Raw genomic sequence first — 116,590 nt, 5'->3', positions numbered from 1 at the left:
GCGGTAATGTCGGGATGTGTGCGGGAATGTCGGGATGTGTGCGGGAATGTCGGGATGTGTGCGGGAATGTCGGGATGTGTGCGGGGAGATGTCGGCGGTAATGTCGGGATGTGTGCGGTGAAGATGATAATCGGGACGCCACACACAGACAGAGCTGCGGTATGACAATGAAGTCGGGTGCAGTTCACCCGAGTTCATTCTCATCGCGCGACTCTGTCTGTGTCTGCTTTCAGCAGGCATGTAGCAGAGCTGATTTGCTGGGGGAACGCACTTTCAAAAATGCATCCAAAATGCATGTAAAACGCATGGAAAAAGCATCCAAAATGCATGCGTTGTGGATGCATTTTATTTTATAAACGCAGCGTCCAGTCTGCCAGAGAGTGCGTTCTTTTCCGCACTGCAGAGAACGCAACGTGGGCACATAGGCTAAGACCACAGAACTGAACAAGATCTCCGTGCTCTAAACAGCAAAACCAGGCTGCTCATGCAGATCTCTCCACAGTACAGAAGTGAGCTATGTTTTCAGAAAGTTGGCAATTTGAATACCATACAAAAACCCTCATATGGTGTGCAAATACCTTTACCTAGTGATTTACTCCATGCACTGAAATCGGAGGTGTATACATGATAGACTCACTGTGAGTTCCCCAATAACTGGCCTAGTAGTGGAAACAGCGGCAGCCTCGTCTATCATTCAATCAATTGCGTAATTGTCCTGAACATTGGAAGTAGCACAGTGTTTTTCAAGACAAGTTGGTGGCAGCGGTGGGATATCTGCATGATCGCCCGAACTGCTCCTTGACACTACAGTCATGGCCAAAAGTTTTGAGAATGCTACAAATATTAATTTTTACAAAGTCTACTGCTTAAGTTTTTCTAATGGCAATTTGCATATACTCCAGAATATCATAAAGAGTGATCAGCTTAACAGCAATTACTTGCAAAGTCAATATTGGCTAAGAAAATGAACTTTAACCCCCAAAACACATTTCAACATCATTGCATTCCTGCCTTAAAAGGAGCAGCTAACATTGTTTTAGTGATTGTTCCATTAACACAGGTGTGGGTGTTGATGAGGACAGGGCTGGCGATCAATCAGTCATGATTAAGTAAGAATGACACCACTGGACACTTTAAAAAGAGGCTGGTGCTTGGTATCATTGTTTCTCTTCAGTTAACCATGGTTATCTCTAAAGAAACACGTGCAACCATCATTGCTCTGCACAAAAATGGCCTAACAGGGAAGAGTATCGCAGCTACAAAGATTGCACCTCAGTCAACAATCTATCGCATCATCAAGAGCTTCCATTGTTGCCAAAAAGGCTCCAGGGCGCCCAAGAAGGACCAGCAAACGCCAGGACCGTATCTTAAAACTGTTTCAGCTGCGGGATCGGACTACCAGCAGTGCCGAGCTAGCTCAGCAATGGCAGCAGGCTGGTGTGAGTGCTTCTGCACGCACTGTGAGGTGGAGACTGCTTGAGCAAGGCCTGGTTTTAAGGAGGGCAGCAAAGACGCCACTTCTCTCCAGAAAAAACATCAGGGACCGACTGATATTCTGCAAAAGGTACAGGGAGTGGACTGCTGAGGACTGGGGTAAAGTCATTTTCTCAGATAAATCCCCTTTTCGATTGTTTGGGACATCTGGAAAACAGCTTATTAGGAGAAGAAGAGGTGAGCGCTACCACCAGTCTTGTCTCATGCCAACTGTTAAGCATCCTGAAACGATTCATGTGTGGGGTTGTGTCTCAGCCAAGGGAATCGGCTCACTCACAGTCTTGCCTAAAAACACAGCCATGAATAAAGAATGTTACGAGAATGTCCTCCAACAGCAACTTCTCCCAACTGTCCAAGAGCAGTTTGGCGCCCAACAATGCCTTTTCCAGCCTGATGGAGCACCTTGCCATAAAGCAAAGGTGATCACTAAATGCCTCATGGAATAAAACAGAGATTTTGGGTCCATGGCCAGGAAACTCCCCAGATCTTAATCCCATTGAGAACTTGTGGCCAATCATCAAGAGACGGTGGACAAACAAAAACCAACAATTTCTGGCAAAATGCAAGCATTGCTTATGCAAGAATGGACAGCTATCAGTCAGGATTTGCTCCAGAAGTTGATTGAGAGCATGCCAGGGAGAATTGCAGAGGTCCTGAAGAAGAAGGGTCAACACTGCAAATATTGACTTTCTGCATTAACTCATTCTAACTATCAATATAACCTTTTGGTACTCATAATATGATTGCAATTATATTTCTGTATGTGATGTAAACATCAGACAAACACCATTAAAAAACAGAGGGCAACAGATCATGTGAAAATATAATTTTGGTGTCATTCTCAAAACTTTTGGCCATGACTGTATATATAAAAATAATTTATAGGGAAAGATTGTAATTTACATGTTTTCAGTGATTCTTTGTGGTCACAGAAAAAAAAGTGAGAAGTAGACACGCATTTCCTATTTTTCTTTACATTTCCTCCAATATTAGCAAAAAAAAAAATACACAAATTAAGCTGAATATATCACAAAAATAGAGGCAAAAATTATTTGAAAATGCCAAAAACTATTTTTTTTCACAGCCTTTAAAAGCACAAGTACAATAAAACCTGAAAATATGCCAGTACAGGAAGGGGGGAAAAGAAGGGAATTTTGTTACTTACCGTAAATTCCTTTTCTTCTAGCTCTTATTGGGAGACCCAGACGATTGGGGTATAGCTACTGCCCTCTGGAGGCCACACAAAGCACTACATTAAAAGTGCAAGGCCCCTCCCCCTCTGGCTATACCCCCCCGTGGTATCACGGGATCTCCAGTTTTAGTGCCAAAGCAAGAAGGAGGAAGCCAATAACTGGTTTAAACAAATTAACTCCGAATAACGTCGGAGAACTGAAAAACCGTTCAACATGAACAACATGTGTACCCGCAAACAACCAAGAAATCCCGAAGGACAACAGGGCGGGTGCTGGGTCTCCCAATAAGAGCTAGAAGAAAAGGAATTTACGGTAAGTAACAAAATTCCCTTCTTCTTCAGCGCTCTATTGGGAGACCCAGACGATTGGGACGTCCAAAAGCTGTCCCTGGGTGGGTAAATAAATACCTCATGTTAGAGCTGCAAAACAGCCCTCCCCTACGGGGGTGTCACTGCCGCCTGCAGGACTCTTCTACCTAAGCTGGCATCCGCCGAAGCATAGGTATGCACCTGATAATGCTTGGTGAAAGTGTGCAGACTGGACCAGGTAGCTGCCTGGCACACCTGTTGAGCCGAAGCCTGGTGACGTAATGCCCAGGACGCACCCACGGCTCTGGTTGAGTGGGCTTTTAGCCCTGAAGGAACCGGAAGCCCCGCAGAACGGTAGGCCTCTAGAATTGGTTCTTTGATCCATCGAGCCAGGGTGGCTTTAGAAGCCTGCAACCCCTTGCGCGGACCAGCGACAAGGACGAAAAGTGCATCGGCACGGCGTATGGGCGCCGTGCGGGAAATGTAGATTCTGAGTGCTCTCACCAGATCTAGCAAACGTAAGGCCTTTTCATACCGGTGAACCGGATGAGGGCAAAAAGAAGGCAAGGAAATATCCTGATTAAGATGAAAAGAGGATACGACCTTAGGGAGAAACTCCGGAATGGGGCGCAGCACAACCTTGTCCTGGTGGAACACCAGGAAGGGAGCCTTGGATGACAGAGCTGCCAGCTCAGACACTCGCCGAAGCGATGTGATTGCAACAAGAAACGCCACTTTCTGCGACAGCCGAGAAAAGGAAACTTCCTTCAGAGGCTCGAAGGGCGGCTTCTGGAGAGCAACTAGTACCCTGTTCAGATCCCATGGATCTAACGGTCGCTTGTACGGGGGCACAATATGACAGACCCCCTGCAGGAACGTGCGCACCTTAGGAAGACGTGCTAGACGCTTCTGAAAAAACACGGATAGTGCCGAAACTTGCCCTTTAAGGGAGCTGAGCGACAAGCCCTTTCCTAACCCCGATTGCAGGAAGGAAAGAAACTTGGGCAATGCAAATGGCCAGGGAGACACTCCCTGAGCAGAGCACCAGGACAAGAAAATCTTCCACGTTCTGTGGTAGATCTTAGCCGAATTCGACTTTCTAGCTTGTCTCATTGTGGCAATGACTCCCTGAGATAATCCAGCAGACGCTAGGATCCAGGACTCAATGGCCACACAGTCAGGTTCAGGGCCGCAGAATTCTGATGGAAAAACGGCCCTTGGGACAGTAAGTCTGGTCGGTCTGGCAGTGACCACGGTCGACCGATCGTGAGATGCCACAGATCCGGATACCACGACCTCCTCGGCCAGTCTGGAGCGACGAGTATGACGCGGCTGCACTCGGATCTGATCTTGCGTAGCACTCTGGGCAAGAGCGCCAGAGGTGGAAACACGTATGGGAGCTGAAACTGCGACCAATCTTGAACCAAGGCGTCTGCCGCCAGAGCTCTTTGATCGCGCGACCTCGCCATGAATGCCGGGACCTTGTTGTTGTGCCGGGACGCCATTAGGTCGACGTCCGGCACTCCCCAGCGGCGACAGATTTCCTGAAACACGTCCGGGTGAAGGGACCATTCCCCTGCGTCCATGCCCTGGCGACTGAGGAAGTCTGCTTCCCAGTTTTCTACGCCTGGGATGTGAACCGCGGATATGGTGGATGCTCTGTCCTCCACCCACATTAGAATGCGCCGGACTTCTTGGAAGGCTTGCCGACTGCGCGTCCCTCCTTGGTGGTTGATGTATGCCACCGCTGTGGAGTTGTCCGATTGGATTCGGATCTGCTTTCCTTCCAGCCACTGTTGGAAGGCCAGTAGAGCAAGATACACTGCTCTGATCTCCAGAACATTGATCTGAAGGGTGGACTCCTGCGGAGTCCACGTCCCCTGAGCCCTGTGGTGGAGAAATACTGCTCCCCACCCTGACAGACTCGCATCTGTCGTGACTACTGCCCAGGATGGGGGCAGGAAGGATCTTCCCTGAGACAATGATGTGGGAAGGAGCCACCATTGTAGAGAGTCTTTGGCCGTCTGGGAAAGCCAGACTTTCCTGTCCAGGGACGTTGACTTCCCGTCCCATTGGCGGAGAATGTCCCATTGAAGTGGGCGCAGATGAAACTGCGCAAAGGGAACTGCTTCCATGGCTGCCACCATCTTCCCTAGGAAATGCATGAGGCGCCGCAAGGGATGCAACTGGCCCTGCAGGAGAGATTGCACCCCTGTCTGTAGTGACCGCTGCTTGTCCAGCGGAAGCTTCACTATCGCTGCTAGAGTATGAAACTCCATGCCAAGATACGTTAGTGACTGAGTCGGTGATAGGATCGACTTTGGAAAGTTGATGATCCATCCGAAAGACTGTAGAGTCTCCAGCGTAGCATTCAGGCTGAGTTGGCATGCCTCCTGAGAGGGAGCTTTGACCAATAAATCGTCTAGGTAAGGGATCACCGAGTGTCCCTGAGAGTGCAAGACTGCTACCACCGCCGCCATGACCTTGGTGAAGACCCGTGGGGCTGTCGCCAGACCAAATGGAAGAGCTACGAACTGAAAATGGTCGTCTCCTATCACAAAACGTAGAAAACGTTGATGTTCTGTAGCAATTGGCACGTGGAGATAAGCATCTCTGATGTCTATTGAGGCAAGGAAGTCTCCTCTGGACATTGAGGCAATGACAGAGCGGAGGGTTTCCATCCGGAACCTCCTGGCGTGCACATGCTTGTTGAGCCGTTTTAGGTCCAGAACAGGACGGAACGAGCCGTCCTTTTTTGGAACCACAAAGAGATTGGAGTAAAACCCTTGCCCTTGTTCCTGAGGAGGGACTGGGATAACCACTCCTTCCGCTTTTAGGGAATCCACCGCCTGCAGCAGAGCATCTGCTCGGTCTGGCCGTGGGGAGGTTCTGAAGAACCGAGCTGGAGGACGAGAATTGAACTCGATTCTGTACCCGCGAGACAAAATGTCCGTCACCCACCGGTCTTTGACCTGTGACATCCAAATGCCGGAAAAGCGGGAGAGCCTGCCCCCGACCGGCGATGCGGAGGGGGGGGGGCTGGGTTAAATGGTGTCTTGCCCGAACCTCGAAAGGACTGAAACCTCTGCTGCCACTTTTTCTGCTGAGGTTTGGGTGTTCTGGGTTGTGGTAAAGAGGAGTCTTTACCCTTGGACTGCTTAATGATGTCAGCCAATGGCTCGCCAAACAGTCTCTCTCTAGACAAAGGCAAACTGGTTAAACATTTTTTGGAACCAGCATCCGCTTTCCAGTCCTTTAACCACAAGGCTCTGCGCAAAACTACCGAATTGGCGGACGCCATTGAGGTGCGACTGGTAGATTCTAGGACCGCATTGATAGCGTAAGACGCAAACGCCGACATCTGCGTGGTAAGGTGCGCCACTTGCGGCACTGCTGGATGCATGATAGCATCCACCTTTGCTAAGCCAGCTGAAATAGCCTGGAGAGCCCAGACGGCTGCGAATGCCGGAGCAAACGACGCGCCTATAGCTTCATAGACAGATTTTAACCAAAGGTCCATCTGTCTGTCATTGGCATCTTTAAGTGAAGCGCCATCCTCCACTGCAACTATGGATCTAGCTGCAAGTTTGGAAATCGGGGGGTCCACCTTTGGACACTGTGTCCAGCGCTTGACCACCTCAGGGGGGAAAGGGAAACGCGTATCTTTAGATCGTTTAGAGAAACGCCTTTCCGGGTGAGCGTCGTGCTTCTGAATTGATTCTCTGAAGTCAGAGTGATCTAACAATGCACTCAATTTACGCTTGGGATAAAGGAAACGAAACTTTTCCTGCTCCGCAGCCGCCTCTTCTGCTGAAGGGGCTGGGGGAGAAATATCCAACAGCCTATTGATGGCTGAGATAAGGTCGTCTACCATGGCATCCCCATCCGGGGTATCCAGGTTGAGAGGGGTTCCAGGAGTGGATTCCTGATCACTCTCATCAGACACATCACAGGGAGACTGATTGCGCTGAGACCCTGAGCAGTGTGAAGACGTCGAGGGTCTTTCCCAGCGAGCTCGCTTAGGGTGGCTGGGGCCATCATCTGAGTCATAATCCTCGGCCTGTGAAGCCGGGGACCCCCCTGTGGGCTGGATACATTCCAAGTAAGGGGGACCTGAGGACAGAGGCCTCGCCGTGCCCAGAGACTGAGCCCCATGCATAGATTGCAAGGTCTCAAGGATTTTTGCCATAGATACAGACATATTATCTGCAAAAACTGCAAAGTCCGTCCCTGTCACCGGGGCAGAACTTACAAGCGTCTCAGCCTGGGTCGCTACCTCTCCTGACTCCGGCTGGCGAAGCAGCACCGGGTCGGAGCATTGCACACAATGGGGGTCATCAGAGCCTGCTGGTAGAATAGCCCCACATGCAGCACACGCAGTATACACAGCCCTTTTTGCCTTGGCCGCCTTGCGTTTTGAGGATGACATGTTGCTGCTTCCACAGAGCGATCTGGGATATGCAGCCAGAAGCGCACCTCACAGTGCAAGAAATACAATATCTATATATATGTACCCAGTACACTGACACACAGTGAGGCACTAGAGGGACCAGCACAGAAAAATCGCTTACCGCCCGCTTAAAAAGCGGGTGTGTGGTCGCCAGATAGCCCCTAGTCCAGGTCTCCCAGAGCCTTGCGTCCTTCCTCCAGCCAGGCATGCATGTAATGGCTGCCGGCGTCTCTAGAGAGGAAGGGGGGCGGGCCCTGGGCGTTCCTGGCCAAGAGCGGGAAGCCTGCTTCCCTCTGTGCCTAGTGTGAGGGCTGGAGCATGTAAATCAGGCTCCAGCCCTCGTCGCTGCTAGCGAACAGCGTCTCTCCCCTACCCTGAGTGACAGGGTGGGGGCGGGAACGAAACGGAGCTGCCGGCGTCCTAGGCCCAAAAAGCCGGGGACTAAAGTTATAACCGCCGCCGCCGTAAAAGCGCGGACGGCGGATCCCCGGCGCACCACAAGTCACAGCAGCGCCGCCCGGTCCAGAGGGGGTCGGCGCTGCGTTCCCATACACAAAACATCCCCCAGTAATCTGTAGGGACACTAACTCCAACATTGCGGTCCCCGGCGCACTACAACACCCAGCCAGCCCGGAGTGTGTCTGTGCCTGCCGGGGACACAGAGTACCTGTAAGATGCAGGGCCCTGTCCCTGATCGTACTCCTGCTCCGAATCCATCAGGTTCTAATGGGTCTGTGGATGGAGCCCGGCATCAGAGCTGAGAGGCCGGCAGGATCCCACTTCCACAGAGCCCTACCAGGGGATGTGGAAGGAAAAACAGCATGTCAGGCTCCAGCCCTGTACCAGCAATAGGTACCTCAACCTTACAACACCATCCAGGGGTGAGAAGGGAGCATGCTGGGGACACTATATGTGTCCTCTTTTCTTCCATCCGAAACCGTCAGCAGCTACTGCTGACTAAAATCTGTGGAGCTATGCATGGAATGTCTGACCTCCTTCGCACACAAAGCTAAAACTGGAGATCCCGTGATACCACGGGGGGGTATAGCCAGAGGGGGAGGGGCCTTGCACTTTTAATGTAGTGCTTTGTGTGGCCTCCAGAGGGCAGTAGCTATACCCCAATCGTCTGGGTCTCCCAATAGAGCGCTGAAGAAATGGCCCGGTTATATACTGGTTAATAATGGGTTGGAGGTTTCTTGTTGCTAAACATCTGTACTGCCTTTGTCCTTTAGGCTGTGTTTACAAGCAGCTGTCACAGTCTGAAAGCCGCGTTGCTTAACTGCAGAATCAATTAGAGTACGTATGACAAAAAAAAATAAAAAATTGCCCATCCTTCTTTATTTCACTATATTACAAATGAAAAAAATAACATACATTTCTGATGAAAAAAAAATTATATATTTTTATATATAATATATGTTGCCGGCAATGTGTAAAAACAGGCATTGTATACAATACCTAGGCAATGTATACAATGCCGGAAATGGGTCGTCAAAGTATGAAATAAATCAGATGTTCAAACATTTCCTAATCATTCTATATTCTATAGAATACCTAAATGACAAACAGGCGGAGTGTAGAATACTACAGGGGTGTGGTCCGTCCAAAAGTAGGTGGACAGGCAGGCGGCAGCAGATCTGTGAAACTGGCTCAGTTGTCCTTAGCATTAAAATGCCATTCTAAAATGTAAGAGTAGTGGAACTGATCTCCTTCACGGGTTGTGGTCCTGCCCCCATTTGAGTCCATTATGGTCACAGATCAAAAGTTGTATACAAAAGGTGTGGGGTCTTGAAGTTCGGCTCTCACCTGTTTTCGCTATTTTTCACCATTGAGAGGAGGGGAACGATACTAAAGGGAAGATGACTAACCCACCCAGACTTATACATGTGATACTTCTGGCAGCCAAGAGAGCGATACTAAAAAATTGGTTGGAGTCTAGGGTCCCCACGATTGAAGAGATCTTGGGTCAGCTCATGCATCTTCTTGAAATAGAAGGATTGGATGCAGAAAGGAGGGCGGATAGAATACGACAGCACTTTAACAAATGGAAGAAATTCATACTGGCCTATTGTACTCGGGAGGAGATAGTCAGGATTATGTCACCTTTCAAAGACACAGTCTGGTATCATACTGAAAAATTGAAGGATACATTGGATGGCTTGGAGGTGGGGGAGGAAAGGCCGAAAGGTGACTAAAAGGAGAGGGGGAAATAACCAATTTGAGTGGGACTTCTTTATTGTATGTCATTACCATGTTCACAAGGGTTCAATGTGGGGAATGATAAGAATGTTGGGTTAAGGGGTCGCTGCTTTCCTTTGCTTTATCTTGACATGTTATGGTTATTGATTTTAAAAACTGGTATGGCATTTGGGATGATCAAACATGACAATGTAATGTTTTTGAATTGAATTTACAATGCTGAATTCGCTTATGCCAGTGTTATGTTATTGAAAAATTTGAATAAAAATATAGTTAAAAAAAAAAAAAAGCCATTCTAGCCTCCCGTGCTGCAACAAATAGTCAGGAATGACACTTCTGATTCCTTTTTTTTTCCCAGCAAAGATATCCTGTTGTTCATTTTGCATTTCTTCTTTCATGTTTTTGACTGTTTGTTACTAAAGGCTAATGGTCAGAAATTACACTTCTTTTTCTTTGTGTTTTTCCCAGTAAAGATATCCTGTTGTTCATTTAGGATTTCTTCTTTCATTAGTTTTTTGACTGTTTGTTACTAAAGACTTTTCCAATCTGGGCATTATATCAGACTTTGCCTGAGCAGTTCTTTTCATTCTTTATAATACCTAGACATTTTATGTAATGGATAACTTTTCCAATCTGGGCGCCTAGACATTTTATGTAATGGCTAACTTTCCAATCTGGGCCCCTAGACATTTTATGTAATGGCTAGCGTTTCCAATCTGGGCATTATATCAGACTTTGCCTGAGCAGTTCTTGTCATTCTCTATAATATCTAGACATTTTATGTAATGTCTAGGAAAAGTATAGACCGCAGATATTTCACACCTTGCCTGAAAACGACAGGGATTTTATACATTGCATAGGTATTCTATAGAATGCTAGTTTTTCATACATTGCATGTAACATGTATATATATCTGTACGGTCACTGACAACCCCACAATAACGAAAGGAACTACTAGCTGTCACCACAAATCGTTTGTGTAGGCTGCTAGGACACCTGTTACAGGTAGCATATTACTTCAGGGATGCGGTTTACAAAGCGAGAGGAAAGAAGCTATTACATTTTATATATTTAATTCAAAAAGTAAGGAGTGTTTATAAAAATATACAAATGATATTACAAAAAGGACAAAACAATACAGTATACACAGTTACATAAAATGGTAAAAGAAAAGAAATTGACCTGTGGGTGCACAATTCTCTTTTTGGAGGAAAGCTTTCCTATTAGGAATTATGGAAAAATCCTACACCAGAGTGCATCTTCCAGCATCAAACAAAGGTGTCAACTCATACATCTATATTTATTAAAGAGCAGTCACTCCCACAGACCTCCCTTGAGGGCCTCAGATGGGGCTGGTCATGGGAGGTGGCTCCAGGCCCTAGAAAATTATAAGATCCCCAAATTTCAGGATATCTTCGCCCCTGGAGGTCCCAGGTGGAAGATATCGTTATATTTCCTATCAAAATTTTACCTTTCTATAGAGATGAAACATGGCATGGATAGCATCATGGATCTGCTGGATACTAATTTGGAACTCATGATCTGGCCACACATTTATGTAATAACACGTATGCTGTTCCCCTCGGGATCACAAAGCTGAAAAGGTGTTTACCATAATTACAGTGGAACCTCGCTTAACGAGTAACCCAGTTAGCGAGTATTTCGCTTAACAAGCAAAGCTTGCTGTAAATTTGTAACTCCATTTACGAGCAAGCTTTGCTGTAAGACCAAAATACTCACCGCACACACACTTCTGGTTCCATACATCCACCGCGCTCTAACCCGCTCGTGCATACCGCACAAACACGCGCACACACACATATTATGCTCACCTGACCTTCCGTTCCAGCGCCGGCTTCCTGATTCTCGCAGTTCGCTACTGCAGGATGTGTATCAGGTAACCATCGCGACGAGGGAGGAACTTCCGCTGCCAGCCGCTACTCAAAGGCAGCGCTCTGGCCAATCAGAGGGAAGCGGCTCCTGCCTTTGCCGTCAGCACTTTGGCAGCGGAAGTTCCTCCCTCGTCACAATGGTTACCCAATACACATCCTGTACCGGCGAACTACAAGATCCAGAAGGCCGGCAATGGAACGGAAGGTTAGGTGAGCATAATGTGTGTGCGCGTGTTTGTACGTGTGTGGAATGGCACAATAGGGGACCAGGATGGGACATTTAACAAGTTGTGGAACGAATTGTCTGCATTGTAATGATTTCCTATGGGAAATCTTGCTTTGCTGAACGAGTAACTTGGTTAATAAGCACACTCCCAGAACGGATTGTTCTCATTAACCAAGGTTCCACTGTATGTTGGCTACAGAACCCAAATATTCATAACTGAATGCCTGCTCCGAAGAGGCTGGTTGCCGTACTTTGAAATTCAGTAGCGCAGACTCCAGAGGTGACAGAAGTGTCACTTCTCAAGTTCTGTATATACAGAACACAGGCTTTTTATGTGCTTTACATCATATTGTATCAGCTCAATTACCTGTTCACACCAGGGGGATTGTACTTCATTCAATGATGGCTGAACAGGTGACAGATATAGTGTTAGATTACAAACTCATGGTTTAGTTCCAAATTATGATGAAGCCATGTTTTAAAGGCAACCTGATAGCAGGATTTATTATAATAACTAATAACTAATTGCATTAAATGCTTGTATAAACGGAATATTTTAATCATATGCTAATCAGTTTGACTTTAGCAGTAGTGTACTTCTGCTGAGCAATCCAGCCTAGCCAGGCGATGTTACGCCCATAGAGGTTCGGTTATAGTCCCCGTTTCCTCCCAACATCCTATGTTGCACAAGTCGCTGGTGTCCTCTGTGGTGTGCACAATGATCTGCCTATTTGCCATTACTCTGGCGCCACATTACACACCTTAAGTCTGACTGGCCACTCCTTGTCAGGTCCGCAAGATACTCAGCAGTGCAGCAAATCTGCAGAGAGACCTTTTTGCTCTGTGCTGTGGTCTTCTCCCTGTTTGCCACTGCATGCCATCTTAGTACTATACGCTAGGGCAGTGGCAAAGAGGGAGATCACAATGTAGATCAAACCTAGCTCTTCTCACAGTGGATGTGCTGTGCATTAAGCTGAGCGGGCACGTAGTGGCATATAAGACGACGTTCACTGTATGAGCCACTACCTCCCGGCTCAGCATGGTAACAGATTGCAGAGCGAAGCACTCAGCCAGTCAGGCTTTTCTGGTATAAGGCCCTGTGCGCACTGGAAAACGGAATTGTCTTAAGAAAATTCCGCAGGGTCTGAAAGATTACCGCACATGCGGTAAAAAACCGCACCCAAAAACCGCATGTGGTTTGCCGCGGTTTTACCGCAGAATTGTTCGCGGTATTGCCGCGTGCGGGTTGGTACATGTGTTTTAATGCATTCAATGCAATAAAGCACATTGAAAAAAGAAAAAAAAGTAATTTCCTTCTGAGATAGATAGCAGACAGATAAATAGACAGATAGAAGAATAGATAGAGGGATAGAGTCCCTGTGAGCACACGCTGCATTTCTCCCGAGCGGTAGTGAGTTCACATTACCGGCCATGGGAAATGCCCTGTGGTTACCTCTCTGCTGTCTCGTTGCGAGGCTGCATTCAGCGCTGTGTGTCAGTCGCGGCTGGATGCAAGCATCGGAGGACGTGGATTACGCCGGAGCTGTGTGTTTCGGGGGGGTTAATAAAGGGGTGAAAGAGGAGGCTTTTTTGTGTTTTATTTAAAATAAAGGATTTTTCGGTGTGTGTGTTTTTTCATGGGTTTGATCATGTCAGCTGTCACATAGATGCTGCCATGATCAAGCCTGGACTTAGTGGCCGGCGATCTGCCGACATTGACTCCTTATATTGCCCTGAATGCCACCGCATCACGGCAACAGGAAGAGCCGGGGACACTCCGGAACTGCCGCATAATGGATGCGACAGTCCCAAGGCAGCTGCGGGCTAATATTCTCGGCTTGGGGGGGGGCATTAACCCTGGCCCTCGCCCTCCCCAGCCTGAGAATACTGGGCCGCCGCTGTGTGTTTACCTCGGCTGGAAGGTAAATAAATATACGGCGGAGCCCACGTGTTTTTTTTTTCTATATGTCCGTTTGATTTGTATGTGTATTCTATATGTCTGTGTGTGTGTGTGTGTGTGTTTACTCTCTGCACGGCTTCTTCTTCCTGTCATGACATCACTTCCCTGCAAACCGCAGGGCAGCGATGAACATTATGTCCCGAAACCCCGAAATACCGGAGGGAATAAAGCAGGAAAATGCAATGAACCACACAGATTTTGTTGCCTGCGTTATTCCCTGCGGGATTTCATGATTACATGGCAGTCAATGGAGTGAAATACCGCAGCGACGTGCGGAAAAGAAGTGACATGCAATTGTTTTTGCTGCGGGAATCCCGCAGCAAAACATGCAGCTGTCAAAATCCGCATAGAGCGCACAGCATTTTTTTTTCCCATAGGTTTTGCTGGTGAATCACTGCAGAGATGTTATGAACATAACACTCAGCGAAACATGCAGCAAAACCGCAGGAAATCTGCGGCAAAAACCGGCAAGTGCGCACAGGGCCTTAGACATCAAGTTATCATTTTATTCAGCTTTCTATAATCTGCATACCCTTTTAGACAACTAAGGTGAGCTAACTGACATATTTCCTTTAACTGCAGGTTAAGTGGTTAGACACTCTACTAGCCTCCACAACCCCAGAACACATTCATGAAGTGCTGGATGAGTTCTCATGCCTGAAAGAATGTCTGCAATGTAGGACTACGCCCATTAATCAAGTGCTATTATAAAACTATGCTAAAAGCTGTAAAACCTTACTAAGGCTATGTGCCCACGCTGCGGATTTACCGCGGATTTTGCCGCGGATTTACCGCGGATTTTCCGAAAATCTGCAGCAGCGGCACTTCCAAGCCATTTCAATGGCATTTTGGAAATGCTGTGTCCATGCTGCGGATTTTTCCGCGGCGGATTTGCCGCGGATTTTGATCCGGAAAAATCTGCAGCATGTCAATTATTGTTGCGGATTTTGGTGCGGATTTTGGGTATAGAATGGGGAAAGAAAAAAATAAATCCGCATCAAAATCCGCGGTAAATCCGCGGCAAAAATAAGGTGCGGATTTGCCGCGAAAGTCGCGGATTTTCATGCAGAAAAATCCGCAGGTACATTCTACCGTGGACACATAGCCTAAGTGAGAAAATTTAAAATGCTGGGAGACATTGGAAACCATGGTTTGGCTATCTAAATACTCAGCAATACTATGCGTATGTACTACTATACACCTTCTACAAGCAACAGTACTAATAATACTCTTTTAGAAGGGTCGTCACTTGCCATATTGCTTTTCATTTGAACAATTCCCCCTTCCTGGCTACTCGTAGCCAATATAGAAACTGAATATTTCAAATTTGATTTTTCTATACACATTGTCACACAGTTTTGCTTAAAACTTGCCAAGTGTCATGGTGGCATCAGACACCGTTCACACTACAGATTCTGACACTCCACCCTATGGTTTCTCTGGTGTTTATAAATTACACAGGCAGTCCTGGGCGTCGAACAACTGTGTGCTCAATTATGGTCAGGCTTGCAAGAGTAAAGGCCGCTTTACACACAGCGATATCGCTAGCGATCGCACCCGCCCCCATCGTGCGTGCGTCACGGGTAAATCGCTGCTCGTGGCAAACAATATCGGTAATACGCGTCACGCACATACCTTCCTAACGACGTTGCTGTGGCTGCCGAACAAACTCTTTTTTAAGGGGGAGGTTTGTGCGGCGTCACAGAGAAGTCATACAGCGGGCTACCAATAGAAGCGGAGGGGCGGAGAGCAGCCGCATTATCGTCACTCCCACCTCATTGCCGGAGGACGCAGGAACGCTGTTGTTCATCGTTCCCGGGGTGTCACATGTAGCGATGTGTGCTGCCTCAGGAGCGAAGAACAACCTGCGTCCTAAAAGATCAACGATATTTTGAAAATGAACAAGAAGTCCGCAATCAACGATTTATCCCTTATTTCGGATCATTAGCGGTCGCTCATAGGTGTCACACGCAACAATGTCGCTATCAACGCCGGATGTGAGTCACGAATCCATGACCCCAGCGATATCTCGTTAGCGATGTTGTTGCGTGTAACAGGGCCTTTAGTCTCTGCTAGCCTGCTGGTTACCTCTGGGATCACATATTGTTGGAAACCTATCACATTTACTCCCTGCCTTTTTAAGATGGTGGAATCTGTCTTCCCATGCAGATTATAGTTTATTGCAGCATTGGTCTGTGTGCTGATGTGTCCCAGTCCTGCTGGTCATTATATTGCATGGTGCTTGAAGTTGTTGGGGTGTTCTCTTGTCGTTTCCTCCCTGCTCCTATTTTCCTACTTGCCTCTTTTTTTTTTCTTTGTGTGAGCGTGCAGTGAGAGAGAGAGAGAGTTTTGGTTTCCCATATTTGTCTATTTCTGGTGGTATTATCACACTCCTGTCCCGGCCATCCCCTGCTGTAGGGAGGAAGTGGGTAGAAGATCAGGGCATGGTCAGGCTGGTGGCTCAGACATCCTCACCTTCAGAGGTAACTCTGAAATAAGTGATAGCTAGTGCCCCTCCAGTCTGAGGGCCAGTCTAAGAGACCCAGTCCCCTGCTCTCCCATATCATCATGAGGCACATTTACAACAAAATGTACAAAATCATTAAAAATGCATTAAAAACTAACATACTCCACAGTATTTTATATACTTCACTGTAAACAGTCTTGTTACAGGATAATAACAGGAATCTGTGGACAGCATAATAGAGAAGAAAGTGAGCAGAATTAGATATAAGTTTGTTGGAAAAGATTAAATACAACTTTCATTCTATTCACTGAAATCCCTGTTTGTACGTATATAGGGCGGCACGGTGGCTCAGTGGTTAGCACTGCAGTCATGCAGCGCTGGGGTCCTGGGTTCAAATCCCACCAAGGGCACCATCTGCAAGGAGTTTGTATGTTCTCCCCGTGTTTGCATGAGTTTCCTCCGGGTACTCCGGTTTCCTCCCACACTCCAAAGACATACAGATAGGGACTCTAGATTGGCAATACTGTCCCCATTGGGGCTCACAATGTATGTAAAGCGCTGTGGAATTAATAGCGCTATATAAATTGATAAAATTATTATTATTATTAATTATATGTATTAGTGGGCGGTTCTAATCAGTGATTGACAGCTCTCCCTCCAGTTCTAATCAGTGATTGACAGCTCTCTCTCCATGCAGTCATACTTAGACTCTCAAATACTGAATAGGACCCCCCACTGGACTTGTGCATTCAGTTTCTGTGTATAAAATGCTAATTCTATTGAAACCTTTCCCATAAAAATGTATTTCAATCTGATCAGCTCTATAGCACCCTGTCTGCAGATCAGACACCATTTAAAATTGACAGGCTCCCTTTAAAGTAATTAAGAAGTAATTTTGAAGTTTTGAATTTCATACACTCTCCTTTCTGATGGAAGGAATATTCTTCCACTATCAGTCAATGATCATGTATTTAACCAGAGCAGTTTCATCTAAACATTCTTTCCCACACACAGAACATGGCAATGTCTGTTCAACAGAAAAACTGTCTTACTGTCTCTCAATCTGTGTTTTACAATCAAAGAGCTCTTCACGTTCGGGAAAAGACTTGACCAACTTCTTGACATGAACTTGTTTATGTTTAGCAAGGGTGGAACTTAAACCAAAAGATTTATCACATTCTAAACAGGAAAATGGTTTTTCTCCAGAGTGAACTCTCTGATGTGAGACCAGAGTCCATTTTTTAGTAAAATGTTTCCCACACTCCCGACATGTAAATGGGTTCTGTCCTGTGTGAGTGGGCTGGTGAACTAAGAAATCTTTGTAATGCTTGAAAAATTGGTTGCACTCAGAACATGAATAAGTATTATCTGATTTGTGAAACCTTTCATGTCTAAGAAATTGGGCCTTTTGCGAAAAAGACTTTCCACATTCAACACATGAAAACTTTTTTCCCGACGTATGGTTGGCTTGGTGTCTGATAAGTTGAGTGTAGTGAACAAAAAGCTCTCCACACTCAGAACACGAGTATGGTTTCTCACCAGTGTGGACTCTTTGATGTTTAATAAGATTTGAGCTTGTGCTAAAGTACTTTCCACACTGAGAACAGTGGAATGGCTTCTCACCAGTATGGACTCTCTGGTGGATTGTAAGAGTTGTTTTCCTATTAAAACTTTTTCCACATTCAGAACAAACATATGGTTTCTCCCCTGTGTGACTCATCAGGTGGATAGCAAGGTGGACATATTGGTTGAAGCACTTGCCACATTCAGAACATGTAAAAGGTTTTTCGCCTGTGTGAGTCCGTTCATGTATAAGAAGCTGAGACTGGTAAGAAAAGCATTTGCCACAATGAGAACATACGTGGTTCTTTTTCCCTCTATGAAGTGTCAAATGTTCTTCAAAGTTTAACTTGCTAGCAAAACATGCCTCACATTCAAGGCACTTAAAGGTGAAGTCTGTTGACTGAGCGGTCTGTTGGTTGGTGCAAAGATTAAAGTGAACATTTTTTTCTTGTAAGCCATCCCCTTTATTCACAAGTTGATAAGGAACATTTACTGCAGTTTGTTCTTTGGCGTTATTATAGTCTGTGAAATCTGCTTCATCAAATAAATCAGTTTTCTCATCATCAAAACTAGAAGGGTTTTTCTGTATGTGATCTGTTGGTGTATTATTTTTCATGTCCTTGAGGTGTCTTCCATCTTGGGAGACAGATTCCTCCCTAAGATGAGGAGATGGGTAGTGTATATCATCTGAGGGAGTACAAATTTCAGGATGTTTAATGGTTATGTCACAGGAAACTGGTTCCCCCTTAACATCAACAGACAGATGGTGTACAGTTTGATCCGTCTTTGTACAAATGATCAGGTCTATCAGGTCTTCTTGATTAAATGAGTTTGGTTCCTCTTTAATACTAGGAGATGGATGAGGTGTAGGATTTGTCTGTGTATAGGTATTGGGCACTGATAATTGTTCCTCTTCATGAGAATGTGGTTCCTCCTTAATATTAGCAGATAGATATGGTGTACAATGTACAAGTGAATATATGTTGGTTTTGGTACTGTTTCCACCGTCAGATGGTTCTGGTTCCTCTTTGATATGAGTAACTGGATACTGTTGCACATGATCTGCGAATATATTAGTATAAGGACATGTAAATTGTCCAGTCTCGAAGGAGTCCGAGTCCTTTTTAACACGAGTAGATGAAGGTAGTGGGGTATGCCCTGAAAGCATATAAGTATTAGCACCCGTGATGTTTTCTCTATCACAAGAGACTCGTTCCTCATTTATAGAAGTAGACATGCATTGTATGTGATCTTTGGGTTGATAATTGACTTGGTTTATGACATCTTCATCACAAAAGGCTGGCTCTTTCTTTACATAAGTAGATGTATAATGTTGTATAGGACCTGTGGATGTACACTTAGATGAATAAATAAGATTTCCATCCTCATAGGAGTATGGTTGTTCTTCTTTCATATGAGTTAATGGATACTGTTCTGTATGATATTGGGGAACAAAAATGTTAGTTTCACCAAGATGACCTCCACCACAAGACACAGGTTCCTCTTTAATATAAGTAACTTGATATTCAAGAACAGAATCTTTAAGTTTACCTGTTGAGAAAAAAAACATAAAAATGTGGAGACATTGGACAATATACCATCTCGGCTATCACTTTTCTTTATAATCTACAATACAGACAGACCTGCATAGATAACTACATGTTGTAAAGATATAGACATACAGTAACTATGGTAGACACAAGGAAATTCTGTATGGTGATGGACAGCAAAATATCTTACATAGCGATTTGAGGGATTGGTCACTTTCCACCATGATGACTTCCTTCATGTGTCTCTTTTCAGTGCATTCAACCCTTTAAAAAAAAAAAATAAATAAATTAATTAATAACATATATACAGGGCCTTGCGAAAGTATTCGGCCCCCCTTGAATTTTTCAACCTTTTCCCACATTTCAGGCTTCAAACAAAGATAAAAATTTTAATGTTACGGTGAAGAATCAACAACAAGTGGATACAATTGTGTAGTTGAACGAAATGTATTGCTTATTTTAAACTTTTTTAAAAAATAAATAACTGAAAATTGGGGCGTGCAATATTATTCGTCCCTTTTACTTTCAGTGCAGCAAACTCACTCCAGAAGTTCATTGAGGATCTCTGAATGATCCAATGTTGTCCTAAATGACTGATGATGATAAATATAAGCCACCTGTGTGTAATGTAGTCTCCATATACATGCACCTGCTCTGTGATAGTCTCAGTGTTCTATTTAAAGCACATAGAGCATCATGAAGACCAAGGAACACAACAGGCAGGTCCGTGATACTGTTGTGGAGAAGTTTAAAGCCAGATTTGGTTACAAAAAGATTTCCACAACTTTAAACATCCCAAGAAGCACTGTGCAAGCGATAATATTGAAATGGAAGGAGTATCTTACCACTGCAAACCTACCATGACCCGGCCGTCCCTCAAAACTTTCATCTCAAACAAGGAGAAGACTGATCAGAGATGCAGCCAAGAGGCCCATGATCACTCTGGATGAACTGCAGAGATCTACAGCTGAGGTGGGAGAGTCTGTCCATAGGACAACAATCAGTCGTACACTGCACAAATCTGGCCTTTATGGAAGAGTGGCAAGGAGAAAGCCATTTCTCAAAGAGATCAATAAAAAGTGTCGTTTAAAGTTTGCCACGAGCCACCTGGGAGACACACCAAACATGTGGAAGAAGGTGCTCTTTTCAGATGAAACCAAAATCAAACTTTTTGGGCACAATGCAAAACGATATGTTTGGCGTAAAAGCAACACAGCTCATCACCCTGAACACACCATCCCCACTGTCAAACATGGTGGTGGCAGCACCATGGTTTGGGCCTGCTTTTCTTCAGCAAGGACAGGGAAGATGGTTAAAATTGATGGGAAGATGAATGAAGCCAAATACAGGACCATTCTTGAAGAAAACCTGTTGGAGTCTGCAAAAGACCTCAGACTGGGATGGAGATTTGTCTTCCAACAAGACAATGATCCAAAACAAAGCAAAATCTGCAATGGAATGGTTCACAAATAAACGTATCCAGGTTTTAGAATGGCCAAGTCAAAGTCCAGACCTGAATCCAATCGAGAATCTGTGGAAAGAGCTGAAAACTGCTGTTCACAAACACTCTCCATCCAACCTCACTCAGCTCTAGCTGTTTGCAAAGGAAGAATGGGCAAGAATTTCAGTCTTTTGATGTGCAAAACTGAGAGAGACATACCCCAAGCGACTTGCAGCTGTAATCGCAGCAAAAGGTGGCACTACAAAGTATTAACTTAAAGGGGACGAGTAATATTGTACGCCCCAATTTTCAGTCATTTATTTTTTAGAAAAGTTTAAAATAAGCAATAAATTTCGTTCAGCTTCACAATTGTGTCCACTTGTTGATTCTTCACCATAAAATTAAATTTATTTTATCTTTATGTTTGAAGCCTGAAATGTGGGAAAAGGTTGAAAAATTCAAAAGGGGTGGAATACTTTCACAAGGCACTGTAATATATATATATATATATATATATATATATATATATATATATATATATATACACATACACACATATACACCTAAGATCCTAATGCACACAATGATGTATTAACCTATACAGACTCATTCAACTATGGCATTATAACCAATAGTACTCACCTCTACAGTCAGCAACTCAAGCTGTTCTTAGCCAGTTCTAGGCTCTTCGTTTCGTGGTTTCACTCATTTTTTCTTAGTTTGGTGGAGACTCTATGATGCTCCTACATACAAAGAAATATTACAAATTATAACTGCCTGCAGTACAATGATAAAATCTCTGATTCCATAAATATGGACACGTGGTTAAGAATGCAATGAACTGTCAGTGGAGGCGGTAAATATTTCATAGGCGGGGAAGAGAGATAAGGCACTGATTGTCAGGAGTCCTTACACAATATACATTTAGCCAGTCTTACTGGAATCACGTTTGGTTGCGTTTTGTTTAATGAGGTGCATTATAAGGGCGCATTCAGACGACTGTATAAAACAGAATGAAATTTGACTGCAATTCCCGGACTGGCCGCACGTCTCCGGACCCGAGAGTGACAGTTGCATAGAAATATATGAAGCTGTCACGCTCAGGTCGGAAGAGCTATGGCCAGTGTGAGTAATTCATACAGTTGTATGAATGTATCCTAACCATCAGTCCCAATAATCACCATCACCAGGGCTAGAGATCTACATACAATGAGAGTCTGATGCCCTAACTACTAAATATATAAGGATTAAAGGGCTTGTCTGACAGTCATTTTCCTTTCTCGCCTTTTCATTGGGGGACACAGACAGTGGGTATTATGATGTTTCCAGGGAGGCGAGACACTAGATTTGAAAAAGTGTTAGCTCCTCCCCCCACAGCATATACCCTAGCTAGGCAGAAAACTAGCTCAGTTTTTTTCTAGTGTCAGCAGGGAGGCTGACATGTCTGGCCTGAGCTCTACCAAGTGCTTTAGGCCAGCTTATTTTGTTTTTATTTTTACTTTTTATTTTGTTTTTTCTTATTCATTCTATTTTTGATAGGGGCAATACCAGGGTGCCTGCCACCCTCGTTCCCCCCGCTTACGGGCAGAGGAAACCTGGCGTGCACAAGCAGTCAGTCAGTCTTCCCTCGCGCCCAAGTGGTCGGGTCTGCGTACCCCTCCAGGCTCCCTGGAAGCACCTCACACCAAGGTAGCTCCAGAGGGCTAAGCAGAGCCGAGGACCTGCTTAAGCCGAAGATGCGTCCCCGAGATCCCCGCATCCCCGGACTGACGCGTCTTCAGACGGAGCCAGGAGCTGGTAGGGAGACGACGAGTCATCTGTCCCCTGCATCCAAACCGCCGCCTGAAAAGGCGCCGGTGGGGCCATGCAGGCCGTGATCCCGGGGAGTCTCATTAATTTAGCCCCCGGCGTCGGCCTGCATTCTAGCAACGCCCCCTCTCACTGCTCTGGAGGCCGCTCCCTCAGTCGCAGTGGCTCTCCTTCTGATTGGCCATCATGTTAGTCCCAGCCCTGGGACCAATCAGCCTCCGGGGGCCGTCTCTCTCCTCCATGTTGCCAGAAACGCTGGATGCCATTTTCCACGTGGGGAGCAGACACTGGTGAGATTGCCTCCTTGGCTCTGCACTTCCGCAGCGCTATATACCACTCTGCTCAGCGTTATATCGCTGTCTCTCTAGCGGTGTGCGCCTGCTGGCTAGCGGTGTATATCAGCTGTTAGCGGTATATACTGACTCTGCCTGCAGGTATATGCCGATTGTTTGACAGTATATGCCATTTTGCTATCGGTATATACCGGCTCTGCATAGCAGTCACGTTATAATACTGCTAGTGGCTCCTCACTTATATAACAGCGGCATAACCCTATCCCTATAGGGCTGTAGGACTCTGTTACTGACATGCGTAACCGCATGGGTGATAAACCTTCCCAGGCGTCCTCTACGGACCTGCACTATGCCTGTACCACCTGTGGACGCTCGTTTTCTAATGGCCGAAGCTATCCACTATGCCGGGGCTGCGATGCCCCTACTACCGTGTCACAACATAATGCGTTGCCGGACCAGGATGCCGTGCAGTCTTTGGATTCTGCTCCGGCCATCGGCCAGGCAGCACCCCCGTCTGATGACGTAATGCCTGCATGGGCTCTTCTAATGTCTAAAAGGATAGAGGACCTTGTTGCTCAGATATCCCAGCCTTCCACAGGCTCCCACAGCCTTCCCCCGGCTCAGGTCCCTCAGAGGAGCCCGCCTGCTTCGTCTGGTCCCTCTTCCCCAGAACGTAAAAAGGCTGTTTCCAAAAGGCGCCACTGCGACCTTTACGCCTCATCCGACTCGGACGATGGTCAGTCTGACCCAGGCTCCGTGACTTTTAGTAGTCACGATTCCCAAAACTCTGGTTCTGATTCAGATGTCCCTTCTGAGTCTAGGCATATATAAGACACACTAATTTCGGCTGTCAATCACTCTGTCGATTTCTGATCAGCCTCCGGACCCGACTTCTCAGTCGGCAATCAAGCGGGCCAAGAAGCCTCCTAAGTCCTTTGCCCAGGATCCGGTTTTTCGTTAAATTATATCTAAACGGTGGGATCACCCTGATAGAAGGTTTAATAAAAAAAAAACCTTCACTTCATTTGCTTATCCTTTTCCATCTGAAATGGTTGAGCCCTGGTCAGTACCCCCCCCCCCGTTGTGGATCCGCCAGTATCCAAACTGGCTACACACACTCATATCTGTTTCAGACAACGCGTCTCTCAAGGACTCGTCCGACCGCGCAGTTGATGCTGCGGTCAAATCTATTTTCCAGGCTTCGGGCTCCTCTCTTCGCCACCTGTTTGCCTTGACATGGGTCACGAGAGCTATGGGTGTGTGGAGTAAGAACCTGCGCAGGATGCTTCGCTCTTGTAATATTCCTCCGGAGGCTTTTGAGATCCTTGACTTGTTCTCTCTAGCCTCTAATTATTTTCTTCACGGCTCCCTAGATGCAGTTGGTTTGTCAGCCCTAACGGCAGCCAATGCTGTCTTTGCCCGCAGAGTCCTTTGGCTAAAGATATGGAATGCAGACAGTGCCTCCAAGAAATCCCTGTCCATACTCCCCCTTCCATGGCCTTTGTCTGTTTGGAGAATCCTTAGACAAACTCATATCCGAGACGACGGGTGGTAAAAGTATCATTCTACCACAAAAGCGGCCTATATCCAGGAATTTAAAAAAAATCTTCTTGGTGCAGGCAGTCCTTTCGGCCTGCCTCCCAAAAACCATCAGCCCAAGGATCGTCCCAACACTCAGATCGAGGATCCGGTCCCTCAAGGGGCTCTTCCTGGCGTTCCCACTCCAAGCAACCTAATCCCAAAGGACCTCGCCCTATAAAAGGACGCCCTCAGCATGACGCCAGGTATCCCTCAGATCCGACTCCTGTTGGAGGGCGGCTTCTGCTTTTTCGGGATATCTGGCTAGACCACACTCACGATGCTTGGGTTCGAGAAATCGTCACCTCAGGTTACAAGATCGATTTCCATTCCCTGCCGGCCAACAGGTTTCTGCGTTCGTCTTCCAAAGTCCAAAACGCAAAGCCAGGCCTTATTTCAGGCCATAGCCTCTTTACAGAAGGCAAACGTTATCATTCCAGTGCCCCTGGAACAGCGCGGCAAAGGTTTCTATTCAAACCTTTTTGTCATTCCCAAAAAAGATGGCTCTGTCCGCCCTATCTTGGACCTCAAAAGGCTGAACAGGTTCGTACGGATTCGGACCTTCTGAATGGAATCATTAAGAGCAGTGCTAGCCGCCATGGAACCGGGAGAATTCCTAGCTTCCATAGACGTTCAAGATGCCTATTTACACAGTCCCATATGTGTATCTCATCAATGGTTCCTTCGTTTTGCTGTAGGACACCGTCATTTCCAATTCAGGGCCCTCCCCTTTGGGCTGGCCACCACGCTTCGGGTCTTCACAAAGGTCATGGCGGCCGTCATGTCCATTTTACACCCCAGAGGCGTCCTGGTCGTTTCCTATTTGGACGACCTTCTTGTCAAAGGGAGCTCTCTTCCAGTTTGCTCAGAAAGCGTGCAGATTTGCCTAGACACGTTGTCAAGGCTAGGGTAGCTTATCAACTTCAACAAGTCATCCCTCATTCCTTATCAGCGCATCACCTTTTTAGGTATGCTGATAGACACGGCTCAGTCCCGGATTTTTTTCCAGAAGAAAAGAGGTCTTCTCTGATCCGGGCCGCCCAATCCCTCCGCTCTCGCCGTTACACATCCCTTCGGAATGGCATGAGAGTGTTAGGCAAGATGCTGGCAGTCATGGAAGCCATGTCTTTTGCCCAATTCCATCTGCGCCCTCTACAACTGGATCTTCTATCCTCCTGGGACAAGAATCCAGCTTCTCTAGACCAGTCACTCCGCCGTTCTCGCACTGCGCGCAGCTCCCTTGTCTGGTGGACTCAAGTCTCATCCCTATCTCAAGGGAAGTCCTTGAGGCTGGGGGGTGGTGTTTCTCCACCACACTGTTCACGGATGCTGGTCTCCTTCCGAGCGCTCCCTGCACATCAACGTTCTAGAGATCAGAGCCATATTTTTGGCCCTTCAGAACTTTCAGCCCTTACTATTGGGCCTCCCTGTTCGGATCCAGTCAGACAATGCCACGGCTGTGGCTTACATCAACCGTCAGGGAGGAACTCGCAGCAAGGCAGCGATGAAAGAAGTATCCAGGATTCTTCTTTGGGCAGAGATGCACATCCCCGTTAATTCAGCTGTCCATATTCCGGGGGTAGACAACTGGGCCGCGGACTTTCTCAGCAGGCAAGGTCTAGCGGCAGGGGAATGGTCCCTCCATGACGAAGTGTTCCATCAGATCACTCTTCGTTGGGGACTCCTAGATGTGGACCTCATGGCGCCTCGGATGAACGCCAAAATACATCCCTTCATATCCCGGTTGAGAGACCCGCTAGTGATCGGCTCAGACGCTCTAATCTTTCAGTGGGCGCAGTTTCGCCTACCCTACATCTTCCCTCCGTTAACTCTCATTCTGAGAGTAATCAAGAAAATCAAAGCGGAGGGAATCCCGGTGATCCTCGTGGCCCCGGATTGGCCCAGAAGAGCCTGGTACCCAGAGCTTCTCCAACTTCTCAGCGACACTCCCTGGCGTCTCCCCGACCGCCCGGATCTTCTGTCGCAAGGTCCAATATTCCACCAGAATACAGCACAGCTGCATTTGACAACGTGGCACTTGAATACTTGATTCTAGCCAAGTCAGGTCTTTCTTCTAAGGTGGTTCATACCATGCTTAATGCTCGAAAGCCCTCCTCCGCCAGTATCTATCACAGGACCTGGAAGACCTATCTTTCCTGGTCTGACCGTCATAATCGGTCGCCCCTTGCCTTTTCAATTTTTAACGTTCTTGCCTTTCTGCAAGACGGTCTGGACTCGGGACTGGCTATCAGTACCCTTAAGGAACAAGTTTCTGCCTTGCCTTGCATTCTTCCAGAAGCAGCTGGCTTCTCGTCCTCAGGTCCGTACCTTTCTTCAAGGGGTAGCGCATTTGGTCCCTCCTTATCGCCACCCCTTAGATCCCTGGGATCTGAATTTGGTTCTCGGAGCTCTTCAGCTTCCTCCTTTCGAACCTTTGAGAGAAATCTCTCTTCAACAACTGTCTTGGAAGGTTGCCTTTTTAGTCGCCATTACCTCTATCAGGCGAGTGTCCGAACTTGCGGCCCTTTCCTGTCATTCACCTTACCTGATATTTCATCATCATAAGGTGGTCCTTCGGCTTTCCCCAGCCTTTCTTCCGAAGGTCGTATCTTTTTTCCACTTAAACGAGGACATTGTGTTGCCGTCATTCTGCCCGGCCCCGGTCCACTCCTTTGAAAAAGCCCTTCACACTCTAGATCTCGTCAGGGCTCTGCGGATCTACATCTCCAGAACAGCGCCGTTGCGCAAGTCCGATGCCCTCTTCGTCCTCTCAGAAGGGCACAAAAAGGGCAACCAGGCTTCTAAATCCACGATTTCTCGATGGATCAGGACTGCCATCTGTGAGGCTTACAAAGCACGAGGTTCTGTTCCCCCTCAATCTGTGCGGGCCCACTATACGCGAGCAGTGGGTGCTTCCTGTGCTAGCCGCCATCAGGCTTCGGTGGCCCAACTCTGCAAGGCCGCTACCTGGTCCAGTGTGCACACGTTTACAAAATTCTACAGAGTGCATACGCATGTTTCCACAGATGCTGCTCTTGGAAGACAAGTCCTTCAGGCGGCAGTGGCCCATTTATAAGTGGCCACTGCTTGGTTTTTGACAGTGTTTTGATATGTGTTCACTGCAGTTGCAGTTGTTAGTCAGCTCTTAGTCTGATGTTACACACTGTTAATAGTTCAGTTCCCACCCAGGGACTGCTTTGGGACGTCCCACGGTCTGTGTCCCCCAATGAAAAGGCGAGAAAAGAAATGACATTTTTGTGTACTCACCGTAATATGTCTTCCTTGGAGCCTTTCATTGGGGGACACAGCTCCCACCCTTGTGGTTTTGGTTATCCTTTTCCTACTGCTTTTACACCAAACTGAGCTAGTTTCCTGCCTAGCTAGGGTATATGCTGTGGGGGGAGGAGCTAACACGTTTTCAATCTAGTGTCAAGCCTCCCTGGAGACACCATAATACCCACTGTCTGTGTCCCCCAATGAAAGGCTCCAAGGAAGACATTATACGGTGAGTACACAAAAATGTCATTTTTTTGAGGCATCTATTGATTAAAAATAATAAGTAGGGCTCATGCAAACAAGTATTATAGGCTGTCCATGTAAAAATCAGAGCTTACATTGCCATAATTATTTACCTAGGAAATGGTGTTTGATCCTGTACTTTTTAAAAGGTTGATGATCTATTTCTATGGATGTCACACAAATGTAAAATACAGATACATGGATGAAAAATATGAGTTTTCAGAAAAGAATATCTGATTGTTCATATACTCGTTTGTGTGCAGCCTTATAGGCTATGTGTGCACTATGACGTTTTTGCACTTCTCAAAGACGCTGCATTTTTGGCTGCAAAAAACACACAAAAACGCACCTGCGGCAAAAACGCAGCGGTAGAAACGCATGCGGTTTTACCGCGTATCGGTGCGTTCTTGTTCACTGTGTTTTGCTGTGTTTTTCCAATGCATTGCATGGTTGAAAAACGCAGTAAAGCGCAGGAAAGAATTGACATGATATTTTTTTTATTTTTAGCTCAAAAACGCAGCTAAAAAAAAAAAAAAAAATGTGTGCGGACAGCAAAAATGAAAAGTCATAGACTTTGCTGGGGAAGCAAAGTCATGCAGTTTTGAGCCCAAAAACACCGCTAAAAACACTCAGTGCGCACATAGCCTTACTCTCCTTCCAGCACCCCCCAAGATTCCGCACAGGTTGCCCCAGAGGTCTAGAAGTGGATGCTTCTAGGATGATGTGCTCTTCTAGTCACCTGTCTACTGCAGCCTGACTACTGATATCTGCACAATGCAGACATGGCTTTCAGAGCGGCAAGCCCTGGACCCATGGGTGGTGGCACTGGAAGGTGTGTCTTCGGTATGGGATCTGGCTTGATTTGAGCATTATATGGCTGTCCAAGTACATATTGGATTCATTTTACAGATACATTGCCACTATTAACCTCTAGGCACTATTTGTGTTATACACATTTGAAGATGTTTTATAGACAGAAAATTCTGACACAAGAATCAAAAATTGCACCACTTTCATACGGTTGTCTGACCCCAAACTTATATTCACAGTGCAGTGCCCCCATTAATCCAGTGATGGCCACTCCTTTGTTGTTGGGTACAGAAGCGATGTCTGAAGTGGTCAGAAGTCACACCACTGCGTCAGTCATCAGATGGCTGGATGAGCCCCCATCGTAGAAACATCCGCTTCCTTAGCTGGGGCAGATCTCAGGAGCGGCGTCTGTGGGGGTGCTGGAAAGGGGGGGGGGGGGAGTATAAGGCTGGGCTTAGATCACCATGTGAAAATTAGCTGAATTTTCAACCAGAAAACGCATACAATCTTCATCTGTACTGTCATACGGGAGTTGTTCAGGTCAGATCTGTATTTACACATCCACATGATTAAATCGTTTCCTAGGTTAATGGCTGTATAGCACTCATCTGAACGAGCCATTACTCTGTTTATTATTTTCAGTCAATCCACAGCTGAAATAATATATATTTTAGTATTGGAAAACCCCATTTAACCGCTGGGCTAATGTATTTTTTCTGCACACAGAGGGTAAACAGTAACCCAGTTAGCTCTTACATTTCCTGTTGCTAGGGTTGGGGCTACTAAATGACAAATTAGACCATGTTGTTATGCACAGCGGGTTTAGGCTAGGTGCACACGTTGCATCTTTGTGGGCGGCACGGTGGCTCAGTGGTTAGCACTGCAGTCATGCAGCGCTGGGGTCCTGGGTTCAAATCCCACCAAGGACACCATCTTCAAAGAGTTTGTATGTTCTCCCTGTGTTTGCGTGGGTTTCCTCCGGGGTCTCCGGTTTCCTCCCACACTCCAAAGACATACAGATAGGTGTGATTATGAGCCCCAATGGGGACAGCGTTCCTGATGTATGTAAAGCTCTGCGGAATATGTTAGCACTATATAACAATAAAGATTTGATTTTGATTTGACCACAAAGATGCACGTTTTTGGCCCAAAAAACGCACACGCAGCAAAAACACTACATATGAAGCTCACAGCGAGCACCATAGAACATGACTGCCCACTGTGAGCTCCACGCAGCGACTGAAGTGAGCGGCGCAATCAGTGGAGACAACACTCAGGTGCTTTGAGGTCACAGGTGGAGGACTCCAGCTGTGGCCGTGGCTAACCTGACTGAGTGAAGTCACCATTGATCACACAACTCACTTCAGTCGCTGCGTGGAGGTCACAGTGGGCAGTCATGTTCTATGGCACGCTCTGTGAGCTTCAGATATAGCAGTGGTGGAAGCGATCTTGGACCTCGTATGGATGTCGGACCTGCAGGGGTGTTTGGAGCGTTAATACAGTAGTGAAAGAGGGGGATTTTTTGTCTTTTCTTTCAACTAAAGGAGTTTTCCGGTATTTGTGTTTATTTACTTTCACTTACAGATTAGTGATGGGGGGGGGGGGGGGTGTCTCAGACACCTGCCATCACTAATGTAGGACTTAGTGGCTGCTGCGGGCTGGCATTAACTTCCTCATTACCCTGATTGTCATCGAACTAGGGCAATTGGGAAGAGCCGGGTAAAGTGTCGGGACTGTCGCATCTAATGGATGCAGCAATTCCAGGCGGCTGCTGGCTGATAATTTTAGGGTGGGGGAGCCCAATAACCATGGGTAACCGCAGCCTGAGAATACCAGCTCCCAGCTGTCGGGCTTTATCTGTGCCGGTAGCATAACATGGGGTATCCCACGCCAATTTTTTTTTATTTTACTGTACTATGTAGACCCGCTCACCGGCGTCTGTGATTGGAAGCATCAGACACACTGTCACTCAGCGTGGGAGCTTGTCTGACTGCAACTAATCACAGCCATCAGTGGGCGGGGGAAGCAGTAAATATGTATGAGCCTAATGAGCAGCCCGGGGAAGAAGAATGTGAGACCGCAGGAGTAGTGTGATAGCCAGCCCGGTGACTCAGGCAAGCATGAATCACTTGCTCCTACCCCTTTCGCCGGATTCTGGTCCCCATAGACTTTATATGGGGACCAGCATCTAGCCAGATACCAGGGATCAATCCCCGCTGATCTCGTCAGCGGGGATTGATCTGTCAGTCCTCCGAAACGCAAAGACAAAATGCAAAAAAATTGACATGCTGCATCTTTGAGGTCACCACAAAGACGCAGCCAAAAAACCCTGCAATGTGCGCACAGCAAAAATTAAATCTCATAGACTTTGCTGGGGAAGGAAATGCATGCAGTTTTAGAACCAAAACTGCACCGGAAAAACAAAGGGGAAAAAACGCAGTGTGCGCACAAGGGCTTAGCGGTCTAAACATTACTGAAGAGAAGCCACTTGCTGTGGGCACATATGCCCTTCCAGGGAAGCACAGTCCTCTGGACAATATAAACGTGTCCATTACCGCTGGACTCTTCTACCAGGAAATATATCAGTCATCTTACTGCCTAATGTCACATTGTCCAGATGTGTCAGCTTGAAGTCAGTTCTTAAAGGGGTTTTCCACTTTTACAGAAGTAGACCCCACATTGTGCCAGTCTGTAGGTGGGTCTGCTCATGTTCATTGGTAGGAGGCAGAGGTGCTGCTCACACAGGCATATGGCGGAGTTCTAAGGATTACCCGGTACACGAAAGCTCCAGATGGTGGCTTCTCACAGCTCTCCCCTCCAGCAGCGCCACCTGAGCACCGTATCTCCTCCACATCCGGTTTTGCTGCCGTTCAGTGGTAGCCTCTGGCCACTTCCGGATGATGCGTTCCATACACAGGAAGTAAAATGTCACCGTCCTAAACAACCGATAAGGATAAAAAGTACTGGTTCTGTATATCGGAAAGCTAAAGAGAGTGCGAGCCCAAAGTCTAGTGTGTGCGAGGCTGTACCCAGATGTCACCCGAGAGTACCGGCACTCCTCCGCCACTATGCTGTCACCCCGCCTGTGTGAGCGAGGTCATAGGCAACACGGCCGCGACTGCTTCCGGTGTAACCTTCCGCTCCTAGTCTGCGGATAACAGGAGAGCAGGTTAGTCATAGGAGAGACACAGTGTACATGCGATCTGTATCTCTAATGTATGTGTACAGGTCTCATATATACCCTATATTTATGTATAGTCCTCATATCTGCCCTTATGTATATCGTGTACATCTACACCATCTGTGTATGTATACCCCTCATATCTGCCCTTATATATCTCCTATACATCTACATTCACAGTGTGTGTATATTCCTCATATCTGCCCTTATGTATAGCTTGTACATCTACACCATCTGTGTATGTATACCCCTCATATCTGCCCTTATATATCTCCTATACATCTACACCATCTGTGTATGTATACCCCTCATATCTGCCCTTATATATCTCCTATACATCTACGTTCCCAGTGTGTGTATACCCCTCATATCTGCCCTTATATATCTCCTATACATCTACACCATCTGTATATGTATACCCCTCATATCTGCCCTTATATATCTCCTATACATCTACGTTCCCAGTGTGTGTATACCCCTCATATCTGCCCTTATATATCTCCTATACATCTACACCATCTGTGTATGTATACCCCTCATATCTGCCCTTATATATCTCCTATACATCTACGTTCCCAGTGTGTGTATACCCCTCATATCTGCCCTTATATATCTCCTATACATCTACACCATCTGTGTATGTATACCCCTCATATCTGCCCTTATATATCTCCTATACATCTACATTCACAGTGTGTGTATATTCCTCATATCTGCCCTTATGTATAGCTTGTACATCTACACCATCTGTGTATGTATACCCCTCATATCTGCCCTTATATATCTCCTATACATCTACACCATCTGTGTATGTATACCCCTCATATCTGCCCTTATATATCTCCTATACATCTACGTTCCCAGTGTGTGTATACCCCTCATATCTGCCCTTATATATCTCCTATACATCTACACCATCTGTATATGTATACCCCTCATATCTGCCCTTATATATCTCCTATACATCTACGTTCCCAGTGTGTGTATACCCCTCATATCTGCCCTTATATATCTCCTATACATCTACACCATCTGTGTATGTATACCCCTCATATCTGCCCTTATATATCTCCTATACATCTACGTTCCCAGTGTGTGTATACCCCTCATATCTGCCCTTATATATCTCCTATACATCTACACCATCTGTGTATGTATACCCCTCATATCTGCCCTTATATATCTCCTATACATCTACACCATCTGTGTATGTATACCCCTCATATCTGCCCTTATATATCTCCTATACATCTACACCATCTGTGTATGTATACCCCTCATATCTGCCCTTATATATCTCCTATACATCTACACCATCTGTGTATGTATACCCCTCATATCTGCCCTTATATATCTCCTATACATCTACGTTCCCAGTGTGTGTATACCCCTCATATCTGCCCTTATATATCTCCTATACATCTACACCATCTGTGTATGTATACCCCTCATATCTGCCCTTATATATCTCCTATACATCTACACCATCTGTGTATGTATACCCCTCATATCTGCCCTTATATATCTCCTATACATCTACACCATCTGTGTATGTATACCCCTCATATCTGCCCTTATATATCTCCTGTACATCTACACCATCTGTGTATGTATACCCCTCATATCTGCCCTTATATATCTCCTATACATCTACACCATCTGTGTATGTATACCCCTCATATCTGCCCTTATATATCTCCTATACATCTACACCATCTGTGTATGTATACCCCTCATATCTGCCCTTATATATCTCCTATACATCTACACCATCTGTGTATGTATACCCCTCATATCTGCCCTTATATATCTCCTATACATCTACGTTCCCAGTGTGTGTATATTCCTCATATCTGCCCATATATATCGTGTACATCTACACCATCTGTGTATGTGTGTGTGTATACCCCTCATATCTGCCTATATATATATATATATATATATATATATATATCTGGTATAGCTACACAATCTGTGCATGTATGCCCTTCATATCTGCCCTTTATATCTCTCCTGTACATCTACATTCACAGTGTGTGTATATTCCTCATATCTGCCCTTATATATCTCCTGTACATCTACACCATCTGTGTGTGTATACCCCTCATATCTGCCCTTATATATCTCCTGTACATCTACACCATCTGTGTATGTATACCCCTCATATCTGCCCTTATATATCTCCTGTACATCTACACCATCTGTGTATGTATACCCCTCATATCTGCCCTTATATATCTCCTGTACATCTACACCATCTGTGTATGTATACCCCTCATATCTGCCCTTATATATCTCCTGTACATCTACACCATCTGTGTATGTATACCCCTCATATCTGCCCTTATATATCTCCTGTACATCTACACCATCTGTGTATGTATACCCCTCATATCTGCCCTTATATATCTCCTGTACATCTACACCATCTGTGTATGTATACCCCTCATATCTGCCCTTATATATCTCCTGTACATCTACACCATCTGTGTATGTATACCCCTCATATCTGCCCTTATATATCTCCTGTACATCTACACCATCTGTGTATGTATACCCCTCATATCTGCCCTTATATATCTCCTGTACATCTACACCATCTGTGTATGTATACCCCTCATATCTGCCCTTATATATCTCCTGTACATCTACACCATCTGTGTATGTATACCCCTCATATCTGCCCTTATATATCTCCTGTACATCTACACCATCTGTGTATGTATACCCCTCATATCTGCCCTTATATATCTCCTGTACATCTACACCATCTGTGTATGTATACCCCTCATATCTGCCCTTATATATCTCCTGTACATCTACACCATCTGTGTATGTATACCCCTCATATCTGCCCTTATATATCTCCTGTACATCTACACCATCTGTGTATGTATACCCCTCATATCTGCCCTTATATATCTCCTGTACATCTACACCATCTGTGTATGTATACCCCTCATATCTGCCCTTATATATCTCCTGTACATCTACACCATCTGTGTATGTATACCCCTCATATCTGCCCTTATATATCTCCTGTACATCTACACCATCTGTGTATGTATACCCCTCATATCTGCCCTTATATATCTCCTGTACATCTACACCATCTGTGTATGTATACCCCTCATATCTGCCCTTATATATCTCCTGTACATCTACACCATCTGTGTATGTATACCCCTCATATCTGCCCTTATATATCTCCTGTACATCTACACCATCTGTGTATGTATACCCCTCATATCTGCCCTTATATATCTCCTGTACATCTACACCATCTGTGTATGTATACCCCTCATATCTGCCCTTATATATCTCCTGTACATCTACACCATCTGTGTATGTATACCCCTCATATCTGCCCTTATATATCTCCTGTACATCTACACCATCTGTGTATGTATACCCCTCATATCTGCCCTTATATATCTCCTGTACATCTACACCATCTGTGTATGTATACCCCTCATATCTGCCCTTATATATCTCCTGTACATCTACACCATCTGTGTATGTATACCCCTCATATCTGCCCTTATATATCTCCTGTACATCTACACCATCTGTGTATGTATACCCCTCATATCTGCCCTTATATATCTCCTGTACATCTACACCATCTGTGTATGTATACCCCTCATATCTGCCCTTATACATCTCCTGTACATCTACGTTCCCAGTGTGTGTATATTCCTCATATCTGCCCTTATGTATAGCTTGTACATCTACACCATCTGTGTATGTATACCCCTCATATCTGCCCTTATATATCTCCTATACATCTACGTTCCCAGTGTGTGTATATTCCTCATATCTGCCCATATATATCGTGTACATCTACACCATCTGTGTATGTGTGTGTGTATACCCCTCATATCTGCCTATATATATATATATATATATATATCTGGTATAGCTACACAATCTGTGCATGTATGCCCTTCATATCTGCCCTTTATATCTCTCCTGTACATCTACATTCACAGTGTGTGTATATTCCTCATATCTACCCTTATATATATATTCTGTACATCTACATTCACAGTGTGTGTATATTCCTCATATCTGCCCTTATATCTCCTGTACATCTACACCATCTGTGTATGTATACCCCTCATATCTGCCCTTATATATCTCCTGTACATCTACACCATCTGTGTATGTATACCCCTCATATCTGCCCTTATATATCTCCTGTACATCTACATTCACAGTGTGTATACCCCTCATATCTGCCCTTATATATCTCCTGTACATCTACATTCACAGTGTGTGTTTTCCTCATATCTGCCCTTATATACAGTATTTCTTGTACATCTAGATTCACTGTGTGTGTATACTCCTCATCTGCCCTTATATATCTCCTGTACATCTACATTCCCTGTGTATACCCCTCCTATCTGCCCTTATATATATAATTTCTGCCCGTTCATATATCAGTACACCATTTAGAGTTATAAGAGCAGCAATAAGGAGAAGAGAGGGAGCTCTATGCGTCCCCTTTTGTGGGTGGTGGATATAGTCTTATCGATCATTGTAATCCTGCCTGTGGTGATGGTTATTAAAGCAGTTGTTCGATACTTATAGTGTCCTTTATAAACCTCAATCTGTAAGTCCTAACCCTTTTATTATGGGGTTTTATTATGATATCCCCTATTATTCTCTCTCTCTTCTTTTTTACGTACTGTGACGTTTGATTTTCTGTGACGGCTCAATCGGGACATCACGAGAGGATGGCCCTGCGGTCACTTCTCCCTTCATTCACCTCGACTTGGACAGGACATCACCAGGGGAGGCGCTGTCACAGCTTCTGTCACCACCGTCCCATGATGTCCTGTTTTAGGGGAGTGATAGAGAAGTGACTGCAGCTTTAATGGCCGTTGCTGCACTTCATCTGTGCCCATCGCCCATATCTTCAGAGGCCACCCTCACAATCACTGCTTCTCTTTCCCTGACATGACAAGCACGTCATCAGGGGGCGGCCGGTGACAGATGCAAGGTTAGTGGCAGCAGCGCCGCCCCACAGCTTCTATCACTGCCCTCAAATGTATGATCAGCAGGTGGCGCCATTGGTGTCACTCTCATAGCTTCTATCACCACCCCTGATGATGATTTTTCTTTTTTGAGGGCAGTAATAGAAGCTATGGGGCAGTGCTGTTGTCACACAGCTTCTATCACCACCCCTGATGATGATTTTTCTTTTTTTAGGGCAGTAATAGAAGCTATGGGGCAGTGCTGTTGTCACACAGCTTCTATCACCACACCTGATGATGATTTTTCTTTTTTAGGGCAGTAATAGAAGCTATGGGGCAGTGCTGTTGTCACACAGCTTCTATCACCACACCTGATGATGATTTTTCTTTTTTAGGGCAGTAATAGAAGCTATGGGGCAGTGCTGTTGTCACTGACATTGCTTCTATCACTGCCCTCTGATGTCTCCTTTCAGGGAAAGAGATGGCAGTGATGTAAGCAGGCAGTGTGGTGGCAGCTATGCAAGATGTGGCCATTAAATATGTGGGTGGTGGGGACAGAAGTGCGGCAGCGACCACTAGAGATGTGGGCACAGATGAAGTGTATGGCTTCTTAAAATTATATACTTATTAAATGACATTAATATTCAGTTTGCATATAACACCTAAAATAAAGCAGCAAAATCTGTAGTGCACAGGTAGTGGGAGGAAGAAAGATGGTGACAACACCCTACAATATATCCTCCCTCCTGTGCACTACCTCACAGCGGAGGTCGGCACCCCGGAGTTACAATATGGCGCCCCCACTCACCGACAACTGTCCCTGAACTCCCCTGACTCGCCCTACAAGATATAGGGAGAAAAAGGTGCTCATGCCTAAAGAAAGTGCACCCCAGTGCTTCACAACTAGGGCAGAACATCCAGTTGGCTATCCCTGCTATCATGGCATCGGAATGACATATTGGTATGAGCCACTTGATGCACTGAAGGGGAAACACGTTGAGGCATGGGTTACTTTATCAAGCATCAGAACAAGTCACTTTTTTAGACTTCCCGACACCCTCTCCAATTTCCTGTTCTCCGTGTCAGGGGCGTTCAGATGTGCTCAGTTGGGGAATATCACTGTATAGTGACAGGAACCAGGTACTGCAGATTCACTCCAATTCATTCGATATAGTTGATGGAGGTGTCCAGTGTTGTAAGGCTAGGTTCATATTTCCGTCAATTTGTATCAGTCACAATCCGCGGCTCTGGTAAACAATGGAATCCGTTTGGCGGATTCCGTTGTTTCCCATAGACTTCTATGAGCGGCGGATTGTAACTGATGACGCTGCGTTGTATCCTTCGCCCGACTGATCAGTTGTGGAACGACTGACCGCCGGGCGGCAGGAACGCAGCATGTAGCGTTTTTTGAGCAGCAGAATCCTTTTGATTTCTCTGCGCATGCTCTCTCTCGAAGGCCACACGATCAAATGATCGCCCGGCAGCCACCTTCTGTGAGCGATCAGCTGATCACCTGGCGGCCGGCTAATGAGAGCGATCAGCTGATCACCTGGCGGCCGGCTAATGAAAGCGACCAGCTGATCACTTGGCGGCCGGCTAATGAAAGCGACCAGCTGATCACTTGGCGGCCGGCTAATGAAAGCGACCAGCTGATCACCTGGCGGCCGGCTAATGAGATTGATCAGCTGATTGCTCTCATTAGCCGGCCGCCGGGAGATCATCTGTTCGCTCTCAAAAGCCAGCAGCCGGCTATTGTGAACGATCAGCTGATCGTTCTCTCTGTCTCTTGTTTTATAATGGAATCCGATTTCTCTTCCAATTTTTGTCATCCGTTTGTACAACGCATCAGTCACAAGCGTTAAGCAATGCATGTGACTGATGCAAAACAACGGAAATGTGCACCTAGCCTAACTGAGTACTTCTGGCCAGTACTGAAAACATCTGATTGGTGGAGGTGTCAGGTGTCGCACCCCCACCGATATGATATAGAGCACCTAGCCTATGGATAGGCCATCCATAGAAACTACTGGACTAACCCTGTCAATGCAACAGGATAAGGTATCTGGTGTGATGGGTATGACAAGTAATGACCTTTTTTCATTTCTTATATTTCTACAGGTGGGAAGTGTCATCAATTCATAGAAGATGGACAGAGGTCAGATCCCTGAGAGGATCTTAAACCTCACCCTGGAGATCATCTACCTATTGACTGGAGAGGTGATTATTCTGATGATTATGAGACATTGCCTGACTCCTGCTTTACTGACAGTTCATTTGCCTGAAGTTACACAGCATAGAAGCTGTCAGTTAAGCAGGGGGAGGTGCCTCTAAGCAGGGAATAGAGCTGGAGCGACAGAGGCTTCAGATCTACAGATAAATTATCATCCTCTTGCATATAAATTCAATTGCTGATGTCTCCATAATGGACTGGCCATAGACAGATGTTGCTGGACTTGTCTTTCAAAGCTACATGCACAGATAAGTAGTTTTCAGGATGAAATCCTGATCAAACATTCTCTTTAAAGAGATTCTCTTAGACATTAACTGAACGGCTTGATCAGTGGTGATTTGCTCTTTGAGAACCCCTTGTTCAGTGCAGTAAGGCGCTACAAGCTTCACTATGAGGCACAGCTAGTACAGACTGAGCTCCGTGTCTATGTAAACCATAAAGGAGACCCATAGGTCCTGGAGATCAGACGCCAGTGGAGAAAATGCTAGTAGTCCTTGATTTGGCTGCTAATAATAATGCCTTTTAAAGTGCAAAGAGGTCCGAAGGTATGTAATGTATGCAGATAAAGGTACAACGATTGCCATGTATGAGGTTTGATACTTTCAAATGTGGTGTGACCATTATGGATGTATGGGCCACGCCATTCTTTAGGTAGTCACTGTTAGTTATTATTATAGCGCCATTTATTCCATGGCACTTTAGATGTGTTAAGGGGTATACATAATAAAAACAAGTGCAATAATCATGAACAATACAAGGCACAGACTGGTACAGGAGGAGACAGGACCCTGCCCACGAGAGCTCACAGTCTACAGGGGATGGGTGAGGATACAGTAGGTGAGGGTTATTGTAGGTTGTAGGTATGTCGGAAGAGGTAGGTCTTCAGGTTCCTTTTGAAGGTTTCCAAGGTAGGCGAGAGTCTGATATGTTGTGGTAGAGAGTTCCAGAGTATGGGGGAAGCACGGGAGAAATCTTGTATGCGATTGTGGGAAGAGAAGATAAGATGGGAGTAGAGAAGAAGATCTTGTGAGGATCAGAGGTTGCGTGCACGTAGATATAGAGTCTAGATCACATATATATGGAGAAGACAAGGTTGTGGATGACTTTGTATGTCATGGTCAGGGTTTTGAACTGGAGTTTTTGGGTAATGGGAAGCCAGTGAAGGGATTAGCAGAGTGGAAAGGCCAGAGAATAGTGGGGGGTAGAGGTGGATTAGTCAGGCAGCAGAGATTTTCTAGTGGGGTGGGTGAACTTGGTATAGCTATGCATAGTGCTTCTATGCGTGGTGCTGCCAGTTCATTCAACTGAAATAAAGAGGTGACTGTGGCACCCACCTGAATCGGACACGATTGCCAAGGGGTCTACAGGCTGCAACAAGCAGCCTGAGGGGACCGCATGTAGGATGCTTGCTTATGACCCCTGACTTAGCTGATACACAAGCAGACTAAAGTATAAGCAGACTAGATGGACCCAATATATATGCTAAGAAGTGCATTCAGGTGTGATGCAGAGGGGAGGGGCCTGGACCCATCTTGATCACTTAAAGTGAGTCTGTCACCAGGTTTTTGCCACCTAATCTGAGAGCAGCATAACGTAGGGGCAGAGATCAGGTGTTGGGTAGTTGAAGCATACCTGTGGAAAGAGTAGACGTGATGATTAGATCAGGGGCGGACATACCATTTGTGCACAGGGGCCAAGAGGTCAGGAGGCCCATCTCTATCTCCAAAGCAGGTGGAATTGTGCATTTTGATAAGCTCTTGGGCTGCGAAGTGCCCATATATTGTTCCCTCTTCAGTCTGTGTCCACCAGTGGATTAGATGATGCATAGACAGCAGTGATGTAATGACCAAGTGCATCATATTCAATTCTGGTCTTACAGATGCACTGAGATGATGCACAAGCAGAACATCCATGTGAGGGTCCAAACGTGGAAAGACTTTTGTACCATGAACATTAGTATTAGATGCGGAGTATATAAGTAACCTCTGAAATAAAGTCAGACCAGGTCTAGAGAAAACGGGGAGTGGACTGGTTTCACTAAAGAACCTTAATCATCTATGAAAGGTGATATGTACAATAGATATGTTCTTTTATTGTATATTTTACAAACTTGGCATCCTGTGGTTCTTGTCTTTAGTGGGAACCATATGTTTGTCGCTTTTTATTTTTTTGTTCTTAGGATTATATGGTTGTGAAGAAGGAATGTGACCAGATGGGAGACAGCACGGTTTTTAATGAATTCAGCGGCAGGACTCCAAGCTCTATAGCAGTCCATCCTCACTCACTGATCTACGAGAAGAACAATGAGCAGAAGATCCTAGAACTCACCAACAGGATCATTGAGCTGCTGACTGGCGAGGTGAGCCCTGCTGGAATCCTGGGACATTATATACAGTTGCAGTCGATATTATTCAGTCGCCTTTACAATTGAAGTTAACAAGTAATAATAAACCAATGAATCATACAATTTTAAATAACTCAACATAACTAAATTGACAATTTATTTTTTTTCCTACTATGGGGGCCTGAATCCTAGCCTGGGTGGCTGCACGATTGTAGCCAGTTATGTTGTTCTCTTAAATACTATAATGGTTCAGAGAGAATATACTTTGAGGATGTGGCTGGGGACTATAGTCTAAACAAGACCCTGGCCAGGTCTTCCCTGCGAAGCTGCAGGTGATTGACAGGTCTCTTTCTCTCGTGTACATAGTGAGAGACCTGTTAATCACCTGGAGAAGCGCTGGGAAAAGCCAGCCGGGATTCTCAAAAGTATGTTTCCTCTAAAAACAGGAATTCATAGCGTAATATACCTGTGTGGAATCATGCTGTCTGCAGTTTGGGCAGCATGAATCTCCTGACAAGTTCCCTTTAATGACTACTGAAGTATTAGGGCACTTTGCACGTTGCGACATCGCTACTGCGATTGTCGTCGGGGTCAAATCGAAAGTGACGCACATCCGGCGCCAGAAACGACGTCACAACGTGTAAAGCCTAGATGCACCGATAAACGATTGCAAAAGCGTCGTAAATCGGTGATCTGTGTAGTGTTGGTCATTTTCATGATTTCGCTGCAGCGACAGGTACGATTATTTTCCTGTGGCAGCATACATCGCTGTGTGTGAAGCCGCAGGAGCGAGTAACTTCTCCTTACCTGCCTCCACCGGCTATGCGGAAGGAAGGAGGTGGGCGGGATGTTTACGTCCCGCTCATCTCCGCCCCTCTGCTTCTATTGGACGCCTGCCGTGTGACGCCGCACGACCCGCCCCCTTAGGAAGGAGGCGGGTCGCCGGCCAGAGCGACATCGCAGGGCAGGTAAGTGCATGTGAAGCTGCCATAGCGATAATGTTCGCTATGGCAGCTATCACAAGATATCGCATGTGCGACGGGGGCGGGGACTATCGCGCTCGGCATCGCTACCATCGGCTAGCGATGTCACAGCGTGCAAAGTACCCCTTAGAATTATTCAATCCTTTCATGAGAATCGTCTTTAGTATAGCCCCTTTGGCTGTTTATGACCTGCTGTAAATGTGATGTATAATGAGACACCATCGTCTGGTAGCGTTCATGAGGAATCGTAGCCCAATCCCTATGTGCAAGGACCTACAGGTCACTAATATTCTTGGGTTTGAATGCCACAATTGCTTTCTTCAAATCCTACCAAAGATCTTGTAAGAAGCTCTAATCAGGCATCTGAGACAGCCACTCCATAGTCTTCCAGGACTTCTCAAACCAAGCTGTGGTGGACTTTGATGTTTGGAGTTCCTGTCCTGTTTCCAGGTCCAAACATTGGAGCTTCAGCTTTTTCACAGAAGGCATGATGTATTTACTGATTCTTAATTAAAGCCATCTGTCCCTCTACATGCAGCAGGTTTTTTGTGCTTGAGGAAGCGAAGCAGTAACAGCGCATCACCAAACCACTGCCAGACTTCATTGTAGGCCTCTTTCACACGTTCGTGAAAAACCACGCACGTGTTTCACGGACGTGTCAGAGGTGCGTTTTGCCCTCCGTGAGCCGTGTTTATGGCCTGCATGTGTTCTTCGTGTGTTATCCGTGATAACACATGGAGAACGGAAACTTTCTACTCACCTGTCCCTGGCGTACCTGTCCGTGGTGCTGATCTTCGGTCTCCGGTCCTGCCGACTCCCCACTGCTGCTGCTTCCGGCCGCAGTGAAGTGAATATTCAATGAGCATAATGAGCTGCGGTCAGAAGCAAGTGACAGCAGCGGCAGAGACAGCAGGGCTGGAGAAGGTGAGTAATGTTTTGTATATTTTTTTTTTTTTTTTTCTCACAGACACATGGATGTGTTCCGTGTAACACACACCGGAGAAATCACGTGTGGTCTGTTTGCGTTACGTGTGACCTCCTTTTGCGTTCCGTGTGACACCCGTGATGCCGGAGAGAAAACTGACATGTTGCCGTGAGGAATACATGGACACACCTTTGTACGGCACGGACACACGTTCCGTGCGTAAATACATACGTGTATCCAAGTACATTAAAAAACCAAGGTCTACGTGTGTATGTGGCACCCCAGGGTTCAGTTGCCACAAATATACCTGTACCTGGGCAGGGAAGGATCTCCACATCAGGCAATCCCACATACAACATTTCCACTCCAAGCCTGGAGGGGGAGCTCTATAAGTCGAGTTCAGGTGAGGTCCCCTTTAAAGCCAGGTTTGGAGGCGGAGTCAGGGAGACAGTTGACAGTTGGAGAAAAGGAGACTGTGCGAGCAGAGAGTGAGGGAAGACATCAAAATGGAGAGGGCAGTGCTGAGCCCGCACAAGTAACTGTGTGACCGCCTGAGGGATCAAGAGTGAGGCAAAAGAGGAGTGACCGGGGAGGTGGAGCCAGACCGGTTCATCCCCAAGGAACAGTGCTGATTATCGGACACCGGCTTCCGAGATTGTGAGGGATCTAATCTGCCCAGCAATAAAGACCGGGGGCCAGGGAGACTGCAGATCTCCTGGCCGCAGCAGCACCTGAAGGCAAAGCCGCTACACAGAGCGTAGGGATCGCAGTGAGTACAGCAGTGCCCCTTAGAGAAGCTCCCGCCGCCTGCCATACAGGTGAAGACAGTGAGAGAGGGACAAGGTATAGCTACAGGCAGCCTAGTACCAAGGAGAAACATAGCGCAGCAGGGAGGCCACACAACTGACCTGGTGCAGAGATCCTGAACTGTTCCCAGATCACCCAAAAACTGTAACATCAGAAACTGAACCCCTTTTTAACACCTGCAAGTAAAAATCTGGTCAGAGTTAATGAATTGGTGTGATGCACTTTATTTCTTTCATCTGAGAAGCCATAGGCTGCTGCACTAAAGTGACAGTTAAAAAGGCTGTGAGGAAAAACGGCCGCCATATCTGTGTACTACTAAAACTGCTCTGGGGACCCCGCTTCACCTACGGGAAGCGTAAACAACTGGATGCCTAACCATCACCCCAGAGGTCTGACCTGCAGCCCCAGTAACCATACTGGAACCGTAGGTGGCGTCACGAAATACTTTTATTTATTTATTTATTTTTATTTATTTTTTTTTTTTTTATTTTATTTTTATTATTTATTGACTTTCAGCGACCACCAGGGCCACGGAACCGGGCACAGGCCCCCGTGACCTAATCCCATTAACCAACACCCGGAACCGAGTACCCCACGGCCCTGGGGCGGGTCATGTACGTGTCTCCGGTACGTGAGGATATTGACCAAACACGTACCGGAGGCACGGACGTGTGAAAGAGGCCATAGGCAGCGTGTTCTTTTAAGGCCCATTTACACGCAACGACATCGCTAACGAGATGTCGTTGGGGTCACAGAATTCGTGACGCACATTCGGCCTCGTTAGCGACGTTGTTCGTACATTTCACACGCAACGACCGCTAACGATGAAAATTACTCACCTAATCGCTCATTGTTGACACGTCGTTCATTTTCATATCGTCGCTCGTGCTGGACGCATGTTGTTCGTCGTTCCTGAGGCAGCACATATCGCTACGTGTGGCACCCCAGGAACGACTAACAACACCGTACCTGCGTCCTCCGGCAACGAGGTGGGCGTGTCTTTCTTTCGGCTGCTCTCCGCCCCTCCGCTTCTATTGGCTGCCTGCCGTGTGACGTCGCTGTGACGCCGCACGAACCTCCCCCTTAGAAAAGAGGCAGTTCGCCGGCCACAGCGACGTTGCTAGGCAGGTAAGTACGTGTGACGGGTCCTAGCGTTGTGCGCCCAACCGACGGGGGCGGGTGCTTTCACCAGCGACATCGCCAGCGATGTCTGTGTTTAAAGTGGCCATTAGCCTGCACTTATATCTACAGCCTCTTTTTTGCTCTTTCCCCACCAGCGAATAGACAGCTGACGCCTATCTGTGCCCTGTTCTTCCACCTGAGATCTCTTGCAAGCGCTGTCATTCCTGGGGGCACATACGCAGATCGACAGTCTAGCTGTCATAAGGTCATCAGGAACTTATTGCGCATGCGCTGACTGTGAGAATGACTGCACCTGCAGAAGATCTCTGGCAGGGGGGAGATCAAAGAGAAGGGTGACCTGTCATTCAGTGACAGGAGACTGGCAGCAAGTGGGGAAAGAGCGAGAAAGGCCACAAAGCTGGGCCAAGCCCCCTGCACGTACGGCTCATTAGCCTAAAACTTGGAATAGGGATTTTTCTACAACAGAATCAAGGATTGATAAAACAAAAATATGGATTTATTCTGCATTACAGAGACCTAACATAGATTATATCAGTTTGGAGTACCAAAAAACCTGCTGACAGCTTGGTAACTTGGTAACATTGCTTCTAGCTGTATCCCTGAGAACGCTTTATGGTTTTGTATCTTTTTCAATCCTTTTCCTTATTTGTGCAAGACAATCATCTCTTCTTTTAACTTTTTGGACCATTCTCTTGAAAACCTCAGAATATTAGTGAACTGGAGGCCATTGCCTATGATGCTGCTAAGATTTCTCAGGAGTGCTCCAGGAAACTGGTTATACATCACACTTGTAGCAGGTCACAACAGCCAGATGTGCTGTACTAAAGCCTGCATTACACGAGACGACCGATCGTGCGATTTCACGATCGATCGTACCCGCCCCCGTCGTTTGTGCGTCACGGGCAATTGATTGCCCGTGGCGCACAAAGTCGTGAAACCCCCGTCACACATACTTGCCTCCCGTGCGATGTCGCTGAGGGCGGCGAACATCCACTTCCTGAAGTGGGAGGGATGTTCGGCGTCACAGCGACGTCACACGGCGGCCGGCCAATAGAGGTGGAGGGGCAGAGATGAGCGGGATGTAAACATCCCGCCCACCTCCTTTCTTCCGCATAGCCGGCGGGTGCCGCGGGACGGAGGTAAGCTGTTGTTCATCGTTCCCGGGGTGTCACACAGAGCGGCGTGTGCTACCCCGGGAACGATGAGCAACCGGCGCCATTTTAAATAAACGAGATTATGAAACCGGGCGATGAGTACACGACTCGCGATTTGTGAGCGATACTGCGTCGCTCGGATGTGTCACACAGCCCGACGTCGGAAGCGATGCCGGATGTGCGTCACAAAAACCGTGACCCTGACTATCTATCGCACGATACGTGTAAAGCACCCTTAAGAACTAAAGTTGTTAGTCATGAAGGGATTGAATAATATTCAGACTGCGTTAAAGTGGCATTTTGTGTTAAACTTGGAAAAAAACACTTATGTTAGTTGTGTTGAGCTATTTAAAGGCAACCTGTCACCATGTTTTCCCCTATAAGCTGCGGCCACCACCAGTGAGCCCTTATATACAGCATTCCAGATTACTGTATATAAGAGCCCAGACCGCTCTGTATAACGTAAAAAACACCTTCATTATATTCACTTAGGGGGCGGTCTGGGCTGATGGGTGTCGCTGCTCTCAGTCCGGCACCTCCTCCATATTGTGCGATCACCGTCTTCCTTCTCAGCCCAGTGTGAATGATGCATCATCCACACAAGCCTGCATTGCGGTTCTGCGCAGGCACACTTTGATGTGTCCTACTGAGGGCAGAGCAAAGTACTGTAGTGTGCAGACGCGAGGAAAGGTCAAAGACCGCCTGCACATACGCACTACAATACTTTGATCTACCCTCAGCTGGGCAGATCAAAGTGTGCATGCGCAAGAGCGTGGTGGAGGCCTTTGTGTGGATAACATAGGACGAGTCATCCACACGTGGCTGGGAAGAAGGATAGCGATCACACAAGATGGAGGTGGCGCTGGACTGAGAGCAGCAACACCCATCGGACCGGGCCGCCCCACAGGCAAGTATAATAAAAGAAAAAGGTGTTTTTTACGTTACACAGAGCGGTCTGGGCACTTATATACAGCATTCTAGAATGCTGTATATAAGGGTCACTGCAGCTTATAAGGGGAAAAACCTGGTGACAGGTTCCCTTTTAAATTATTCTTGTTTGATTAGTCTATTGCACACAAACTAGCATTATTAGTAAGGTTTCTGCATAATTGGTTAGTGATGACCATATCCCTTTCTTTTTTGTGGCGTCAGGTTCCAAGAGGAGATGAAGATGTCACACTAAATTTCACAGTGGAGGAGTGGGAGCGATTTGGTCGTGACCCCGTTAATAACATGGACATGATGATCATGGAGAACCATCAATCCCTAAATTCATTGGGTAAGATTAAGTAGGGACATAATGATGCAGTTATCCTTAAGGGGAATTTGTCACTTTTTTTTTTTTTTTATCTACCTTACTTGAGAGCAGCTGTATGAAGGGGCAGAGATCCTGATTCAGGCGATGTCTCACTTACTGGGCTGCTTGCATGAGGACTAGTAAACCTGCTGCCATGTAGTCCTCCATATTCGTGAGCTCTGTATAATCCCGCCCCCACCACTGACTGACCGCTTTCTGTGTTCACTGTGACCGCTTTCTGCCTATGCAATCAGTAGCGTGGGTGCAGTTATATAATACTCGGCATTCAGAGAACTGCTAAATCTGCAGCAGAGAACCTTTGCCACTAAAGTATGCTGCTTCCAAAAGGAGTACCAAAAACCTGCTGCCAGATTTCCTATGAATCAGATTTTCATGAGCATTTGCTATGTTATTCAATGGCAGCATAATCTACAGACAGGCCTGTTGTACTATTAGCCCAAATGGCACAATAATATATTGTGCTATTTTATATAAAGCTTGTATCCCAATATTTAGTGACTGTTTACAGTGGTGATGAGGGACGCTCTCCTATCCCACTTATAATTGGTAGGGGTACCAGCCATGCACACATTTGGTCAACATGATTTGCTCAGCATTGGGCGAAAAATAAAAGAAAAAAGTGTATAAGTACCAACTGGATATCATAAAAATATTTTAAAAGTGGTGGTCTAGTACCTAATATTTTTTTTTTTTTTTTTTAAAAATATCTATCTACACATTTTTAATTAGCTTTATTATAAAATGCCATACGCCTCTCCCTATCCTGTTAATCCCGAAGTGTGATTTATTATTATATTTTCAATTTTTGTAAACTTTTTAATTTGAGAGGACTGTAAAATGGGACCGCACAGGATGCTGGGACTGCACTCACTTCCCTGCAGCATCTATCAATTTTTCCATGATAGGACGTCATAAAGAGGTAGAGCTGCAGTTAGTTTCGTTCGTCGCCGCCTTCTGAAGGTGTCCTGGGTTTGTGACTCTGATAGAAGCTGTGGGAGAAGTGAGTGCAGCGCCGACATTCTGTTTCTGTCGAAGCCATAGCTTCTAACTGTGAAACACGACATTATCAAGGGGCAGAATCACACCAGTTCTGCCCCACAACGTCTATCATCACCCTGAAACTAATTGTCGTTAGGTTGCAATGTTGGTGTCACTCACATTTCTTCTACAACCTGATGGTGATTTTTTTTAAGTTCAGTGATAGAAGCTATGGGGCATCAGTGGTGTCACCGCTTGTATCTCTGCCCTCTAGCGAAGTAATATTTCACAGTTAGAAACTGTACCTGATGGGGACAGAAACAAAATGCCAGCGCTGCACTCACCTCTCCCACAAATTCTATCAGCCCATAGAGCAGAACACCTTCAGAGTAGAAAGTAACTGCAGTGCCATTCCCCGATGACATTCTGTATGAGGAGATGAAATAAATACTGCAGAAAATTGAAATCCGCCCCAGCCTCCTGTGTCAGCCTGTTTGAGAGGAATTTCCAGTGGGAAGTGACGTAAAAGTAATACATTTAGGGATTAGGAGGATAGGGAGAACTGTAGGGTATTTTAAAATACAGTAAAAGTGATTCGGGTTCAATAATATATATTTAAAAAGGACATTTAAGGTATCGGACCACCCCCTTCTAATAACATGTCCAAATGCAGAAAAGATGACCTGTTGACTTACATGCAGGCAATTCTTAAAAAAACCAAACCCCTATACAGTGGATATAAAACCTCTACACAATTCTGTTAAAATGCGGGGTTTTTGTCAAAAAAAAAATCACTCCAAGAAGAATTGTCCAACTTCCACCTTTAACGTTACCCATAATCTGTATAATTCATTTGAAATTTTTTGGAGTGAAAAAAAGAAAACTACAAGAAAACCTCCAAGTGCTTGCATAAATATGTTCTCCCTCTAACCCCTACACGACCGGCCGATTTTACGCTTTCCGGTTTTTTTTTTTTTTTTTTTCTGCTGTTCTTCCAAGAGACGTGACTTTATTTTTCAGTCAATATGGTCATGTGAGGGTTCGTTTTTTGTGGAACGAGCTGTACTTTTTAAATGAAATCATGAGGTTTTACCATATAGTCTTTTCGGGATCTATGACTCAGTGACTGCTTATTTTTTGCGTCTCGAGCTGACGTTTTTAACGATACCATTTTTGTGCAGATGCTACGTTTTGATCGCCTGTTATTGCATTTAGCGCAAAATTTGTGGCAACCAAAAAAATGTTGGCGTTTGGAATTTTTTTTTTTTTTGCCGCTACGCTGTTTACCAATCAGATTAATTGATGTTATATTTTCATAGATCGGGCATTTCTGAACGCAATGATACCAAATGTGTGTGTATAGTTTTTATTTTTTTAACCCTTTAATTTTCAATGGGGCGAAAGGGGGTGATTTGAGCTTTTAGGTTTTTATTTATTTTTTTTAAAACTAGGTCCCCTAGGGGACTATAATGATCAGCAGTCTGATAGCTCATTCTTTTCTCACAATCGGTGCAGTACCGCTCAGACCGGGAGAAATGATCATCTCTTGTAACAAGCAGCACTCAGCTGTTTGTTACAGGACCTGAGTCATGTGAGCACATGAGTCATCACATGACCCTGTGCTACCATGACAACCACCGGATCCACGACTTCCGGTATCAGGCAGTGAGTACAGATCTACCGCTTGACAGCGCCATTTAAGGACTTAAAAGGCATGGGCGGATAGCAATTCCACTTGTGCCTAGCAGGCACACATGTCGTCTGTATAAATCAGCTGACGTGTGCGTGGATCCCCCGCCTGCAGTCCGCAGCAATAGGTGGGGATTAACACTGACCACTAGGGCATAACTTTACTGCTCGTGGTCGTTAAGGGGTTAAAATAACACTTAGTTGAAATAGCCTTTTAATTTATGACAGTATTCAGACTTTTTGGGCAGGAGTCTACCAGCATGGCACATCTAGAATTGGTGGTCTTTGCCCACTCTTTTCAGGACCTCCAAATCTATCAGATTGCGATAGCATCTCCAGTGCACAGCGCTCTCTTCAGGTAATGCACAGATTGGACTCAGATCTTGGCTCTGGCTGGGCCATTACAAGACTTTGATCTTCTTATGGCAAGGCTATCTTTCTTTTTTTTGCTTTGGAGATATGCTTGGTGTTTTGTGCTGAAAGGTGAAATTCATCTTCAGGGTTTTTGTTGTTTTTTTTAGCAAAGTCTTGAAGGTTTTGTTGCAAAATTTACTGATTTTTGGAACTGTTCATAATTCCCTCCACCTTCACTAAAGCCCCTGTTCCAGCTGCCAAAAACGTCCCAAAGCATATTGCTGCCTCTGCTATACTTCACTGTGGGTATGATGATCTCTTGGTGATGCGCAGTGTTGGCTTTGTACCAAAATACCTTTTGAAGTTCTGGCCAAAACGTTAAATCTTGATCTCATTCAACGGTAACCTATTTTCCCACATGCTTTTGGTAGACTTAATTTAGGTTTTGGCAAAACATAGCCGAGCTTCTATGTTTTTTGTGGTTTTTTTTGTTTGTTTTTTTTTTGTTTTGTAAGAAAAGGATTCCTTCTTGCTAATGGACCTCACTAGCCAGACATATGAAAAATAAAGGAGATTGTTGATACATGCACTACACAACCAGTATTTGCTAGAAATTCCTGCAGCCTTATTAGTTTTGCTGTAGGTTTCTTGACCGCCTGTTGGACCAAGTTTCTTGCTGTCTTTTCATCGCCGTTTATGAAATGTCTAGATATAGATAATGATGATTTTTTTTTTTTTCGCCTAATTGAAGCCACATCTTGATGACTGTCTTCACAGTGATCTATGGTATATCTAATACATTGGAATTTGTTTTTATTTGTACCTTTCTTCTGTCTGATAACTTTCAACAATGAGATTCCTTTGCTGTCTTGTAAACTGTGTTCTCTCGCTCTCTCTCCACCAGACCCCCCCCCCCAAGGAAATACAACCATATATATAGATATATAGATAGATATACACTCCCTGACAGACGTTCTGTCGCTTATCCATGTTCTGCAAATAAAAGCTTATAACCTGACTTTAAATTCATCCATTGGTTTTATAAATTACTCTTTTGAAAGCTGAAACCCTCCCAAATTTGGTTTAGGTTATGAAAATAAAGTTGCTGCAAAGCTGAAATATCGATCATTTAATGAACACAGAAAAGTCAGATTTTGGCAAGACAAAAGTTTTGTCGCCCACAGAAAGTAATATGAAATTCAAACAAATTATTAACTTCTAATACAAAGATATGTTGGATAACATTGGTGAATGAAGTTGTGGTGTTGTTAGTCATATTTAATATTTTGTGTGACTTCCATGAGCTTGAAGGACTGCATCCATGCAGTTCAACAATGATGCATACAATTTATTGATGAAGTCATCAGGAATAGCAAAGAATGCAGTCTTACATGCCTCCCAGAGTTAAACTATATTCTTTGGTTTTATCTTCCAAGCTTCCTCTTTCATCCTACCCCAAACATGCTCAATGATGTTCATGTCTGGTGACTGGGCTGGCCAGTCCTTGAGCACCTTGATCTTCTTTGCCAGGAGGAACTTTGTTGTAGAGATGGATGTATGAGATGGAGCACCATCCTGCTGCAGAATTTGCCCCCTGTTATGATTGGGAATGTAAGGGGTAGCTAATAATTATTGATATTTTAGGCTATTGATATTGCCTAACACCTTGCAAATGTTTTGCACACCCCTATACTGAATGTAACCCCAGACCATGATCTTTCCACCACCAAACGTAACTGTTTTCTGGATCCATACGGGCTCCAGTAGATCTCCTGCAGTATTTGCGGCGGCTGTGGTGTAATTCAACTGAAGATTCATCAGAGAAATCCACCTTCTGCCACTTTTACAGCGTCCATTTGTTTAGCAGGCTGTGGGACTTTGCAAATGCCACAGGTTTTTTTTAATTGCCTTTGTTTAGTACTGGCTACTGGAGACACATTAACCCCTTCACGACCGCGGGCAGTAAAATTACGTCCTATTTTAACGTGACTTAACGACCAGGGACGTAATTTTACTGCCTAAACTTCATTTGATTGCCGTGGCCATAGCAACGGCTTTCAAATGATGTCCCCTGCTGTTTCTTACAGCAGGGGACCTTTGCTTGACCCCAGGGGGGGCGGCATCGCCACCCCCTATCGACGATCGATGTGATTGGCTGTTCAAATCTGAACCGCCAACCACATCGATCGCACTAATTTCGGCAAAAATAATGCCCGAATTAGTGCGATCCTGTGAGATCCAGCTATGAGATGCCGCAGCTGCTGCAGCATATCATAGGTGGACCTCAAACATGTCTCCCCCAGCCCCTGCAGCACTGATTGGAGCGATCGTGCTATGACGCGCAATCGCTCCAATCAGTGTGCAGTGGGGCGGTGTGATTTGCCGGTGGCCGCCCTCCCCAGGCCTGTGCTGGCCTGCGAGCCCTCCCCCAACATGGCTGCAGCGTGCAGTGGCTGGTACTTGTGGTACCACGCCACCGCCGCTGCTGCCGCCGCCGCCGCCGCCCTAGCTGTCACCGCTGCTGCACGTGAGTACTGTGCTCACTTTGCAGCCAGCCCGTGCGCGCTCCCGTGGTGCCCCTGCGCGCTCCCGTGGTGCCCCTGCGCGCTGCCATGGTAGCCCCTGCCGTGCCCCCCCCCGCGATCTGCTCCCCCCAACCCCCCCCCCCCCCCCCGACATCCCGATCTGCTCCCCCCGCGATCTGACTGCCTCCCCCATTATCTCTGTTCTGCAGCTCCCTCTCCGGTCTCCCCCTCTGCTCTACCCCCTCCCCCTCTGCTTCCCCCCACCTCTCTGCTCTCACTCCCCCCCCCCTCTCCCCCTCTGCTCTCCCCCGACGTCCTCTTACCTGTCTTCACCGGCCTGATCACATCTGCGTCCATCGCTGGGTCCTTCCTGGGCATTCTGCTGATCTGCCTGCTGCTCCTGTAAAGCTGTCCATCTCTCTGCCATCTATTCCTCTGCAGCTCTTCTGGTCAGTGTTCCTCCTGCTAGTCCTCTGGGTACTGTGAGTATAACTTTTTTTTTTTTTTTCCGTATCCCCTGTCCATTTTTACACCTCATCCGTCCGTGCGTCCCGCCAAGCGCTGATCAGGGATGCAGATAACGGATCGGCATCCCTGCTCAATTTTTGGCGTGACTTTTTTTTTTTTTTCCGTATCCCCGACGCTTTTTGTATCGCATCCGTCCGTGCGTCCCGCCAAGCGCTGATCAGGGATGCAGATAACGGATCGGCATCCCTGCTCAATTTTTGGCGTGACTTTTTTTTTTCCGTATCCCCGACGCTTTTTGTATCGCATCCGTCCGTGCGTCCCGCCAAGCGCTGAACAGGGATGCAGATAACGGATCGGCATCCCTGCTCAATTTTTGGCGTGACTTTTTTTTTCCGTATCCCCGACGCTTTTTGTATCGCATCCGTCCGTGCGTCCCGCCAAGCGCTGAACAGGGATGCAGATAACGGATCGGCATCCCTGCTCAATTTTTGGCGTGACTTTTTTTTCCGTATCCCCGACGCTTTTTGTATCGCATCCGTCTGTGCGTCCCGCCAAGCGCTGATCAGGGATGCAGATAACGGATCGGCATCCCTGCTCAATTTTTGGCGTGACTTTTTTTTTTCTGTATCCCCGACGCTTTTTGTATCACATCCGTCCGTGCGTCCCGCCAAGCGCTGATCAGGGATGCACATAACGGATCGGCATCCATGGTCAATTTTTGGCGTGACTTTTTTCCATATTTGCGACGCTTTTTGTATCGCATCCGTCCGTGCGTCCCACCAAGCGCTGATCAGGGATGCACATAACGGATCTGCATCCATGGTCAATTTTTGGCGTGACTTTTTTTTTTACGTATCCCCGACGCTTTTTTTTATCGCATCCGACCGTGCGTCCTGCAGCGGCCGATCAGTGCACTGCGTCTGTGCGTTTGAAAAGTCAAATGGCGCTCCTTCTCTTCTGAGCCCCGCCATGCGCTCAAACAATTTATTTCCACCACATATGAGGTATCTGCGTACTCAGGAGAAAATGCACAATACATTTTATGGTGCATTTTTTCCTGTTACCCTTGTGAAAAAAAAAGCTACCTAGTTGAAGCAACCGTTTTGTGGTAAAAAAAAAATTTTTCTTTTCACGGCTCAACGCTATAAACTTCTGTGAAGCCCCCAGGTGTTCAAAGTGCACATCAAACATCTAGAAAAATTATTTGAGGGCTCTAGTTTCCAAAATGGTGTCACTTGTGGGGGAGCTCCACTGTTTAGGCACCATAGGGGGTCTCCAAACGTGACATGGCGTCCGCTAATGATTCCAACCAATTTTGCTGTCAAATGGCGCTCCTTCTCTTCTGAGCCCCGCCATGCGCCCAAACAATTACTTTCCACCACATATGAGGTATCTGCGTACTCAGGAGAAAATGCACAATACATTTTATGGTGCATTTTTTCCTGATAGCCTTGTGAAAAAAAAAGCTACCTAGTTGAAGCAACCGTTTTGTGGTAAAAAAAAATTTTTTTCTTTTCACGGCTCAACGCTATAAACTTCTGTGAAGCCCCCAAGTGTTCAAAGTGCTCACCAAACATCTAGAAAAATTATTTGAGGGCTCTAGTTTCCAAAATGGGGTGACTTGTGGGGGAGCTCCATTGTTTAGGCACCTCAGGGGGTCTTCATACCCCACATGGCGTCCGCTAATGAGTGCAGCTAATTTTGCATTCAAAAATTCAAATGGCGCTCCTTGCCTTCCGAGCACTGCCGTGTGTCCAAAGATTTGATTTCCACCACATATGAGGTATCTGCGTATTCAGGAGAAAATGCACAATACATTTTATGGTGCATTTTTTCCTGTTACCCTTGTGAAAAAAAAAGCTACCTAGTTGAAGCAACCGTTTTGTTGTAAAAAAAATTTTTTTTCTTTTCACGGCTCAACGCTATAAACTTCTGTGAAGCCCCCAGGTGTTCAAAGTGCTCACCAAACATCTAGAACAATTATTTGAGGGCTCTAGTTTCCAAAATGGGGTCACTTGTGGGGGAGCTCCATTGTTTAGGCACCTCAGGGGGTCTTCAAACCCGACATGGCGTCCGCTAACAGGTGCAGCTAATTTTGCACTCAAAAATTCAAATGGCGCTCCTTGCCTTCCGAGCACTGCTGTGTGTCCAAACATTTGATTTCCACCACATATGAGGTATCTGCGTACTCAGGAGAAAATGCACAATACATTTTATGGTGCATTTTTTCCTGTTACCCTTGTGAAAAAAAAAGCTACCTAGTTGAAGCAACCGTTTTGTGGTAAAAAAATTTTTTTTTCTTTTCACGGCTCAACGCTATAAACTTATGTGAAGCCCCCAGGGGTTCAAAGTGCTCACCAAACATCTAGAAAAATTATTTGAGGGCTCTAGTTTCCAAAATGGGGTCACTTGTGGGGGAGCTCCATTGGTTAGGCACCTCAGGGGGTCTTCAAACCCGACATGGCGTCTGCTAATGAGTGCAGCTAATTTTGCGTTCAAAAATTCAAATGGCGCTCCTTCCCTTCCGAGCTCTGCCGTGCGCCCAAACAATTGATTTTTACCACATATGGGGTATCAGCGTACTCAGGAGAACATGCACAATAAATTGTATTGTGTACTTTCTCTTTTCTCCCTTGTAAAAATGAAAATTTTATGGCTAAAGTAACATTTTTGTGTTAAAAAGTAAAATTTTCATTTTTTCCTTCCACATTGCTTTGGTTCCTGTGAAGCACCTAAAGGGTTAATAAACTTATTGGATGTGGTTTTGAGCAGTGTGAGGGGTGTAGTTTTTAGAATGGGGTCACTTTTGGGTATTTTCTGTCACCTAGGCCTCTCAAAGTCACCTCAAATGTAATGTGGTCCCTAAAAAAATTATTTTGTAAATTTTGTTGGAAAAATGAGAATTTGCTGATGACCTTTGACCCCTTCTAACTTCCTAACGGAAAAAAAATTTGTTTCGAAAATTGCGCTGGTGTAAAGTACACAAGTGGGAAATGTTATTTAGTAACTATTTTGTGTGACATATCTCACAGATTTATGGGCATAAATTTTCAAAGTTTGAAAATTGCGAAATTTTCAAAATTTTCGCCAAATTTCCTAAATTTTCACAAATAAACGCAAAAAATATCGGCCTAAATTTACCACTGACATGAAGCACAATATGTCACGAAAAAACAATCTCAGAATCGCCAGGATCCGTTGAAGCGTTCCAGAGTTATAACCTGTCAAAGTGACACTGGTCAGAATTGCAAAAAATGGCCCGGTCATTAGGGTGTTTTAGTGGCCGGGGGTGAAGGGGTTAAAGGTGCCAGCCACCTCTGCAGTGTATCTGGTCTTCAGCCTCTTGATAATCAAGGCTTTGGTTGCAGGGTGGATTTTTGGCATGTTGTCAGAGGTCAAGTTGCAGTTCAATTGAAGGTCTGTGGTGGTGCGTTTCTTTTTATACACACCCACTAATTAAAAGGGTGGTTCACTCATATTTTTTATTGTCTAGTTCGATATTATATTGAGAAACAATGTTTCTCTCAAATATCTTATGTTGGTAATAGTGCCTGTGAGAGGTGCTATTGCAGACCGCTGTTCCTTGCTCCAGTGATATCACGTCAAGGTCCGCACACGTCACATCCCTGCGGCCGGCTGCAGTCTTCCTGACTCACTGAGCTGTGGGAGGTGTTTCACCGCTGTCACAGCACAGTGTGTCTCCTTGCAGCGTTCTGCTCTGAGGGAGGGGGGAGCAGGGAGCAGATGGGCTGTGACAGTGTGAAACACCGCCCACAGCTCAGTGAGTCAGGAAGATTGCAGCCGGCTGCACGGATGTGACGTGTGCGGACCTTTACGTGATGTCACCGGAGCCGGGAACAAAGCGATCTGCAATAGCGCCTCTCACAGGCTCTATTACCAACATAAGATATTTGAGAGAAACATTGTTTCTCAATATAATATCGAACTAGACAATAAAAAATATGAGTGAACCACCCCTTTAACCGATCATTTTGTGAGCACAGGTGAAGATGTAAGCTAGGATTGGGTGCATTATATGACAAGGCGACAACTTTTGTTTTGCCAAAATCTGACCTTTCTGTGTTCATTAAATGATCAATATTTCAGCTTTGCAGCAACTTTATTTTCATAACCTAAACCAAAATTGGGAGGGTTTCAGCTTTCAAAAGAGTAATTTATAAAACTGGTCAGGTTATAAGCTTTTATTTACATACCATGGATAAGCGACAGAACTTCTGTGTATATATATTATACTTCTGTATATATATTATACAGTGCCTTGCGAAAGTATTTGGCCCCCTTGAATTTTTCAACCTTTTCCCACATTTCAGGCTTCAAACATAAAGCTAAAAATGTTAATGTTATGGTGAAGAATCAACAAGTGGGACACCATTGTGAAGTTGAACGAAATTTATTGCTTATTTTAAACTTTTTTTTTAAAAATAAATAACTGAGAATTGGGGCGTGCAATATTATTTGTCCCCTTTAAATTAATACTTTGTAGTGCCACCTTTTGCTGCGATTACAGCTGCAAGTCGCTTGGGGTATGTGTCCATCAGTTTTGCACATCTAGAGACTGAAATTCTTGCCCATTCTTCCTTTGCAAACAGCTAGAGCTGAGTGAGGTTGGATGGCGAGCGTTTGAACAGCAGTTTTCAGCTCTTTCCACAGATTCTCGATTGGATTCAGGTCTGGATTTTGACTTGGCCATTCTAACAACTGGATACATTTATTTGTGAACCAATCCATTGTAAATTTTGCTTTATGTTTGGGATCATTGTCTTGTTGAAAGACAAATCTCCGTCCCAGTCTCAGGTCTTTTGCTAACTCCAACAGGTTTTCTTCAAGAATGGTCCTGTATTTGTGTCCATCCATCTTCCCATCAATTTTAACCATCTTCCCTGTCCCTGCTAAAGAAAAGCAGGCCCAAACCATGATGTTGCCACCACCATGTTTGACAGTGGGGATGGTGTGTTTAGGATGATGAGCTGTTGCTTTTACACCAAACAAATTTTTCAGACTATAAGACGCACCTGACCATAAGACGCACCCTGGTTTTAGAGAAGGAAAATAGGAAAATAAAATTTGAAGCAAAAAATGTGGTCATGACACACTGTTATGGGGTGAGGATCTGCTGCTGACACTGTTATGGGGGTAATGTCCCCAAATTCTCTACTAAGGTACCCCAGCCTGGTAATGATCCTCCTTCCTTGGGTATATGTATGTATATATGTGTATCCGTCATCCTGGTATAGCTCCATCTTGCTATATATTACCATCCTGGTATATGGCCGGATCCTGCTATATACCCCATCCTGGCATATGGCCGCATCATGCTATATATCCCATCCTGGCATATGGCCGCATCCTGTCCTGCTATATGCCATCGTGCTGCTATATGCCATCGTGCTGCTATATGCCATCGTGCTGCTATATGCCATCGTGCTGCTATATGCCATCGTGCTGCTATATGCCATCGTGCTGCTATATGTCCTGCATCCTGTGGCACACAAAAAAAAAAATAAACGTTTTATAGTCACCTTTCCAAGCTCCACGCAGAATCGCTCCTCCTCCCGTCTGTGCCGGCAGCGCTGTGTGGAGCCAGCCACGATCCCTGCAGCACCGCGATCTTCTGCAGTCTGTGCCGGCGCGGCTGTGTGGACGTCATCGCTGTGAGCTCCGCTATTCTCCACACAGCCGCGCCGGCACAGACTGGAGGAGATCGCGGTGCTGCAGGGGAACTGTGAGTATACTGATCACTGCCCACCGCGCTGATGATGATGATGCGCTGGGGGCAGTGAGTACAGCCGCACATGATCACTCCAGGTTTTAGTTGCCAGGGGTGATCATGCGGCCGGCTGTTTAGTATGCGCGTATCCCCTGCCTATCATCCCGCCCACCTGTCAGCGCCGACTTCAGCGCTGAGAGATGATGGGCGGGAGGATGGGCGTGCATATGTAATGAGCGGGCCCACGTGGTCACGGCAGGCGCTGCTGCAGCCTGCTCGTGCCCCCGATGACCCGCTCTACCGCAGCACCCTCATTCCCCGCAGCCCTTCATTCAGACTACAAGACGCACCCCCCACTTTCCCCCAACGTTTGGGGGGAAAAAAGTGCGTCTTATAGTCCGAAAAATACGGTATCTTTTTATTTTACAGACACGTGTTTACTCCGGTACCTGTCACACGTATGGAAACAAGGATGTCACACGTGTGACATACGCGTGACACATATGACCAGAACCATGCATGTGACTTGTACCTGATTAAACACGAATGTCTGAAACCGGCCTCAGAGATCCTCAATGAACTTCTGGAGTGAGTTTGCTGCACTGAAAGTAAAGGGGATGAATAATATTGCACGCCCCAATTTTCAGTTATTTATTTTTTTTAAAAAAGTTTAAAATAAGCAATAAATTTCGTTCACCTTCACAATTGTGTCCCACTTGTTGTTGATTCTTCACCATAACATTAAATTTTTTATCTTTATGTTTGAAGCCTAAAATGTGGGAAAAGGTTGAAAAATTTAAGGGGGCCGAATACTTTCACAAGGCACTGTATATATAATATGTTATTGTACACAAGCAAGGTTCCATACATTTTATAGACACACCTCACTCTCTCCAGAAGACTTACCACTATTCTATCTCCTATTCAGTCCTTCCGACTGAAACATCATGGATATATGACCAGTCACATAATGTCACCAAAGGTCCTCAAACAGTCTCCACATCAGAAGTTACACTGCAGCTCATGCTGTTCACGTGAGGGCCCCTAAGGGAGTGGTGGCCCTGGGCAACATTTTACTTCTCCCTAACACCGACCCTGCTTGTAGTTTTGCCCTAGTTCTCCAAATCACACTAACTTTTAATCTACAGTTGTCACGTAGCACCTTCCACCATCCCCCTTCCCCCATCATGTATCATAGCATCTTGTCATCAGCCCTCCAATTATTATAATAAGGATTGAAAACCCTTTCCTGTGCAGCAGTGAAAATTGAGTACCTTTCTCTGCTATTTAGGTATTGTGATCATCTGTGCTATCTGCCACGTATTCTGATGACCGATCCACTTTAGCACAATGTCAAGGTGCTCAAAAAGTCCTAAAAGTCAGTGTTGGCGTATTATAGTGTTAGGCTATATTTAATCATTATATCTACTACCAAGTATGTTTTAATTATTTTTCTTCTACAGATATGAACGAGTCCCTTGACAAGATGGTTTCTGAAACTAAAAGCATGGTCAACATCAATCAAATGAGACACTATCCAAGCATGTATAAGCCCCGGAAGAGGAAGGGGCAACCAGTTCGTTATGTAGCAAATAACTCTGCCTCCTGTGAAGATGACAACCTCACAAACTCTGATGCCAGCCCAGAAGAAGCACAAGATGAACACATGTCCATAATGATCAAAAAGGAGCTCGATACAAAAATTTACATGCGCTCAGAACACACTCAGACAGACTTCCCTTTAACTGATGTTAAAGATGAGCCCGATAAGAAGGGGAAAAATTCACAGTCCTCAGACTTTGTTCGCATTGACTATGAGTCTCTCTTCATGGCCAACCAAGCTTCTTTGCCTCAAGAATCTACTAGGAAACTTTATGACTGTGCATTGTGTGGCAAAACATTTACCAGCAAGTCAGGCATTGTTAAACACCAGAGAATGCACTCTGGAAGAGTAGTCTCATGTCCAGACTGTGGCAAGGACTTCACCTGTAACTCTGAGCTTGTGGCCCACCAGAGGACACACACAGGGGAGAAACCATTTCCTTGCCCTTCGTGTGGGAAATGTTTTTCCACCAACACAAACTTGGTAGCACACCAGAGGATTCACACCGGGGAGAGGCCATATTCTTGCACAGAATGTGGAAAGTGTTTTACCAGCAGTTCAGACCTTGTCAAGCATCAGATAATTCACACTGGTGAGAAACCTTTTTGTTGCTCCGACTGCGGAAAAGGTTTCACCAGCAAATCTAATCTTGTTAAACACCAGCGAATTCACACGGGTGAAAGGCCTTTCCTATGCTCTGAATGTGGTAAGAGCTTTGCCATCAAGTCTAATCTCATCAAGCATCAGGTTGTCCACACCGGTGAGAAGCCATACCCCTGCCCTGAGTGTGGCAAATGCTTCTCTAACCAGTCCAATGTTGCAAAACATCAAAGAACTCACTACGGGGTGAAGTGTTTTGCCGCAAAAGCAGAATAACGTTTCACCAACCTGCTCACAAGCTGGGAAATGTAACAGACAACCTTGTGGGACAAGGGACTATGTCTTCCCTTCTTCCTGTTGACTCTCCGTTTCAACAAAGATAACAGATTACCTTTGCGCAAGAGATATGATCTCCACTTTGTCTTGCTGTTAGAAAGACATACTGGTTTCCGAATGTTTATCTGGTTTTACTCTGCCAACATAGTTTTGTTCCTTTAGACCATCATATGCACTAGGTCTGAGGGACAGACCCCAGCCTCAAAGGCCACAGCCTCCTGTCTTTACATGGTCATAGTAAGTAAAAACGTTATTTCATCTAAAAACAAATCAAAAGCATTTCCGTAGGTGTCCAGTATTCAGCACCCAAAGCAACATGATAGTTATTCTATATGATGAGCAAGACGACTCTCAGTGATAGGCCAGGAATGGTCAGAGATCCTGCAACCGACAGAGTAGGCATATTGCACAGTCGGAATGGCCCCCATTTTGCCAAAACAAAAAACTGCCAGTCTGTTACATTACATCCAATGTGACCTGTTTTTCTTGCCTTTTTATTAGATGACCACTGTTGCCAAAAATAATTTTTCCCGTTGACGAAGAATGCACTTATAAAACAGACTTACAAGAATTGCTGGGACATCAGCATATGATGGAAAGCTACACAATATTGGCCCATCTTTTTTAAAAGTTTCATTTTAATGTTTGTATATGCTTAGAACATAAGTACAGTACCAGTAAACAGCTTGGACACACTTGGTAATGTAATTTTGTTTTTCTACATATTGAAATATGCACATTGTAGATTCAGGCTGAAGGCAGCAAAACCACAAAGGGACATATGTTAAAAAAAGGAGTAAAGAAACTTAGTTAGGTCCAGAAATATTTGGACAGTGACCGAATCATCCTGATTTCAGCTCTGCGTGCCTCCTGTTTTTGTTTTTTTTTGTTTTTTTTTTTGTTTTTTATTTATCTAAAATGAAACAGATGCAATTGAAGTGGAGACGTTCGGGGTTAATTAAAGGGGATTAATAAAATATCTTGTGAAATGTTTAGAAATTGCAACCATTTTTCTAGAAAAGCCTCCCATTTCAGGGGCTCAAAAGTAATTGGAATCAGTAACTTTACCATAAAGAAAATGTTCTTTTTTAATACTTTGTAGAGGATCCTTTTTGGTCAATGACTGCCTGAAGTCTGGAAGCCACGGACGTGAAACGCTGGGTTTGGGTTTCCTTTTGTGATGCTTTTACTGCAGATGACTTCAGTTGTGGCTTGTTTGTAGGTCTTTCTGTCTTTAAGTTTTGTTTTAAGCCTGTGACATGCATGTTCGATGGAGTTGACATCTGGTGATTGACTTATATTTTGGTCACTGTCTATCTATCCTGTGAAGCGCCGTCCAATCAATCTTGCTGTATATTGTTGAATCTGAGCAGAAAGTACAGCCCTGTATACTTCACAATTCATCTTCCTGCTTCTGTCTTCAGTCACATCAACAATAAACACTAGTGACACAGTGCCATTGGAAGCCATGAATGCACTGCCTCCACCTTGTTTTACATAGGATGTGATGTGCTTTGGATCATTAGCAATTCCAAGTCTTCTCCATTCTTCCTTTTCTTTTTCGCTCCTAATTGGGAGACCCAGACAGTGGGTGTATAGCTACTGCCCTCTGGAGGCCGCACAAAGAACTACACTTAAAAGTGTAAGGCCCCTCCCCTTCTGGCTATACACCCTCCCGTAGGAGTACAGATTCCTCAGTTTTAGCTTTGTGCGCAAGGAGGTCAGACACGCACGCATAGCTCCATTGTTTTTAGTCAGCAGCAGCTGCTGACTATGTCGGATGGAAGAAAAGAGGACACATATAGTGTCCCCAGCATGCTCCCTTCTCACCCCACTGTATGTCGGAGGTGTTTGTAAGGTTGAGGTACCCATTGCGGGTACGGCGGCAGGAGCCCACATGCTGATTCCTTCCCCATCCCTTTTTACAGGGCTCTGGGTGAAGTGGGATTTACCGGTCTCCAGGCACTGAGACCGTGCTCCATCTACAGCCCCTGGAGAAGATGCTGGATGGAGCGGAGTACATCAGGGACATGGCCCTGCTTCTTCAAGGTACTCTGTGTCCCCGTGCATTTGGCGCTCACACCGCAGCATGCTGGGTGTTGTAGTGCGCCGGGGGACATCAGCGCTACGGCGCTTGTGCCAGGCCTCATTCAGCTTCGCTGAAGCAGGCACACTATTGGGACACGGTCGCGCCGGCCGCTGGGACTGCGGCGCGGCTGGCACTTGTGGTGCGCCGGGGACTTCAGCGCGGCTCGCGCTTTTACGGCGGCCGCGCTGATAACTCGAGTCCCCGGCTTTTGCGGCCTGCTTCCGTTCGTTCCCGCCCCCGGACCTGCCAGTCAGGAGAGGGGCGGGACGCTGGTCACGTCTAGGAACGGTCATGCCGGCCGCTGGGACTGCGGCGCGGCTGACACTTGTGGTGCGCCGGGGACTTCAGCGCGGCCCGCGCTTTTACGGCGGCCGCGCTGATAACTCGAGTCCCCGGCTTTTGCGGCCTGCTTCCGTTCGTTCCCGCCCCCAGACCTGCCAGTCAGGAGAGGGGCGGGACGCTGGCCAGTGCATCAGCGCTGAGGGCTGGAGTCGTTTTTACATACTCCAGCCCTCACAATCGGCACAGAGGGGCACTGTTTCCCGCACTTTTGTTTGGGAACTCCCACGGACCGCCCCTCTCCACAGACGCCGGCAGCCATTCCTGCTGACACGCTGAGCTGCAGAGGGGAGCCGGGGAGACCCAGACAAGGAATCTGCAGCCTCTTACCCGCTATTCAGCGGGCGGTAAGCAGCCCTCAGGGCTCACCCCCTCTTGTGCCAGTATTATTCTTAGTATTTTGTTTCTACAAATACTTTGTATTGCATAGCGCTGGTCGCCCTTTGGCTATAGACTCTCTCACATTGCAGAGAGCCAGCAACATGTCGTCCGTAAAACGCAAGGGTGCCAAGGCACAGACATTATATGCCTCCTGCACCGCTTGTGGGACTTTTCTACCGGCAGGCTCCACGGACCCCCATTGTGTGCAGTGCTCGGCCCCTGCGGCGCTTGCACAGTCGGGACCTCTGCTGGACGTGTCCCAGGGTGTACCACCTGTGAATGCTGTCCAGGTGACAGGAACTGAGTTTGCAGCTTTTGCTGACAGAATGTCTCTCACTATGTCACAAATTCTTGACACATTGCGAGCTAGGCCTGTACTTCAGGCCACGGACACTGTGCAATCATTGCCCCCTGGTCCCCCTCAGCTCCAAGCTCCGGGACGGGCATATACACCTCAGGGTGAAGACTCTGACTCGGACGATGGCCCCGGGCAGCCTAAGCGGGCTCGCTATGACGGGCCTTCACATTCATCTCAATGGTCAGGATCCCAGCGAGATGAATCTATGGGTGATGAGGCGGACGTAACTGATCAGGATTCTGATCCTGGGACCGCTCTCAATCTAGATACACCAGATGGTGACGCCATAGTTAATGATCTTATATTTAACATCAATAAGATGTTAAATATTTCCCCACCAGCTCCTCTTGTGGAGGAGTCAGCTTCGCAGCACGAGAGAATCCATTTCAGATACCCTAAGCGTACTTTAAGCACTTTTCTGGACCACGCTGACTTTAGAGACGCAATCCAGAAACCCCACGCTTATCCTGAAAGGCGTTTTCCTAAACGGCTTAAAGATACACGCTATCCTTTTCCCCCTGAGGTGGTCAAGGGTTGGACCCAGTGTCCAAAAGTGGATCCTCCAATTTCCAGGCTTGCAGCTAGATCCTTGGTTGCAGTTGAAGATGGAGCGGCACTTAAAGATGCCACTGACAGGCAGATGGAGCTCTGGCTGAAATCCATCTATGAAGCGATTGGAGCGTCATTAGCGCCTTCTTTTGCGGCCGTATGGGCACTCCAAGCTATCTCAGCCGGGCTTGCGCGAGTGGACTCCGTCACACGTGCATGTGCCCCGCAGGTAGCACCATTGACCTCGCAAATGGCGGCATTCGCGTCGTACGCGATTAATGCTGTTCTTGACGCTACAAGCCGCACGGCAGTGGCGTCAGCCAACTCCGTTGTTTTGCGTAGGGCCCTGTGGTTGAGACATTGGAAAGCAGATTCTCATTCCAAGAAGTGCTTAACCAATTTGCCTTTTTCTCGTGACCGATTGTTTGGAGAGCGTTTGGATGAAATCATCAAACACTCCAAGGGTAAGGACTCATCCTTACCGCAACACAGACAAAACAGACCCCAACAGAGGAAGGGTCAGTCTGGTTATCGGTCCTTTCGAGGACCGGGCAGGTCCCAATTCGCCTCGTCAAAAAAGACTCAAAAAGACCAGAGACGCTCAGATTCTTGGAGGTCTCAGTCACGCCCAAAAAGGACAGCCGGAGGAACCGTTGCCAAGACGGCGTCCTCCTGACTTGCGGTCTCCGATTCCCACACCCGCGGTCGGTGGGAGGCTTTCCCACTTTGGCGACATCTGGCTGTCACACGTCAAAGACCGTTGGGTGAGGGATATTCTGTCTCACGGGTACAGGATAGAGTTCAGTTCTCGTCCGCCAACTCGTTTCTTCAGAACTTCTCCACCACCAGACCGAGCCGATGCTCTGGTGCAGGCGGTGGCCGCTCTAAAGGCGGAAGGAGTGGTGACCTCCGTCCCGCTTCAGGAACAAGGTCACGGTTTTTACTCCAATCTGTTTGTGGTCCCAAAAAAGGACGGATCGTATCGGCCCGTCCTGGATCTAAAGTTGCTCAACAGACACGTAAAAGTCAGGAGGTTCCGGATGGAATCCCTACGCTCCGTCATAGCCTCAATGTCTCAAGGAGATTTTCTAGCATCAATAGATATCAAGGATGCGTATCTCCACGTGCCGATCGCACCAGAGCATCAGCGTTTCCTACGCTTCGTCATACACGACGAACACCTACAGTTCGTAGCGTTACCTTTCGGTCTGGCAACAGCCCCCCGGGTCTTCACCAAGGTCATGGCAGCAGTAGTAGCTGTTCTGCACTCGCAGGGTCACTCGGTCATCCCGTATCTAGACGACCTGCTTATAAAGGCACCCTCTCAAGAGGCATGCCAACACAGTCTGAAGGTGGCACTAGACACTCTCCAGAGTTTCGGGTGGATTATCAACTTTCCAAAGTCTCATCTAACCCCGACCCAATCTCTGACTTATCTTGGCATGGAGTTTCATACTCTATCAGCGATAGTGAAGCTTCCACTGGACAAGCAGTGCTCGCTACGGACTGGAGTGCAATCTCTCCTTCAGAGCCAGTCGCACTCACTGAGGCGCCTCATGCATTTCCTAGGAAAGATGGTAGCAGCAATGGAGGCAGTCCCGTTCGCGCAGTTTCATCTGCGCCCTCTACAATGGGACATTCTACGCCAATGGGACGGGAAATCGACGTCCCTCGACAGGACTGTCTCCCTCTCTCAGACTGCCAAGGACTCTCTCCGTTGGTGGCTTCTCCCCACCTCATTGTCACAGGGAAAGTCGTTCCTTCCCCCGTCCTGGGCAGTGGTCACGACGGATGCGAGCCTATCAGGGTGGGGAGCGGTGTATCTCCACCACAGGGCTCAGGGGATGTGGACTCTGGAAGAGTCCACCCTGCAGATCAATGTTCTGGAAATCAGAGCAATCTATCTTGCCCTGCGAGCCTTCCAACAATGGCTGGAAGGCAAGCAGATTCGGATTCAGTCGGACAATTCTACGGCGGTGGCGTACATCAACCACCAAGGGGGAACACGCAGTCGCCAAGCTTTTCAAGAAGTCCAACGGATTTTGACGTGGGTGGAAAGCAGAGCGTCCACCATATCCGCAGTTCACATCCCAGGCGTGGAAAACTGGGAAGCAGACTTTCTCAGTCGCCAGGGCATGGACGCAGGAGAATGGTCCCTTCACCCGGACGTGTTTCAGCAGATCTGTTGCCGCTGGGGGACGCCGGACGTCGATCTGATGGCGTCACGGCACAACAACAAGGTCCCAGTTTTCATGGCACGGTCTCACGATCACCGAGCACTGGCGGCAGACGCCTTGGTTCAGGATTGGTCGCAATTCCGACTCCCCTATGTGTTCCCACCTCTAGCATTGTTACCCAGAGTTCTCCGGAAAATCAGGTCCGACTGCCATCGAGCCATACTCGTCGCTCCAGATTGGCCAAGAAGGTCGTGGTACCCGGATCTGTGGCATCTCACGGTAGGCCAACCGTGGACACTACCAGACCGTCCAGATTTGCTGTCTCAAGGGCCGTTTTTCCATCTGAATTCTGCGGCCCTGAACCTGACTGTGTGGCCATTGAGTCCTGGATCCTAGCGGCCTCAGGTTTATCTCAGGAGGTTGTTGCCACAATGAGACAGGCTAGAAAACCATCCTCAGCTAAGATCTATCACAGAACGTGGAAGATATTCTTAGCGTGGTGCTTGGCTCAAGGGTTTTCTCCCTGGCCATTTGCATTGCCAATTTTTCTTTCCTTCCTGCAGTCTGGGTTGGAAAAAGGTTTGTCGCTTAGCTCTCTTAAGGGACAAGTCTCCGCGCTATCCGTATTCTTTCAGAAGCGCTTGGCACAGCTTTCTAAAGTACGCACGTTTCTCCAAGGAGTTTGTCATATCGTTCCTCCTTACAGACGGCCATTGGAACCCTGGGATCTGAACAAGGTTCTCATTGCTCTCCAGAAGCCGCCTTTCGAGCCTTTGAAAGAGGTTCCCCTTTCTCGGCTTTCACAAAAGGTAGTTTTTCTTGTGGCGGTCACGTCTCTTCGAAGAGTGTCCGAGCTAGCGGCGTTATCTTGCAAATCTCCCTTCCTGGTGTTTCACCAAGACAAGGTAGTACTGCGTCCAATTCCAGAGTTTTCCCCCAAGGTGGTTTCTTCCTTTCATCTCAATCAGGATATCACTTTACCATCTTTGTGTCCGCATCCAGTTCACCAATTTGAAAAGGGTTTACATCTGTTGGACCTGGTGAGAGCACTCAGGATTTACATTTCTCGCACGGCGGCTCTACGCCGTTCTGATGCGCTCTTTGTCCTAGTCGCTGGTCAGCATAAGGGATCGCAAGCTTCCAAATCCACCCTGGCGCGGTGGATCAAGGAACCAATTCTTCACACATACCGTTCTGCTGGGCTTCCGATTCCATCTGGACTGAAGGCCCATTCTACCAGAGCCGTGGGTGCGTCCTGGGCATTACGGCATCAGGCTACGGCTCAGCAAGTGTGCCAGGCGGCTACCTGGTCGAGTCTGCACACGTTTACCAAACACTATCAAGTGCATACCTACGCTTCGGCAGATGCCAGCCTAGGTAGACAGGTCCTTCAGGCGGCGGTGGCCCACCTGTAGGAGGAGGCTGTCTGACAGCCCGTTCATGTGGTATCTTTTTACCCACCCAGGGACTGCTTTTGGACGTCCCACTGTCTGGGTCTCCCAATTAGGAGCGAAAAAGAAGGGAATTTTGTTTACTTACCGTAAATTCCTTTTCTTCTAGCTCCAATTGGGAGACCCAGCACCCGCCCTATTTGTTCTTAGGGTTTCGTTTTTTCGGGTGCACATGTTGTTCATGTTGTTTCTTAAGTTCTCCGATCGTGTTATCGGATTGAATTTGTTTTTGAAACTGTTATTGGCTTTCCTCCTTCTTGCTTTGGTACCAAAACTGAGGAATCTGTACTCCTACGGGAGGGTGTATAGCCAGAAGGGGAGGGGCCTTACACTTTTAAGTGTAGTTCTTTGTGCGGCCTCCAGAGGGCAGTAGCTATACACCCACTGTCTGGGTCTCCCAATTGGAGCTAGAAGAAAAGGAATTTACGGTAAGTAAACAAAATTCCCTTCTTTACCATCATTCTGGTAGAGGTTGATCTTAGTTTAAAACGTCTAAAGAATGCTTTTCTAGAACTGGGCTGGCTTCTTTAGATTTTTTTTTTTTTTGGCAAATTTTGATCTGGCCTATCTATTTTTAAGGCTGATTAATAGTTTGCACCTTGTGGTGAACCCTTTTGTTATTTGAGCTCAAGAAGTCTTCTCTTTATGGTAGACTTAGATTCTGAAACACCTACTTCCTGGAGGGTGTTATTCGCTTGCTGAGTGGCTGTTGTGAAGGTGTTTTTCTTTACTATGGAAAGGATTATGTGATCATCCACCACTGTGGACTTTCCTGGACATCCAGACTTGGTTGAGTTCAAGCTCACTAGTGCGCTTTTTTTTTTTTTTTTGGTACAATATACTAAGCTGTTGATTTGACCACTACTAACATTTCTGCTATCTCTGATAGATTTCCTTTTCTTTCAGCCTAATGATGGTCTGTTTCTCTTCCATTGAGAGCTCATTTGACCTTATGTTTGGGATTCACACTTCACAGCAATGGCTTGCAAATGCCATACCTGGAATCAGCTCCAGACCTTTTACATGCTATAATTGATGATGGACTAACAAGGGAATAGGCCATGTGGCCCATTAAAGAGCTTTTGAGATAACTGTCCAATCACCTTTCCCAACCCCCCACCCTTTTTAAAAAGAGGCAGCTACGTATTATCCCCTTCATGACCAGGTGGTTTTTCCAGTTTTTTGTTTTTTTTTTTTCTCCCTCCCCTCATCCAAGACTAACTTATTTTTTTTTCCCATCCACATACCCGTATTAAGACTCAACTTATTTTGCAGATCTATTCTACCACATAGTGTACTGGGAAACGGGTAAAAATTCCAAGAGCGTTGAAATTGCAAAAAAATGTGCAATTCCACTATTAATAATAATTTTTAGGTTGTGGGGGTTTTTTTTTTTACCATGTTCACTATGCTATTAAATTGCCCTGACAATATGATTACCCAGGCCAGTATCACTCACAGAAACCAGATACACACATGTATAGTTTTTTTTTTTTTTTTTTTTTTATATGGTAAAAAAAAATAATTTTATTTTTCGCGCCTTAAACTGATGCATTTTAGGGTAGATAATCGCCTCTTATTGCAATGTTGCTGCAATCAAAAAAACATAATTGTGGCTTTTTATTTATCTGATTAAATTAATTTATTTTATATTTTGATAAATCGAAGTTTTATGAACACAGCAATACTAAATGTGTATATTTTTTTTTTTTTTTTTTATTATTATTGTTTTTTATTTTCCATGGGGCAAACGGAGGATTATTTAATTTTTTTTTTTCCCTTCATATTTTTAAAAACTTTGTTTTCCCTTCTTTTACTGTAGCGTCAACACATCAGCACCCTGCAATCACGTCACGGGCATTTAGTTGAGCACGTGTAATGATGTGCCCCCCCTTCTGGGGAACATTATATGCAACTGTCAGAGATTGATTACAGCATTTAACACGGTAAGGCTGCTTTCACACATCCGGTTTTTGCAGTGCGGCTCAATCCGGCTCAAAAAACTATGCAGCGGATGCGGCGGAAAAAACGCATCTGTTGCATAAGTATTTCCATACGGCCCGTCCGGTTTTTGACGGATGCGGCTTGATACTGAGCATGCGCAGTGCAAAAAAGTGCGGTTTTTGCCGCAGGACGCCGCATCCAGTGTCCATAGGCTTGCATTGTAAATCGTGCCGCATCGGGCCGGATCCAGAGCGATGCGTTTTTTTTGCCACACAAAAAAAGTGCCAGGCAACGTTCCATCCGGCCGCCGCATGGGCTAAATATGCCGCATCCGGCAAAAAACAGACGCAACGCAAGGCCATGCGGCACAATACAGCGCTAATGCAAGTCTATGCGGGAAAAAACACAACCGGCGGTTTTTTTTCTGCAAAGAGCCGGATTGTGCCGCTCAGCAAAAACCGGATGTGTGAAAGCAGCCTAAGGCTATGTGCGCACGTTGCGTAAATACATGCAGTTATGCTGCGCTTTGTAGCGCAGCGTAACTGCATGCGTCCTGCGTCCCCTGCACAGTCTATGGAGATTGTGCAGGGGCCGTGCGCACGTGGCGTTTAAGAGCGCAGCGCTTCGGCTACTGCCGAAGCGCTGCGTAAAAAGAAGTGACATGTCACTTCTTTCCTGCGCTTTGCCGGCAGCTCCTGCTCTGTCTATGGCAGGAGCTGCAGGCAGAGCGCATGGAATCGGCGCTCACTATGGACATTTCTGCAGCGATCTAAAGCGCACATGTGCTCTTCAGATCGCTGCAGAAATTTCTGCAGGGCTAGTACGCAACGTGCGCACATAGCCTAACAGTTACGGTCAGAGCTTAGCTGTTAAAAATACATAATGTCTGACTAAATCAGCCGTCATCTGCCAGGAAAGATGCGAGCTCTGCGTGCGCGCTTGCATCCAAGGCAGAGACATGAAAGTACATGTACGTCATATATTGTGAAGAAGTTACTCCAATTAGGATTTTAATACCCTCACATTAAAGGTACGTAGCGTATATAAAAAAAAAAAATCAGCCCAATCTTTCTTTATCCATAAAATTGGGACAATTTTTTCTCTCTCTAACTTGTCATCTGTGTGCAATCCATATATACTTATTCATTTACAGGGCCATTTATAGTGTCCTATGCTACAGAATGGAAATGTTTCCGTAAAAATCAGATATCACAAACATGGCATCCGATTTTTTTTTTCTTTTTTTTCTTGCACCCATAGACTTGAATAGGTGAGTATGAATCCGCTCGTAGCATGCTGCAATTTTTTTCCTCAGTTAATAGAAAAAATATTGCAGATCTGCACTGCCTCATTGAATACATAGGTAATCTCGGGGAGATCAACAGCCAACACCGCAGAGACACCATCACGTGTTTCTCAACGCAGTGACACTAAAACAAGGCCTTCCTGCCAGCATTGACAAACATGTGATGGTGTCTCCGCGGCATTCTTGTTTTGCTGCCTTATTGAATAGCATAGGTCTAAGTGCAATCCATAGTTACATAGGTTGAAAAAAAAAGACCCTGTCCAGATTCTCCTATTTCATCAGAGCGGATTCAAACTTCCTGTGCAATATGATGAAGGGTGGGCCATTTATCTGGATACAGCTAAATAAAATTGGAATGGTTGGTGATATCAACTTCCTGTTTGTGGCTCATTAGTATATGGGAGGAGGGAAACTTTTCAAGATGATACCATGGAGGCCATTTTGAAGTCGGCCATTTTGGATCCAACTTTATTTTTTCCAATGGGAAGAGGGTCATGTAACACATCAAACGTATTGCGAATTTCACAACAAAAACAATGGTGTATTTGGTTTTAACGTAACTTTATTTGTTCATTAGTTATTTACAATTTTATGACCACTTTTATAAAGTGTTCAAAGTGCTGCCCATTGTGTTGGATTGTCAATGCAACCCTCTTCTCCCACTCTGGACACACTGATAGCAACACCGCAGAAGAAATGCTAGCACAGGCTTCCAGTATCCATTGTTTCAGATGCTGCACATCTTGTACCTTCACAGTATAGACAATTGCCTTCAGATGATTCCAAAGATAAAAGTCTAAGGGGTCAGATTAGGAAAGCTTGGTGGCCATTCAACTGGCCCACGATGACCAATCCACTTTTCCAGGACACTGTTCATGCAGGAATGCTCGGAAATGACACCCATAATGTGGTGATTATTGCACTGCAATTCAATGTAATGTGAGTGCACTGTGATGTTTCTCTCACACCCATAGACTTGTATGGGTATAAGTGAAAACAAATCAGATTCCACCCGCAGCATGCTGAAATTGTTTTCTCAGTCATATGAGGGCTGAGAAAAAAAATCGCTCATGGGAGTTGCCCCATAGTAACATTGGTCCAAGAGGAATGCGATTTTTCTTTTTTTTCTTCATCTTTATCACATTCCACTCGCTGTATTTCACTTGCCGTCTGTCCTTACCCTTACGGTTTTGCTGCCTTCAGTCTGAATCTACAATGTGCACATTCCAATAAAAACAAGGAAAATCTTTGCATGAACAGGCATGTCCAAACTTTTGACTGGTTCTGTATATCTGTTAATATGAATATCCACTAATGCAGTTTAATAAAGTTCTTTCTTCTGTATCTTTCTTATATTTGATAAGGGATGGCATTGCCTGTTATATGATGCCATAATTCAATAATTATATCTGTGGGTTTTTATGGATCTATCATGGCCATGAATATATGGAGAAAACAATGGGGTCTATTATATCACATTTATTACAGTGTTATTATGGAACCATTTATATTTATCACAGCTGGGTCCTGACATGAGGGCTTTAAAGGTCTACAATAAACTATGATATGGCACAACTGTATTATTATATTATGGGTCAATACTAGGCTTTATGGTATTTCAAACAACTACCGTATTTTTCAGACTATAAGACGCACCGGACCATAAGACGCACCTTGGTTTTAGAGGAGGAAAATAAAATTTTAAGCAAAAAATGTGGTCATGACACACTTAGGCTGCTTTCACACATCCGGTTTTTGCTGAGCAGCACAAAACGGCGCTTTGCAGAAAAACGCAACCTTTTGGGGTTTTTTTGCCGCCGGTTGCGTTTTTCCACATAGACTTGCATTAGCGCCGTATTGTGCCGCATGGCCTTGTGTTGCATCCTGTTTTTGCCGGATGTGGCATATTTGCCTGGCACGGTTTTTTTGTGCGGCAAAAAAACCACATCGCTCCGAATGCGGCGCGATTTACAATGCAAGCCTATGGACGCTGGATGCGGCGTCCTGTGGCAAGAAACGCATCCGGCCACCGGATGCGGTTTTTTTGAACTGCCCATGCTCAGTATGAAGCCGCATCCGTCAAAAAAAAACGGACGGGCCGCATGGAAAAACTTATGCAACGGCTCCGTTTTTTTCGCTGCATCCGTTGCATAGGTTTTTGAGCCGAATTGATCTGCACTGCAAAAACCGGATGTGTGAAAGCAGCCTTATGGGTCGAGGATCTGCTGCCGACACTATTATTGGGGTAATGTCCCCAAATTCTCTACTAAGGTACTCCATCCTGGGAATGATCCTCCTGCCTTGTATATGATCCCCATCCATGTATATATGTACCTCATCCTGGTATATATACCAATCCTGCTATATGTCGCCATCATCGTATAGCCTCCATCCTGCTACATAGTGCCACCCTGGTATATACCGCCATCATGCTATATACTCCCATCCATCCTGGTATATGGCCACATCCTGCTATATACTCTCATCCTGCTATATGGCCTGTATCCTGTGGCACACAAAAAAAAAAAAAATACACCCCATTCCTCGCTCCATGCAACATCACTCCTCCTGTCAGTGCGGCAGTAGCGCCGCTGGAGTGTGGAGCCGTCACCGTTGTCTGCAGCATCGCTCGACCTCCTGTCTTCCTGTCACCTGACCTGTGTGGAGATTAGCGGTGCGCACAGCGATGACATCATCGCTGTGCGCACCGCTCTCTACACAGATCAGCTGGCCGGCAGACAGGAGGAGATCGTGATGCTGCAGGGGAATGGTGACGGGTGAGTATACCGTACTTATTCACTGCCCCCCGCACTGATGATGCGTGGGGAGCAGTGAATATAGCCACACATGATCACTCCAGGCTGTAGTTGCCAGGGGTTATCATGCGGACCTGCTGTAAATTATGCGTGCACCCCCCGCCCATCATCCCGCCCACCTGTCAGCGGCGGCGTCAGCGCTGAGGGATGATGGGCGGGAGGATGCAGTGCATATGAAATGAGCGGGCCCACGTGGTCATGGCAGGCTGCTACAGCCTGCTCGTGCCCCGATGACCCGCTCCACCGCAGCACCCTCATTCCCGCAGCCACATTCAGACTATAAAACGCACCCCCCACTTTCCCCCAACATTTGGGGGGCAAAAAGTGCATCTTATAGTGCGAAAAATACGGTATGTCATATAGTATTGGGGTGTGTCAAGGCTCTGAGGTCAATTATGTAATATTACAAAACTGGCTAAATGGATGTTTGTTTTGGAGTCAAATGGTTAGGGATAGTGATCAGCGAGTGCTATCCTGCTCGGGAACTCCTACCGAGCAGTACGTGTTGCTTCCCGGGCCTATGCTCAATGTGAAAAGTAAAATCTTGAAGGGCGAAAAACCACTGTGTCAGAAGAGAATTGTTCATATTTTTGTTCCACATCCATCTCCGTGGGGAATGGTCAGAGACTAGATTAAAGTTCCCACTTGATTACCAAACACTCTTTTCTACAATAGAGTAGTTCTATTTACTATTCAGATGACGGGGTGCTCCTCCCCATTTATCTCTTGTCACATGACAGCACCCTACCTGACATTTGACGCATGCATTTGGACTATGAATTCTTTCATGAATTCGAGGACTACCAATGCTGGCTGTCTTTAGCTCTTAAAATGCCCCTTTGGCTTCCGGTGACCATTTAGCCATGTCTGACTTTGTGCCCTTCAGAAGGTCCATCAGAGGGGTGACTTTCAGGGTGAAATTAGGGACGAATCTCTGGTAATAGCCTCAACAGGTATGGTAAATTTGGTGTTATCGCTCAGACTGTCTCATGCTGGTTACTGGAAATTCATCATACCTACAAAAATACATACAGCTGCACTCTAAAATGCTAACAATGAATAAGGGAACTCTGATGTTGCATTACTGCTATAGGAATATTTGAAATATTTGAAAAAAAGAGATACTTAGCCTATGTATTGACCAATGCATGTGAGCCCGGTAACCATGACAAGGTGATCCCTATTATAATATTATATATATATATATATATATATATATATATATTAGAAATGCACTACAAAAGAAATACACTACAAATATATCAAAAAGACTGACCCGCACATCCAACAGATGTGAACAGGTGCCAACTGAAAACTCATTATAACTACAAAATACATACAGCTGCACTCTAGAGTGCTAATAATGAATAAGGGAACTCTGATATTGCATTACTGCTATAGGAATATTTGGGGAAAAAAGAAATACTTAGCTTATGTATTGGCCAATGCATGTGATGCCCATAGAGATAAGGCAGTGCTTGAAAATAATGGTGGTCACACAAAATATTGAGACTTTGGGCACAATTTGGCAATTTTCACTTTTACTGTCTGTGTGTTGTTATTTATAGGTAACACCAAATTTACACTGTTACACAAGCTGTACACTGACTACTTTACATTGTACCAAAGTGTCAGATCTTGGTGCTGTCTTATGAAAAGATATAACAAAATATTTACAAAACTGTGAGGGTGTACTCACTTTTTTATATACTGTATATCATATATAAGTACAACTGTATATAATGTTAAAAAGTGACAGCAATATTAGGAGTCAGCATATAATGAAAAGCAATATGATAAATGCAAGGATATTCCCCCAAAAATGGGTACGAATGAAATCGTGAATACAGATGCAGGTATCAAAAGCACCTCAAAATAAAGATAGCAGAGATGTATGCCAATAATGAATGGGAAGATGGTTGAGCCTCTGAAGAAGCTAACACCTATAGCGGCACACATCTCGGGGCAGGGAGCTTTCCTGGAGCCCTGCTGTTGTCCAGAATGGCATTGCAGCTGCAGGGGGGCTCCCGTCACCTCTCCTGTGACGTACCAATGCAATATCATCATCAGCCAGCATGTACGCGCCAGCATCGCGTAGAAATGGAGCCCCATGGGAATGGAAGTTAGGTGAGTATGGGAATTTTTTCCTGCTTGCTAGTGCGTCACATGGTAAAATAAATGTCATTCAAAAGTACAGCTTGTCCCGCAAAATACAATAATTCATATGGCTATGTGGACAGAAAACTAAAATAGTTATGGCTCTTGGTTGAGCGGAAAAACGAATGTGCAAAAACTGAAAATCGCAAGGTTGTGAAGCCTGTTGGTTCAGACCTCCACAACGGTCACTGTCTGTCACGTGGCCCCTCAGGAACATTAATTGCCCAGCCCTTTTCTATTATGTATAGAGCTGTACATAAAGCAAGAAAAATTGCATTTGTCTAATCTTGCATCTGCAGATATACACCTATGTGTTAAAGCCCCACTCCAATGGGTTTTTTTCTGCTCTACAGTGACGCTTTACATCTAGGTCCCCTGCTCCCTTTCATATACTCACCTTCCGGTGGCTTCACCTTTTACCGACGCCGCTACGGTCCCGCGGCGCCGTCTTGTGACGGTAACTTTTGACTGGTCAAAAGATATGTCACAAGCGCTTAATTCAAGTCTATGAGAGTCAGAACAAGGCCAGAGTGATGCTCTCATAGACTTTTATTAATTTGTGAACTCTGGCACGCTCCATGAAACACTGAAGCTGCTGGCAGGTCACAAATTGTCAGAGCCTGATGGAGCGGCGGAAATAGAGTATGAAGCCGCCAGAAGGTATCAGACAGGGGGCAAGGGACTTGCATATAAAGCACCGCTCCAGCGCTAAAATAAAAAGTGGTACTTTACTGTTCTCACCCACTACAATACCCTTTTCATCACCCCTAAAAAAAATAATGCCCTGAAAAATGCCTCCCACCCACGCACATACACATAGTATGATACACACAAAGCATGAAGACTCAACAAGGCCCCAATACATAGTGCTCCAAGCACATATATGTAGAGAGTAGATTTGATTAGTAGTATAAGAGGTTCCTGATCGAAAAAAGGCCCGATGGTGGGATTTTTATTTCTTTGATTGTTGCAGCCAGTGGGAAGGAGTTTTCTACTAGCCTGATGGAGAGTTTAATCACTGCCTAACATTACTTTTACTCCACATGGCAGTCACAAAACTCCATGCTGTCTCACTATAGAAACATGACGCACCATCTGTCACACTATGAATCGCTTTGTGGTACCCAAGATCAGTGTGGCCCTACTGTGGCACCATGAGAGCCCTCCAAGGTCCACAGACAACAAATTACTGGGCACAAATTCCTGCAGCCACTCTGTCATATGGGAACGTGCTCATAATTTCGTACTTTGATTTCCATGACTTTGCCATTGTTGCACGTAACATTCATCCTTATTAGGCTGCTTTCACATTACGTTTTTTTAACATGCGTCATGAACGTTTTTTTAACGCAAAAACGGATCCAGTGCAAATGCATTTTCATTTCAATGCATTTGCAATGGACTCGCGTCAACATGCGTTCACCTGCGTTTGCGTGCGTTATAGTGAGGATCCAGCGACTTGCAGTTTTTTAACTTTTTTCAAAAACGCTACTTGTAGTGTTTTTGAGCTGCGTCCAAATACTGCAAATCGCTGCATTCTGACTAAACAGCACGCAAACGCATGTGAACGCTGGCATGCTGATAGACAGGATCCTGCTTGCTCTACTGAGCATACCCAGAAACTAGCCTGGCGTGATCAGTCCCTCTCTCCTCCCTCTCTCTCTGTCTCTCTCCCCCTCCCTCCCTCCCTCTCTCCTCTCTCTCTCCCCCGCCTGAGAGCGGTGAACGCTCGTAACCAAGGTAAATATCGGGTATTCAAGCAAAGCACTTCACTTAGTTACCCGATATTTACCTTGGTTACCGCTTACCGCAGCTGTCAGATGCCGGCTCCCAGTCTGTCACGTCCAGTTCCCCTCACTCCTGATCACATGACTCCAATGCCGGCCCATAAACTTCAAGTGACAGGATCCTGCAAAATAACACATGCGTTTGCATGCGATTTTCTTTGCAAAAACAGGATCCGCTTTTGCAGCAAAAAAACGTTCATGACGCATGCTAAAAAAAAATAGTGTAAAAGCAGCCTTAGGGCTATGTTCACATGTTGCGTTTTTTGCAGCATTTTTTATGCAAATTGAAAGCTGCTATTTACTGGACTAGCAAAAGCTATGAGATTTCAGAAATCTCATGCACACACTTGCTTTTTTTTTCTGACTGAATTGAAAAATTGCTGCATTTTTTAAAATCTGCAGCGCGTCAATTCTTTCAGAATTTTTTGGCAACAGAAAGCAGTAAGAAAGTGCAAAAACCCAACTGCCGCGTTCTCGCTGCTTTTTTGGTGAATTAAACTAACGTAACTAAACAAACTGTAGACAAATTACACATATAATCTCACACAAAAAAATGCAGCAAAACTGCTTCTTGTAAGCAGCTTTTTTAATGCCAAAGGAGTTTGACTGTAGCAAAAAAGCAAGTGCCCAAGAATGATCCTAATCACTCGATTTATGTTTTTTACTTGACCTGCTTTTACTTTCTTCATATTGCTTCCACCTTATAAAATGATCAGAGGATCCTAGACCTCACCAACAAGATGATTGAGCTGCTGACAGGAGAGGTGACGCTGCTGGGGATACTGGGACATTATACAGTAACACAAGGGATCATCTGTCTGGATGATGACTGGGCCACACGTAGAAAAGAAATAATTTGGGGGGCCGCATTGATTGCAGGATAATGTGACCTTTTTATTGGTACCATATATTTTTTTTCTCTACACTATTGGATCACTATTTTTGAAAATTTTTTGCTTATTTATTATAACAAACATGCACTTTATTAGTTTATATACTGTATTTTTCGGACTATAAGACGCAGCAGACCATAAGACGCACCCTGGTTTTAGAGGAGGAAAATAGGAAAATAAAATTTTAAGCAAAAAATGTGGTCATGACACAATGTTATGGGGCGAGGATCTGCTGCTGACACTGTTATGGGGGTAATGTCCCCAAATTCTCTACTAAGGTACCCCATCCTGGTAATGATCCTCCTGCTTTGTATATGATCCCCATCCTTGTATATATGTCCCTCATCCTGGTATAGCCCCCATCCTGATAAATACCCCCATCCTGCTATATACCCCCGTCCTGCTAAATACCCCCATCCTGGCATATAACCCATCCTGCTATATACCCCAATCCAGCTATATACCCCCATCCTGCTATATACCCCCATCCTGCTCATAATATACCCCCATCCTGCTATGTACCCCCATCCTGCTCATAACATACCCCCATCCTGATATGTGCCCCCATCCTGCTATATGGCCTGTATCCTATGGCACAGAAAAAAAATAAACGTTTATACTCCCCATTCCTCACTCCCTGCAGCATTTATCATCTTCCTGTCTGTGTCAGCAGCAGCGCCGCTGACCTGTGTGGAGCCGGTCACTTCCCTGCACCATCGCGATGTCCTCCTGTCTGCCTGCCCGCTGATGTGTGTGGAGCCGTGCACACAGCGATGATGTCATCGCTGTGCTCACCGCTCTTTACACAGATCAGCGGGTCGGCAAATAGGAGGACATCGCAATGCTGCAGGGGAACGGTGAGTATACCGTGCTTATTCACTGCCCCCCGCGCTGATGATGCTGCTGCGCAGGGGGCAGTGAATATAGCCGCACATGATCACTCGAGGCTGTAGTTGCCAGTGGTGATCACGCGGGCCGCCTCTTTACTATGCGTGCACCCCCCGCCCATCATCCCGCCCACCTGTTAGCAACGGCTTCAGCGCTGAGAAATGATGGGCGGGAGTCACGGCAGGCGCTGCTACAGCCTACTCATGCCACCGATGACCTGCTCCACCGCAGCACCCTCATTCCACGCAGCCCTACATTCAGTCTATAGGACGCACCCCCCACTTTCCCCCAACATTTGGGGGGAAAAAAAGTGTATCTTATAGTCCGAATAATACGGTATACTGTATACCAGTCCTCAGAGTTGGGGAACATTGCCTAAGCAGAAGGAAGCGACTGTTTTTCCATGATAAACTTGTATGCGGCTTGATTCATACGTCCTTCGCAAAGTTTAATGTGCCCAATTCCAGCCTTGGTGAAGCATCCCCAGATCATCACCGATCCCCCACCAAATTTCACAGTGGGTGCTTGGACACCTCTCCAGGTCCAGGCTGAAAATTAGACTCATCAGAGAAGATTACCTTACTCTAGTCCTCTATAGTCCAATCCTTATGGTCTTTTCCAAACTTCAGCCTGGCTCTCCTTTGCTTCTCATTGATAAAAGGCTTTTTTTCTAGCTTTACACGACTTTAGCCCTGCCTTTAGGAGCCTGTTAAGAATTGTTCTTGTCATGCACTTCACCCCAGCTGCAATTTGCTATTCCTTTTGTAGTCATGGTCATGACCAGCCCAATCTCCAGACCTGAACCCCATTCAAAACCTCTGGAATGTAATGTAGAGTAAGATGGATAGTCACAAGCCACCAAACAAAGAAGAACTGCTTAAATTTTTGCACCAGGAGTGGCATAAAGTCACCCAAAAGCAATGTGAAAAACTGGTGGAAAGCAAGAAAAGATGCATGAAAGCTGTGATTAAAAATCATGGTTATTCCACAAAATATTGATTTCTGAACTCTCCCTGAGTTAAAACATTAGTATTATTGTTTATAAATGATTATGAACTTGTTTTCTTTGCATTATTTGAGGTATGAAAGCAATGCATATTTTCTTATTTTGAGCATTTCTCATTTTCAGAAAATAAATACAAAATGTATTGCTTGGAAATTCGGAGCCGTTGTCAGTAGTTTATAGAATAACAGAACAATTTCATTTCACTCAAAAATATACCTATAAAGAGAAAAATCAGAAAAACTGAAAATGTTGCAGTGGTCTCTTAATTTTTGCCAGAGCTGTATGTATATTTATATATCTCTATATCTATCTATATATCTTTATATCTATATGTCGCGGGCGGAGAAGGGGACGCTGCGCTCACCCACTGCTCGGGTCCGGCTGCTCTGCTGCTGCTGCTCGGTGGCTCGAGCGGTGGGCCGGATCCCGGGGACTCGAGCGGCGTTCCTGGCCCGTGAGTGAAAGGGGGGGGGGAGGTTTGGTTTAGGGATATTGTCCGTGACGCCACGGTTGTGGTGAGGTTGTGACACCACCGCTGCTCTGGACGGGGATCCCGGGAGCGATGACAGGGAGCAGCTTGGATGTTGTTTCTCCCCTCCGTGGGTAGGGGGGTTGGTTGTCCCGGGGCCCGGTGAGGGGTAGGGATGGATGGCAGGCGGGTTACAGGGCCTGGTGAGGTGCAGGGTCGCGGGGGCAGCGCTGTGCCGCACGACACGGTGGTACTCACTCAGCCAATGATGAATGCAAAGTCGGGTCCCACAGACGGCTGCGGTGTTTCTCCTCCCGGCAGGTTGATGGTGACTGCCTTTCCATGCACCTATGTTGTGTTTACAGTTCCAATGGCTTCCCACCGGTAACCCGCTCCCCAGCTTGGATGGATGCTGAGGGAGCCCCTTTTGCCCGCAGGCTCTGGCCCTGGGAACTGTAGCCTTGGCGGTGACTGTGTTTCCCTCTCTTGGTTGGACGGTTGCCTTCTGTCGGGACTTGGCTGCTGGGAAACCCAGGAGGTTTCTTTCGCTAACGGATTTGACAAATTCACGGCGACTTTTAGCCTTTTTTTAGCCTTGGCGGTGACTGTGTTTCCCTCTATGGTGTGAGCTGTTGCCTTCAATCGGGTCTTGGCTTCTGGAAAACCCCAGAGGTTCCCTTCGCTAACGGATTTGACCAGTTTTACGGCGACTCCTAGCCTAATCGGGGTCCGTAAGCCCTGCCGAATGGTGCTGGCTTCTCTTCGTTCCCCGGTCCGGTACCGGCGGGCCACCGCCTGTCCCCGGTCCTTACGGTTCGCTCCAATCGGCCTCTCCTGCAGACGGTCACCACCGTCTGCCAACCTTGCTGTATGTGCCCGGGCCACGCACCCGGACACGGTCTCTTCACTTCAACTCCAAAAACTGACTCCTTTTCCTGCCTCCAGGACTGTGAACTACTCGGTGGGCGGGGCCAACCGCCTGGCCCACCCCTGGTGTGACATCAGCCCCTGGAGAGAGGCAACAAGGATTTTTGTTCGACTTCGGTGTGCCTAGCCGGGGTGTGGGGTGTGTTGTTGTAGTATCTGTGACGACCTGGCTTGTCCAGGGCGCCACACATCAGCTGCTTGCCTCTGATTGGCCAGTGGCAGGAATTGTTATAGTGCAGAGAGAGCTTGACTGTGCAGCGCTAGTAAAATGGTCATTTGAAATAAAGCAGTGAGCATTGACAGCTGCGGCCCCTGCATGGGCCGCGATCAGCAAGGGGGGTGTATGCCTGCGGCCCGCAAGCAGCAGCCTGAGGGGCCTCATGCAGCCCGCGGGACGCGTGTTTGAGACCTTTGTTAAAAGGTGTCAGGATGTCACTGTCCATTTCTCCATGGAGGAGTGGGAGTATATGGAAGGGAACAAGAATCTCCATAAAACTATGATGGAGACAAACCAGCCCAGGCAAGGATTTAGTTTTGTTTTGTTTTTTTTTAAATCAGATACATTTTTTTTTGTAAAACTCACAGAAGAAAAAAAATAGCAAAAGAAAAACCCATACCCAACAACCAACCCTCATCCCCCCTTTCCGAGCAGAAAGTCTGTTGTCTTCTGAGAGCAAGACTTTTACGAGTTGAGGCAGGTGCGATCCAACAAAACATGAGATCACACTAGGACTAATGTTAATTTATGGCACCGTGCATAAGTCCAGAATCGGTGTTTGCCCGGGTTTGAGCTGATATTTGAATTGTACTCAGCCATGCAAGTCAATCAGTCTGTGGAAACCATTGGACTGCACTTGGATGGCATCTAAGTGCAGTCTGATTTCTACAGACTGACATAATGGAGAAGATGGAGAAATGTTATCACAGTTTGATTAGTGTTATTTGTAAAATTGACCTGATTCCCTCCCATTTGAGAGAATCTATGGTTGTCTGCACCTGCCCTAAGGCTGCGACCGCACTTTGCGTTTTTACCTGCGTTTCAGGTGCTTTTTAGGTCCGTTTTAAGAAGCACCTTTTTCGTGCCAAAAGGCATGCATTTTGATTTTCCAGCAAAGTCAATGGAAAATGGTGATTTTCAGACTGCACTTTGCGTTTCTAAACGCTGCGTTTAATTTGCATATTTTGTTGCAAAAAACATGCGTTCAAAGAAGCAGCATGTCAATTGTTTTTGCCATTTTGGGTGCGTTTTGCTAACATTGAAGTCAATGAGAAATGGCAAAAACCAAGATTCCTTCAAATTCCTGCGTTTTACCTGCTTTTTATGTGCAGAAACATGTGTTTTGGACATAAAAATAATGATTTCATATTTCCCTTTACACACACACATAGTCCGACAATTAAATTTGAAAAAAAATATAATTTATTGCTATTTTTGCAATAAATAGTATATTACCGCTGTAGTTTTATTCAATATTTCTAATTTCTATATTATTTCTAAAAATCTGTTTTCTTTTTTTTTTCTCTTTTTTCATTGTGTTTGACAGATTAAACTTTATTTAGCAGTGTGTTGATGTTCAATACGCATCTGTCAAAACGCAGGTGAAAAAGCATGTAAAAAGCGCTGAAAACGCATCTAAAACGCAGTAAATACACATGCGTTTTCAGCGCCAAAGTTCTGAAAAAGGCAACTTTGGTCAAATCAATTAAGCCCAAAACGTGCGTTCAGAACTGCAAGTAGGTGAACGCAAAGTGTGTTCGCAGCCTTAGGGTACGCTCACACGAGCGTATAACTCGCATGAGTATCGGACCGCATCACCCGGCGCGCCTAGCTTCTCTGCTGACAGGAGCGGCTCAGCTGCATGTATTTCTATGCGGCTGACATGCTCCTGTCCGGAGAGTGTGCGGCCGCACCGAGTGATGCGGTCCGATACTCATGCGAGTTATACGCTCGTGTGAGCGTACCCTTAATCTGATTTTTCATTTAAAGGAACCATCCAAACAACCCAGTCCATATTACAGATACAAGATTTGCAGCTACCTGATGATCCACATCAATGAAGCCAGAACAGAAGCAGGGATTGAGAAAGCACCAAAAAAAAAAGAAGCACATCTGAATGAATGGTATTTTTGGCATGTACAGGTGGAGTTTGGGGATAAGATACAAGCTGATGGACTGCAGTTATACAGTATATTAAGGTGGTGGATTTAGTTTATATTGGGAAAACCTGGTGACAGGTTCCTTTTAAAGTCCAGACTGAATGAACATCTAAGTGCTAATATCCAGTGTCCTGGGCACAAAAAGTCTTCTGCTAATAAAAATGACTTCTTCGAGCATTACAAAATACATTCAGATCTGAAGCTGGATCTCGGTGGTAACTGTGAGAAATGTTTCAGTACAAATGCCGACTTGTCTTGTCACACAAGAAGCCAACCTGGAGATAAACCAAGTGCACACTCAGAATGCAGATTACATTTCTCCACGAGCTCCAGTCTATATATATACCAGAGGAGCCACGGAGAGGAAACCTCATGTTTGTTTGGAATGAGAAGCAAGTTTAACTTAAGGGTCAAGTTTGTTACCAGACACGCAACAGGAAAAAAACCCTGTAAGTTTGTTCAGAATGTGGTAAACGTTACTCCTCTATCTCAGAACTTTCAAGGTAATGTGCCATTCTCAAAGGGAAGACGTTCAGTAATCTGACAACGCAAATCAGGACCCGCACAGGTGACAAGCCTTAAGTGGGCTTTACACAGTAGCGATATCGCTAGCAATTTGTAGCGATAGCGAGCGTGTAAGTACTCGCCCCCGTCGCGCATGCGATTGTTTGTGATCGATGCCGTAGCGAACATTATCGCTACACAGCGTCACACGCACTTACCTGGTCATCGTCGTCGCTGTGACTGCCGAACAACCCTTACTGATTTTTGAGTTTGGGACGACCTCTCCATGGTGAACGATTTTCACCATTTTTTAGGTCGCTTAAGACCTAAAAGTGTCACCAGTGTCACACGCTGCGATATCGTTAATGATGTGCATCACTAACAACTTGACCCCGACGACAAAACATTAACGATATCGTAGCGTGTAAAGCCCCCTTTACTCCTGTTCTGAATGTGAGAAATATTTTAAAGGGACTTTGTGAGCACAGAATGACTGTTCAAACCAAGTACACTTTTCTAGATATGCAGAGAGGTGGTATCTGTGGTCTCTTAAATTTAACCCAACCCTTAAGGTATACGACCTTTGATGTTATTCTCTTGTTTGTTTGTTTTTTCTACATATATTAGTTGTTTGAATTTTCTTACTGTTTGCAAAATTTGCCTTATATTTGCAGTATGTTTCTTTTGCATAGTAATAGTTGCTAGGAATCCTGGAGTTGTATATTTTTATTTATTTATTTATTTATTTTTTTAATGTTGCCTTTCAAATTATATCTAAAGCCTATTGTTTGTTAAAAAAATGTCAAAAATTGTAAAATAAGTAATTTCAATGCTTGCTCCACCTCATTTTATGTTTCCCCTTTCCCTGTTATAAATAAAGACAGTATACAAACCCAGTACATGCGCTCAGTGCATGTGGCGGGGCTAATCATTTGTGTGCACCTTCCCACCGGCTTGTTTTACCTCGGTATCCACCTTCTCCTCTTCTTTGATGGACAGCTCTGGCTTCATAGTCCTAGAAGGGCAGAGATAGATGAAAAACAACATGTGCAAAAATGCACTAAAATGTTTGGCCAGCCACGATATAATGCACCGAGTGCCAGTACTTGGTATGAACAGTCATCCTGTACAGATAGAGTCCCTTTAACCCCTTCACAACCAAGGACGTACCTGTATGTCCTTGACCGTGTTTGTCCCTTTAATGTGGGCTCGCACACTTATCTGATCAGCAAACATGTGCAGCTAACAGGCACGGGTGGATCTCCGATCCACCTGGGCCTGTTAAGGCCATAGATTGCACTGTCAAACTCTGACAGCGTAATCTAACATGCTACGGCGGGGATCACACTGTTCCCCACTGCCATCAGTGGCCACGTGACAAAATATAAAATCAATCTGATCGGTGCATGTTAAAGTGAGAAAAAAATCAAAACGCCAGATATGCAGGGGTTTTTTTTGTTGCCGCAACATTGAATTAAAATGCAATAACAGGCGAACAAAACGTCAACTCTATCCAAAAATGGTATAATTAAAAATGTCAGCTCAAGGTGCCAAAAAAAAAAGCTATCACTGAGCCCCAGATCCTGAAAAAATGAGAACGCCAAGGGTCTCAGAAAAGAGTGACAAAAGCACAATTATTTTATTTTTTTACAAACTTCTGAATTTTTTTGCACCATTTAGATAAAATTAAAACTATACATGTTTGGAATTTATGAACCAAGTCATAATGCCAGGTCAGGTTTTACCCTATAGTGAACATGGTAAATAAAGAAGGGAATTTTGTTTACTTACCGTAAATTCCTTTTCTTCTAGCTCCAATTGGGAGACCCAGACAATTGGGTGTATAGCTACTGCCTCCGGAGGCCACACAAAGCATTACACTTAAAAGTGTAAGGCCCCTCCCCTTCTGCCTATACACCCCCCGTGGGATCACGGGCTCCTCAGTTTTAGTGCCAAAGCAAGAAGGAGGAAAGCCAATAACTGGTTTAAGAACACATTCAATCCGAATGAACATCGGAGAACCGAAACCATTCAACATGAACAACATGTGTACCCGAAAAAACAAAAATCCCTAAGCAAACAGGGCGGGTGCTGGGTCTCCCAATTGGAGCTAGAAGAAAAGGAATTTACGGTAAGTAAACAAAATTCCCTTCTTCGGCGCTCCATTGGGAGACCCAGACAATTGGGACGTCCAAAAGCAGTCCCTGGGTGGGTATAATAACCCCTCGTGATAGGACCGTAAAAACGGCCCTACCCTACAGGTGGGCAGTCGCCGCCTGAAGGACTTGTCTACTTAGGCTGGCGTCCGCCGAAGCGTAGGTATGCACTTGATAGTGTTTGGTAAAAGTGTGCAGACTCGACCAGGTAGCCGCCTGGCACACCTGCTGAGCCGTAGCCTGGTGCCGTAATGCCCAGGACGCACCCACGGCTCTGGTAGAATGGGCCTTCAGCCCTGAGGGAACCGGAAGCCCAGCAGAACGGTAGGCTTCAAGAATTGGTTCCTTGATCCACCGAGCCAGGGTGGATTTGGAAGCTTGCGACCCTTTGCGCTGACCAGCGACAAGGACAAAGAGTGCATCCGAGCGGCGCAGGGACGCCGTGCGGGAAATGTAGATCCTGAGCGCTCTCACGAGATCCAACAAATGCAAATCCTTTTCACATTGATGAACTGGATGAGGGCACAAGGAAGGCAAGGAGATATCCTGATTAAGATGAAACGGGGATACCACCTTAGGGAGAAACTCCGGAATCGGGCGCAGAACCACCTTGTCCTGGTGAATCACCAAGAAGGGAGATTTGCATGACAGCGCTGCTAGCTCGGACACTCTCCGGAGAGACGTGACCGCTACTAGAAAGGCCACTTTCTGTGAAAGGCGAGAAAGGGAAACATCCCTCATAGGCTCGAAAGGCGGCTTCTGAAGAACAATTAGAACCCTGTTCAGATCCCAGGGCTCTAACGGCCGCTTGTAAGGAGGGACGATATGACAGACCCCTTGCAGGAACGTGCGTACCTGAGGAAGTCGTGCTAGGCGCTTCTGAAAAAATACAGATAGCGCTGAGACTTGCCCCTTGAGGGAGCTGAGCGACAAACCTTTTTCCAACCCGGATTGCAGGAAGGAAAGAAAAGTAGGCAATCGAAATGGCCAGGGAGAGACTCCCTGAGCAGAGCACCAAGACAAGAATATTTTCCACGTCCTGTGGTATATCTTGGCGGAGGTAGGTTTTCTGGCCTGTCTCATGGTGGCAATGACCTCTTGAGACAATCCTGAACCCGCTAGGATCCAGGACTCAATGGCCACACAGTCAGGTTCAGGGCCGCAGAATTCTGATGGAAAAACGGCCCTTGAGACAGCAAGTCTGGTCGGTCTGGTAGTGCCCACGGTTGGCCTACCGTGAGGTGCCACAGATCCGGGTACCACGACCTCCTTGGCCAGTCTGGAGCGACGAGGATGGCGCGGCGGCAGTCGGACCTGATCTTGCGCAGCACTCTGGGCAACAGAGCCAGAGGTGGAAACACATAAGGAAGCCGGAACTGCGACCAATCTTGAACTAAGGCGTCTGCCGCCAGAGCTCGGTGATCGTGAGACCGTGCCATGAAAACTGGGACCTTGTTGTTGTGCCGAGACGCCATTAGGTCGACGTCCGGCATCCCCCAGCGGCGACAGATCTCCTGAAACACGTCCGGGTGAAGAGACCATTCCCCTGCGTCCATACCCTGGCGACTGAGGAAGTCTGCTTCCCAGTTGTCCACGCCTGGGATGTGAACTGCGGATATGGTGGAAGCCGTGTCTTCCACCCACGTCAGAATCCGCCGGACTTCCTGGAAGGCTTGCCGACTGCGAGTTCCTCCTTGGTGGTTGATGTATGCCACCGCTGTGGAGTTGTCCGACTGAATACGGATCTGCTTGCCTTCCAGCCACTGCTGGAAGGCTTGTAGGGCCAGATACACTGCTCTGATCTCCAGAACGTTGATCTGAAGGGTGGACTCTTGCTGAGTCCACGTACCTTGAGCCCTGTGGTGGAGAAAGACTGCTCCCCACCCTGACAGACTCGCATCTGTCGTCACCACCGCCCAGGATGGGGGTAGGAAGGATTTCCCTTTCGACAATGAGGTGGGAAGCAGCCACCATCGAAGAGAATCCTTGGCCGCCTGAGAGAGAGAGACGTTTCTGTCGAGGGACTTCGACCTCCCGTCCCATTGGCGGAGAATGTCCCATTGTAGTGGACGCAGATGAAACTGCGCGAAAGGGACTGCCTCTATTGCTGCCACCATCTTCCCTAGGAAGTGCATGAGGCGTCTCAAGGGGTGTGACTGGCCTTGAAGGAGAGATTGCACCCCTGTCTGTAGTGAACGCTGTTTGACAAGCGGAAGCTTCACTATCGCTGAGAGAGTATGAAACTCCATGCCAAGATATGTTATCGACTGGGTCGGGGTTAGATTTGACTTGGAAAAGTTGATGATCCACCCGAAACCCTGGAGGGTCTCCAGCGCCACGTTCAGGCTGTGTTGGCATGCCTCTTGAGAAGGCGCCTTGACCAGCAGATCGTCTAAGTAAGAGTGCAGGACTGCAACTACAGCTGCCATGACTTTGGTGAAGACCCGTGGGGCTGTCGCCAGACCGAAAGGCAGGGCTACGAACTGAAGGTGTTCGTCTCCTATAACGAAGCGTAGAAAACGCTGATGCTCTGGAGCAATCGGTACGTGGAGATAAGCATCCTTGATGTCTATTGATGCTAGGAAATCTCCTTGAGACATTGCGGCGATGACGGATCGGAGGGATTCCATCCGGAACCGTCTGGTTCTCACGTGGTTGTTGAGAAGTTTTAGGTCCAGAACGGGACGGAAAGACCCGTCCTTTTTTGGTACCACAAACAAATTGGAGTAAAAACCGTGACCTTGCTCTTGAAGAGGAACAGGGATCACCACTCCTTCCGCCTTTAGAGTGCACACCGCCTGCAGAAGAGCATCGGCTCGGTCGGGAGGCGGAGACGTTCTGAAGAATCGAGTTGGAGGACGAGAACTGAACTCTATCCTGTACCCGTGAGACAGAATGTCTCGCACCCAACGGTCTTGGACCTGTGGCAGCCAAATGTCGCCAAAGCGGGAGAGCCTGCCACCGACCGAGGATGCGGAGGGAGGAGGCCGGAAGTCATGAGGAAGCCGCCTTGGTAGCGGGTCTTACGGCTGTCTTTTTTGGGCGTGACTGAGCCCGCCAAGAATCTGAACTCCTCTGATCCTTTTGAGTCCTTTTGGACGAGGAGAATTGGGACCTGCCCGAGCCTCGAAAGGACCGAAACCCCGACTGTCCCCTCCTCTGTTGGGGTTTGTTTTGTCTGGGCTGAGGTAAGGATGAATCCTTACCCTTGGACTGTTTAATGATTTCATCCAAACGCTCACCAAACAGCCGGTCACCAGAAAATGGCAAACTGGTTAAACATTTTTTGGAAGCAGAATCTGCTTTCCATTCCCTTAACCACAAGGCTCTGCGTAAAACCACGGAGTTGGCGGATGCCACTGCCGTACGGCTCGTAGAGTCCAGAACCGCATTAATCGCGTAAGACGCAAATGCAGACATTTGAGAGGTTAAGGATGCCACCTGCGGAACAGATGTACGGGTGACCGTGTCAATCTGTGTAAGACCAGCTGAAATAGCTTGGAGTGCCCATACGGCTGCGAATGCAGGAGCAAACGACGCGCCGATAGCTTCATAGATGGATTTCAACCAGAGCTCCATCTGTCTGTCAGTGGCATCTTTAAGTGCAGCCCCATCCTCCACTGCAACTATGGATCTAGCCGCAAGCCTGGAGATAGGGGGATCCACCTTGGGACACTGGGTCCAGCTCTTGACCACGTCAGGAGGAAAGGGATAACGTGTATCCTTAAGCCGTTTTGAGAAACGCTTATCTGGATAAGCGTGGTGTTTCTGGACTGACTCTTTAAAATCCGAGTGGTCCAGAAAAGTACTTAATTTACGCTTGGGATACCTGAAATGGAATTTCTCCTGCTGTGAAGCTGACTCCTCCACTGGAGGAGCAGGGGGAGAAATATCCAACATTTTATTGATGGACGCGATAAGATCGTTCACTATGACGTCACCATCAGGAGTATCCAGATTGAGAGCGGTCTCAGGATCAGAATCCTGATCAGCTACCTCCGGCTCATCACACAGAGAATCCTCCTGCTGAGACCCTGACCAGTGAGATGATGTAGAGGGCCGCTCATAGCGAGCTCGCTTAGGCTGTCTGGGACTGTCGTCCGTGTCAGAGCCATCACCCTGGGATGCAGCAGATTCCAGCCCTCGGCGCTGACGTTCTGTACAGCGTCCCGCCCTTCCCCTGACTGGCAGGCCTGGGGGCGGGAACGAAACGGAACTAGGCCGCAAAAGCCGGGGACTCTAGTAATAAGCGCGGCCGACAAATATGCACGGCCAGCGCGGAAGTCCCCGGCGCACCACAAGTCCCAGCCGCGCCGCAGTAAAAACTGCCAGCAGGGGCCGGCGCGGCAGTTCCCAACACACTAACTCCCTCAGCAAGCTGTGGAAGTGTGGCACAAGCGCGCAGCGCTGTTGTCCCCGGCGCACTAAAACACCCAGCAATGCTGCAGTGTGCGCGCGGACTGTACGGGGACACAGAGTACCTTGGCGTAGCAGGGCCCTGTCCCTGACGATACTCCGCTCCATATCCAGCAGATTCCCCAGGGGCTGTAGACGGAGCACGGTCTCTGTGCCTGGAGACCGGTAAATCCCACTTCACCCAGAGCCCTAAGGGGGATGGGGAAGGATGCAGCATGTGGGCTCCAGCCTCTGTACCCGCAATGGGTACCTCAACCTTAACAAACACCGCCGACAAAAGTGGGGTGAGAAGGGAGCATGCTGGGGACCCTAGTATGGGTCCTCTTTTCTTCCATCCGACATAGTCAGCAGCTGCTGCTGACTAAACAGTGGAGCTATGCGTGGATGTCTGACCTCCTTCGCACAAAGCTTGAAAACTGAGGAGCCCGTGATCCCACGGGGGGTGTATAGGCAGAAGGGGAGGGGCCTTACACTTTTAAGTGTAATGCTTTGTGTGGCCTCCGGAGGCAGTAGCTATACACCCAATTGTCTGGGTCTCCCAATGGAGCGCCGAAGAAAAAACCGATAAACAATAGTACAATTGCACTTTTTGTTTGCAATTTCACTGCACTTGGAATTTTTTTCCCGTTTTCCAGTACAACATTGGGCAGAATTAATGGTTTTGTTCAAAAGTACAACACTTTCCACAAAATACAAGCCCTCGCATGGCTATATTGGCGGAAAAATAAAAAGTTATGGATCTTTGAAGAGAGATAATGAAATCTGAAAATCTGAAAATGTCCCTGTGGTCAAGGGGTTAAAAACCAAAGGGGACCAACAAATACTGAAGATTACCCTTTTCCTTGTCATAATTTTGAAAAAAGTGCTTTGGTCTTCTACATGAGGTGTTATGCAAGAGATTTCCCTGATGAAGATTTGGTAAGGATGTCACAAAAGAGAATCTTTCCACTCGTGGTAGATCAAAGCTATATTGCATAGCTAGCATCTATGCCTGGCAACAGCGGCCACAACGGAGCTCTGACCACTGCTGTCAATCATTTAAATGGCTTGGCCACTACTTTTTTAATGATCGCCTATCACTAGAAAAGGCCATCAATGTCGGATTGGTGTGGGTGCGACACCCAGCATGCCCGCCAATCAGCTGTTACTGGCGCAGGATGGACGTTCTCAGATGTTGCTGGGTACACAGCAGCGCCATCATTTTTATAGTGGCCGCAGCCAGGTACTGCAGGCCCACCTCATGCTCATTTGAATAGGACATGTACGCAACCACTAAAGTTTTTATGGAGTTGCTGTGCTCCATTAGTGTCTGAGAACTTCCAGCCACCACCGCTGACGGCTGATCGGGATCCAGTTGTCGCACTCACACAGATAAGATATTAATGGCCTCTCCTAGTGATAGGCGATCAATAAAAAAAAAATAATCAATGACCATCAATGTCTGAAAATGGCGTTTAAATGGAACACTTGCTGATGTTCATGTGCATTGTTGACACTGTCTGGCCCCCACAATTGCGATGGGTTACACACACTGCATTTCCTATGAGACTGCAATGTACATTATATACCACAATGCTAGGTACAGCAGTATATAGTACAAGCAACTGGTCAATCGCATGCTCAAATTCCCTAAGATGACTAAAAAAAAAAGTTTTTACACTATACAAAATGTTTTAAGAAATATATAAAAATTCTATTCACTTTCTCACAATAAAAATAAAGAAATCAAAATAATAAAGGACATATTTGGTATTGTTACATTTGTAGAAGTGAATTAATTCATCTATTAGGTAAAAGCTGGAACGAAAAAAAGAGGAAAAGGTCAGAATCGTGTTTTTCCGTCTCTACTGCTGCCTAAAAAAATGCGAGAAAAAGGGATCAAAATGTCAGATGTGCACCAGATTGGTTTCAATAAAACGCTCAGCTCGTTATGCAAAAAACGAGCCCTTACGCGGCTCGATCGATGGAAAATAAAAAATGTTAACGGTCTTGGAAAAACGTGACGAAAAAACATTTTGTTGACAAGGTTTTAATGTTTTATTCACAACTTAAAAAAAAAAAAAAGATCCATGCAAGTTTGGTATGGCTGGAATCGTACTGGCCTGGTGATCATTCTGCCCCATATTGTACTGGGAAACGGGAACATTTTAACTTTTTAATGATTTTACCAGAACTTAAAGCCTGCATTGTCCGATCGCTTCTGCTATACAGAGCAATTCATCAGCATCGCTCTGTACAGTAGAAATGACTTCCTATGAACGCCAGCTAGCACCTGGCGTTCACAGAACTACGTCATGACAGTGACAGGGATCATCAGCTGACAACCGCCTGTCATTACAACCCATCAATGTGTCACGTCACAGGGCGCCAATGGGGGTGGGGAATGACATGCTTTCCCATGCTGCACATTAAAGGAGTGGCCCACTACAAAGTATAGTGACCACATCAATGTAAAGCTGTGGCAGAAGGCTTTTTCTTAATACCTTTTGTTGTCCATTCTGCCTGTGAGCAGTGCTATTGCTGTCCGCTCATACCCATCACGTGACCCCCAGCTGCAGTGACCTCTGATGTCCGGTGATATGTCAACTTCCGGAATTGGAAGTTGACCCGGCATCACCGAAGCGGGACCCAGTCTCCCTGAGTGACTAAGCTGTGGGCGGAATTTCATGACACGTCACAGCTCTTCATCTCGCGCATTCTCTCCTTCACCGCAGAGCGCCAGAATCACGACGTGCGGTGAAACTCCGCCCACAGCCCAGTAACTCATGGAAACTGGGTCCTACTTTGGTGATGCCGGGTCAACTTCCAATTCCAGAAGTTGACGTGACATCACTGAACATCAGAGGTCACCGCAACCCAGGTCACGTGATGGAAGATGAGTGGACAGCATAGGCAGAATGAATAACAGAAGGTATTTAGAAAAAGCCTTCTGCCACAGCTTTACATCGATGTGGCCACTTTGCTTTGTAGTGGACCACCTCTTTAACACTAGAACTACTGGACTTGTGACACCTATATAGAAATACATGGTGCAAAGTAGTCAAAATGACTACCTCAGTAGTTCTAGTGTTAAATCCCACTGTTAGAGATTGACAGTGGGATTTAACTAATTAAAAGGCACAGGTGAATCTTCGATCCACCCATGCCTGTTAGAGGAACATATTGGCTGATCAGATCAGCAGACATATACAGGGACAGACACGACTTTGGATGTAGCAGTACATCGTAGTTCGTGAGTGGGTTAAAAATCCTCTTATTTTTGCTTATTGCTTAAGTCTATCAAAAGTGGCCAATCTCCTAAGGAGCGTAGCACTTTCTAGAGATATGGCCGCCCTCAGTATGCCCTGCACTCTCTTGATGCCTCAGAGGCAACGCTGCCTCTGTTTGTAGCATGGGAGAGAGCACAGTTCGGGCTAGATATGCCGCTAAACCCCTGGTCCCAACTGTGAAGTAGGGGAGGGGTGCGAAGCCAAACATGGATCATGACAATAACCCGTTATGGTGTTATTACTGCACGAGAGGAAGGGGTCACAGTATGGCAACCTCTGGAGTAGCCCAATAATGATTAGTTTCTTGGCACTGGCCCCTCGCTACTCGAGGGTAACGCTCAGTAACTGGTCTTTCCCAATTTATCCGGCTGGAAAGCACTGGTGCGTAGAGGTCCATTCCATATACTTTTCCTACATGTCGCGCAAATGGTGGGAAACATTGGCCATAGGTTCTTAATGTACATATCAAAGGGTGTCCTGCCAATACCACTGCACTATTCCATGTACTGCAGTATACAAGGAGCATATACTATTTTATTACATGGAATTCTATGGTGCCTTCTCCATTTCTAGATGAAGAGGCCATAAAGTGGAGTCTACATCATCGGTAATTTATGCCCAGGTATCCACAACAGGACGTATGAGGAAGGAACCCTTCCCACAGCGAGAGCGGGAGCCGCTGGCTTCAGCCGGAAGTGGCAGTGGAGCGCAAGGTCCTGCCAGATGGAACGCAGAGCTGAGTCCTCTGAACTCCACTTCCGGACGGGTACTTCCGGTGCTTGTCTGTGCCGCTATTGAGGGAAGAGGAGGAGCTGCCGGTGATAGCTGAGTCTATGACGGTAACTGCAGGTTCCGTTTGGGAGGGGGGATAAATGTGCGCCCTACAAAAACTGTCACGATAATGACTCATACCCAAGGAAACACTGTCGCATTTACACGACCACTTACTTCTATTGCACTGTTATTACATAGCACTCTCCAGCAGGTGGCGATATGTCTGTTATACTGTCATTGCATAGAGCTTTCCGGCAGGTGGCGCTGTCTCTGTTATGCTCTCATTCTATAGCCGCTCTCCTGCAGATGACGCTGTCCTCCGCTATATATTATTATTGTAGCATTAAGCTCTGGCGCAACTCACGCACCTGAGTAGAATGGAAGTGCGTCTGGAAAATGCTTGCGTTCCCCATTGTCTTCCATTATAATCAGTACGATTCACACGACCATTCAAGAGTCTGACTGCTCATTACGAGGCTCGAGCATGGTAATGCCACTGCTCACTGCTGTGCAGAGACTCCACAGCATTTCCAATAGTCCAAACCTTTTCAGTAGGTGGCGCTACCCTCCACTATACTGTTATTACATAGCACCCTGCACTAGGTGGCGCTACCCTCCACTATACTATTATTACATAGCACCCTGCACTAGGTGGCGCTACCCTCCACTATACTGTTATTACATAGCACCCTGCACTAGGTGGCGCTACCCTCCACTATACTGTTATTACATAGCACCCTGCACTAGGTGGCGCTACCCTCCACTATACTGTTATTACATAGCACCCTGCACTAGGTGGCGCTACCCTCCACTATACTATTATTACATAGCACCCTGCACTAGGTGGCGCTACCCTCCACTATACTGTTATTACATAGCACCCTGCACTAGGTGGCGCTACCCTCCACTATACTGTTATTACATAGCACCCTGCACTAGGTGGCGCTACCCTCCACTATACTGTTATTACATAGCACCCTGCACTAGGTGGCGCTACCCTCCACTATACTGTTATTACATAGCACCCTGCACTAGGTGGCGCTACCCTCCACTATACTGTTATTACATAGCACCCTGCACTAGGTGGCGCTACCCTCCACTATACTGTTATTACATAGCACCCTGCACTAGGTGGCGCTACCCTCCACTATACTATTATTACATAGCACCCTGCACTAGGTGGCGCTACTCTCCACTATACTGTTATTACATAGCACCCTGCACTAGGTGGCGCTACCCTCCACTATACTGTTATTACATAGCACCCTGCACTAGGTGGCGCTACCCTCCACTATACTGTTATTACATAGCACCCTGCACTAGGTGGCGCTACCTTCCACTATACTGTTATTACATAGCACCCTGCACTAGGTGGCGCTACCCTCCACTATACTGTTATTACATAGCACCCTGCACTAGGTGGCGCTACCCTCCACTATACTGTTATTACATAGCACCCTGCACTAGGTGGCGCTACCCTCCACTATACTGTTATTACATAGCACCCTGCACTAGGTGGCGCTACCCTCCACTATACTGTTATTACATAGCACCCTGCACTAGGTGGCGCTACCCTCCACTATACTGTTATTACATAGCACCCTGCACTAGGTGGCGCTACCCTCCACTATACTGTTATTACATAGCACCCTGCACTAGGTGGCGCTACCCTCCACTATACTATTATTACATAGCACCCTGCACTAGGTGGCGCTACCCTCCACTATACTGTTATTACATAGCACCCTGCACTAGGTGGCGCTACCTTCCACTATACTGTTATTACATAGCACCCTGCACTAGGTGGCGCTACCCTCCACTATACTGTTATTACATAGCACCCTGCACTAGGTGGCGCTACCCTCCACTATACTATTATTACATAGCACCCTGCACTAGGTGGCGCTACCCTCCACTATACTGTTATTACATAGCACCCTGCACTAGGTGGCGCTACTCTCCACTATACTGTTATTACATAGCACCCTGCACTAGGTGGCGCTACTCTCCACTATACTGTTATTACATAGCACCCTGCACTAGGTGGCGCTACCCTCCACTATACTGTTATTACATAGCACCCTGCACTAGGTGGTGCTACTCTCCACTATACTGTTATTACATAGCACCCTGCACTAGGTGGCGCTACTCTCCACTATACTGTTATTACATAGCACCCTGCACTAGGTGGCGCTACCCTCCACTATACTGTTATTACATAGCACCCTGCACTAGGTGGCGCTACCCTCCACTATACTGTTATTACATAGCACCCTGCACTAGGTGGCGCTACCTTCCACTATACTGTTATTACATAGCACCCTGCACTAGGTGGCGCTACCTTCCACTATACTGTTATTACATAGCACCCTGCACTAGGTGGCGCTACCCTCCACTATACTGTTATTACATAGCACCCTGCACTAGGTGGCGCTACCCTCCACTATACTGTTATTACATAGCACCCTGCAGTAGGTGACGCTACCCTCCACTATACTGTTATTACATAGCACCCTGCACTAGGTGGCGCTACCCTCCACTATACTGTTATTACATAGAACCCTGCAGTAGGAGGCGCTACCCTCCACTATACTGTTATTACATAGCACCCTGCACTAGGTGGCGCTACTCTCCACTATACTGTTATTACATAGAACCCTGCAGTAGGTGGCACTACCCTCCACTATACTGTTATTACATAGCACCCTGCACTAGGTGGCGCTACCCTCCACTATACTGTTATTACATAGCACCCTGCACTAGGTGGCGCTACCTTCCACTATACTGTTATTACATAGCACCCTGCACTAGGTGGCGCTACCTTCCACTATACTGTTATTACATAGCACCCTGCACTAGGTGGCGCTACTCTCCACTATACTGTTATTACATAGAACCCTGCAGTAGGTGGCACTACCCTCCACTATACTGTTATTACATAGCACCCTGCACTAGGTGGCGCTACCTTCCACTATACTGTTATTACATAGACCCCTGCAGTAGGTGGCACTACCCTCCACTATACTGTTATTACATAGCACCCTGCAGTAGGTGGCACTACCCTCCACTATACTGTTATTACATAGCACCCTGCACTAGGTGGCACTACCCTCCACTATACTGTTATTACATAGAACCCTCCAGTAGGTGGCTCTAGTTCCAGCTTCTGTTAGTACATAGAATCTTCCAGTATGACGCGCTACCCTCCAGTATACTGGTGTTACATAGAATCCTCCAGTAGGAAGCGTCAGAGGTGTATTTACGATTTTTGGCGCCCGGGGCAAGAATTCTGTTTGGCGTCCCCCTTCTCGTGGTTTGCGTAGTTGTCATGTGACCGCTCATTCATATATGATTTGCACACTTAGTCACATGCAGTCGAGCTGCTCTTCCTAATTCTCTCAATTATTCAATGAAAAACAGCAGTAGAAACAAAAGCTAATTGTCACATGACCAAATATGAAAATTGCATGTGAGTCGAGTGGCCATGTGATAACTGCTGTAATCAGCGAGCAGAGCTGAATCCTGACAGGGAGTATATTAGGCTACTTTCACACTTGCATTGTGAGGCATCCGTTGCAATGCGCTGCCTTGAGGACTTATGGTAACCGTTGCAGGAATCCGTTTATTCCTCATAGGCTTCTATTAAGGACGGCTTGCAATGGATGGTCTTGCGTTGCATCTGCCCCACAGCGAATCAGTTGTTTTGTCGGTGACCGTCAGTGCCCGTCAGGCGGAAGGAACGCGTCATGTAACTTTTTTGTTGCTGTAAAAAAACGCACTCCGCAGGATTCCATTGGGATCGGTTAAGAGGCATAATGAATGCCTATGGTGCTGGATTCCGTCGCCAAACGCACGGCATGCTCAGCATGTCCAGCAGAACGTTCTAAATCGTTTAAAAGCACTCCTGGTCTCTGTCTGACGGTCGGTCTCTCTCTGTCGGTCTCTCTCTCACTCTCTCTGTCGGTCGGTCTCTCTCGGTCTCTATGTCTCTCTGTCGGTCTGTCTCTCTGTCGATCGGTCTCTATCTCTCTCTGTCGATCTCTTTGTCTCTGTCGGTCTCTCTCTCTCTCTTGGTCTCTATCTCTTTCTGTCGGTCAGTCTCTCCCTCTCACCCCCTCTCTGATACTCACCGATCACCGGCGCGACGCTGCACAGCTGTCACACTGCTCTGGCAGCTTCTCCTGCTTTTGAAAATTCCGGCCGCTCATTATTCCATCTCGTATTCACTGCTTCCCCCACCCACTGTCACCTATGATTGGTTGCAGTCAGACATGCCCCCACGCTGAGTGACAGCTGTCTCACTGCAACCAATCACAGCCATCGGTGGGTGGGTCTATATCGTGCAGTACAATAAATAAATTAATAATTAAAAAATGACATGCGGTCCAACCCAATTTTGATACCAGCCAAGATAAAGCCACACGGCTGAAGGCTGGTATTGTCAGGATGGGGAGCCCCATGTTATGGGGAGCGCCCTAGTCTAAAAATATCAGCCAGCAGCTGCCCGGAATTGCCACATCCATTAGATGCGACAGTCCCGGGACTCTACCTGGCTCATCCCGAATTGCCCTGGTGTGGTGGCAATCGGGATAATAAGGAGCTAATGGAAACCCATAGCTGCCACTAAGTCCTAGGTTAATCATGGCAGGTGTCTATGAGACACCCACAATGACTAACCTGTAAGTGAAAGTAAATAAACACATACACGCGGAAAAATCCTTTATTTGGAATAAAAGACAAAAACCACCGTCTTTCACCACTTTATTAAAATTCCCAATTACCCCTCCAGGTCCGACGTAATCCACAGAGGTCCCACGACGCTTTCAGCTCTGCTACATGAAACAGACAGGAGCGGCTGTAGAACACCGCCGCTCCTGTGAGCTCCACACAGCAACTGAAGTGAATCGCGCTGTCAGCGGTGACATCACTGAGGTAATGCCTGCGTGTGTGCGGTGATGATGGGGGCTGTAGTGCTGGTGAGTGCGGTGATGATGGGGACGGTAGTGCCTGCGTGTGTGCAGTGATGATGGGGGCTGTTGTGCCTGCGTGTGTGCGGTGATGATGGGGGCTGTAGTGCCTGCATGTGTGCCGTGATGATGGGGGCTCTCTCTCGGCTAAAGAAAACTAAAAGAACGCAACACGTTATTTCATAGCAATCCGTTGCCTTTATTATCACACTATTTACAACACATCCGTCACATGCGTCACACAACGCATTGTGACGGATGCCGCACTACGCAAGTGTGAAAGTAGCCTTACATGCTGTTAGGATTGGGCTACAGGGCTTACTTTTATTATTAAAGGGGTTGTCCATGTCCCTGAGTATGGCACACCTTGTGCTTTTTGATACTCCAGTAACATTGCAGCTCTGAAATATGGCCAAACTGGTGGCAAATGGCATTTTGGCAGCTTCACGCTTGATTTTCCTCAATTCATGGGCAGTTATTTTGCACCTTTTTTGCCCAACACGCTTCTTGCAACCCTGTTGGCTATTTGCCATGAAACGCTTGATTGTTCAGTGATCACGCAAAAGTTTGGCAATTTCAAGACTGCTGCATCCCTCTGCAAGACATCTCACAATTTTGGACTATTCAGAGCCCGTCAGATCTCTCTTCTGACCCATTTTGCCAAAGTAAAGGAAGGTGCCTAATAATTAAGCACACCTTATATAGGGTGTTGATGTCACTACACCACACCCCTCCTCATTACAGAGATGCACATCACCTGATTTACTTAATTGGTAGTTGGCTCTCAAGTCTTTACAGCTTGTAGTAGGACAACATGTATAAAAAGTATCATGTGATCAAAATACTCATTTGCCTAATAATTCTGCACGCAGTGTACATTCCCCCTTCACCCTTTCTCCCCATGCTGTCTCCATTTATACATCCCCCTTCCCGACCCTCTCTCCCCATACTGTGTGGACATACAGTCCCTGACAGAAGTTCTGTACTTATCCATGTTATGTAAATAAAAGCTTATAACCTGACTTTAAATTCATCCATTGGTTTTATAAATTACTCTTTTGAAAGCTGAAACCCTCCCAAATTTGGTTTAGGTTATGAAAATAAAGTTGCTGCAAAGCTGAAATATTGATCATTTAATGAACACAGAAAGGTCAGATTTTGGCAAGACAAAAGTTGTCGCCTTGTCATATAATGCACCCAATAATAGTTTACATCCTCACCTGTGCTCACTAAATGATCGGTTAATTAGTGGGTGTGTATAAAAAGAAACCCAGCACCCCAGACCTTCAGTTGAACTGCAGCTTGACCTCTGACAACATGCCAAAAATCAACCCTGCGACCAGAGCCTTGATTATCAAGAGGCTGAAGAACAGATCCACTGCAGAGGTGGCTGGCACCTTTAATGTATCTCAGCGTCAAGTAAAAATAATTAAAATAAGATTTGAAGAGACTGGAGATGTTTATGACAAGCCCAGGTCCGGAAGACCCCGCAAGACAACTGCTCAGGAGGAACATTTGTTGGTTAGAAAATCCAAAGCCAGCCCCTTTTCCACTGCAGCAGAGCTCCAAAAGACCTGTTCACCTCAAGTCCCTGTGTTAACTAGAACAGTTTGTAGGATTCTGTCTCAAAATGGCCTCCATGGTCGAATCAGTACCCAGAAGGCAGCACTAAATAAAAGGCAATTAAAAAACGTGTGGCATTTGCTAACTCCCACTGCCTGCTAAACAGATGGACGCTGGAAAAGTGGCAGAAGGTGGATTTCTCTGATGAATCTTCAGTTGAATTACACCACAGCCACCGCAAATACTGCAGGAGACCTACTAGAGTCCGCATGGATCCAGAAAACAGTTACGTTTGGTGGTGGAAAGATCATGGTGTGGGCTTACATTCAGTATGGGGGTGTGCGAAACATTGGCAAGGTGGAAGGCAATATCAATAGCCTAAAATATCAAGATGTGTTAGCTACCTCTTACATTCCCAATCATAAAAGGGGTCAAATTCTGCAGCAGGATGGTGCTCCATCTCATCCATCCATCTCTACAACAAAGTTCCTCCTGGCAAAGAAGATCAAGGTGCTCAAGGACTGGCCAGCCCAGTCACCAGACATGAACATCATTGAGCATGTTTGAGGTAGGATGAAAGAGGAAGATTGGAAGACAAAACCAAAGAATCTAGATCAACTCTGGGAGGCATGTATATTCTGTCTCTTCCTGGTAGCAATGAATCCAACCGCTCTAATTATCAGTCCCTTAGATAACTGTATGATTTTACTCACTCTACCGGCTTCCACAGATAGTGTTAACTCAGCCCAACGATGACTTGTAGGAAGACAAGGAGAAACGCTGTAGTTTTCTTCTAGAATCTTGTATTAAGTTCAAAGTAAAGGCAGGTGAAAAGGAATAATCTGTACAGGGTTGCAGACATGTCTCTTCAGTAATGGTTCCTCTAGACTAAACTGAAGGAGAAGGGAGGAGCATTCTATACAGAAGCCAACTAAGGGAGGAACATAGGGACAAACTTCATACAGTCTAATCTACCTAGTAACAATAAAGGAATTTCCTGATAGGAGGAAAAATATGCAATGCAAGAATTATATACAACAGGTTGTTCCCATTCATGGGACACAACACTCCCCGTCTGAAATCATATGATTTCATAAGTCCTTCTACGACGTAAGGAGTCGATCCTGTCCCTCGATGTCGCGAAACCTGTAACGAGAAAAGAGACAAACACAACAAATGCAACGTAATGCACTGAATTCAAGTCCATGCTTTGTTGACGCATTGTCCTTGCGTAAAAAAGTAAAAGTAGAAAAATGTAAAAAAATGAATCCAAGTTCAACAAACCCATCTTCAGACTGGGGAAGCCGCAAACATGCCAACTCTTCCTCCAACCCAATAATCCAACGGTAAAGTTTTAATCCAAAGGAAAAGTTCAAGGTTCAATTGGACACGGACAGTTGTGTCTCCGTACAGCAGGGGTAAGGAAAGGTACAGTCCCCGCCGTGGCAGTGTCCAACGACAAAGTTACTTCATGTAACGTCCTCCTTTGGTAAAAGTAGCACGAGTTCGGTGACTGGACGAATCACACACATGTGCCAGCCGTGGCACGTTGAAAACTTGTAGTCGGTGAAACAGTGATCAATGTGAATAAGACAAGCTATGGCTCGTACCTCAGATGACCAACTTGAGAAGCACTCGAAGCGATGAGGTCTCAACTTCTGTTTTGATGTCACTGAAGTGTAGCGAGCGGAGACGACCGGTCTAATTTCCTTGTCGGATTCTGGTTCCACCAGCTCGTACATGTTGTCGGCGTAGTTATCGCAGGTCTCCTCGTATAAGATACTTGGAGGTGTTAGCCACATGTTGTCGCCGAGTTTGGACGCAGCAGTGAGTCTCGTTCCTCGGTCGGCTGGGTTTTGTTCGGTGGGAATGTGGTGCCACTGTTCAGCATGATCTCTGTCGAGGATATTTTGCGTAATCTCGACAAAGCATTTCTCCATCTCTGGTTGTCTTTCCAAAGTGCGTTTTAGAGAGGAGGACCTTGCAGTTGCTTGCTGGGAGTTGTTTGGCAACCTTGGCCTTGGAGACCCAAAGGGTAATGGGGCTACCCAACTGTTAGAGTCATTTTGAGAGAACTCTTTATCCATAATCTTTATGAATTTTTTGTCTTCTATCATCGGAGCCAATTTGTTGTCTTTGTTTGTAGACTCGAACGCTGTTGACCCGAAGTCATCATCCCAGAGATGGTATGCGTCCGCGCAGTTTGGAGGCTGCTGTCGCCACTTGGTGTCGCTCAGCCTCTCTTTCACCCCGTAGTGATGCGGACATGGTTGAAAGTGAGTGCCGCAACCGTTTGGGAGGATGTGCGTCTTGTAGGAGAAGATCGCGTCGGGACTCTTCATTTTGCCTACGCAGACGTTTCCTATGATCACCCAGCCTAAGTCGTAGCGCTGAGCGAATGGCGCATCGTGTGGCCCGTTGATGTGTTGGCGTACTTTGTGTAGCTGGAGGATGTCCCTTCCAATCAGAATCAGGATTTTTGCACTATGATCGAGAGGTGGGATCTTGCTGGCGATAGTTCTCAGGTGAGGGTGGTGAAGAGCTGCCTCTGGTGTTGGAATCTCTTCCCGGTTAGCCGCTATCTGGTTGCACTCGACGAGTGTCGGTAGAGGTATCTCTACGGTATTTTCAAGAGATGTTACTACGAGACCACTGGCTCTTCTTCCGCAAGCTTCTGAGATGCCACTGCAAGTACCTAGTGTATAAGGGTAGGCATTTCCTTTTAAGCCGAACAAGTCGAAGAGTTCAGACCTGGCAAGTGACCTGTTACTCTGGTCGTCCAGGATGCTGTACACCTTCACAGCTTGTTCTGGGTGATTTTTGGGATATACCCTTACTAGGCATATTTTCGCACAAGACTTGTCCCAGAGATCTTCTCCGCAGACTGCGGTGCACGAGGAGGATACTGTGAGGTGGTTTGCAGCTTGACCTGTACTCTCCCCGCCATGACTTGTGGTAGGAGAAGGTGTAGGTGCAGGATCAGGCTGAGATGGGTGCAGCGCTTGTACGTGATCTGTGCTGTCACACTCCATGCACTTAATTGTAACATTACAGTCCTTGGCAAGGTGTTCCGTAGAGGCACAACACCTGAAACATACCCCAAACCTTTTCAAGAGTTCCTTTCGTTCTTGAAGGGGTTTCTTCCTGAAGCCAATGCACTTCTTCAGGGGGTGTGGCAGTTTGTGAATAGGACATTGGCGGTTCGGATTTTCCGCCTTCCCGCCTTCAGTGCCATTGTCTGCTGCTGACGGTGTAGGTGGTAGAACATCGGTCTTTTTGACTGATACTGGGCCCCTACATTTCCTGTCATTTTGATGAGGGCTCTCATACCTAGGAGCTGGTGAAGTGGAGTCGGTGGGTTCTCCACAGGTGAAGCTGGGGTCTGCCTTACGTTCCGCAATGCCGTTGATGAACTCGCAGAAGTAGGAGAATGGAGGGAAGGAGACTTGGTGCTCTTTTTTATAGTTTGTTCCTACCATAGTCCACCTTTCCTGCACGTTGTAAGGTAACTTGGCGACTATGGGTTTCACCCCACGAGCGGTGTCCAGGTAGCTGAGGCCAGGTAGGTGTGTGTCTGTTTTGGCCAGCTGGAGCTCAGACAGCAGGTCGCTGAGTTCCTGGTACTTTGAAGCATCCTTGCCAGATATTTTGGGAAGGTCGTATAGTTGTTTCAGCAATGCATCTTCAATTGCTTCAGGACTGCCGAAGCCTTTCTCTAGTCTGTCCCATGCGGTTGCGAGACCAGTTGTTGGGTCGCTGATGTAGACGGATCTGAGTCTCTTGATTCTTTCAGTAGACTGTGGCCCTAGCCACCTGATTAGCAAGTCCAGCTCTTCAGAAGCTGTAATGCCGAGGTCACGCGTTGCGGTTTTGAAGGCACACTTCCACCCTCTGTAGTTTTCGGGCTGGTCGTCAAACTTTGTGAGACCGGTGTTGGTGAGTTCTCGGTGGATTATGTACCTCGCAAAGTCGGACATGTCTGATCTTTCCGACGTTTGGGGCACATTTGCTGACTGCGTGGTGCTGGTTGCGTGATTCGTAGCTTCTTGGTTCGGGAACATGGGAAAGTATGTAGTGGCGTGGGTGTTTAGACCAGTGATCGGTTTGGTGTGTACAATCTCTGTTGTATACGGGGCTGGAACTACATAGTTGTTGGGAGTGTAGCGCCTTGCCGGCATGTTAGGTTGCATGTAGACATGAGCATACGGAGGTTGCTGATGCGCAGGGTGTGGCTGTGCATTGGAATATGAAGCTGGTTCAGGCTTGAAAGTCTGAGGTGCATTGGACTGACCTGGAAGGCTGGAAGCTGTAGGTGGATCAGTGTCTTGAGGCTCTGGAGAAGTGTTAGCACTGACGGGAATGTTGATGGTAGTTGGCAGTTCGTCGGCTTGACTCAGCACGTAATCTCTTGTACGCTTAAGTGAGTCTTCTGTGTCGAGATCACACAAACTGGCGCTGCCTTCTTGGCTCCCACCCAGAGCTTGCTCAAAGACTTTTAGCCTTGCCATGGCCGCCACATGTTCACATTCCTTCTGAAGGGCTTCAATTTCTGCTTCCTTGCGTGCAGATTCTGCTTTCATCTCTGCTTCCCTCTGGGCGAAGATGGCGTGTACTTTTGTTGTTTCTGCTTCAGCGCGCGCCTTTATGAGCTGCTCGCTGAGGGTTGAGTACCTTGATGAGCCTGATTTGAGCGAGTGCCTTGAGCTCTTAATGGACCTGGATTTGTAAGATGCCGCTCCTGACATTTGCGCCATTTTTGCTTCAGTCTCGCTCACAATGTCGGGCACGGTGCGGTCTCGTTCAGCATTAAGCTGTTGGAAGTCCTGTAGTTCTTTTTGAGACTCGGACGTATTTGATCTCAGCAGGGTAGAGGAATATTTTTTACAAATCTCTTTGTAGGATCGGTATGCTGAGTACAGTTGTTCCAGGGCTCCCTCTGGTGGTAGCTCATGAGCACCGGGCGCAGATAAAACAGTCACTTGTTTTTGCACTCTTTGCCATAATAATGCTGTCTGGGTAAACAGTTCACTTCTGGCTGTTTCTAGGTTCTCTTTAACCTTCCATGTTGGTTTGATCGACCGCTTAGATCTTTCACTGTAATGTAAGTGTGAGTCCCTGTCTTCTGCTTTAAAGCAGGTAGTGAGAGAGCTCTCTTTGACTCCATCAGGAAGGGTGAATGCTGCTCTGCACTGGTTGTCAGGGAAACAGTACAATGTTGCAATCTCTGCAGCCAGCAGCCTGTTTTGCAGGATGTATTTGCAGAGTCTCTGGCTGCAATTTACAATTAGCTTATGGGGGATTCTTGGTTTATAGCTGCACACAGTTCTGATAACAGGTTAATACTTTACAGGGCACTTTGTCTGAAGCTGCTATAAAGTTTTATGCTGTGGCTTGTTATCAGCCCCTTGGGGTAATCCTTTCTCTGGATTGTATGCAGTATAGCACTCCTGGAAACAGGTTATTTACTGATATATGTATACTAATCCCGGTCACAGCTAATCCTTTTCACTATTCTGTCTCTTCCTGGTAGCAATGAATCCAACCGCTCTAATCAGTCCCTTAGATAACTGTATGATTTTACTCACTCTACCGGCTTCCACAGATAGTGTTAACTCAGCCCAACGATGACTTGTAGGAAGACAAGGAGAAACGCTGTAGTTTTCTTCTAGAATCTTGTATTAAGTACAAAGTAAAGGCAGGTGAAAAGGAATAATCTGTACAGGGTTGCAGACATGTCTCTTCAGTAATGGTTCCTCTAGACTAAACTGAAGGAGAAGGGAGGAGCATTCTATACAGAAGCCAACTAAGGGAGGAACATAGGGACAAACTTCATACAGTCTAATCTACCTAGTAACAATAAAGGAATTTCCTGATAGGAGGAAAAATATGCAATGCAAGAATTATATACAACAGGTTGTTCCCATTCATGGGACACAACAATGTAAGACTGCATTCTTTGCTATTCCTGATGACTTCATCAATAAATTGTATGAATCATTGTTGAACCGCATGGATGCAGTCCTTCAAGCTCATGGAAGTCATACAAAATATTAAATATGGCTCTAATAGCACCACAACTTCATTCAACAATGTTATGCAACATATTTTTGTATTAGAAGTTAATTGTTTGAATTTCACATTACTTTCTGTGGGCGACAAAACTTTTGTCTTGCTAAAACCTGACCTTTCTGTGTTCATTAAATGATCAATATTTCAGCTTTGCAGCAACTTTATTTCCATAACCTAAATCAAATTTGGGAGGGTTTCAGCTTTCAAAAGAGTAATTTATGAAACCAATGGATGAATTTAAAGTCAGGTTATAAGCTTTTATTTACATAACATGGATAAGCGACAGAACTTCTGTCAGGGACTGTATATACTTTATCCTCCCCACCCTCTTTCCCCATACTGTGTGGGGCTATATATACATTCCCTATCCCCACACTGTGGGCATATATACATTCCATCTCCCAATACTGTGGCCATACAGTGCCTACAAGTAGTATTCAACCCCCTGCAGATTTAGCAGGTTTGATAAGATGCAAATAAGTTAGAGCCTGCAAACTTCAAACAAGAGCAGGATTTTTGAACAGATGCATAATTCTTACAAACCAACAAGTTATGTTGCTCAGTTAAATTTTAATACATTTTCAACATAAAAGTGTGGGTCAATTATTATTCAATCCCTAGGTTTAATATTTTGTGGAATAACCCTTGTTTGCAATTACAGCTAATAATCGTCTTTTATAAGACCTGATCAGGCCGGCACAGGTCTCTGGAGTTATCTTGGCCCACTCCTCCATGCAGATCTTCTCCAAGTTATCTAGGTTCTTTGGGTGTCTCGTGGACTTTAATCTTGAGCTCCTTCCACAAGTTTTCAATTGGGTTAAGGTCAGGAGACTGACTAGGCCACTGCAACACCTTGATTTTTTCCCTCTTGAACCAGGCCTTGGTTTTCTTGGCTGTGTGCTTTGGGTCGTTGTCTTGTTGGAAGATGAATTGACGACCCATCTTAAGATCCTTGATGGAGGAGTGGAGGTTGTTGGCCAAAATCTCCAGGTAGGCCGTGCTATCCATCTTCCCATGGATGCGGACCAGATGGCCAGGCCTCTTGGCTGAGAAACAGCCCCACAGCATGATGCTGCCACCACCATGCTTGACTGTAGGGATGGTATTCTTGGGGTCGTTGCAGTGCCATCCAGTCTCCAAACGTCACGTGTGTGGTTGGCACCAAAGATCTCGATCTTGGTCTCATCAGACCATAGAACCTTGAACCAGTCTGTCTCAGAGTCCTCCAAGTATTGATGAGCAAACTGTAGACGAGCCTTGACATGACGCTTTGAAAGTAAAGGTACCTTACGGGCTCGTCTAGAATGGAGACCATTGCGGTGGAGTACGTTACTTATGGTATTGACTGAAACCAATGTCCCCACTGCCATGAGATCTTCTCGGAGCTCCTTCCTTGTTGTCCTTGGGTTAGCCTTGACTCTTCGGACAAGCCTGGCCTCGGCACGGGTGGAAACTTTCAAAGGCTGTCCAGGCCGTGGAAGGCTAACAGTAGTTCCATAAGCCTTCCACTTCCGGATGATGCTCCCAACAGTGGAGACAGGTAGGCCCAACTCCTTGGAAAGGGTTTTGTACCCCTTGCCAGCCTTGTGACCCTCCACGATCTTGTCTCTGATGGCCTTGGAATGCTCCTTTGTCTTTCCCATGTTGACCAAGTATGAGTGCTGTTCACAAGTTTGGAGAGGGTCTTAATTAGTCAGAAAAGGCTGGAAAAAGAGATAATTAATCCAAACATGTGAAGCTCATTGTTCTTTGTGCCTGAAATACTTCTTAATACTTTAGGGGAACCAAACAGAATTCTGGTGGTTTGAGGGGTTGAATAATAAATGACTCTCTGAATAAACTTTTCACAATTTAAAAAAAAAATAAAAAAAGAAATAACATTCTTTTTTGCTGCAGTGTATTTCACACTTCCAGGCTGATCTACAGTCCAAATGTCACAATGCCAAGTTAATTCCGAATGTGTAAACCTGCTAAATCTGCAGGGGGTTGAATACTACTTGTAGGCACTGTATATATCTCCCTCTCCAACCTCTCTGTTCATACTGTGGCCGGATATACATTCCTCCCCTCCCCCTATACTGAGGCAGCATATACATTCCTTCCCTCCCCCATACTGTGGCAGCATATACATTCCTTCCCTCCCCCTATACTGTGGCAGCATATAAATTTCTTCCCTCCCCCTATACTGTAGCAGCATGTACATTCCTCCACACCCACTATATTGTGGCAGCATATACATTCCTCACCCTCCCCCATACTGTGGCAGCATATACATTCCTCCCCCTCCCCCTATACTGTGACAGCATATACATTCCTCCCCTCTCCCTATATTGTGGCAGCAAATACATTCCTTCCCTCCCCCTATATTGTGGCAGCATATACATTCCTCTTCTCTCCTATACTGTGGCAGCATATACATTCCTCACGCCCCCCCATACTGTGGCAGCATATACATTCCTCACCCTCTCCTAATACTGTGACAGCATATACATTCCTCCCCCTATAATGTGACAGCATATACATTCCTCCCCTCCCCCTATATTGTGGCAGAATATACATTCCTCTTCTCCCCCTATATTGTGGCAGAATATACATTCCTCTTCTCCCCCCATACTGTGACAGCATATACATTCCTCTTCTCCCCTATACTGTGGCAGCATATACAGTCCTCTTCTCCCCCTATACTGTGGCAGCATATACATTCCTCTTCTCCCCCTATACTGTGGCAGCATATACATTCCTCTTCTCCCCCTATACTGTGGCAGCATATACATTCCTCCCCCTCCCCCCATACTGTGTCCATAGATGCTGCCCCCTCACCTTCTGTTGTTCATCTTCGTTGTCTTCAGTTCACAATTACTGGAGCACTCACTATCGATGTTTGCTGCCTCTGCGGTGCCGACGAGTGACGTCAGCAGTGTGAGCAGATGACCTGATCACACTGTTGATGTCACACTGACCCGGACGTGGCGGCGGTCACAGGGTTCAATTGTACTCGCGTCTGACAGACACAAGTACAATTGATCACAGGGAGCCGCGCACTGTGCTTCTTCTGAGTTTGGCTGTCAGCTTGACAGCCGGACTCACAATAGCTGGCTCCCACTACGTGGACGGCAAAACGCAGCCGCCGGGGACACTCAGAGTGCTGTATCAGGCTGCCCGATGGTGCCCTGATAGCTGCGCCCGGGACACATGTTCCAGCTTACTGTTATTACATAGAATCTTCCAGTAGTAGGTGCTACTTCCAGTAAAGTCATTTGGTGTCACTGAAATGTCAGTAACACATTGCAGCATTATATGTAATGATTTTCCATGGTGACGCATTGCAACCTTCAAGATGCTTTCACAGAAAATCACATTAGTTACCAAATGGGTTTGATTTTCTGTCACTGGTCACAAATTGATTGCAACACACTCGCCATAGATTTTAATGCAAGTCGCACACTGCATGTGAATTGTCTATAGCATGGCCGTGTTATTTACAACAAAATCAGAGCTCTAAAATAATCGCCCAAGTTTTAGACAAGTTGCACAAATGTTTTTAATCTCAGGACTTATACTGCTGTATAGCCCCATCTTTATCACATGTTGGTAAAGGAAATTACAGTCTTCTGGACAAAACCTCTTATTTCTCTGCAGAGTAATAGATTAGATGCAGCAACGTGATGTCCGCTGATGTGGAAACAAAAGAAAGGGAATCCTTGGGAAGGGACCCAGTGGGTTCAGTGATTCTGGAGGAGGACGTGGACCGGATTTCTAGAAGTATTCTTAGATTGACACTGGAAATCATCTACACAGTTACTGGTGAGGTGAGTATTCTTCTCATACATTAGAATATGTTGGCATATTATGGCTCCTTCATGTAATATTTCCTTTTCTCTAGGACTATGTTATTGTGAGGAGGAAAGGAAATGACCATATCTCGGCAGGATTCAGCAGAGTCCTGCAGAACCCATTTACAATCACTTTGCCTCACACCCGCCTACATGAGCAAAAGATTCTGGAACTCACCAACAAGATCATTCAGCTTCTGACTGGAGAGGTGTCTGGTGACCTAACTACCAAACTAAAACATCTGGAAGGACATAGATATTCGGGATGTTCCCCTTGCCTCAAGTTTTTTGGTGAGACTGCATTATCTCTTATCACCTGTTTGTTGTAGATTTGAGGGGCTTCTTGCCTTGGTGGATGTATGTTTAGATATTACAGTGTTCATGTAATACTTCATGGATACCTCAAGACACTCGTCATATGCCCCCATGAACTAACTCTGTTTTACCAAATAACCTTTTTTTAACATTAACCTTTTATGTATTTTAATTTGTTACAGGTAAAGGGAAACACCACCGCACAAGGAAAGAGCAAGATGAGAGCAGTTGCAGGAAGATATTTTCACAGAAAGAGACTCCGAGACTTGGTTTGTACAAGGAGCAGTTGGTGTCCAATCAGGATGTAAGCCCCTTGAACATTTCAGTACCAGCGGATCAGACACAGTACATAACAACTGGTATAAAAGAAGAGCTGGTATCGGATAAGGAAGGAATTATCACAGATGAATCTACACCTACAGACAATTCTCACATAGATTATATAATAACCTATATTAAGGAGGAAGATGAATCATATGATGAAGATAATCTCACAGACACAGATGTCTACTCTCCAAGAGAGTATGCCTCCATTTGCCAAAGGGCAGGTGAAAAAAACATGACAGTCATGTATACAGGAAAAGAAAAAAAAGCTGTTAAAGTGGCTTCAACATCTCGCCATCAATTCCTTGAAGAAACAGAATTAACGCACACCTTCTCTGAGTGCGAGAAATGCTTTACTTGTAACAAACACCAAAGGATACAGATCCGAGAGAAGCCATTTGCTTGCTCAACATGTGGAAAGTTCTTTACAACTAACTCAAATCTTGTGGCCCACCAAAGAATCCATACTGGAGAGAAACCATACTCCTGTTCTGAGTGTGGCAAATGTTTTACCAGCAGCTCTGACCTTGTCAAACATAAGATCATTCACACTGGAGAGAAGCCGTTTCCTTGTTCATTGTGCGGCAAATGTTTCACAAACAAGTCTAACCTTATCAAACACCAGAGAATTCACACTGGAGAACGGCCATATTCCTGTCCAGAATGTGGGAAGAGGTTCACCAGTACATCACACCTCGTCACACATCGTCGGACTCACACTGGCGAGAAACCCTACCCTTGTAATGACTGTGGGAAGTTTTTCAGCAATAAGTCTCATTTATTAGAGCATCAGAGAATCCACACGGGAGAGAAGCCGTTTACATGTTCAGAATGTGGGAAATCTTTTACACAGAAGAGTAATTTGAACAATCACTTGAGAATTCACAGCCGAGTGAAAAACGTTACATTTCACTAAAGTTCTTAGTGTGTCCTAATGTTTAATGATAGTTTGGGAAATCTCGAGTCATAGGACTGTTTGGGGCAAAATACGTTTGTTAGAAGTTGTCAGACAAGCACAATTTTTTGCTTGATTCATGAACGGAAAAATATGCTGGCTCAATGTCTAAAGTCTAAACTCTGGTGTTTAAAGTTGAAGCCTAATCCTTACATCATCTCATTGTTGATGGTCCGTACCAGATGATTCACATCCAATAGTGTTCTCCAGTGGCAAAGGGTTCCATTAATGAGTCTTAAAGGAGATGTCTGGGACATATATCCAATTCAACAGGAAAGACTAACAGTGTAATGTACTCACTGTTAAGGTACCGTCACACTAAGCAACTTACCAGCGATCCCAACAACGATAGGGATCGCTGGTAAGTTGCTAGGAGGTTGCTGGTGAGCTGTCACACTGCGACGCTCCAGCGATCCCACCAGCAACCTGACCTGGCAGGGATCGCTGGAGCGTGGCTACACGAGTTGCTGGTGAGCTCACCAGCAACCAGTGACCAGCCCCCAGCTCCTTGCTCTCCTAGCTACAGCACACATCGGGTTAATTACCTGATGTGTGCTGTAGCTAAATGTGCACAGAGCAGGGAGCAGCGCACACTGAGCGCTGGCTCCCTGCTCTCCTACTTACAGCACACATCAGGTTAATTAACCCGATGTGTCCTGCAGCTAGCTACATGTGCACAGAGCAGGATCCGGCAGCAGAGGTAGTGAGAGCGGGGGAGGCTGGTATGAAAGGTAAATATCGGGTAACCAAGGACAGGGCTTCTTGGTTACCCGATGTTTACATTGGTTACCAGCCTCTGCAGAAGCCGGCTCCTGCTGCCTTCACATTTAGTTGTTGCTGTCTCGCTGTCACACACAGCGATCTGTGCTTCACAGCAGGACAGCAACAACTACAAAATGGCCCAGGACATTCAGCAACAACCAACGACCTCACAGCAGGGGCCAGGTTGTTGCTGGATGTCACACAGCAACATCGCTAGCAACGTCACAAAAGTTGTTCGTTAGCAGCGATGTTGCTAGCGATGTTGCTTAGTGTGACGGGGCCTTTAGGATGCTGCTGTTTCTACCTTTTCGGAACTTGTCTCTTGACCGCTTATATGCGATCTGCTTACTGGTTTAAATGACAGAATAGCCTCCACAATCTTTTTAAGCCCTTTGTTTGTAGTCTTATTTATTTCCATCTCTTAAGTGTTTTTATGTGTACGTTTAATAACCTTAGAAGGGTAAAATGAGAAGGAATAAGAAAATATATTTATTAAACTATTGTAGAAAGTTAGGAACCAGGAATCGATTACCCAAAGAGTTTGAGTTTTTATTGTTTAATGCACTTACAAGTTGTAAATCTATGTGTTTCTCACGTGCTGTTTGTATTGTATTTTCAAATACAGTATTATTTAATCTGTTGAGTGTATTAATGCCACTTATAATGATCATACAAAGTGTGAAGAGTCAGTATTTTATTAATGGTTTTCTTGCCATTTTGTTATGGTTTAAATTTTTATTTTCCCTTTTTATCACATTTTTATCTTTCACTAAGTCCTTTGGGTTTCAGTAAACTATTGGATACTTAAAGAGTAAAGGGGGCTTTACATGCTGCGATATCGGTAACGATATATCGTCGGGGTCACGTCGTTAGTGACGCACATCCGGCTCCG

The 116,590-nt window shown here is 46.1% G+C and overlaps 3 protein-coding genes across 4 annotated transcripts; 2 read left to right on the top strand and 1 right to left on the bottom strand.

Moving 5' to 3' along the window:
* Positions 1 to 10,004: 10,004 nt before the first annotated feature.
* LOC142311214 (uncharacterized) lies at positions 10,005 to 31,758 on the bottom strand. Its single transcript, XM_075349421.1, has 4 exons — positions 31,524 to 31,758; positions 21,386 to 21,486; positions 19,493 to 19,566; positions 10,005 to 19,303 (listed from the first exon to the last, which is right to left on the bottom strand). Exons 3-4 carry the CDS (start codon positions 19,539 to 19,541, stop codon positions 17,238 to 17,240), a joined length of 2,115 nt encoding a protein of 704 aa, XP_075205536.1. The 5' UTR covers positions 19,542 to 19,566; positions 21,386 to 21,486; positions 31,524 to 31,758; the 3' UTR covers positions 10,005 to 17,237.
* Positions 31,759 to 31,859: 101 nt separating this feature from the next.
* LOC142311224 (gastrula zinc finger protein XlCGF66.1-like) lies at positions 31,860 to 63,646 on the top strand. Its single transcript, XM_075349441.1, has 5 exons — positions 31,860 to 31,921; positions 39,031 to 39,129; positions 41,322 to 41,501; positions 47,651 to 47,777; positions 61,022 to 63,646. Exons 2-5 carry the CDS (start codon positions 39,058 to 39,060, stop codon positions 62,035 to 62,037), a joined length of 1,395 nt encoding a protein of 464 aa, XP_075205556.1. The 5' UTR covers positions 31,860 to 31,921; positions 39,031 to 39,057; the 3' UTR covers positions 62,038 to 63,646.
* A 33,276-nt stretch (positions 63,647 to 96,922) lies between these two features.
* On the top strand, positions 96,923 to 115,296 carry LOC142311223 (uncharacterized). Of its 2 annotated transcripts, XM_075349438.1 has the most exons (5): positions 96,924 to 96,975; positions 101,700 to 101,842; positions 113,149 to 113,318; positions 113,393 to 113,633; positions 113,840 to 115,296. In XM_075349438.1, exons 3-5 carry the CDS (start codon positions 113,175 to 113,177, stop codon positions 114,895 to 114,897), a joined length of 1,443 nt encoding a protein of 480 aa, XP_075205553.1. In that variant the 5' UTR covers positions 96,924 to 96,975; positions 101,700 to 101,842; positions 113,149 to 113,174; the 3' UTR covers positions 114,898 to 115,296. The 2 variants fall into 2 exon arrangements, with proteins under 2 accessions (XP_075205554.1, XP_075205553.1); XM_075349439.1 differs by lacking the exon at positions 101,700 to 101,842 and having other exon boundaries at positions 96,923 to 96,975.
* Positions 115,297 to 116,590: the final 1,294 nt, after the last annotated feature.

The sequence above is a fragment of the Anomaloglossus baeobatrachus genome, chromosome 5 (genome assembly GCF_048569485.1).
Source record: "Anomaloglossus baeobatrachus isolate aAnoBae1 chromosome 5, aAnoBae1.hap1, whole genome shotgun sequence".
Classification (NCBI taxonomy): domain Eukaryota; kingdom Metazoa; phylum Chordata; class Amphibia; order Anura; family Aromobatidae; genus Anomaloglossus; species Anomaloglossus baeobatrachus.
This window is presented reverse-complemented; position numbering and strand designations above follow the sequence as displayed.

Coding starts and splice junctions, on each gene's coding strand:
- LOC142311214 (XM_075349421.1), bottom strand. CDS start 19,541: ATGAAGGAAGTCATCATGGTGGAAAGTGACCAATCCCTCAAATCGCTA. Junction 19,304..19,492: donor CCAATCCCTCAAATCGCTAT/GTAAGATATTTT, acceptor TTTTCTCAACAG/GTAAACTTAAAGATTCTGTT.
- LOC142311224 (XM_075349441.1), top strand. CDS start 39,058: ATGGACAGAGGTCAGATCCCTGAGAGGATCTTAAACCTCACCCTGGAG. Junction 41,502..47,650: donor TTGAGCTGCTGACTGGCGAG/GTGAGCCCTGCT, acceptor TTGTGGCGTCAG/GTTCCAAGAGGAGATGAAGA. Junction 47,778..61,021: donor TCAATCCCTAAATTCATTGG/GTAAGATTAAGT, acceptor TTTCTTCTACAG/ATATGAACGAGTCCCTTGAC.
- LOC142311223 (XM_075349439.1), top strand. CDS start 113,175: ATGTCCGCTGATGTGGAAACAAAAGAAAGGGAATCCTTGGGAAGGGAC. Junction 113,319..113,392: donor TCTACACAGTTACTGGTGAG/GTGAGTATTCTT, acceptor CCTTTTCTCTAG/GACTATGTTATTGTGAGGAG. Junction 113,634..113,839: donor CCCTTGCCTCAAGTTTTTTG/GTGAGACTGCAT, acceptor AATTTGTTACAG/GTAAAGGGAAACACCACCGC.